The sequence below is a fragment of the Microcaecilia unicolor genome, chromosome 2, assembly GCF_901765095.1.
Source record: "Microcaecilia unicolor chromosome 2, aMicUni1.1, whole genome shotgun sequence".
Taxonomy (NCBI): domain Eukaryota; kingdom Metazoa; phylum Chordata; class Amphibia; order Gymnophiona; family Siphonopidae; genus Microcaecilia; species Microcaecilia unicolor.
In genome coordinates, this window is record NC_044032.1 from 364610562 (window position 1) to 364754740 (window position 144179).

The 144179-nt window shown below is 45.2% G+C and overlaps 1 protein-coding gene across 5 annotated transcripts; it reads right to left on the reverse strand.

Annotated features, from left to right (window-relative positions):
- Positions 1-462: 462 nt before the first annotated feature.
- Positions 463-116028, reverse strand: PRAG1 (PEAK1 related, kinase-activating pseudokinase 1). Of its 5 annotated transcripts, XM_030194527.1 has the most exons (7): positions 115976-116028; positions 114410-114450; positions 96523-96958; positions 69540-71407; positions 45884-46035; positions 19755-20488; positions 463-1948 (listed from the first exon to the last, which is right to left on the reverse strand). In XM_030194527.1, the coding sequence occupies exons 2-7, from the start codon at positions 114427-114429 to the stop codon at positions 926-928; spliced, it is 4233 nt and encodes a 1410-aa protein (XP_030050387.1). In that variant the 5' UTR covers positions 114430-114450; positions 115976-116028; the 3' UTR covers positions 463-925. The 5 variants fall into 5 exon arrangements, with proteins under 5 accessions (XP_030050387.1, XP_030050388.1, XP_030050391.1 ...); XM_030194528.1 differs by lacking the exons at positions 114410-114450; positions 115976-116028 and adding an exon at positions 112813-112931; XM_030194531.1 differs by lacking the exons at positions 114410-114450; positions 115976-116028 and adding an exon at positions 112813-112891 and having other exon boundaries at positions 96523-96935.
- Positions 116029-144179: the final 28151 nt, after the last annotated feature.

Genomic DNA, 144179 nt, shown 5'->3' on the forward strand with positions numbered 1-144179 from the left:
GGTGGTGGTTGGGGGAGGGGGGGATACAGATGTGCTTTTAGAATCTCACACTTCTCAGCATTCTATAGCTTCCAAAAATCTTGGCTCTCTGAAAATACTGACTCGATAGTGCTGGCTTTTGAACTCAACCAAAATATTCAATGGATAAGGGAATGCACCAACAGATGCATTATCAGTCCCTTTTGTGTAATTCTTTACAACATTCTGTTTGTTGGAAAGTATCAACAAGCTCTACTAAACATCTTCTTTGGTAGTAGATTTTGCATTTTATGCGGGGTTCCATTCCTCGCTATCCCCTGAACTCACAGCTAGGCCTCTTATGGTGTAGAGCCAGGGGTGTGGGTCCTGCTACACCTGCAGACCCAGTAGGAAGGGCTTAATGAGCCTACCAACCCTTAAAAAAAATGTCTTATGAAACCGTCTGCCTTCAGAATGACCAGACTTTCGTACAGGACACAGATGCAACAACCAATATGTCACTCTTTATTGTTTAGCAGTACCTGACTGTCATAAATTAGCAGCACATCTGCTACTAGATTCACATATACTATATAACCTCTGAAATTTCAGAGGACTTTCATTTTCATTAAAAAAAAAAAAACAACAACAACAACAAAAAACAATAGCCAACATTTGGCAGAACAGCAAAATCCTTGAAGGCTAGAAATCTACAATTTACAATATTGTTCACATTTGAGAGTGCTCACAGTGAGTGTAGCAGATGTCTACAGAGTTTAGTCCTCTTTCTTTAACACAAAAGTGGGGTTGTTTTTGGTCTTCAACACTTTTTTTTACACAGCATATGAGAATTGTAGTAGCCAAGGGTTTTGGAAACAGAAGATAGTGTGGGGCAGAGGAGCTGCATACTTAGTGGTAACAGTGTTCCCAGTTACTGCAGGCCTCATTTAAGGCCTACAGGGGCAGATCACAGTAACTGGAGTTGTCTGAGTGTATGGTATAGAAAGCATGGATCTGCAGACGCTAAGTACTGACAGCATAGCCAGTCTTCCAGTTCAATTCCCCGCTCAGGGTCTAAGGCCCTCTCAGCAAACTTCATCATCATCAGTGCCCGTTTCATGTCAATCCAGTTCTGCAAGGCACTGTGAAGAGCTTCTTCGTGACAAAAGGGCTGACTGGTTAAGTCTTTTCTGGGACCCCAGAGCAGGCACTGCAGGATCCTTTTTGCCTCAGTGATGCGGATACGTTTGATTGGATCTGCCTCCAATAGCAGGTGGGCAAGTTGCTGGAGGCCTTGGGAGTAGATGGAGAGGTTGGGCAATGGTGGAAGGTCTTCTTGACTGTACTCCTGCTCCTGCTCCGTAAGAAAGGCCCTCTCCTCGAAAGGGTTAGGCTGGTGGAGGAGTTCATAGATGAGGATACCTGTTTGAAATTCATCAAACTTTTTGTACTGAGAGGCAGATACGATCTCCGGAGCCAGCCGGGCCTGATCCTTTTTCAGCCTGGAGTCCATGGCACCAGACCTCTGTTTGGCTTTGGAAAAATTACTGACAATGAGCCGTGGCAAGTGCTTTTCACTCTTGGGCTTACCACAGCTGGCAGAGGGCTTGCAATGTACCAGCAGCAGATTTTCCAGGCAGAGATCCCGGTGGATGATGCCATGTTCCTTCAGGTGCTCCAGGCCATTGCACAACTGAAGCAGCAGAAGACATACTTGTCGCTCGTACATCTCCGGCAGGGCTCTATGGTCCGACACAGAATCCTTTACATAGTCTGCTGCTGTCTGGTGTGGCACCTCTCTGGTGATGACCACAATACACTCATGTTCATTGGTGCCTGTAGTTGAAGTGCTTCTCAATATTTCAGGTGACTGGATCATACTGGAGGGCACAGAGGCTAAGAAATGTCCACAGTCCTGCTGGATGTTAAAGTGGATTGGCAAGGAGAGGCTGCAGTAGGAAGCTGTTTTAGATTCTTGTGCTTTGCAAATCTGTTTAACAAATTATGAAAAAAAAGAAGAAAAAATGGATTTAATAACCATGGAAAGAAATATATAGTACAATAAGAGACCTGTTTTACAAAGAAAATTCAGATTGGAATTGAGCTGGCTGATGTTCAAAACCATTTAACCAGTCAGAAACAGCACCTGGTTGGTTAAATAGTACTTAACTGGCTATGTGCTGATATTCAGCGGGGGATAGCCAGCTGTCTCCCACTGAATATTCCCTATTAGCACTTAGCGGACGGTTACATTACACATGATATAACTGGCTATCCACTGATTTTCAGCAAATTGGAGGGAACAGATGATGTGAGATCTGTAATAGAATTAGCTATAAAACAGAGGAATCTGAGCACATAGAGGAGTGTTTATTCATATTATCTGATTATCAATTGTTACTTTTATGTAGTAACTCAGAAGCGCTTTACCCTCTTTATATGTACAGATACACATATATATTTAAGTATATGTAGAAGGTATTGATCTATTTGCTAAAATAACAGAAGGCAAATGCGAAATACAATCAGGGATTAGTTTATGAGTTATTTATTTTGATTTATTCAGATTAGGGGACAATAAGATTTATTTCTTTATTCTCAATTGAGTGGAAAACAACAGCGAGAGTATGTACATACTTTATTAGTAAATGGAACACTTCCTTGTGCGATGATGGTTCCTATGATTCCACCAAATATTCCCCTGGGGATATAATGGTGTGATTTGTTAGAACTGCGCACATATCACTTAATTTAATTAATTAGCATTAATTGGAGTTGATAAATGAATGAATTCTGAGCTAAATTAATCAAGTTAAAATTTAATGCCAAGAAGCTCAGAGTGATGCACTTGGGGTGCAGAAACCCAAAAGAGAGATACCGAATAGGAGGGGAGAGATTAGTAAGCTCGACTCAGAAGAAAGACCTTGGGGTGTTGGCATAGGCGCCCCGTATAAGAGGCTTGGGGAGGCTAAGCCTCCCCAGCCCGCCACTGCCCCGCCCTTAAATATTATAGTTTTGCTGGAGTCGCGGGCAGCCAGCATTGAAGACATCGGCAGGCTTACGCTGGTTTCAGCAGCCTTCCCTTCCCTCGTTGCAAGTCGGATGATGGCTCCGCCCTCTTCTGACGTATTTCCTGTTTCTACTAGGGTGGAGCCATCATCCGACTTGCAACGAGGGAAGGCTGCTGGAACCGGTGTAAGCCTGCCGATGTCTTCAATGCCGGCTGCCCGCGACTCCAGCAAAACTATAATATTTAAAGGTACGGCGAGGGGAGGGGGGGGCAGAAAGGAAACAAGGCAGACGGGAGAGGAGAGGAGGGTTGCTGCACATGGTGGAAGAAGGGGAGAGGAGGGTTGCTGGACATGGTGGAAGAAGGGGAGAGGGCAGGGGAGAGGAGGGTTGCTGGATGGAGGGAAGAAGGGGAGAGGAGGGTTGCTGGATGAAGGGAAGGGGAGAGGAGGGTTGCTGGACATGGTGGAAGAAGGGGAGAGGAGGGTTGCTGGATATGGTGGAAGAAGGGGAGAGGAGGGTTGCTGGATGGAGGGAAGGGGAGAGGAGGGTTGCTGGACATGGTGGAAGAAGGGGAGAGGAGAGGGCAGGGGAGAGGAGGGTTGCTGGATGGAGGGAAGGGGAGAGGAGGGTTGCTGGACATGGTGGAAGAAGGGGAGAGGAGGGTTGCTGGATGGAGGGAAGGGGAGAGGAGGGTTGCTGGATGGAGGGAAGGGGAGAGGAGGGTTGCTGGACATGGTGGAAGAAGGGGAGAGGAGAGGGCAGGGGAGAGGAGGGTTGCTGGATGGAGGGAAGGGGAGAGGAGGGTTGCTGGACATGGTGGAAGAAGAGGAGAGGGCAGGGGAGAGGAGAGTTGCTGGATGGAGGGAACGGGAGAGGAGGGTTGCTGGACATGGAGGGGGAGGGAGGAGTGAGGAAGGAGATGAGATAACAGAAAAGGAAGAGAGTAGAAAAACTGCACATGGATGAAGAAAATAGGCAAAAGCTGGATCCACTGGACAGTCAAGTTTGCGGAGGACCCAGCTTTTACTTATGGATGTAGGACAAGAAATGAAGAAGAAAGGCGGAAAGTAAACAAATAAATGGAAAGGAAGCCCTGGAAACGGAGTTAAGAGGACAGATAGCAGCAGAATCGGATACTGGGCCAGCACAATCAGAAAAACAAAGTCACCAGACAACAAAGGTAGAAAAGATCATTTTATTTTCATTATAGTGTTTGGAATATGTCCACTTTGAGAATTAGGTGCTTAACATTAAAAGTTTATATTTATTTACTTATTTATGGCATTTTATCCCACATTAAACATGAATTATGGTGTTTTGTGGCTCTACACATATCATGATATTATGATCCCTTGTTTCATATTGTTGACGGTCTGCATTTTCCGTATGGGTGGTATATTGGTGTATTAGGTTCTGCCCAGTGTAATATTTATGGTACAGTAAGGTTCAGAGTGTGTTTTTGCACAAAGTTGTGCATAGTGTTTTGCAGTTGAGCGATTGTGGTTAGTATATGCTTTGAGCAACCACTTTATTCTTTGACATATGATACATAGCTAATATCTAAATTTAATAAAAGGTATTAATTGTGACATTTATTTTTTTTTTCTGTGTGTGATCAGACAATTATGGATTGATTTATTTATTTATGTTAATTTATATACCGTATCTTATTGCATCTGCAAAACAGAACGGTTTACATATATATAAAAAAATTGGTATATACAAATAAACAGACATAGGAATTCCATTCATGACAGGAAAGCACAGCAATCAAGATAAACTACATAATAAATCAATACAAGTTAAAAATCTAATATCCAGTTAAGCTATCCCATTTTTCTTTGTCTTTTTGACCTTATCTCATTATGCTAAGTTCTGTTCTACGTAGCTTATAAAGAGAAAGGTTTTCAGAAGTTTTCGGTAATGGAGATAAGATTTCTCTAATCTGATCTCCTTTGGAAGGCTATTCCAAAGGGAGGGTGACAGGTAGAAAAAAGCCGATCTCCGTGTAGATTCCCACCTAGCCTTAGTAAGAGGGGGAATGACTAACCTGTTATCTGTTAGGGATCTGAGAGTTCGCATAGCGGTGTAGGGGATTTTTAAATTCGACAAGTAGCTAGGGTTTAATGTGTGAAAGGCTTTGTGTGTCAGGACAAGAGCCTTAAACTTTATTCTTGCTTCGACCGGGAGCCAGTGCAGATGATGCAATAAAGGTGTTGCTCGATCATCCCTCCGGGCCCTACAGATCATACGTGCTGCTGTATTTTGAATTCTTTGTAATCGCTTTAAGTTTGCTTGAGTAATCCCAGCATATACAATGTTACAGTAGTCTAAACGTGAAGTAATAAATGCTGATGTCAGCGTTTTGAGAGAGTCCTTACTTATTGAATTTCTGACTGACCGAAGCCGTCTCAGATGAAAGAAAGATTTTTTCACTACATCGGATACTTGTTCCTCAAAGGTCAATGCGGAATCAATAATGACCCCGAGATATCTAAAAGACTTAACTGTTGGAATATTCTGACCAAATAGCACAGGTACCACAGAGGGATATGTGCCTTGCCCTACTATCCAAGATGTAGTAGTCTTATCCGGGTTCAGTACCAGCTGATGTGTTGTCAACCAGTCTGCTACTTTATCCAAGCATATTTGAATGGGTGTAAGATCTATGTTCGATGGTCTAACATAATGGATAAGCCCCCTTTAGCCTCCCCAAACAGTTGGGCCACCGACCGCCTATGGGTGTTGGTGTCCAAGGATCTGAAGGTTAAGAAACAATGGTATGGGATTTGTGTTGCAATCTGTACGAGAGACTTGCTGACCTGAACATGTATACCTTGGAGATGACATGATACAGACGTTCAAATATTTGAATGGTAATAATTCACAAACAAACCTTTTCCGGAAACGGGAAGGTGGTAGAACTAGAGGACATGAATTGAGGTTGAAGGGGGGCAGACTCAGGAGTAATGTCAGGAAGTATTTTTTCACAGAAGGGGTAGTGGATATGTGGAATGCCCTCTCGCGGGAGGTGGTAGAGATGAAAACGGTAATGGAATTCAAACAGGCGTGGGATAAACAGAAAGGAATCCTGTTTAGAATCTTAGTGGAGATTGGGTGGCAACACTGGTAATTGGGAAGCAAAACCAGTGCTAGGCAAACTTCTATGGTCTGTGCCCTGATACTGAATAGATATGGATAGGCTGGAGTGTAAATTTTAAGGGACTTTAACGTTAGCTTCAGAACTTTTAGTACAAGAACAGTGCTGGGTAGACTTCTACTGTCTATGCCCTGAGAAGGGCAAGGATAAATCAAACTCGGGTATACATATAAAGTATTGAATAACATGTAAAAATGAGTTTATCTTGTTGGTCAGACTGGATAGACCGTACATGTCTTTATCTGCCGTCGTTTACTATGTTACTATGTTTTATATACAGAAAAGGATGTCTTATAAAATTATGCAACCAAAACCATGCATATGACAGGATGGCACATATGTGTTCTGGGGGAGTAGTGACAGAGTTGGAATATACTTGTGTATTTTATATGCAAGTACATGCATAGGGTACATATATACATATACATCCTTTGGAGCAAGTGTAAAGTTGTGTATGAAAATGTGTGTGAGCCTATTCTGTGAAGAAAACATAGGTGTCTGTATTGTTTGCACAAGATAGACACATTTTTTTAACTTATCACAAAGATATCTTATAATATTACCCTTGTACAGAGCTTCTAATTTACATTTACCCAGTTCCAAGCCTGAATTTCTGACAACTCTTTTATAATGTATATATGGTATCTCCAGCACTGATTTCACCACACAACCTTTGGATGTGAATTTAAGACCAGGATTGACCACAAAATCCTCCCTCCCGTTATTTGGTAACTTGTGGCTCCGACTATAAATGAGGACAGTGCAGTAAAATGCGCTAGCCTTGCATACAAGCTAGCTTGGATTGGGCACACAATTTTGTGCGTGCCATGTATTGACATGAATTTTGTATCCAAGCTAACTGTGCACAAAGTCTTAGGTACACAGTCCACAGAACATTTAAAGCCTTGCTAATGAAGCTACTAGCTATTTGGCCATGATGTAGAGACAAGTACAGAAAACAAGGCAACAGAGCACAGCTTTTTTTCTGGCATCCAGCATTGGTGAAAAAAAAAAAATAGAGCTGAGGGAAGGTGTAAGAGTAAAGTGATGTTATCGGAGTTGCAAGCTCATCCACTCATACCAGGGGCGTAGCCAGACTTCGGTGGGAGGGGGTCCAGAGCCTGAGGTGAGCGGGGTCCAGAGCCCGAGGTGAAGGGGCACATTTTAGCCCCCCCCCGGCCCCGCTGACCCCCCACCATTGCCGACCCCCCCATTGCCAACCCACTGCCACTTTTCACAACCTCCCGCCGTCGCCTACCTTCGGTTTTGCTGGCGGGGGACTCCAATCCCCGCCAGCCGACATCCTCTTCGTCCTGCAGTCAAAAAAGTCTTCGTTCTGTTGCATGCTGACGTCCTGCACGGTCAACGAAGACTTTTTTGACTGCAGGACGAAGAGGACGTCGGCTGGCGGGGATTGGGGTCCCCCGCCAGCAAAACCAAAGGTAGGCGACGGCGGGGGAGGGTTGAGAGGGTCGTCAGGAGGGGGGTCCAGGAGGAAATCTACGGGGGCCCAGGCCACCTCAGGCCCCACGTAGCTACGCCACTGACTCATACATGTGCTGGAATGCTATTCTGCACATCAGTATAGGAATTGCAAAAATTGTATGCGCAGAATAGCATTCTAGCATATGCACGGATGTCTGTCCATACAACCCATTGAGTAACAATTTTTGTGTGCAAGCCAGTAGTGCACAGCCACTGGGGAGCAAAACCTCTGCATTGTGCTTGCATTAAGAAACCATTTGCTGAGCTTTAGCATACAGCTCTAACACAGTTACATTTGCTGAGCTGGCGCTAATAAAAATGCAGGGGGAATGTCCTTGAGACAGCCCAGGAGACGTGCATGTCGGACAACAGTCCCCCTGGGTCCGACAATAAAGCAAGATGAAATGAGATAAGTGGAAAAGTTTTGATAATTATAAGAGGAGGCTAGGTGTAAAAGAACCAGTGAAGATTTTGATGTTGTATATATCGCTGCAATTGAAATCATAGCGATTAACATCACTGAGGTTCTGGGGAAACCAGTGTGAGACGGTTTGAAGATACTAAGATATAAGTTATAAAGATACAGGACTTTGAAATATCCTGAATTAGTATGATAAGAAGCTGTATTTATATATTGCTACTGGATTTTAAAAATCTGTGATGTATGGTGATTGAAGATCCAGTTTCAAAAGTATTAATTTGCCTCAATATTTAGTCACTAACCTAGAGCAATAAACACTGGGACCGAGGCCTATAAGCAGGCTACTCTGGGTGACTAGACTGGGTATTATAATAAAAGAGGAAACACATTCATAAAGACATCTTATAGGTACAGGGAAAGGGGTGTGTGCGTGTGTGTGTGTGTGTGTTTGGAAATTATTGGGATCAAGAAGTACACTAGATTCCTATCTATATGTTCCAGGATTTTTAAATAGCGGCAAAGAAAATGGCAATTTAGGGTAGAGCAGCAAATAGATAAAGAAGGGAACATTAAAGGGTTTGATGCACTGCAAGGTAAAAAGGGTTATTATCAGGAATCTATGGCATGTTAAGGAAGTCAGAATTCTTATCCCTCCTCCACATACTTACATGTCAATCTGACTTTGGGGGACAATTACAGGACAATGCATGGGAACTAGTGTTTCCTGGTATATAGCACATGCCTTGATATTTTCCACAATGATGGAAAATGGAAATTAGGTGCTACTTAAGAGTGTATATGACTTCTGTAAGATTAATGTACCCTCTGCTGAGAGCTGAACCCAGTCCTACTCTTTTATCTGTCTGTAGCCGTGGTAGCCAACTTACCTCAGAATGAACCCAAATCTCAGGAGGGTAACCTTACAAAAGTAGTAACTCTAACCACATAAATAAGAACAGGATGACAACTAATGTGAGTTATTTTTAGAGTGAGCATATATGATGTAAAGAGAATCAATTGATGTTATAAAACTCCAATTACCTCATTCAGGTAACAGTATACCAACACTATATTAAAGTGCAAATCAGATAATTTTATTGCACTTGTTTAATGGGTTAAAATGTTAAAAGTGTAAAATAAATAGTTTAAAAGATGGTTTAAAACCTGCCTACTGGATCCAGATAATTAGAATTCTAAAATTTCTTCTTACAGCAAAACTCAGGTAAATATGATGTAAATGTATTTAAAATTGTTTAAATCAACATGAAACTCTATGGTACTGCTTTAAATCACTTTTTCCTCTTACAGAGTCTTTCCTCTCCTTAGTTTATAAAGCTTTAATTTTTTAAAAAGTGTATTAAATGTGAATTCAAACTTTAAAATGGTTTCTTCATTTTACAGGATCCCCAGTTATCAATATAAGTAAATACATTTATTTAGTTTATTTTTGCATTCTTGTATCCCACTGTTATCCAAAAACAGGTTTCGGTTCAAAGTAGGTTACAAATTATGTTCTGACTGGTTGTTATAATTTTGCTCTTACATTACATATTTTGTATTGATGCTTGTGTTGGTGATTTACAGTTTCTGTGTGCACTTTGGTTTGGGCTTGTAGTGTTGACTTATGATTTGTATTTGTGATAATATTGATGACTAAATTATTTATAGTACTTTTTTTTTTTTAAGAGGTATGTTTTCAGTTCTTTCCTAAAGTGTAGATAGCTCATGATGCTTCTTGTGATCTTTGGTATCGAGTTACAACATTTGGAGTCCAACACAGTTGAAATTGGCCATGTAGATTTGTATGTTATGTTTCAACAGTTGGGTTTCCAAAAATACTAGGACTAGGGGGCATGCGATGAAACTAGTGTAGTAAATTTAAAACAAATCGGAGAAAATTTTTCTTCACCCAACGCATAAACTCTAGAATTCGTTGCTGGAGAACGTGGCGAAGGCGGTTAGCTTAGCAGAGTTTAAAAAGGGGTTAGATGGTTTCCTAAAGAACAAGTCCATAAACCACTACTAAATGGACTTGGAAAAAATCCACAATTCCAGGAATAACTTGTATAGAATGTTTGTACGTTTGGGAAGCTCGCCAGGTGCCCTTGGCCTAGTTTCTGTATTATGTTACTTTCTTTTTTTCAAAGTCCCAGAGTCTTTAATGTCTGTGTCTTCTTCTTTACTTATCTGTTCCAGCTTTCTTTGGTTGTGTGCTTCATCTGTCTTGGTGGTCTTTGTCTATCTTTTCTCTGTAATTTGACTTTAAAATAAAGGGAAAAAGTCTTCCTTCCTGTATGTGTGTATCTGTTTTTATATGCTTGCCTGATACAGAATACGTGAACTGTATCACTACCTAATAAAATAATACTTTTCAGAACAAATTCTGTCTATGATTCTTACTATTCTTTGTTTATACTTTCCCCATATTAGCTAAAGGGGAGCTTGGCTGACTTCTTCCATATTCTTTTTTTCTTCAGCTGCAATGTAGTCCTCTCACCCTCGCAACATACACGCCAGCAATTAAATTTCTGAGGGAAATTGAAAGAATTTTAGATATGAATTTCCCAATTATAACTGAGGAATTATCTCCTTGGCAAAAAGTGTTTCTATTCTCTGGAATAAGAAATTAGTTTTCTTGAGAATAATTTCTCTCTTTTCAATCCAAATTAATTACTTCTTCATACTATCTTTTCACTCCAAATTATTTATTCTTCATACTAATAGATGTTTGTTTTCTCATATTTCCTCCCCAACACAGGGATATAAATACTTTTCAATTTCCTTAGCCAAACTCTGGCCCAGATGCACAAACACCAATGAGCTAGTAATGTGGTTTTTACACTGGTTCTAGTGGGTTTAGTGAGCAAGGAGTACAGTAAGACATGCACAAAAGGGTTCTCCAATCTCTTTTCCTGTCACAGTAGCAGCTAACGAAAATTGTATGCAAAGCTATTATGATGAGCTAATTAGTATACAAATGTACATGCAAAGCGATGCACAGCTGTTTCCCGAGCAATGCACAGCAGCAGCCCCTACTTAAACCATGGAAAATTTAATGTGAGGTCAGGAGCTGCCGATACTGCCTGGTGGCTGGCTAAAGAGAGCTGTCAAAGCTGCGGACAGGCCAGTTCTGCCAAGGAAATGTCCATCATATTAAAAAAAATAAAAAAGAAAACAGTATCAAAGAGAAAGGGGCCATTATCAAATAATACTGGTGGTAAGGAAGATCATAAACTCTGCCAGTGGACTACATAAATACATAGGAATGTTGCTGGATTTTGAGCCTAAGGTTTTCCTGTTGAATGTGCATCCTCAGTCACTGAGAAGAGAACGTGATAGGTTGGCTAACCTGTGGTGCCTGACAGCCAGAATTGAAATATTGCTACACTGGAAAGCCAGCAGTTTCCCAAAGCAGGACTGTGTGATACAGTACCTGCGGGTTATATATGGTGTGAACAAGATATAGAACTGAAAAAGGGTCTGTATACCATTCACAGAGTGGATGAAAGGGAAAGAGGCATAGAGGGTAGAGGTCCCTAGAACATTAAGAATATAAAGAGGTGAACTACAATGAAAAAGATATAGGGGGGGCGATATACAGATTGCGGGAATTAGCCTGGCTAACTCCCGCAGTTGGCGCTGAGCCTGGATATTCAATGCTGGGCCGTTTCTAGTGACCGGCACTGAATATCCGGTTTATTTGTGTCAAGGTCAAACTTAACTGGCAAGCCAAATCGACGGATAGCTGGTTGCATCACTCGCTATAACTGGATAGCTGTGAATTTGCAGCGGGTCACGGCCAGCCATGTCCTGCTGAAAATTCACGGATAGCGGGTTATGGGACATTTAACTGGCCAGGTGCTGATCTTGGAAAGTTAAACTCTTTTCAATATCTGGGGGATAGAGTCCAAGGGAGGGCAGGTAAAGGACGTGGGAAATATCTGGCGCTGAGCTGGAAGAAATCTACAGGATAGTGAACTAGTATCCCGAAGGAACGACTGGGCACTACTGGATGGGGTAGGAGAACTAAATCAGTATTAGAGTCTTCTGCATGTGCAGGCACTCTGGCAAGGGTACAGTGAAGTTACTTACCTGAAGCAGGTATTCTCTCAGGACAGCAAGGTCTAATATTCTCAAGAAGGTAACGTGGCATCACACTGCCCAGTCCAGGCTTTATGACAAGCCATAAGAGCTTTTGTGGAGCACGAGACACATGCAACCATGCATGCAAGGGTACCTTCCTACTCACCTCTCTTGCATGGCTACCACAGTTAAATACTACTGCAAGAAAAATAAAAATAGGATACAACTCCTAGGGGAGGTGGGAGGGTTTGTGAAAATATAAGCCCTGCTGTCCTGAGAGAATTCCTGCTACAGGCAACTAACTTCGCTTTCTCCAAGGACAAGCAGGGCATTAATTCTCACGAGTGGGGTATCCCTATCATCCAGGCTCACAGAAAACAAACATTTGTCAATTGGGCCTTGCAACGGCGAGGACATAACTCAGATCAATATGAAACTATATACAAACTGAGTGAGCATGCAGCCTGGAACAGAATAAAACGGGCCTAGGGGGTGGAGTTGGATTCTAGACCCCAAACAGATTCTACAACAATGTCTGCATGAAGACCACATCACAGCCTTGCGAATTTCTTTAATGGAGGTTTACAAGTGGGTTACTGATGCAGCCATGGCTCTGACATTATGAGCCTTGACAAGACCCTCCAGTGTCAGCCCAGCCTGGGCATAAGTGAAAGAAATGCAATCTGCCAACCAATTAAAGACTGTGTGTTTCCCAATGGTGACCCCCATCCTGTTGAGATCAAAAGAAAAAAGTTGGGTGGACTGTCTGTGGGGCCTTGTCCGCTCCACATAGTAGGCCAATGCTCGCTTGCAGTCCAAAGTGTGCAAGGTTCAGTCGCCAGGATTGGCATGAGGTCAGGGAAAGAATGATGGCAAGACAATCGACTGATTCACATGGAACTCCGTTACAACCTTTGGCAGAAACTTAGGGTGTGTGCAGAGGACTGCTCTGTTGTGATTATATTTAGTATAAGGTGCATCCACCACTAAGGCCTGAAGCTCACTGACTCTACAAGCTGAAGTAACAGCCACCAAGAAAATGACCTTCCAGGTCAAGAACTTCAGATGGCAAAAGTCAGTGGCTCAAAAGGAGCTCTCATCAGCTGGGTGAGAATGACATTGAAGTTCCATGATATAGGCGGAGGTTTGACAAGGGGCTTTAACAAAAGCAACCCTCTCATGAAGCGAACAACTAGAGGCTGTCCACAGATGGGCTTACCCTCTACACGCTGATGATAACCATTAATTGCACTGAGGTGAACCCTTATAGTGTTGGTCTTGAGACCAGACTCTGAAAGGTGCAGAAGGTATCCAAGTGTCATAGGTGCCCCTGGCCAAGAATTTTACATGCCTTCTGCTGCTTGGAGAACTGGTGCACTGACTCAGCCTGCTTCAGTGGGAAAGAGTCTGCCAAGTCCATCAACTTGCGCAAAGTCCTGCAAATAGACGCTCGTAAAGAGCTGGTATGATTGTATATGCCTGGAACATCTTTCTCCCAAAAGAGTCCAAGGTCCTAGCTTCTCTGCCATCTTCTTGGGCATGACAGGGACCAACAGAGTGGACTCCCAGTTCTGATCGAGGACTTCCTTGAGTACCTCATGGAGAGGGACAGTCACAGCTTCCCTAGGAGGATACATGTAGTCAAGGAGTTTGAGCATCTTAGCCCTGGGCTCAACCTCCACTTCCAAACAAAATGGAATAGCCTCAGCCATTTCCTTTACAAAATAAGGGAACGAAAGGCTCCCCAGAGACTTTCTCCTTTCAAGTGGAGGGGAGGGTTCAGAGAGGATAACATAGGACTCATCTGAGAAGTACCGTGGATACTCCTCTGACTCATGAGCGTTCCTCATCAGTGTCAGTCAAAAACTTCGCGTGGGAGGGCTGAGACCAAGCCTGCCTTGACTTTGAGGAACTATGTCCTAGAGAGGGGCGTCGAGAAGTCGGCTCCTGCCTGGACTTTGGCGAAGCTTCCTCCACCGATGTCGAAGGGGTACCTGCTTTGGTAGCAGTTGACACCTGGGCCGCACCGGGCTGGACGGTGGGCATAAGCACCTCTGACACCAATGCACACTGCTGCAAGATGCCATCCAGTAGCTCAGGGAGCAAGGCCCGGATACACTCATCGAGGGCAGGCTCAGGAAACATTAGTGTGTTGGCTTCGAGACAGCTGACAGGCTGCAGAACAGATGGGGCCGAGACGGAAGTTGGGTCCTGGCTGCCTGGAGATGGGTACACCAGCACCTCCTGGACAGAGGAGGAGTGATCTTCCCGGTGCTGATGCTTCTCAGGTGATGAGTCCCTCGATTCCCCAGAGCTCCTGGCATCATATGACAAGGAAAATGCTTCTTGGCCTTCGCCCAAAGTCAAGACTCCTCAGTGCCAACGAGGACGTTGAAGCCTCACATCGCCTTGGGGGTCAGGTTATACGCTGGCCAGTCCCGGGGGCCCTGACCAGCAGTCCGCATTAAGGCAGGTGGAATCCCACCTGATGCACTACTGCTCCCAGTGCCGCTGGGACTTGAGGCAGCCATAGGGACTGATGCTCCTGATGCAGTCTTTGACATCGACGACCTCGATGCCGACTTCGAGGACCTGGACTTGGCTCCAAAAATCTTCTCTCATTGAGCCTCTCTGGACAGTTGTGTCCTTTTCATCATACGAAGACACCAAGAATGAGCGTCTGTGCCAGAGATTGTCCGATTGCACTGGGTGCAACACTTAAGAGCCACTGGGAGCTTTAGAGAACATGGATGGAAAAATTTCCGATGATAAATCAAAAGATGCGATGGTGCCTGAAAAAAGGGGCAAGACAACAGGAAAAAAAGACGGGAAAGACCAGACCGTAGGTCAGGCCTAAATACTGCCTAGCGGTTGGAAAAAATGGAAACTTAAAAATGGACAAAAATTAAAAAGGTATAGGAAGAGAAGGGAAAAACAAATGCCCCAAAAGGCGCAGCGGGGGGGGGGGGGGGGGGGGATATCACTGAAAAAACGCCAAAGGCATCAAAAAAACAAAGCTCTTCAGACCAGGCGTGAAGAGTGAGTCAGAGACAGTCCTGTCTTCACTGCGGTAAAAAAAAGAACTGCAGTAGCTGCGCATGAGTGGCAGGTGGGAAGGCACCCGTGCGTGCACAGTGGAACGTATCTCACGCTACACAAAAGCTCTTATGGCTTGTAATAAAGCCTGGACCAGGCAATGCAGTGCTCCATTACCCACCTGTGAGAATTAATGTCCTGCTTGTCTTCGAAGAAACAAATATACATGTAGATGTTTGGAGGGATTACCAGGCACAGACATACACAAATATAAAAATACGTATTATTTAAGGAACTAAACAAAAAGTAAGATTGTCCAGGATGAAAAGAATCTAGAAGGGGTGGGGGGGGGGGGGGGGGGGGAGAATGTATGGCTTGTGATGTTTTGTACTACAATATTTGTTTTATTTATTTTCCAACTCTGTGCTTTCTTTCTTTTTTTTTAACTAACAATTTTAATTGAATTTTAACAATCTCCTCATTTTTTTTGGGGGGGGGGGGGGGGAGGAAGATAGAATGTGCTAGAAGGAATTGTTATGGCAACTCCTATGTGGGCTGGTTAAACTGGAAACCCCTATAGGAGCACTAGGGTCAGTGAGCACACACTGATACACAAGATCCTATATTGTCTGCTGGTACTGTTGCCATCAAGCTTTGGAAAAATAAGAGAAGGAAGTAGATAACAGGAAGTGGAGGGTTTTGTTCATCATCTCTGAGTTCAGCTCATGTGAATTTTTAAGTGTTACAAGTTTGGGAAGTAGTAGTACCATAGTAGGTTATTGTTTAGGGAGCTAGGATTTCCTGTTGCGTTCTATTTTGAAGGACCAAAATGGCCAAAAGGAAGCTATTTCCCATTGTGCTGCTGTCAAAGGACATGCGAGTTTCCTCTATCCTTTCAATCCCTCTCCAATCCATTGATGGGTACACTATACTTTTATAAATCTACAAGAATCTGCTAATGAAGATCAAACAACTCTCATATTTTGGTGAACCAGCTAGATGCAAAAGAGGCAATTTTCTGAGGCTGAGGAAACAGAATATCAATTCTTATTTCTAGGCAGAATAAAAGGAAAGACGGAACAGGAAATGAATAAATGAACCAATCAATCAACAGTGGCTTTGGTGTCACCTGTGCAAGGCTTGCTTGTTTTCAAGCCAACAGTTTCCCAGTGAAAATTTTCTCTCTCGACCACTTCATTGTTGTACAACACCCTTAAGGCTGATCATTTTATGATGTATATTCAAGGTCACTGCTGTCTCCTGAAGTCTTCAGTTTTAAATTTTAGTCTTAATTTCATAATTTATGTTGTCATTTCTTGATAGGGGTGTGGCGGCTGTATATTTTCATTTTAGCTATGAATCTTAGCCCTATCACAACAGAACCATATTTAAAGTTTGAACAATAAAGAGAAAATGGTTACTTTGTAAAAATTTAAGATATACTTTTAGCTGAATAAATTTTACCTAACCAGTCCCTATATTGTGTGTGTGTGTGGGGGGGGGGGGGAGGGTGCTAAGTAGGAGGGGCTACTGGAAGCCCACACAGCTGATATGGGACAATGGACACTTACAGACACTTGTGTGGGAAGAGAAGGAAAGAACCACCATGCTTGCCAGAATGTGTGTGCTCATAGGCCCTGCAGTAGCCTAAGGTTGCCAACTGAATACAGATTTGCCCAACGGGGTTGATCTAGCATGGGTTTACCTCAGTGCGTACAGAGACACGCAGTTCTGACTTCTCCTTAGAAAAGCAAGACTAAATCAAATATTCAAATTTCTTGTAACATCTGGAAAAGTAACAAAAAAAACCAAACAACCAACCAAACAAACAAAACAAACAAACAAACAAACAAACAAACAAACAAACCACCGAACCACCACTACCAAAAAAAAACTAGCAATACAATTATCTTTTATCTTATTTTTAGGTTTAGCATTGCAGGTGAATGTTCCACAGCACTTTCTGCTGACATTATTGTCTGCACAATTTCTAGAAAGAATTTTTCCCCTTCCAGAAGTCCATGGAAGTTAAATCACTGGGCAAATGTGTTATTTCAAAGCTATGGAAGAAAAAAGATTTTGAAAGCTCTTTGTACTTTTTTTTCCCAGTTGCAGCTTAACACCACAAGAATACTTGGATGTAGTAGCATATCAACAAGATAGACCGAATATCTACATGATATCCGGAAAAAAATGGGACCCCCCAACTTTTTTTCCAAATAACCTAAAAATGTCCTTCGGTAGCAGAAACATCTGCCTGAAATTAGAGACATTTTCGAGTACTTTATTTTTCAGCAGGATGGAGCTCCATCAAGATCACAAAACAGTTGTGCTCTTAATGAAACCACAGAATTCATTGAGCCAACAACTCAGTAGCATCAAAGACTTTGTGAAGGTGTCAAGGTTGAAAGAGGACACTTTGAACACAAATTGTGAATTAACGAAGAACCCCCCCACTATTATTCTAATGTATTTTCAAAAAGTCATGGGCTAACGCACAAAACTTACTGCACTGGCAACGTTTGCTTTAGACTGGCTGTAGCCAGTCTAATTATCCATAGCCAGATGCACTAAGGTCCCTGTAAAGAATCGCTCTGTATTTTCACTTCGGTAAAATTTACCGATTTGGAAATACAGGGGGATTTCCAAAGCGAATCACATGCAAATAAGCCGGTCACTGCTTTTGCAATCAGCTCATTTGCATGCAATGGGGGGGGGGGGGGGGGGAACCCAGTCAGCCAGCTAAGCATGCGTAGAACAACCAATTGCTAAGTGTGGCTGCTCTGTGCATGCTCAAAGCGGTGCTTGTATACTGTTTTCATACACGCAAAGAAGCTGCGTGTATGAATGCTGATTTTTTGGGGGGGGCTTGGGGTCGGGGTGTGCTTCAGCAGCGACTGATGAGCAGACTCGAGCACAGAGGTAACCGCCGTTGAGATGCTCTGTGGGTACTTAGGATCCCAGCATACTTAAATGGCAACAACTAAAGGTGGAATGTATTTCAGTGATTGCAGCTTTATTTTCTCCACACTGCTGATTTGGGGGGGAGGGGGGGAGACAGAAGCAAATTTTTTTCAGAACCACTTCTCTCCTTTCTCTTGTGTGTTCTGCGTTTTCTGGGGGCAGTATGAAGATCGAAATGTGGCAGCAGCCTTGTTGTATAATGAGGAGGCGCCGCGCAGGCATGAATAAGGAAGGCTCTTTTCCTCTTTCATCCTCTTCCCTAATGACTTTTCTATTTCTGCCACTATAGAGGACCCTGCGGCTGTGGAGTACTTGCAAGAACCGTCAGGTCCGACAGCTCCAGACCTCTTGTTAAATTTTCAACAGTAAAGGTAGGGGCTGCTTCTGTGCATCGGTTGGAAAACGGCTCTTTGCATGCACATTTTGTATAGTAATTAGCTCATTATAATAACTTTGCATTCTATTTTAATTAGCTGCTTCTGTGACAGGAAAAGAGCTTGGAGAACCCTTTTGTGCACATCTCATTGAACCCTGTGCTCGCTAAACTGGCTAGAACCAGTGTAAAAACCATGTTGCTGGCTCATTAGGTTTTGTGCATCTGGCCCTCAGTGAGTAATGCAGAAAGAGGTTTTCCGTGGCTCTAATGTGTGGCATTAGCAGCCACTGAGAAACCTATGCAAATGTACTTGCAACAAGCTCATTATTATCATAAGCATTCCATGTGATGCACAGCTCCAGAGCGCCTAGCTTTAATGAGCTAGATTTTATGCAGCTCTGGAACTGTCAGAGAGGAAGAAAACCCAAAACAGGCAGCTGCAAAGGCTGCCCTGCTTGTGCTCCCTACCTCTCCCCTGCCGACCACCCCACCACAGAACAAAAAATAATCCATGGTGGTCCAGTGGACCCCTTCTCGGGCCCACACCACCCCTCCCCATGCCATAGCTTAAAACGTTGGAGGCAGGAGCAACACCTCCTCCCTTGGCTCTCTTAAAATGGCAGTGCCCAGCCCCTGCCTGGTGCATCCTGGTGCTTAGCCCCGCCTAGTGCATTCCAGGATGCACCGGGTAGGGGCTGGGAGTCACCAATTTGAGAGGGCCAGGCCCGAGGCAGATGCTGTTGCTCCTGCCCTCCATCTTTTTAGGGTATGGCATGGTGAGGGGAGGGGGTTCGAGAAGAGGTCCACTGGACTACCAGGGATATTTTGTTTGGGGTTGAGGGGGTCAGGAGGTAATTCCACTGGACCACCAGGGATTTTCTGCAAGCTGTAAAATGCATTTGACCGCTTCGAGTCGCAAACAATGATCGATGCACAAAAGGGGATTTGTGCATCTCATTTGCATGCGATCCTTTTTGTGCATTGGTCGCTGTTTGTGAACCAGTAATTTTTCCTGCGGCACCTGTACTTAACAGGTGCTGCTGTGCATCGGCCCCCAAATATTTAAACAATTGCAAAGTATTTTGAAACTATGTGAGGGGTCCCTGTTTTCCCCAGACACAGTGTACGTAGTCTTCTTCTGCCTTATCTCGTGACCCCATTATAAGCAAAACACATTTAGAAAGAGGTTGAGCGAGATCAACATATGGTTGACCACCTTTACACCAGAAAATGCAAAACAATGAATGTTCCATACATACTTTGATTGCATAGTTGTTTTGTGGGTCCTTGGCACAGGTAGCACAGTAATAAATTGCATCTCCAGCATCACAACAGGGCTTGTTGCATGTCAGCTTAAAGAGTGACCAGTTGGTTTCATCAAAATGCAGTTCGGTCTTCTGGTCACGCATGAAAGTGTCCTCGCACCTGGCTGCCAGTCGGCGCAAGGATTCAGCATACAAGCCCCCTAGTTTGGAATACACCCCTTCCTTGCTGTCAATGTTGCTGAGGAGATGATGGAGTTGCAGGCTGGAGCCTGATGAGACATGGCTGGACACGCTGAGCTGCGAGGATGAGAACGTGGGCATAGCCCTGTTCTGGAGGCAGGATCTGTTCCTGTGCCCTTGTCCTCGACAACCTTTTTCTAATGATTCACAGGAGGAGAATAGGGGGTGATTATCTCCTGGGCTAGATGGACAACTGAACTGGGATGCTTCCTGACTGCAGACATTCTCCGGGTGGCTTAAGCTCAGTTTGGGGCTGCTGGCGTTGCCTGTCCTCCTTCCAGGAGAAGCTTGATTCCAGGAGGAGTTGTCAGGTGCTGAAGCTGCTCTGCTCACTGTCTTCTTCTGTGGCAAAGGAGGTGGCTGCAGGGTCCCGCCCTGTTGTGGGTTTTCACTGGAAACAGTGGGGAAAGAAGCAGAAGGAGAGAGCTTCCTCATGCCGTGAACAGGAGAGGGAGGCATAGGTGACTGAACCACTTCACAGGAGAGTCCTGAAAACCAGAAATGTTTGGATTAGAAACTTCAGTATTACCTCAGCCAAAGTGGCAAGTAATCAACCAGCTCAACAGTACCCAGATGCAACCATTCAGCACTAGCAACAAACGTACAGGGTTTCAAGAAATAGGCTGAAGAAAGTCTAGAGCTCAGTAGCTTGATGAAAGAACAGTCCCCCATCCCTCACACACACACAAAAAAAGGATATTAAACATTTTAGCACCAGCCAAGGTCACCTTATTGAAACTCTTCCCTAAAAAGTAAGATCAGTAAAACATAGTACACATTACGGCCACTGGACAAACAGAAACACTTGCAATCTCTCCTTTGTCATTAGCCCTACTGCACTTTCCTGATCCTTATTCCCTGGTGCACATCACTCCTACATCCTTGATAACACCACTGCTCTTAATACTGTATACCACAAAGCCTTCCCAGAGTGTTTTTTTGCAAGGTGTATTAAGCCTGTCTCATGTCGGTTTAGAAGGTGTACTAAATGCCAGGTACTTCAATCCAGTCTAAAAGTCGTCATCACAGAGAAGCATTTTAAGAGTGGGTTAAAGCTAACAAAGATCCTTTGGGAACACACACATAGTGCATCTCAGGCTGCTTCAAGCCCAGGTTCAAATGCACCCTTGATCAGATCCTAGGAAAGCAGAAGCGCACACCCTCTTTTCTCCTGCTGTGCAGGTAAAGGCGAAGAGAAGACCACCGATTTACTCTGAGGCCGAGGCAGTGGTTAAAACTGTGAAAAGCGTTATTCTCTCTCTCTCTCTACGGCTCAAGCATTTTCCTGTCAGTTATTGTTTGACAAAGCAGCAGAAGAAGTTCTGAATCAGCACACCCGCAGCCCAACAACGCACCAGAGGACACCCACGCTGGCATGAAGCACTCCACATAAAAAAAAGTGCCCTCTATGAACTGCAATGTTTCAAAAGCACTCAAGAAAAAGTGATATTACTGGGCCTATACAAAAAAGGTTACTGGCGGTAACTCATACCTGCAATTCTGCAAGGGGCTCTTTCACAATTTCCCTTAGCCTCTGCAAACAGACATGCCAAGCAAGGTAGTCAAGGAAAGTTATAAAAATCTCACATTAGGGTTTCCAGCTGGCTCGATTTGTTTGGCTTTTGCCCCCTCCCTCCAAACAGGCTGATCCACTTCTGGTTTTAACCCACTGCACACATGAAATTATATTTGTTTTTCCTTAGGAAAATCAGAATTACAATCCTATCCTGAGCAATGAGGCGTTGTTCCCTCTATGCCAGGGGCTCTCAACCCAATCCTCGGGACACACCCAGCCAGTCAGGTTTTCATGGTAGTGCATGCAAATTTATCTCATGCATATTCATTGTGCATATGCTGAAAACCTGATTGGCTTGGTTTATCCCAAGGACTGGGTTGAGAACCCATGCTCTAAGCTGAGCAACAGTTCTCCAACTGCATTGCTGCCAGTGAGAGGATGCAGCGTCAATATTGACTTTTCAATCTAAGGGCAAGCAGGTTCCCTGGAGTCCTGCAGAGCTTGCCTGTCCCTCACTATGGAAAATGTAATAGTGAAACAGCACCCTCACTCACACACACACACACACACCCATATACCTGCAACAATACAGCTTAGAGGGAACACTGCAATGGGGTAAAATCAGGGTTAGATTACTCTGTCATTTAGAAATGGAGTCATTTGGCAACTTTATACCTCATCATCATTAGTCAGGATTAATCTGTTAGCTATGTCATAAATTACATCACACACTGCATGAACCAATCAGAATCTGTTTTGGACCAATAAAAATAAAATGATGCTGTGGGGTATATAACCTTTGTGAATGCACAGATTCTTTTGTCAGACAAAAAGTTTATTTTTAATGGGGGTAATTTTATTAGGCTTTTTCTGAATACAAAAACCAGTATAGATCAATATTTTTTTTTCCATTTTGCTCACACCTTTTTCAGTAGTAGCTCAAGGTGAGTTGCATTCAAGTACACTGGATATTTCTCTGTCCCAGGAAGGCTCACAATCTAAGTTTGTACCTGAGGCATATGTACATTTATGTCCATATGCCAGCAAGATCATGCATAAGGGTTCCTGGGGTATAGCTGCAATGTAAGCATGCATTTTACAAATTATGCCTGTACTTGGAGCAGGTGTGAATTAGTGTGCTGTTAGGATAATTCATATAAAAGGTGACGAAGTGCTTTATAGATCCCCGAAATATCAAAAATCTCAAACAGGTAAACTGCACAAGGCAAATTCAAAATTACATGCCTGCCAAAACTCCCATTCTTCAAAATAGTTAATCAAAATGTGTCAAATGCAAATTTGTTACGTCCTTTGGATAGAAGCAGGAACCCAACTACTTATGCAGTAGAACAGCCCAGTTCCTTAAACGCCTTCATGCTCCTGCCAAAGCATCAACAGAAAAATAGAGGCTAGTCCCCCTGCACCAGTGTTATGTACAAACAAAAAGCAGAGGGATATAGAACCAACAAATCCACAAATAACATACACAAACAAGCTAGGTAAAAGTTAATCCACAACTAATGTTAAAAATATAAAGCTTATAGCTTTTCACATAAAAAACAAAGCAACACTTCAAAACCATTATATTTTAGAAGATTATTTGACTCCTCCTGAAGCAGGGCCATGTATACTGAACCACAGCTCTGTGTTGAGTGAGTACCGTAATGAGACCTTGGGTACTGCAACAAACATTGAGTTTTCTACAGCTGGTGTTTTAATGAACATATTTAGTTTTGTCTTTGAGAGCTTCAATTGGACTTTATTTAAAAGTTGTTTACCCCTACTCTCTCTTGCTTACATTGATGCGTAGGGTTGTTTTTTGCTTTTTTGGTGCGACATTGAAAAAATAAACCAAAAAAAAAAACAAACAAAAAACGGCCACTCTCATCATTTTGGATCTGCTACTTGAGTCACCTTTTCCCCAGAGACGGTTGCAAATGAGACAGTGATCTCGGCACAGTTCCAGGAACCATGGCAGACACTCTGATTCCTATCAATTTGTGAATTCTCCTGCACCCCCCTATCACTGACTTGTACCAAAGATACAATGAGAAAGTAAGAAGCATAAGGAAGAAGAAGAAGAAAAAAATAATAAGACTACAATGGGGGAAATCTTCAAGTTAAGTAGCCACCAGCAGAGCACTATAGGGGTAGGGGTGGGAGTGGGAAAACAGATATTTTTGGCTGTGGCAACAGGTATTGTTCCTGTAATGATGGGTTCTCACAACAAATTTTTCACATACCATCAGAGTGCAGCTGCCAAATCTTGTCAGTGGTCGCATGTGACAAATGCTGCCTTAAACCCTGAAAGGACACCCAGATCCCCACAATGAATATGCATGAGATAGATTTGCATACTGAGGAGGCAGTGCATGCAGATCTCTCTCATGCATATTCACTTTGGGGTATCTGGAAACCCCCAACTGGCTAGGTGCGTTCTGAGGACTGGATTGAGCGGCACTGCTCTAAATTGATAAAAGGGTGAACACTGGTACTTTACGGTGTGATCTTGTGAAAAGATTTAAATATGCTAAAGATATGGCACCGCATTCATACGATAGATCTTGTTTAAGGTGGGAATGAGCACACTTACTCTACGTATGTCAGGGGGTCCTCAAGGTCCGCAACCCAGTTGGGTTGTCAGCATTTCCGCAATGAATATGGATGAGATCCATTTGCATAGAACGGAGGCAGTGCATACAAACAGATCTTATGCATATTACTTGTGGAAATCGTGAAAAGTTCAACTTGATTGAGAATAACATAGTAGATGACGGCAAAAAAAGACCTGCGCAGTCCATCCAGTCTGCCCAACAAGATAAACTCATGTGCTACTTTTTGTGTATACCTTACCTTGATTTGTACCTGTCATTTTCAGGGCACAGACTGTAGAAGTCTGCCCAGCAATATCCCCGCCTCCCAACCACCGGCTCTGCCACCCAATACTGAGCATCCCAGATGTATGTACTAACCCCCCCCCCCCCACTCCAACCCCCCCCCCCCCCCAAACACACACAGGTTCTAGAAAATAAATTGAAATCACAGATCTTTGATGCTGTACCAGATGCTACCAAAACCAAGTCCACCTCTTCATAAAAATGCCATCAAGTAAAAGGGAAACAGTGAGGACAGCATAGCAGGGGTAACTAGTTACACTCTCAACACAATGGAGTGGGCAGGGGGTGGGGGTGGAATTAGTTGAGTGGTTCTGTTAAATATTGTAACTCTAATCTTTAATGTCTACATACTAGCCCTGAGTCAACAAAGGAGCTAGACTGACACAAATCAATGCCCTACAGCTTTTACAAATGTTTCTGTCAACAAGTGCTGGTCTCTGGAAAAAACGTGCAGAGTGGGCCAGGAGGTGAGGTAAGGGAGGGGAGAGAAAACGGGACTGTGAAAACCTGCACAGCATGTTCTCCTTTCACTGAATTACAGGCACTTTTGAGTCAGAGCTTTGCCAGTCTGTTATTGTTAAGTATGAAGACTAACAAAATATGACCGCTTTCCTACACACACTCACATATCTCGAATTTGCCAAGGTTTCAGGGACAGTTTTGTGTATATCAAGATTTCGATTCTATTCTGTGATTTCTATTCCACTTTTAACTTTTTTTATTTGGATTTATTTACCGCCTTTTGAATGAATTCATTCAAGGCAGGGTACAATAAGATTAAATCAAATATGAGCAATAGACAATTACAGCAGTAAAAACATTCAAACAACAATAAAAAGTATGGCATAGCATACTACTTACAATGCCAACACAATACGTAATATAACATTTTAATTGACAGTGTAGGGTATAAGCAAAGATAAAACATATAGATAAGTAAAAGAGTAAGAGGAGTTAGAAAGTAAGGTGACTAATTTAAAGAAAGTTGCACATGAGGTCAGAAAGTTGGTTAACATATAAGCTGGTGGTTGGGAGGCGGGGCTAGTGCTGGGCAGACTTATACGGTCTGTGCCAGAGCCGGTGGTGGGAGGCAGAGATAGTGCTGGGCAGACTTATACGGTCTGTGCCAGAGCTGGTGGTGGGAGGCAGGGATAGTGCTGGGCAGACTTATACGGTCTGTGCCAGAGCTGCTGGTGGGAGGCGGGACTGGTAAGTTGGGAGGCGAGGATAGTGCTGGGCAGACTTATACAGTCTGTGCCAGAGCTGGTGGTTGGGAGGCGGGGATAGGGCTGGCCAGACTTATACAGTCTGTGCCCTGAAGAGGACAGTACAAATAAAAAAGTAACACATATGAATTTATCTTCTTGGGCAGACTGGATGGACCGTGCGGGTCTTTTTCTGAAGTCATCTACTATGTTACTATGATAGGTAAGAGAGTAAGAGGAGTTAGAAAATAAGGTGACTAATTTAAAGAAAGGTGCACACGAAGTCAGAGAGATGGTTAAATATTATCTCAGCTAGGGTAGGAGTGGATAAACATGTCCTGCTGTAGTAAGTGCAGCCTGTGTCACTTCTTGAGTGTGTGAGACTAACAAGTTAGTTACTTCTTCCATTAAAGGCCTGGTTGAAGAGCCACGCTTTCACCTGCTTCCTCCTGAAGTAGAGATAGTCTTGTGTTAAGCGGAGTGTTTAAGGGAGTGCACTTCAGAGTGTGGGGGCTACCCCGGAGAAGGCTTGTTTGAGGGTATCACATCCTGCAATGTCTTTTGGAGAGGGTGTGGTTAGGGATACTCCTTGGGAGGACCTTAGTGTCTTTGGAAGTGTGAAGAGGATCATCCTATTGTTCAGGTACTAAGGGCCATTTCCTTTAAAGGTCTTGAAGATCAGACAGTTTTAAATTTAGCCCTGTATTGTACTGGTAGCCAGTGACGTTTTTGCAAAAATGGTGTGATGTGGTCATGTCCCTTGCACCTTCTATTAGTCTTGCTGCAGCATTCTGAATCAGTTGGAGCTGGTACAGGCCCTTTGTAGTCGGACTGTTGTAGAGTGCATTACAGTAATCCAGTCTTACTGTATCATGGCATGCACAACTGGGATAAGGTTTACCTTCTCGATGCAAGGAGAGAGGCAGCATAGCTGTCGCAACTAGAAGCAGCTCTTAAAGGCTGCTTGGATTTGGGGAACCAGAGTAAATGTTGAATCTAACTGTATACCAAGGTTCCTGACTTGTGAGTTGAGGGGGAGTTTGTATCCCAAAAGAGATTTTGATGTCAGGTATGTATCCACATGTTAGGGACCCAGACAAGCTCGTTTTGTTTTCTTGGGTTCAGGCAACGTTTGTTGTGTTTAGCCTATTCTTGAATTGATGTTAGACAGGTAATTGCAATTCAAAGCGGATCACAGAGCAAAGAGATATCCCAACCAGAATTCTATAAATTGCGTCTTAATTTCCACATGGAAATTAAAGTGTATTCTATAACGATTGTTTTGCTAATCAGCGCTGTTAATTAGATGCTAACAATTATCAGCATTAATTACGATTTATGCACATAGCTCGCTAAAACGTATTCTGCAACGTTGTGCAAGTAAATTCTAAGTCATGTAGTTGAAAGGGTGTGAGGCATTTCTAAAATCTAAGTGTGTTATAGAATACACCCACTCTCTGCCTAATTTAGGTGTTAGGATTTATGCCAAGTAAAACATGGCATAAATGGCGTGACTAAATTTGGTCATGGGAAAAGGTGCTCAGCGTAATTCTATATACCACGTGGAAATTTAAGTCTATTCTATAAACTTTAGGCATATTATAGAGAATACTCCTTGGTGTATATTCTTTTTCCACATGGAATTTTCAGGCATCATATACAGAATCTAACCCAAAGTGCACATATCCTATATAATAATTTGCACCTCCAACGTTCCATGTCTGGCTGCCTGGGTTCGTAACATCTATTGACGTCAGCCAGCATCCAGCGTTCCATTCCCCCTCACTGTCCCGCCCTCGTGTCAAGACGTAATGACGTCAGAGGACGGAACAGTGAGAGGGAAGGGAACGCTGGAGGCAAGCTGACTTCAGGAGGGATGTTACGAACGGAACGGAAGCCAGCGCCAGCCAGACAACGTTCAGGTACAAATTGAGGGGAGGAGAGAATCGCGGGACATCGAGGGGAGGGACGTAGGAAGGAAAGGGAAGTGAAGGGGAGGGCAGGGCAGAGGAGAATTGATGGACATGGATGGGATAGGAGGACAGTAGAGGAGATAATCGCGGGACACGGATGGGAGGGCAGGGAAGAGGAGAATCGCTGGACATGGAGGGGAGGGAAGAATTGCTGGACATGGAGGGGAGGGCAGGGGAGAAAGGAAAAAAAAAAGGCTTACATGACAGCCTTCCTAGGGCCCGTTTCTTTGTTGAGGAAACGGGCATGGTTCCACTAGTTTATCTATAATATGAGCAAATTTTATCTATAATATACACATATGCACATGTTTTGTTGCAAGTCTAAATGTTTATGGTTTATTTAAAATTTTAATATACCGCCCTTCCTGTGATCATCACAGGGAAGTTTACAACAAAATAAAAACACCACATCTTGTGGAATTAAAGGAACACCAACTAAAATAGGAAAGAACCATTCAAAACACAGAAAATGAACAGAAACAAATGATTCATGGAAATTTGTGGGTCAGTGGATCCGGAGTGCCTGGCCACCATTTGCCGTTACATTACATCTCCAAACACCCTCTGGAAAAAAAAACTTTGTCTTCAGGGCAGTTCAAAATTTAGAGTCTGATAATTCTAAGTGAACTTGGGAAGGGAGGACATTCCAGAAAATAGGAGCAGTGCAATGCACTAGTTGATTCTTGCATAGTGTTTCTTGAGTGAGAAGGGCAAAAATTAAGCAGAAACCCTAAAACAATCGAGTAATAAAGCTCTTCTCGGCTTTTACCCATGTTGCACATTGGGGGGGGGGGGGGGGGGGATGGGGGAAGCTTTTTTGCAAGTGTGTGGTTACTCTCTCAGAGGTAAATTTATGTAAAAAAGCACATAGGTGTATTTTGTACTTTATAAAACAAACATCCATATGTGTCATGTGCCTTTCCTGCCTAGATGCCCTGTTACACCACTACCCTCCCAATGACTATTTCTGGTTATTAAAGGGAATTCTATTAAGTAATCACTACTATTTTTGTGCACATTATGCACAGGCATGATTAGAATCATGCAGGGCCACCGAGAGACAAAGCAGGCCTGGAGCAAACAATGTTAAGGGGAGCCCCCCTGCTGCCACCAACTCCACCCCAGTACTCTAGTTGCCTAGAGTCAGTGAATGACAGGCAGCAGCAATCAAGAGAGACTGCTCTGGCAGCCACGGGTCTTTCTTCCTGCTGTGCCCCACCTATGCGGAAACAGGAAGTTACTTCACAGGAGGTGGATCGAGATTGCTGCTGCCTGCTATTCAATTGGCTCAAGGAAAGTACAGGACAGGGAGGGGGGATTTGGGGTTGAAAGGAAGGAAAAGATATTGGATCTCACCTAGGCCAAGGCTGGGGGGGGGGGGGGCTGTTTGGGTTGAAAGGGAGAGGAAGACACTTGATCTCACCTGGGCCGCTGGATTTGGGCCCTCCTTGAAGGCCGGAGCTGGGGTAATCTTGCCCCCCCCATCCCCCCTCTTGACAGCCCTGGAATCATGACATGCACACATAAATGCCAAAAACTACCTCAGTGCTATCCTGTAAGTACTGTGTAAGATATGTGCATATATCTTTACAGGTAGGTGTACACATAGGCAGAGACTGGGCCAGGTATATACACAGAACTCTACGTGCGTATCTGCAACATCTAAACACAAGCTCTATGGTCACCGTACATGCTTGTGCCAAAATTATAAGTGCTTATCTAAGCTATCACACCAATATTCTATAAAGGAAAACAGGCACCTATGGAATTGTCCTCTAAATCTTCACTCTCTAAAATTCATTTTTAAAAAATCTAATAATTAAGTAAATGCCACTCACACACTGTGTATAATAACAGTCTGTTCTATCTAAGCAAAATGTTCTTAGTTTTTAAAAGATGAGAAGCACAAGTCACTGTATTACTGAGTCCTTCTTGGGGTTGATCCGGTGCTGTAAGAGAGCCAGGACTCGGGAATAGTTTATTTGAAGGGATCCAATGTGGTACATCTGCAGAGTTAACACACTGTACTTGCCCGAGGTTGGGCATCGACCCCCTTTAGTATATTTCTAAGCTTACATTTGGCACAGTTCTGCTCCTCTGGGAACTGTGCTTGTCCCTGGGGTAACCACCAGAGATGCCCTTTCTTTTCACTCCTGATTCTGTTTCATTTGCTCTTTTGTGTGAATAATTATTTTTTTTTACAGTCATAAAGCTTTTGCTATCTTTATCCATCCACTCCCCTAGGTCCAGTCTCAGAGACTGGTGGTGATCCACAGCTCGGCCTTGTGATTCTGAGGAGAGAAAACCTGAGAGCAGCCTTCATGTCAGCGGGGCAGGACGGCACAAGCAAGGCTGATCCTACAACTGAGCAGCTGTGTTTTCCACATATGACCCTGCTTTTCAGCCCCTCCCAACCTACAGAAATGAGTCCCCGCATTGAGTCTCTGTACATGGCCCAACATCCCCCACAGGTCACCCCTGGGAATAAGGCTACCAAACTGACCCCTAGCTATGGCTAGCCAAGCACTGACGTTTCCAATATTACTAACATCAGGAGTAAAATTTTCTGTTTATTTTGAAAGACCTGTAGTAGAGTAATACACTTAAGGGTACAAAAGTGGGGTTACATCTAGAAAAAGGCCAAGTGCAGCTATATTACGCAAATGTTTTAGGAACAAACAAAAGTTTAAGTCATTTGAATGAATGGTGTTTATTTTCTGGCTTATTTTCGAAAGAGAAAGATGCCTATATTTCGACCCAAATCGGGAGATGGGCGCCCTTCTCTCATGGGCACCCAAATCGGTATAATCGAAAGCCGATTTTGGGCGACTCCAACTACAGTCTGTCACGGGAACGAACAAAGTTGACAGGGGCGTGTCGGAGGCAGGACTGGGGTGTGTTTATCGGCCGAGGAGAGATGGGCGCCCTCGGCCGATAATGGAAAAAAGAAGGGCGGCAGTAGTGAGAATTTGGGCTGCTTTTTTTTGGACCCTTTTTTTTCACAAACAAGTCCACAAAAAGTGCCCCAACTGCCCAGATGACCACAAGAGGGAATCGGGGATGACCTCCCCTGACTCCCCCAGTGGTCACTAACCCCCTCCCACCAAAAAAAACAAAAAAAAACAAAACAAAAAACTTTAAAAACTTTTTTTTCCAGCCTGTATGCCAGCCTCAAATGTCATACTCAGCTCCATCACAGCAGTATGCAGGTCCATAGAGCAGTTGTTAGTGGGTGCAGTGGACTTCAGGCAGGTGGACCCAGGCCCATCCCCCCCTACCTGTTACACTTGTGCTGGTAAATGGGAGTCCTCCAAACCGACCCCAAAACCCACTGTACCCACATCTAGGTGCCCCTCTTCACCCATAAGTGCTATGGTAATGGTGTAGAGTTGTGGAGAGTGGGTTTTGGGGGCGATTTGGGGGGCTCAGCACTCAAGGTAAGGGAGCTATGGACTTCGGAAGTATTTTACTTTTTTTTTTTTTTTTTTTTACTTTTTACAAGTGCCCCCTAGGGTGCCCGGTTGGTGTCCTGGCGTGTGATAGGAACCAGTGCACTACAAATACTGGCCCCTCCCATGACTAAATGCCTTGGAGTTGTTCATTTTTGAGCTGAGCGGCTTTGGTTTCCATTATCGCTGAAAACCGATACCACCCATCTCAAATCCGCCCAAATCCGATGCATTTGCCCGGCACCAACCATATTATTGAAACAAAAGATGGACGCCCACCTTTTTCGAAAATATGGTATGTCCCACCCCTTCACGGACCCGTCCTCGGAGATAGTCGCCCATGGAGATGAGGGTCCGCGTTCGATTATGCCCCTCTGTGTGTTAACTTCCTAATTGAGCGCTTTTTTTTTTTATTTAAAGAACCCATAGATGCTAAGAAATAAGTCTGAAAATGACACACACTTTGGGGAAGGGTTCTCTCTCTGAATATATGGAAGGTTAGCAAATAGCTATGAAGCTTTTGCTCCAGGAATTATTTCAAGCATAAAGGAGATGGCTAGTAGGAAAAAAAAAAAGTCAGACTATTCTGGGATTCGCTTTTCCTTCTGTTACAGAAATTAGATTTAAAGCTGTTTTTTTCCTCATTCATTTCATTATCTAGTAGTTCAGTTTTGGAATTTTCTTCCTGTTGGGTTTATCTTTTGTGGCCTTTTCTAAGCTTTCATAAGCAGGCCTTAAAAACCTATTTATGTACATCTATACAATTACATGTTTTAATTTTTATTTCTTTTGGATTATTTGTAATTCCTGATCATTGTATCCTAATTGGAGAGCTGGTCCTCTTGTAATGTAATGTAATACTAATTTAACAAGGGAAGCATGAGCCAAAAAAGAAAATGGGTGAGAATATTGTTCTTTAACTCCTGCAGGATAAAACCTAGACTCTACAGCAGAAGTTTTCATTGTAAGGTTTGGTAGCCAGAAGCAGCTCCCTGACTCTTCTCACTCCACATCCCCCCCCCCCCCCCCCCCCACCCACTACACAATCTCCTTTAATCTTTTCTGGAGGCTTCCTGCTGCTGTCACCTCTGAAACAGCCATTCTTCTGGCACTATGTTATTGTTCACAATAAGTTTGAGCCATGTGGTACCTAAATTCTTGTGACTGAGAATCTCATGGGAGTTGTGGCACATTGCACAGCTAAAACTCACTGAGTTGCTCGGTGCTGGACAAACACAGAACTGTTCCAGAGGTTTGCACCGATAAACCTCTGGAGTAGGTTAGACGGGAATTATATAGGGCAGCAAAGAATCAGTTTCAAAGAGGTAAGCGTTAGGAAAAGACTGTGGAAGCGGTGGGTGGGTGGGGGGCGGGGGTAGGAAAAAGAATGAGTGCTAAAGTAAACTAAGGAGATGAAATGGAGGAGGGGGAGAACAAGAGTGGGTTGGAGATGGTTTGAGGGAGAGAGAATACAGGGAAGGAGACTTTTTGTTATATGGGTTTCTCAGAGTCCACCTCAGCAGCCACTATGTTTGCCAAAGTGGCCCAGCTTGAAAAACAGTGAAAAATCACAGCTCTAAGGACAAAGACCCTGCCTCCTCCCTGGATGAGTTCAAGTGTACTGAGTTAATAAAATACATGTAGAAATACCACACTAAGGGGTAGATGCATCAAGCAAACGTAAAAAAATCAGAAACGTTAAACCTTTACCGAATTTAAAATAACGAAGCATGCTCCAAAAACACAGCCCCAAAAAGTTTGGTGCGGTATTGGAAAGAACGATGCACCAATCCCCGTCGGTAATCGGCTCGTAAAGCATGCGCAAAGCAGCCAAGCGTTATGCTGGCTGCTCTGCGCATGCCAGAAACGTTCAAAACACAGTCAAATCGCAAGCACATGGCTCCCAAATCAAAATAAAATAAAAAAGGATCGGGAGGGGCAAGGGCGCTCATCAGGAGCGTCCTGTACGGACGGCCTTGCCCCCCCCCGCTGCTCCCCGCTGCTCCCCCCACCCCGAAAAAGCAAACTTCTAGAAGCCCCTGCCCCCCTCCCTTCCTCACTACTCTCACCTAAGCTCCGCCTCCCGACATCCTCCGTCCGTGCCCCGCCCCCTTTTGGGGTCGTCGCCGCCATTCCCCTCCTCCATCGGGCCCCCCTTCCTCTTACCGGGCCCGTGCAGCGCCTCTCTCCTCTGTCCGAAGGCGCTGCACGGGCAAGAAGAACGCTGAATCAGCTGATGCCTGCCTTCGCCTAGCTTCGATAGAGCGTCTTTCTCCTGCTGGGCCCGCCCCTGTCTGACGTCAGTAACCTACGTAGGTTACTGACGTCAGACAGGGGCGGGCGCAGCAGGAGAAAGACGCGCCATCGCGAAGGCAGGCATCAGCTGATTCAGCGTTCTTCTTGCCCGTGCAGCGCCTTCGGACAGAGGAGAGAGGCGCTGCACGGGCCCGGTAAGAGGAAGGGGGGCCCGATGGAGGAGGGGAATGGCGGCGACGACCCCAAAAGGGGGCGGGGCACGGACGGAGGATGTCGGGAGGCGGAGCTTAGGTGAGAGTAGTGAGGAAGGGAGGGGGCAGGGGCTTCTAGAAGTTTGCTTTTTCGGGGTGGGGGGAGCAGCGGGGAGCAGCGGGGGGGGGCAAGGCCGTCCGTACAGGACGCTCCTGATGAGCGCCCTTGCCCCCTCCCGATCCTTTTTTTATTTTTATTTTTTTATGTGTTTTCTGAGGTCCTTTGGACCAATCACAGCGCTTTTAGCTCTGCTAATGCGCTGGGATTGGCTCAAAGTTTGTTTATTTTTTCACTTAACACTTTTTCCTGGCACAGAGCTGTCCTAACGAGAGGTCCAGACCTCTCGTTAGTTTTCCTGCCTTTTTCCTGCGTAAAGGCAATCGGAAAAGGTTAGTGCATGTCGTTTCAATGGGGTTTTCACACTAATTGCTCATCTACATTCCGTTTTCGTTAGCTGCTACTACCGTCGAAAAATAGGCTTTAGTGCATGGAAAGGATCGGAAATTCTTCCTTAAGGGCTCATTTAACGATGAAAAACGTTTAGTGCATCTGGGCCTAAATGTCTACTAGTGGAGAATCTAGTCATCCAAGGGCTCTCGTTCTACATGAGAAACTCCTCCAACCTGCATCAGAGAAGTAAAACCTGCCAGGGAGAATGTAAGCAAGCAGAATGTGGTTCTGGTGTCCCTGAATCATCCTTGTACTTGTACTATCACCTTATGGCAACACAGTTGATCATGAGGATGAGTCAGAGTTGGGCACAGACTGAATTTAGCCTAGAGGAAAAAAAAAACTGAAAGGGCTTGGCCAGAGTTTGCAAAAAGCCCAATTAAAGAAAAAGCATGGCAGAAAGAGAAACATGATGTGCAGGACGAGACACACAAGGTCGGAATGGTCTTAAAGCAGCAGGACTAACCAAATGCAGCAAATAATTTAGGGGTCCTTTTATCAAAGTGCATTAAGCAGTTAAGGTGGAAATTGATGCAAACTGGTCCACGCTAACAATTAACGCTGCAGCTCAACACTTAGGGGTGAATTCTATAAATGGCGCCTACAAAATTGGCTGGGTGCGGTTTACAGAATAGCGCTTAAGTGCAGGGGGTCATGCATAAACTTAGGCACATCCATCTGCACCAATGAAAACATGGTGCAAACGCCCCCGCCTAAATTTACGTGTGGAACCCCCTTACTCTATAATTGCATGTGTACCTTGAATCCACGCCCATGCTCCACCCTGAAACGCCCACGTCCTTTCCATTTCTATGCTCCCTTTTCCAGTACATGCATAAAATTCAGGCTCGGGTCATGCACCTTAATTTACATGTGTACATGTTGATTTCAATTAGCGCCAATGATTGCTGGTTAAAAAGCCAATTATTGGCACTAATTGGCTCCTTATTCAATTAAATTGCAGGTGCAATTTTCGGCAACTTTTATACAATCCGGGGGTTAGCATGTGCTAGTTCCTGCATTAACTGAACGGTGCAATGGGATAGGGAATAGGTAGGACTCAGCCTGGCACTTATACACAATACGGTTATATGCATTAATACAGAACGTGTGAAGGGGAAGTCTATAGCTATGAGGCTGCAGCTATGTGCCCTTTGCACAAGTAAATAAAGGGAAATGTAACACTTGAAAAGGAGCAACACTGGGCCTTCAAGACTGAGACAACAGGAGTATTTTATTGATAAATGACCCGACACGTGCCGTGTTTCGGCGCTAAACAACGCCTGCCTCAGGGGTCAGGATTTGGTTTGTAATGTATATATGTCCAGTGCCTCTAAAAATGAATGAAGAAAATCTTTAGAGCCAAGCGTTCCTGTTGAACAAGACAGCCACAATGTAGAAAATAAACTCCTGTGTAAGCCGTGTCTTTTACAAAAACAGCTTATAGAAGACAAGGCTTACACAGGAGTTTATTTTTTACATCGTGGCTGTCTTGTTCAATAGGAACGCTTGGCTCTAAAGATTTTCTTCATTCATTTTTAGAGGCATTGGACATTTATACATTACAAACCAAACCCTGACCCCTGAGGCAGGCGTTGTTTAGCGCCGAAACACGGCACGTGTCGGGTCATTTATCAATAAAATACTCCTGTTGTCTCAGTCTTGAAGGCCCAGTGTTGCTCCTTTTTTTGTTTGTATACTTTCTATGCATGCTGTATACCCTCTCTGTTTGGTTTAAATGTAACACTTGCACATGTAACCACCCTAAGAACTGTACGGGGGCATGCACATGGAATGGCATGGGCAGGATATGGGGGTGACTCCTCCTCGTACAGTGTGCTAAAAATTAGACACCAAAAACCTGGTAGTCTACAGTAGCAAACCCATATAACTTAATCCATGTGATCGGACTCATTGCTGTTTGGGCTATTTTTGTTTATTTTAGTCACCTGTTTTTAATGCCCTAGGTTTAAAGAAATAAAAAAAAGGAAAATATGTAACTTAAGGTGTGTTTTATCTGAATGTGAAAACAATCCACGACCACCTAAACTTCAGAAAATCACTAAAAACCAACCTCTTCAAAACGGCATTCACTACAGATCCAACATAAATCCCCACACCCAGCCACACAACTAAACCAAAAACCGTACTGGACAATATACAACCTCCCTCCTTTCGACCCTAATGGAGCTTGGAATACATCTACCTTATTAGAACACAACATAACCTTGCATCTGATCTCTACCGGATTTGGCAAACACCTTACGGTACTGTGTAAGCCACATTGAGCCTGCAAATAGGTGGGAAAATGTGGGGTACAAATGCAAAAAATAAATAAATAAAATACTGGCATAAGTTGGCATTTACATGCCAACATTTAGGGGCACCTACTTACACCATGTTAATAGCAGGTGGAAATGCATGAGCTTATCGTGCGTGGGCAACCAACAGTCTATACGTTGCGCACACCCATGCCCCTCCCCAGGGCCAGCTTAACCACTAGACCAGGTGAAGCTCTGGCTCAGGGCAACAGTGAATAAGGGCACCAAAATACCCAAGCCTCTAGCTTCACCTGATCTTCAGATTAAGCCTTTTCTTCCCACCCACCCCCCATTCAGTCTCTCCCCTTCTCTCTTCCCCCTCCCTGTGGGTCCAGCACTGCTCCCTCATCTCTCTCTCCCTGTGGCTCTGTAAAATTTACATCAGTCATCATCAGCAGCATGATAGGCTGCCTTCAGTCAGCCCCTAGGTCTTCCCTCTGCCATGATCCACCTACAGGAAATTGCATCAGAGGAGGCAGGATCTGGCAGAGGGAAGACCCAGGGGCTGGCCAAAGGCAGCCTGTCATGCTGCTGCTGGCTACCAAGGTAAATTTTACAGGACCGCAGGGAAGCAAAAGAGATGCGGGAACAGTGCCAGACTTGCAGGGAAGACGACAGAGGTGGGGGGGGGGGGGGGGGGGGGAGAAACTGGACTGGGGGGGGAGGGTAAAGATGCTGGTCTATGGGAGGGGGAGATGCCAAACCTGTTAGAGGGAGGGGAGATGGAAGTGGGGGGGGGGGGGTGCCACCAAAGCAAGTTGGCCCTGCCCCTCCCATGTGAATGCCCCCTTGCTGTTACACACTAGAACACTTTGGTGCCAAAGTTACAGAATAACACCTAAGTGCACTTGTGTGTATACCCGTTTTTCACCCCCATTTTGGTCCGGATTGTTGTTTCTGTGTCAAATTGATGGACTGCATAGAAAGAGAGGGATAAGACGCAACCCTGCCACATTAAAGCATTGTGGTTAGCAAAATATGAGGCTCTATTCACCACTTCAACTCCTAGATTTCTTTTTTTACACATACACACCTGACATGGCCATATTTCGTTAAAGGGGCTGCTTCAGGGGCGAATGGGTACTTGAACGTTATCGGATTACCCATATACATACCCACAGTTGCTGTATAACAGGTCTATGATTGGTGTAACTGCAGGCATGGAAATATTAGACTATAGAAATGCAGCTACAGAATAGGTGCTCTCTAAGCTGCATCGGGGCACCCGCTTATAGACTTTCCATCTAAGGGCATCTGCTTTATCTGCAATACCGTTCATGTGTGTTAAGCTTATGGTTTCTACGCTAGCTGCAGGGGAAGCTGCTGGGCCTGAGCCCGATAGCTAATGCAGAGGCTTTGCAGATACGGTTACCTGGTCTCTTTGATTGTACCTTACACTACTACTACTACTACTACTTGACATTTCTAAAGCGCTACTAGGGTTACGCAGCGCTGTACAATTTAACATAGAAGGACAGTCCCTGCTCAAAGGAGCTTACAATCTAAAGGACAAATGTACAGTCAGTCAAATAGGGGTAGTCTAGATTTCCTGAAAGGTATAAAGGTTAGGTGCCGAAGGCAACATTGAAGAGGTGGGCTTTGAGCAAGGATTTGAAGATGGGTAGGGAGGGGGCCTGGCCTCTTTGATTGTACCTTACACCCGCTTCACGTATTCTCCAGTCACTTATGGATAATAGGCTTGTTATACCTCACCCTTCTAAGGCATGATGGGAGTCTACTCGATCATCTGCCTTTTTTTTTTCTTTCTTTCTTGCACCCGCACTCTGGAACTTGCTTCCTCAACATCTAAGGTTAGATGATTCCTATGCATCTTTACAAGCTTCCTTGAAAAACAATTTTTCAAACTAGCTTTTGTACTGGGATGTCCTTTCTGGTTGGATTTCTGTGACGGGTGGGGGGGGGGGGGGGGGGGAGGGAAGCAAGCATACAAATCTTTGTTTTATATGATTGTTTTTTTTAGACTTTAAGTTCGATGTTTGTGTGTCGTTTGACTAGTCTTGAATGGTTGTGCTTTCCTATCTGTTTTACGGCATTCCAGTTAATTATTATAGGTTTGTTTTTATGTTTATTTTATGTATTGTACGCCATTTCATTTTGCATGAAATGAGAAGTGGTATGGCAAACTTAATAAACGATATCACATATTACTTTTAATACACTTCTCAACCAGCAATTAATCAAGCATTGTTAAAATCTCCTCCCCATTTTTAAGAAATGTATCGTCGTCTGTTACTATGAAGGTGAATTTATAACGAGCTGAGTAACTTACCTTATGGATAACAGTGGACATAAATATGTGGCTGTATTTGTATGCCCAAAACGCCTGGCTAATTTTTATTTATTTGTTTGTTGCATTTGTATCCCACATTTTCCCACCTATTTGCAGGCTCAATGTGATTACACATAACGCAAAACAAAGAGGACACTTCAACCCTATGAAAACAATCCAGGCAGAAAAAAAACAGGGATGGACAAATGGTCTTCTAGTAGGATACAAGGGACACACTTAAACGTAAATAGAAAGTGCCTGTATTGGCAAATATCACGCCAACTCATTTAGGTGGTGTTGTGCACTGCTGTGTGTCCAGCAATACGGATTTTATTGTATATGTGTCTTACAGCATCAAAATGCAGCAACCAATGTGTATTTTGGCCTCTTTTATTACGTCCATTATCAAAGCAGGATTCTCATAAGATTGTGACTCCTGACGCAAGTGCAATGGCACTGAAACACAGGTCTGTGTTGAGTCCTGATACAGTTGGTATTTCCTGATAAAGACATTTTCTATTTACTTATAAGTGTGTCCCTTGTATCCTACTGGAAGACCATTCATCCATCCCTGCTTTTTTTTTCTGCCTAATTTTACACATATGCAGAAGCAAGTACTATTCCCTCCCCAACTTCGTTCCCCGGAATATCTCTCTGTTCACACTGGATGTGCATTTGTTTGGGTGCCTATAGCCTCTGCTGTTTTTATAAAGACTGCATCTCACTAAGAATGTAAAAAAGACAAAGCGGATCAGAGAAAAAAAAAATCACCAAAATAGAGTGGAGTCTGTGCCAGGAGACGAGACTTCAAGACCTGAATATGTATACTCTTGAGGAAAGGAGTGACAGAGGAGATACGATACAGATGTTTAAAATATTTGAAAGGTATTAATGATGAAATAAACATTTTCCAAAAATGGGATGTGGAACTAGGCGACATGAAATAAATTGTAAAGAAGGAAAATGTAAAAGCAACATCAGGAAATACTTCTTCACAGAGAAGGCGAGGGATGCTTGCAATGCCCTCCTGGTGGATCTGGTGGGGACAAGAACAGAAACAAAATTCCAAAAAGCATAAGATAAACACAGATTATCTCTATTACCATTCAAAACAAAATGAAATGATTTTCATGCTAAAAAAAAGCTTGGGGGGGAGGGGTGACCTGCATTAAGCGGCAGTTACAACCCTAAACATGAATGGGGGGGGCAGTAAACTTATTAGATTGTAAGCTCTTTGAGCAGGGACTGTCTTTCTTCTATGTTTGTGCAGCGCTGCGTACGCCTTGTAGCGCTATAGAAATGCTAAATAGTAGTAGTAGTAGTAAACTTGCACAAAGCAGCAGTTACGACCCTAACAATAAAAGGGGGGGTGAACCTGCAGGAAGTGGCAATTACAATCATAATCAAAGTGGGGGGGGGAGGGAATAAACCTGCACAAAGCAGCAGTTACATCCTTTACCAAAAAGTGTGTGTGTGTATGGGGGGGGGGGGGGGGGGATAAACCTGGATGAAGCAGCAGTTACAACCCTAACCAAAAAGCAAAATGGGGTAGGGAGAGGAATAAAATTGCAGAGTCGAGATTGTACAGAGCAGCATTCTGTCAGGGTAAACCCCAGCTCAGTCATTGCACAAAAACCTCTTGGGTAATGCAATCAACATTCACAGGAAAAGTGAAGTCACTCAGCACTATTACGTTTGTTACCTTTAAATTGCTATATATTCTAAAAGAATTGGGTAATTGACGAAACAGCTCACTAACCACCTCAATAAACATTCAATTCTGCACGAATCTCAATCAGGATTTCGATCGAACTACAGCACAGAAACAGTACTAGTAACTTTAATGAATAAATTTAAACAAACAATTGCAACTGGCAATAACATACTTCTCCTGCAATTTGACATGTCCAGTGCCTTCGACATGGTCGACCATGGAATATTATTACACATCCTGGAATACTTTGAAGTTGGAGGTAATGTTCTTAACTGGTTTAGAGGATTCCTGACAACAAGATCATACCAAGTAACAACTAACGCGGCAATATCAGCCCCATGGATACATGAATGCGGATTGCGGAGTTCCCCAAGGATCCCCCCTCTCACCGACCCTCTTTAACCTAATGATGCTACCCCTAGCCAAGCTATTAGAGAATCAAAATCTCAATCCATACATATATGCAGATGATGTCACGATTTACATCCCATTAAAACATGACCTAAAGGAAATCGCAGATAAAGAAGGCCAAGAGGGATTACGAAAAAAAGATAGCATTAGAGTCAAAAAAACATAGTAAAAATTTTTTTTGTTATATTAAAAGCAGGAAGCCGGCAAAAGAATCGGTTGGGCTGCTGGATGACCGAGGGGTAAAAGGGGCGATCAAGAAAGACAAAGACATAGCGGAGAGACTGAATGAATTCTTTGCTTCGGTCTTCACCGAGGAAGATTTAGGTGGGATACCGGTGTCGGAAATGGTATTTCAAGTGGACGAGTCGGAGAAACTTACTGACTTCACGGTAAACCTGGAGGACGTAATGGGGCAGTTCAGCAAACTGAAGAGTAGCAAATCTCCTGGACCGGATGGTATTCATCCTAGAGTACTGATAGAACTGAAAAATGAGCTTGCGGAGCTACTGCTAGTGGTATGCAACTTATCTTTAAAATCGAGCGTGGTACCGGAAGATTGGAGGGTGGGCAATGTAACGCCGATTTTTAAAAAAGGCTCCAGGGGAGATCCGGGAAATTATAGACCGGTGAGTCTGACGTCAGTGCCGGGGAAAATGGTAGAGGCTATTATAAAAAACAAAATTACAGAGCACATCCGAGGATATGGATTACTGAGACCAAGTCAGCACGGCTTTTGTGTGGGGAAATCTTGCTTGACCAATTTACTTCAATTCTTTGAAGGAGTAAACAAACATGTGGACAAAGGGGAACCGGTTGATATTGTGTATCTGGATTTTCAAAAGGCGTTTGACAAGGTACCTCATGAAAGGCTACAGAGGAAATTGGAGGGTCATGGGATAGGAGGAAATGTCCTATTGTGGATTAAAAACTGGTTGAAGGATAGGAAACAGAGAGTGGGGTTAAATGATCAGTATTCACAATGGAGAAGGGTAGTTAGTAGGGTTCCTCAGGGGTCTGTGCTAGGACCGCTGTTTTTTAATATATTTATAAATGATTTAGAGATGGGAGTAACTAGCGAGGTAATTAAATTTGCTGATGACACAGTTATTCAAAGTTGTTAAATCGCGACAGGATTGTGAAAAATTACAAGAGGACCTTACGAGACTGGGAGACTGGGCGGCTAAATGGCAGATGACGTTTAATGTGAGCAAGTGCAAGGTGATGCATGTGGGAAAAAAAGAACCCGAACTATAGCTACATCATGCAAGGTTCCACGTTAGGAGTTACGGACCAAGAAAGGGATCTGGGTGTCGTCGTCGATAATACGCTGAAACCTTCTGCTCAGTGTGCTGCTGCGACTAGGAAAGCAAATAGAATGTTGGGTATTATTAGGAAAGGTATGGAAAACAGGTGTGAGGATGTTATAATGCCGTTGTATCGCTCCATGGTGCGACCACACCTTGAGTATTGTGTTCAATTCTGGTCGCCGTATCTCAAGAAAGATATAGTAGAATTGGAAAAGGTGCAGCGAAGGGCGACTAAAATGATAGTGGGGATAGGACGACTTCCCTATGAAGAAAGATTAAGGAGGCTAGGGCTATTCAGCTTGGAGAAGAGACGGCTGAGGAGAGACATGATAGAGGTATATAAAATGAGTGGAGTGGAACAGGCGGATGTGAAGCGTCTGTTCACGCTTTCCAAAAATACTAGGAGTTACCATTGATCGAAATCTCACACTTGAAAATCACGTGAAGAATACAACCAAGAAAATGTTCCACTCCATGTGGAAACTCAAAAGAGTAAAACCTTTCTTCCCAAGAGCTATCTTTCGGAACCTGGTTCAGTCAATGGTATTAAGTCACCTGGACTATTGCAATGCACTTTACGCTGGCTGTAAAGAACAGACCATCAAGAAACTTCAAAAAGCCCAGAATACCGCAGCCAGACTCATATTTGGAAAAACAAAATATGAAAGTGCAAAACCCCTAAGAAAGAAACTACACTGGCTCCCTTTTAAAGAACATATTGAGTTCAAGATCTGCACGATTGTTCACAGAATCATTTACGGAGATGCCCCGACCTAAATGCTACACATCGTGGACCTACCACCCAGAAATGCTAAAAGATCTTCCCGCACCTTTCTTAACCTACACTTCCCCTAGTTGTAAAGGTCTAAAATACAAACCAACACACGCGACCAGCTTTTCTTATATGAGTATGCAGCTGTGGAATGCACTTCCATCTCACTTGAAATCGATCAACGAATTAAGTAACTTCCGCAAATTTCTGAAAACCTCTCTCTTTAACAAAGCCTACCACGAAAACCCATAACCAACTATAATACAACACCTAGCCACCTTTATTCAGAATGTATCCTTCTGCTTGACCAAATCCTCCTGTTCTCCTTGACTCTTTGTAACACCAATTGTATTCTTTACCCTGGTATGGAGATACCATAACAGGTCTTTGTAAGCCACATTGAGCCTGCAAATAGGTGGGAAAATGTGGGATACAAGTGCAATAAATAATAATAATAATAATAATAATAACAGGTCTACGAGCTTTAAGACCCCTATAAATACCCATTAGGTAAGAGAGACGGGGGTGGGGGTTAGATGTTATTACTCCAAAACACTCCAGCCTTTTTTCTTACTGTCCCCTTACCTATAAAACCAAAAGAAAAAAAGCAGATCGAAAAAAGACAAAAAAAAATGGAACAGGAGGGTAACAGAAGAAGTGGTTTATTACAAGTTGTAATAAACCACTTCTTCTGTTACCCTCCTGTTCCATTTTTTGTCTTTTTTTTGATCTGCTTTTTTTCTTTTGGTTTGCTATTTCTGTGGCAGATCTTTGCCTTTTTTTGTTTCGGTCCCCTTACCTATAATAGCCAGGGGTTCAGTAGCATACACCTAATTAAGCAACCTAGTTTCGGTTCTCAGCTCCTGTTCCTGCTCTTTTGTCTGGGTGGATTTAGGAATGCTTCTTAAGTTACACTCATCTCTCCCAGAGGGCAAGAAACCAAACACTGTAGCATTTCCAAAATCTCAGAGTGTGCCAACTAACTGCACAGGAAGCAGCCCTATCTGCACCCTTTTCACCCCTGAGCTACAGACTATGCAGTATATACACAGCCCATAGGAGGACTAGAGAAGTGGAGGGTGTGCACTGGATAGGGAGGAGAACAGATACACTTTCGCAGAGGTTAATGAAAAGCAGAGTGGGAAAGTTTTCGGCAAGTATCAAAAATATCTTTGCTCGACTTGTGTCAAGCTCCTTCGTTACCAATCAGCTTCCATCATCTCCTAAAGTTCACCTGCTTTAAACACTACCCCCCCCCCACCCCGCAGTCAATGCTTATCAACCTTTTCCTGTGGCTGTGACTCCCAGATGTGCACAGATCTACATCTATAAATCAAATTTGTAATAGTCAGAAATAAAAATTAAAAAGCGGGGGCATCAATTACTAGACACACATGCTAGCCCAACACTATCATATCTGATTCATTCTCTTGTACCATGTGATTTATTAGAATTTTGTATTTGAAGGTGCCTCCCCCATGTTTGTTAGTGTTGAAGGCTGGTATTAGGAGGTGAGTTTTTCCACATTATTTAGATTGTTTTTGAGATTTTTTTTGTTGTTGTTGAATAGAGAGGATTTGATTCTGTTTTTTTATTTTAGGACCGTACCCTGATGAAGCTATTGGTGAAACATGGCCCACGCTGGCAGCAGGTCCTTTTTACATGCTAAGATAAGTGATTTATATTGATGTTTGAGACTTTAAACTGTTTTTAAAAATTCATTAAACAATTAAAAAATTGACATTTAAAGTTTAAAAAAGGCCGATGAGGAGTTAAGCAAGCCATGGACCTATGTGTTTATGTGAAATGTTAAGTAGTAGTAGTAGTATTGAACCAAAATAGTTTAGATTTACATCTATGGAAGTGGTTACCAAACCTGTCTTGTGGGAATCCCAAGCCAGGATATCCAAAATGAATAATCATAAGAGATTTGCATGCACCTCTTCCACTGAATGAAAATCTCTCTCATGAATATTCATTGTGGATATCCTGAAAACCTGACTGGCTGGGGGTTCCCAGGACGTCAGGAGTCAAGACTCACAGAAACAGATCAGTGAACGTGCCAGAGACCAGCGCTGAAGACGACTTCGGCTGGCGGGGGTTGGGGACCCCGCCAGCAAAGGTACCTGGCAGCGGGGGAGGAGGAGGCCAGGGCTAAATCTGTGGGGGCCCATGCCCCCACCTAGTTACGCCCCTGAACCTCAGTACCAATGGCGGCAGGGCAGGGACCATATGGGGTCTCACACCTTATATAAGTTTGTGCAGGCAGTGTCTCTACCTACATTTTAACACTGGAGAATTTAGCCAAGTCTCCTAGCAGTGTTAAAAAGATTAAAGATACAATTTTCACGGCAGTTTTATGGACGGAACAAAGTGAAATAAGAACATGTTCAACTTGCTTATAAGGTCATCCAATTAAGTTTCTAGTGCCCAGATGATCAAAAGCAAATGTGGGTGCTAAGAGGCCAATAGCGCCGTACTAATGCCCGCGTTTGCTCCCGCATGATGATCAGAGCAGGCGAGCATGTGTAACAACGCGCTCGCCGGGTCTGACCATTAATTACATGCAAATGAGGATCTCCCGCATTCCTTCCTCAGGATCAGCAGGCAGCGCACCAAACCCTACGCCAGCTTGGAGCTGGCATTAGGGTTTGGAGGAATGGGGGAGACCAGGGTTTAACAGGTCTGGGATTTTCTCCCACCCACTCAAACACAAGGCCTGAAGGTCCGGTGGCTATACAGTCTAACTGCATTGGCACTGCCCTAACCCATTGGCTGCTTAGTGGTGGCCACAGTGACAGACAGTGACAGACTGTTCTACAGCTGATAGCTGCTCCTATGGCTATGCAATTGGGGCTTTTGAAAAAAATGAAGGGGGGAGAGGAAATGAGAGCAATTGCTCAATGTGCTCTACCTCTCTTCACATTACCAGGCAGCTGGTAAGAAAGGCTTGTATAAGCGCCCTGTCTGGCTCTGAGCCCTAGTGGGCTACAGCCACTGTAAGCAGATCCCCGTGGGTCAGCTGCAAAGACTGTTCCAGAGATCTGAAAGCAGACTACAGGTTTCTCACCTCCCTCGGTCCTCGTGTCCGAAGCCAGGCTGTCTGTGGAACCAGCAATGAAGCGAACGGTGGGAGCTCTGGAAGGTGAAGGCAGGCTTTCAGTAGAGCCATGACTGAATTTCTCCAACTCAGAGCTGCTCTTGTTCATCTTTAGGATATGCCTGAAACCAACAAATCAAAATACAAACTAGATCATTTTCCTTTTTGAAATATGATACATAGAGGCAAGATCCAGTAAGGACTGCATTGCTTGTTCCAGAATGAACAGATAAATACATTTTTGTAACACTTGAACGTAAATTTAATTACTGATAAATGAATAATGCAGAATTATTTTCTGTTCCTCTTAACCCAGCATTCCTCTCAACCTCCACTGACAACAGCACAGGCAGTTCAAAGAAATTAAAAAAAAAACAAACAACGCATTTTCCTGGGAGCCAGACCCACATCCAGCACTGGCAAAGGCTGAGAAGCTCCACAAGAAAACGAGCCGCACTGGAAAAAACTAGGGTTTTTTTTTCTAAAAGAGATTAAACATTTTATCAAATTAGATTTGAAACACACAAGAAGCTGCTGTAGCCCTCACCACCAATGAGGAAAGTTTAACTGGTGCTCTGTACATCACCCTGGTTGAGAAGATTTTTTGAATTGCCCTACTGGGTCAAACAATGTTCATCTAGCCCTGTATCCGCTTCCAACAGTGGCCAGTACAGGTCACAGGCACCTGGCAGTGTCCCCAAAAGTAGCAAGTTTCCATGCTACATAATAACCTCAGAGATAAGCAGTAGTTTTCCCAGGTCTACCTTAATAGGTTTATGGACTTTATCTCAAAAAGGTTATCCAAACTTTTTTTTTTTTTAACCCAGCTATACTAACTGCTCTGATCACACCTTCCAGAAACAAATTCCAGAGCTTAACAGTATGTTGAGTGAAAAATGTTACTTTTATTTCTTGTAAATGTATTACTATATAACTTCATAGCGTATGCCTTTTTTTTTTTTATAGACGTTATCTCCCTTCAGCCATCTCTTCTCCAAGCTGAAGAGCTCCAGCCTCCTTATCCTTTCATCATATAAGAGTTGTTCCATTCCCTTAACCATTTTGGTTACCCTTCTCTGTAATCTTGTAAGTCTTCTGTACCTCTGAGAAGCAGTGACCGGAACTGCATGTAATACTTGAGGTGTGGTTATAACATGCCATCTGAATGTGCAAGTTTCCAAGTTCCTCCTGCAATTTCTCAAAGTCTGCTAGTGTTTAAGCAACTTTGAATAAATTTGGTGCCATCTGCAAATGGCAACCTCACTCATTTGCTCCTATTTCCAGATGACTTATAGATATGTTAAAAAACACCAGTTCCAGTACAAAATCCTGTGGCACGCCACTACTCACCTGATTGGCCATTTAAATCTATACTTTGCTTTCTTTTAACCAGTTCCCAGTCGATAAGAGGACATTACCTCTTATTCTGCAACATTTAAATTTCCTCGGGAGTTTTTCATGAGAGACTTTCTTAAATGCTTTTTGAAAACCTAGATACAGTACAACAACCAACTCAACCTTTATCCACATGTTTATTCATGCCTTCAAAAAAAATGTAGCAAATTGGTGAGGCAAGACTTCCCTTGGCTGAATCCATGTTGACTTTGTGCAATTAAACCATGTTGCCTATATGTTTAGTAATTTTATTCTTTATAATTAGTTTCATTTATTTTGCCTGGTACCAACATCAGGTTAACTGCTCCCTAGTTTCCCAGGTCACCCCTCTAGTCCTTTTAAAAAGTTGTCATTACATTGGCCACCCTCCAATCTTCAGGTACCTTAGACAACCTTAGTTCACGTCTTTTCATTGGTAGCTTAAGATGAGTTGTATTACTACTAATCATTTCTATAGTGCTACTAGACAGCTGGATTTAGGTACAGTAATCATTTCTCTGTCCCCAGGCGGCTTACAAAGTCTGCTATTTCATAATTTTTTTTTTTTTATTCAGGGCTGGGAGCATGTTGTGTGTCACAACTATTGCTCTCACCCCAATTTAACAGACCAAATTTGGGTTTAGACACGACAGAGTAAGTGCAGACAGATCCGCTGAGAGACATAGCCAGGCCCGGGCAGAACCGGACCACTGCAAGCTGCTTCCCCCTCCCTCGCACTGCAGCTCCCACCAGCCTGCCCCCTTACCCTTCTGTGTTTGACTCCGGGGGGGGGGGGGGGGGGGGGGGGGGGAGCGCCAGCAATCCAATTCCTGTGTGCCTGCTCCCATGGTCTGTCCTCTCCTGCTCCTGTTCGTGCTGGGAGTCAGGATCTGGATGATTGCATTAACGCGATATCGCACTAATGCAATCATTCAGGGGAAGGGAAGGACAGACCCGGAAGCAGGCAAGAAGCAGCTTGCTGGCGCTAGGCCCGGGACCCCTCTTGGAGGCCATGCCCAGGGAATTTTGCACCCCCTGTCCCCCACCCCTCTTGGCAGTCCTGAGTGCAGAAGCAAATTTATCAAAGTCTTATAAAAGAAAGGGCAATGGATTTTTGCTGCACCAAGGTGTTCCGCAGATTAGAAGCAGATCGTGTAGATCCTTGGGCTTATGTCTTGTACCAGCAATGGAGTCAGAGAATGTGTGCATGGTCACATCAGGGAAGATCACTGGGATTCAGGATGCATTTGTACACAGTCTCACACGGTAAAACAGATTTACTGCCCATCTTCATTTGGTTTACTATGGTGCTCATTTTCAAAGCATATAGAATTACAAAGTTACATAGAGGGGCATTTTCAACACTGCATCTAAGTCGGGCTTTGGTTGTTTTGCGCTAAATGAATCAAATCCGAATAGGAAATATACCCATTTTCAAAAAAAAAAAATAGTCTTTTTTTTTTTCCTTCAAAAATACCATTTTGAAGAAGGTTTTCTGATTTGTGCATTTATCTTTTTAGGTCATTTTCGAAAACCAAAACAAAAAATCCACAAGTTAAAAACACACAAAATCAAGCCACTGGGATTTAGGAGGGCCAGCGGTTTTAGCAGACTGGTCTCCCAGACACCCCAGGAAAGCAATGGGGCACTGCTGTAGACTTCATATCATTGCTCCCTTATTTTGTCTGCTGAGCCCTCTAAAACTCACCCAAAACCCACTACCTCCAACTGTACACCACTACAATAGCCCTTATGGATGAAGGGGGCACCTATATGTGGGTACAGTGGGTTTCTGGTGAGTTTTGGAGGGTTCACATTTTCCACCTCAAGTGTAAAAGATAGGAGGATGTATGGGCTTGGGTCCACCTGTCTACAGTGCACGGCACCCACCACTAGACTACTCCGATGACCAGCATGCTGCTCTAATGGACCTGGCTATAACATCTGAGGCTGTCAGAAGCTGCTGAGTACTATTTTTATTCACATTTTCTGGGAATGGAAGGGGGTCAGTGACCACTGGGTGGAGTAAAGGGGGGTCATCCCTGAATCCCTCCAGTGGTCATCTGGTCATTTAGGGCACCTTTTTGTGTCATATTTGTTAGAAAAACAGGTCTAGACCAAAACATTGAAGTTTTTGCCCTAGACATTTTGGTTTTGTTCCATTATGGCTGCTAAACATCCAAGCCATGGAAACACCCCCAACACGCCCCCTTTATAAGTTTATGCACTTTGAAAATGAGTCTCTATATGTACAATAGTTTTTGGTCACATGTTTTATCAGAAATTTTGAAAGGCAGAGCTCCAAAATGTCAACGTCTCAAATTTTGTTGTTTCGGATGGATCTTAGAATAAAGAGAAAAGCACACACACAGTGTGACAAAATGATGTGTTCCCCCTTCCTCCATTTGCAAACTCATGCATCTTGAGTGTGAAAAGATTATGTATGAGGCCTGTGCATGCGCACGACGTGTGTGTGTGTCTTTGTACCCATGTGTACAGATTGGACACACAGACAGGCGGATGGAGCTTTCTCAGTAGACGCTATTGCTTAGGTGATGTGCCTATAAAAGGCTGTAGTATTGATATATTTTAGACATTTTAAATTTTGAAAACCTGTGGAATGCTTCAGTCTTCTAAACTTAAGCTAATATTTACAGATACCTTTCTATTCTAGTACAATATGCCTTTCTCCTCTACAATCCTAATAAGGCTTTCTGCCTTTATACAGCAGTGACAGCTCTGACTAATCTCCCATGACACCATTCAGGGGCTTCAACGAGCCCGTTTATTTTATAAAGCATTTCACAACTCCATGCCTGTCATGAAGTCATGCACGCAGTATGTTGGCACCAACTGCTGCAAAATAGTCCGATTTTATGTTCATTCTATACCATTGCTGCAAAGATCTCAGTACTTAAAATTTGTCTTGCTTGATGACAAAGGGGAATGAAAGATATTAAATAGGTAAAAATCGTTAGACAGCTACAAGTACAATCTTTGTAGCATCTCCAGCCCAAGAAGAGACTGCACTGGGGAACTGAACCCAAATCTCCCATGTGGCAGGGCTAGTGTAGTGCCACCTCTAGGGCTGTACACCATCAAAAATTAGAATGCTAACACTGCACTAATTTTGTTTTCCCATCTGTAGATGCCACATAGATATTCCACAACAGCAAATCACCCTATGTGGTTGGGTTTTGTTTTTTTAAACCATACCACACTTACCCTTTTTAAGTTATAAAATATATTATAATATTAATTCTGTATATCCCTATTATGGTCCCCCCTGAGTTTGTTGTTTGCCCTATTTACATCAAGTGAACCATCTCATCCCCCCTTATTTTAATTGTAAACCATTTGTGGTATATCAAAATACAGTTGACCTTCGATTCAACAGACCCCAATTCAATGGATTTCAGAAACAATGGACCAAAAATTAAACTGAACCCAAAACATGCGGCAAGGGTGTACTTCCTCTTCCATGCACATGCTCCTGTCTTTGTGGCCAGCATTTGTTTGGCAGTTTGATTCCCTGATGTAGCCTCTGTTTCTTAGGCTGGCTGAGGCTGGAGATGTTGCAGGGACCATCTTCACAGCCTCCAGGAGAGAAGGTAAGGGAGTTAGGAGGTGTCAACACCAGAAGCAGAGTACACATGTAACAGACTTCAGAGGGAACCACAGTTTGTTGTTCCCTGCCAAGGACTGCTCTTGTAGTGACTGAGCTACCTGAGCAAGGATCCTAAACAGCCCTGCAAGGCCAAAAAATGAGAGCAGCAGTGTTACAAGCCAGATGGATCCTCAACGTACCATATCATTTATGAACCAAAACCTAAGCTTCTTGCCGTTTTCTTTTCCAGCAACCGACCCTTGAATTACCTGACCATTTTTACACTTCACAGGCCAATCACAACACTTGGCCGACCGCACTTTTCATTTTACAGTTAGCTCTGCAAGCACTCAAGTCATATAAAAAACAGAATATTATAAGAAAGGTACTGAGGATTGGCATAGGAAAGAAGCCTGCAATGTTCAGTAAAGAAAAAGAAAAGCACATTGAGATAAAGGAATTCATGAGAAATCATCTCAAGAAGGTATAATTAAATATAGGGTTACCTCAATTAAAGAAAAAATAAATACAAAAATCACTGGTTGAAGGTCATTTGCCCAGGAAAAACAGAAGGATACATAGATGAAGATATGAATAATGGTAATATCAGACTGGAAGTTTTCCTGGTGCCAAGTTCCCAAAATTTAGCATTTGCTTCGGCTGCTGCTGCTGCCACCATTGATAGGTCTAGATTTTGGCCTGCATCACCACTAGGCCCTGGCCAAAAAGTCACATTAGATAGAGACTAGACAGAAGAGGCTGACGGTGAGAGAAGTTGGAAGAAAGGGAAAGTAAAGAGTAAAAATCATGGGGAAAGCAGTAAACATGTAGAATTGTGTGTCTTCTCTCCTCCACTCCTTAAAAAACATAAAAGAAAAAAAAATGAGAAAAATGAAATAAAATTTAAGGAAATATTTTCCTGACTCTAAAAAATTCCAAGTTGGCAGTTCAGTTTTCTAAATGCTGTACCACACTTCCTTCACCATCGGGCCCCTAAAATCTTTGCTGCAGAGGTCTCAGGGTTTGGAGGGAGCTGGCACACTTGGGGCTTTCTCTGCCCAAGCTCCTCTGAGTGCCTCATAGCAGAAGGAAATAGGAAAAAACTGAAAACATATCATTGGGAAAAAGGCGAGACAGAGACATGGGACAGAAAGACACAAGGAATACAAAAGGATAGAAACATAAAAGTACAAGAGGAGGCAGGAAAGGGATAACCAGTAGGATAAAATGAGAAAACGTCAACAAAATACAGTGTGTGAAGAAGACAGCTTTGTTCACACTTCCCCCTACCAAACAGAAATAAAATATAAGATTGGAGAACAGAGAAAATGTAGTAAAAAACAACACTTTATCGCACCAAAGAATTGGGAAGGACACTACATTTGGAGAGGGATGCTGGCCTTGCCTTCATTTTCTCTGACCTTCTGCAAATTCAAGTTCTGAGCTCTCACCACCACCCTTGTTTTGAACTTTTTGCCCATAGAATATTAGGTACTTCCCCACTAGATGTCTCTCTAATATACGAGCTGCTTCCCATCGCTCTTTCCTAACTTCAAGGCATCTATGATTTGTAGCGCACTCTGGTATTGTCTTCTGATCCCTCGTTTTTCTTGGTTATCTGAATAGTCATTTTGATGACCCCACCACTATCAGTCATGATTGTACTATCTTTCTTTATGACCTTGGACTTGCTCAACTCATTCCCTTTCCTACTCATTTAGCAGATCAAACTCTCGATGTCTTATAGCCCATTCTTCTACCATTACTAATATCTCCTCTCTCTCTCACTCCCCTGGCCAGATCATTCACCCATTACATTTCAGTGGCAACATCCCTCTTCCACCCTTCATTTTACCTCCTCCCAATCACTTATGGTTAGAAATCTGAAATCCTTTTCCCTTGAAAATTTTGCGGAATGTGCTGAAAAAAAAAAACAAAAAACAAACTTTCCCACTGGATTTCAGCTTTCTACCTCTTGATAAACAGGTTACCTGCTGGAACTACTCTCTTCGTACCACCATGAACAGGGTTGTCCCTGTATATACAGTCCTTGCGACTTCTTTGAGAAGAAAATTTCAACCCTGGTATCAACCAGGTCTCAAACTTCTTAGATGATTCCTTTGAAAGGCTGAATGCTATTGGCTTGCCCATCCTTCATTTTCTTCTTCATTAATAAACTAAAAAGTATTTATATACTGCAATGACCTTGTGGTTCTAAGCAGTTTACATACAAGAAATCAGCATAACCAGAGAATTTACAGTTAATATAAACATAACTAATAAAATTAAAATATCACACTAAGTGATTAGTGCAGGAACTTTTCCATTACGTTACACGACTTATTATACCCCACATGTCCCTCATGAGTTCAGTGTGGCTTACATAATGAGAAACTGGGCATTCCAAGGAATAAGTTACAATGCAAAGTTCATCTCATATCAAAACACATAATTAAAAAGTTACCAGAAATAGTGCTCAGCAATGACTAAGACAGGTATTTTCTAAATAAAAAAAAAAGATTTCAACATCTTCCTAAATTTAACACACCCAGCCAGACCCCTAATGTTGCAGGGAAGACTATTCAGGGGGTAGCAGCTTGATATGCAAAAGTACTAGCATGATGATTCTTGTATTTGATCCTCTTAGGATTAGGGAAATGAAGCAGTAAAAAATTCCTACAGTCAGAACTGGAGGGCCTAACAGATAGATGGATAAGGGAGGCCATATATTAGGGTGCCAAACCATGTAAAATCAGCAAAACCAAGGAGCATAACTTAAAATACTACATGTGCCTGCATAGGCAGCCAATGTAAATGTAGCAACAGTGGGGTGGCTCTCTCAAACTTTGGTACCTTATAAATTAGATGAGATATCGTGTTTAACAGTTTGAATTTTCTTAATTAGATCATCTCTACAACCCATGAAGACTATGTTTCAATAGTCTACCTGGAATAGTACCAAAGAGTGGGCTATCAATCTAAACATTTCTGTAGAAAAATTAGGGATCCTTTTACTAAGGCGCGCCGAAAAATGGCCTCCGCTAGTGTAAGCGTGTATTTTGGATGCTCATAGGTCCATTTTTAGAGCGCCTGCAAAAGAGGCCTTTTTTTGGGGGGGGGGGGGGGGGGGGAACGGATTTGTGGCAAATTAAAAATTGGCACATGTCCATTTTGGGCCCGAGACCTTTCTGCCACCATTGACTTGGTGGTAAGGTCTCACGCACTAACCGGGCAGTGTCAGTGTGCGTACACTGCCGATTACTGCCCGGTTAGCACTGTGTGGCAGAAAATAAGAAATGTTTTCTGACGCACGTATTGGATGCGCATTAAAAATGGAATTACTGCCCGGGGCACGCGGTAGCCGGGCAGTAGTTCCAAATTGACGCACGTTGGATGCGCTTAGGCACCTACGCGCCTTTCTAAAAGGGCCCCTTAGATCTTATACTTCTCAACTTCCACAGTACCTTAAAGGCTCTACCTGCTATCTCTTGAGTCTGATGTTCAAATGTAAGGTAATTATCAAAAACCACCCTAATAGTTTTGATTTAGTCTCCAGAGGAAATATTATACCATCAACATATTTAAAACATCCTCATTAATATGATTAAAAGGAGAGCTAAACACCACAAACTTCATTTTCTTATTATTTAGCTTTAACTTAAAAAGACTGCTGCCAATCTTCTAATATTTCTAGACCCTTCTTAATATGGGAGGCTACACAAAAATATTCAAAGTTGTCAAAACAGTGGCATAGCTACGTGGGGCCATGGGTGCCTGGGCCCCCCACATTTGCTCTGGGCCCCTGGTTTGGCAGGCAGGGGACCCCAACCCCCATCAGCTGAAGACTTCATCCAGCGCTGGTCTCTGGCGCCGCTGCATTGCCTGCCCTGCTCTCTCTTCTCCTCACGTCTGGCACACTCCTTTTAGTGAAATTGAGCATGCAGGACAATGTCTTCAGCTGGCGAGGGTTGGGGACCCCCACCAGCCAAGGTATTTGCGGTGGTGGTGCTTCAGCTGGTGGGGGTTGGGGACCTCCACCAGCCAAGATGTACAGTGGCGGCAGTGGGTGGGGAGCGAGGCAGGGTGGCGGCGATATGGCAGAAGGGGGGGCTGCAGCGGGGTGGTGGACCAAAATGTGCCCCCCCCCCCCCACCTTGGGCTCTGGCCCTCTCTCACCTATAGCTAAGTTGTTTTAATGGTCATGGGAAAGCAGGAGGGGATTGTACCAGTATTTGAAGCCAGTAGGCGGAGCTTGTTGCCCTATCAATTAAATTGGTTTGGGTGTACCAAGATGGTGGCAGCTGAATTGGAGAGAATGAAAACCTCCTTGTTTGGACCAGCTTCAGCTTTTTGACGTCACACCATTTCCTGTTAATCAAACCTCTTTGGAACCAGCCAACAGACTCCGGGGGGGGGGAGGCAAGACCAGTAGCTAGGATACAGAAGAACTTCCTTCCTGTGTTTTCCTGTAGCTCTGCAGCATGGAGCTTAATGTCCCAGATCTACAGACTTATAGGGAAAAATATTGGGGGTGCTCAGGCACCCGCAGAGACAGTAGCAGTGAGATTCAATAAAAAGGCTGTCCTAACTGTCGAATTAACTAGACACTGGTCTGAAAATTGGCTGATGTCCGGTTAATTTCAGGTTGCTGCATTAACCCAGACATTCAGTGCTGGAGGACAGATATGATATAAGTACATAAGTATTGACACACTGGGACAGACCAAAGGTCCATCAAGCCCAGCATCCTGTTTCCAACAATGGCCAATCCAGGTAACAAATACCTGGCAAGATCCCCAAAAAAGCTCAATACATTTTACGCTGCTTATCCCAGAAATAAGCAGTGGATTTTCCCTAACTCAATTTAATAATGGTCTATGGACTTTTCCTTTAGGAAGCTGTCCAGACCTTTTTAAACCCCAATAAGCTAACTTCCTTTACCACATTCTTTGGCAATGAATTCTAGAGTTTAATTACACATTGAGTGAATAAAAGTTCTCTCTGATTCGTATTAAATTTACTACTTTGTAGATTCATCGCATGCCCCCTAGTCCTAGTATTTTTGGAAAGAGTAAACAAATGATTCACGTCTACCCGTTCCACTCCACTCATTATTTTATAAACCTCTATCATATCTCCCCTCAGCCGCCTTTTCTCCAAGCTGAAGAGCCCTAGCCGCTTTAGCCTTTCTTCATAAGGAAGTCGTCCCATCCCCTTTATCATTTTCGTCGCCCTTCTCTGCACCTTTTCTAATTCCACTACATCTTTTTTGAGATGCGGCGACCAGAATTGAACACAATATTCGCAGTGCGGTTGCACCATGGAGCGATACAAAGGCATTATAACATCCTCATTTTTGTTTTCCATTCCTTTCCTAATAATACCTAACATTCTATTTGTTTTCTTAGCCACAGCAGCACACTGAGCAGGTGGTTTCAACGTATCAACGACGACACCTAGATCCCTTTCTTGGTCTGTGACTCCTAATGTGGAACCTTTCATGACGTAGCTATAATTTGGGTTCCTCTTTCACACATGCATCACTTTGCACTTGCTCACATTAAACATCATCTGCCATTTTTCAGCTTTATCAGTACTCTGGGATGAACACCATCTGGTCCAGGATATTTGCTACTCTTCAATTTGTAGAACTGCCCCATTACATCCTCCAGGTTTACAGAGAATTCATTAAGTTTCTCCGACTCATCAGCTTTGAATACCATTTCTGGCACCGGTATCCCACTCAAATCTTCCTCAGTGAAGACCAAAGCAAAGATTTCATTTAATCTCTCCACTACGGCTTTGTCTTCCCTGATCACCCCTTCTACTCCTGTCATCTAGTGGTCCAACCAATTCTTTTGCCGGCTTCCTGCTTTTCATACCTAAAACATTTTTTACTATGTGTTTTTGCCTCCAAGGCAATCTTTTTTTCGAAGTCCCTCTTAGCCTTCCTTATCAGCGCTTTGCTTTTGACTTGACATTCCTTATGCTGTTTCTTATTATTTTCAGTTGGTTCCTTCTTCCATTTTCTGAAGGATTTTCTTTAGATCTAATAGCTTCCTTCATCTCACTTTTTAACCACGCCAGCTGTCGTTTGGTCTTCCGTCCTCCTTTTTTTAATACGCGGAATATATTTGGCCTGGGCTTCCAGGATGGTGTTTTTGAACAGCATCCATACCTGATGTAAACTTTTGACCCTCGCAGCTGCTCCTCTAAGTTTTTTCACACCGTTCTTCTAATTTTATCATAGTCTCCGTTTTTAAAGTTAAACGCTAACGTATTTGATTTCCTATGTATACTTACTTCAAAGCTAATATCAAATCCGATCATATTATGATCTCTGTTATCAAGCGGCCCCAGCACCATTACCACCAGATCATACGCTCCACTAAGGACTAGGTCTAGTCCTTCTCTCGTCGGCTCCTGTACCAGCTGCTCCATAAAGCTGTCCTTTCATCAAGGAATTTTACCTCCCTAGGGTGCCCCGATGTTACATTTACCCAGTCAATATCGGGGAAATTGAAATCACCCATTATTATTGTGTTGCCCAGTTTGTTTGCGCCCCTAATTTCCTTTAACATTTCTGCATCTGTCTGTTCATCCCGGTCAGGCGGACGGTAGTACACTCCTATCATTATCCTTTTCCCCTTTACACATGGAATTTCAATCCACAGTGATTCCAAGAAGTGTTTTGTTTCCTGCAGAATTTTCAATCTATTTGATTCAAGGCTCTCGTTAATATACAATGCTACCTCTCCACCAATTTGATCCACCCTATCACTACGATATTAATTTATACCCTGGTATGATAGTGTCCCACTGGTTATCCTCCTTCCACCAGGTCTCAGAGATGCCTATTATATCTAATTTTTCATTTAGTGCAATATATTCTAACTCTCCCATCTTATTTCTTAGGCTTCTGGCATTCGCATATAGACATTTCAAACTATGTTTGTTGTTCCTATTTACATCATGCTCAGTACTTGACAGTATTAATTTGCAATCCTTTGTCTGATTTTTATTTAAGGACACCTGATCTACTACAGTCTCTTTTGTAACCTCACTATCAGGATACCCCTATCTTCCCTGTTTTGGTGATATCTTTGAAAGATACCTTATCCTGAACCATGCGCTTTTGAGCGACTGTCGCCTTCCCCCTTTTCTAGTTGAAAAGCTGCTCTATCTCCTTTTTAAATGCCGATGCCAGCAGCCTGGTCCCACCCTGGTTAAGGTGGAGCCCATCCTTTCAGAATAGGCTCCCCCTTCTCCAGAACCTTGCCCTGTTCCTAACAAATCTAAAACCCTCCTCCCTGCACCGGTTTCACCCAGGGGCGTATCTGCGTGGGGCCTCAGGGTCTGGGCCCCCGCAGATTTCGCCCTGGACCCCCCTAACGCTGCCAACCCTCCCCCTCCGTTGCTCGCCTACCTTCGCTGGCGGGGGACCCCAACCCCCGCCAGCAGAGGTCCGCGTCCTCCTGCCCCTGCCGGCTGCCTTTAAAGAATTCCGTCAGCTGGCGGGGGACCTCCAACCCCCGCCAGCCAAGCCGAGGTCCTTTCATTTTTCCACTGAAGCTGGCGCCGAGTCCGACGAAAGTTTCTTTTGAGTCTGACGTCGCTGCACGTTGTACGTGCAGGACGTCAGACTCAGAAACAGCTTCATTCTGTTTCTGAGTCTGATGTCCTGCACGTACAACGTGCAGCGACGTCAGACTCAAAAGAAACTTTCGTCGGCGCCAGCTTCAGTGGAAAAATGAAAGGACCTCGGCTTGGCTGGCGGGGGTTGGGGGTCCCCCGCCAGCTGACGGAATTCTTTAAAGGCAGCCGGCAGGGGCAAGAGGACGCGGACCTCGGCTGGCGGGGGTTGGGGTCCCCCGCCAGCGAAGGTAGGCGAGCAACGGAGGGGGAGGGTTGGCAATGGCAGCGGCTGGGGGGAGGGGGATCGGCAATGGCGGCGGCGGCGGCGGGGGGGCTATAATGTGCCCCCTCACTCTGGCCCTGGCCCCCCCTACCGCCGCAGTTCAGATACGCCCCTGGTTTCACCTGGAGACTCTGCATTTTCTTTTAAATTACAGGGGCTCTGGAGATATAGCTGAAATCTCCAGATACCAAAGACCTGGCTCCCCATGCATGAAATGCAGCAGTGAGACACAGCCAGCACAGCAGGAGCACACTGACGCCAGTCAAGCAAGTACTGGAGCCTTTGGCACAGTGGCCACAGGTGAATTCACTAAGTACAGATTTGCTGATTTGTTGCTGAGGCTTTGGCTGCTGAGAGCCTGGTGAAAACAACACAGATACAGTGCAAGAATACTGCAGCCCCTCCACTGTATGACCAGAGGATGGTGAGACGAGGTTGTGGACAGCCAGCGTAGTGATGCCAGACAGTAGCCAAAGGTTTAGATGTCAGTAAGGGTTAGAAATTAAAATAAATGTATCCTTTCGTCTTTCCTTCCTTTCAGGCCATATAAAACCATTTGGGCAGGGGGAGAAAATCTGTGCAGCCATATCTGGAATGCGAATCCTGGTCTCATTTCCAACACAGTGTTTTGTGGCGGACCAGGAATGGTTTCTTCTAACACTGTTGAAACACAAAAGCCTTTGATAGGACTGGAAGCCTCTGCAATTTGAGCTCACAGTTCTTATCCAGGAATGTCCTGCTATGGCTCTCAGTGCCAGAGTGATTCACATGCATGCCTGACTGGAATTCCTATAAACTAGACATCCTGAAGCATCGGAACTGGCATGTCATTCAGTCTGCTAGCAGTAACTACAAGGGGACTAACACGCTCATACTCTAAGGTCCTCGTGATCAAAAGCCCGGCGCTGTTCCAAACAGCGCTGGAACAGTGCGGGGCTTTACCGCACGGATGATCAAAGATAATGCATGCAAATTTAAGCAGTACAATTATCTTTGATCATCGGGTAAAAGTGCGGGCGAATTGTGCCGAGCATGAGCTACTTATTTACAATTTTGACAAGCAACCCGATCTTGCATAGTACTTCCAGTGGGAAAGAGGACACCCAAGTCAGGACACTCATAATTTCTCCAACTATTTTACAAAGGCTCACTGCACATATAGCTTTTTCTAAAATTCATATTAAGACATGCGAGGGTGCATATGTAACAGCACATTTGAAAGAGTGGTATCACTTCGGGATCTGCATTTGTAATTGGTGGAGTAGCTTCATGGTTAAAGCACTGGTCTGAGAATCAGCAAAGCCAGGGTTCAGATCTCATCGTGGTTCCTTGTGACCTTGGGCAAGTTACTTAGGAGTACAAACTTAGGGGCTCTTTAGCTAAAGGGTGTAAAAAGTCCTAACAAATGTCTGGTGCATGAAAAAAAGGCTTACCACAAAATGTGTTAAAGCGTATTGCGGTTATTTGCCAGTTTGTGTGCAACAATCGCGTATTATTTTTTTAAAGCTATATTTGGGAGGGGGCATGTCATGGAAGCATTATCTAGCTAGCATGTTTGCATTACTGCACACTAATTGGATAACACAGACTTTACAAGGGAACACTAATGGAGAAATTAGCACGGGACCTGCAAAAAGAAAAAAAAAATGAAATAGCCCTAAGTATTGAGGATGAATGGCTTGTACATAGCCTGACCTTAATGGTGGGGAGGGGGGGGGGGACGAGCCAACCCACCTTTTCCGGGGCTTCAGGCCTTCTGGTGGCAGGAAGGGAGGTGAGCCTTCCCCAGGGTGGTGCCCGAGTGTGATTATGTGCTTAGCCCTTATGGGGGGCTGATTCGCTGAAATTGTGCCGGCGGGAATGGGCTGCAAATGGAAGCGTCTCCCAGAGATGAGGGGGCAGATTTAGCAGTGGCGTATAAGGATGGCCCCCTCCGAGGACCAGGATGCTTTCTGCTCCTCAGAGGCGGCTTCCTCTCCCACCCTTACTTAGGTTACCAGCTGATGTACAGTAGAAGGAAAGACAAAGGAAGTGGCGTAGATAGGGTAGTTGACACCCGGGGCTGGTCATTTTTTAACACCCCCCCTCCAAAATCCAGTACTAGGCATACCGAGAATACAAAACACTCAGGATCTCTAGAACAATTTTACCATACCATAAGCAGTAATTTCTACGAGTCACATAAGGAAAAGGAAAGCATCTTAAACACTACAGTGAGCACTAGAACATCAATTCGCCTATTGTAAAACATAACCAGACAGAATAGTACAGATCGTCGATCCTGCACAGTAAATGCCAACTGAAAGCCGTGTCTTTTTCACAAACACAGATAAACCCTAAACCACTATAGAATAAGTAATCAAACTTTCTATTTAGACAGAAATTAAACTGAACCCCCAAGAGGCCAGACTGAGCATACAATGCAACACCACAGAAACAGAAAATAAAATACCACCATTTTATTGGACTAATACATTTAGCTTTCACAGACCAAAACCTCCTTCCTCAGATCAGATCAGTACAGTATAGTGATTTTACAATATCCTATCCTGGCCTGAGGAAGGGGGTTTTGTTCTCCGAAAGTTAATCAAAATATATTAAAATTAGTCCAATAAAGATTACCTTATTTCCATGTTCTATTTATTAACACAGCTACAATACTACTTTATCCTAAAGCAAAAAAAATAAAAATATATATTTTACTTGCAGTTTGTTGTCTCTGGTTTCTGCTTTCCTCATCTTCTTTTCACTGTCTTCCTTCCATCCAGCATCTGCCTTCTCTCTCTCTCCCTGCCATCCAGTGTCTGCCCTCTCTCTCCTGTCCCCTCCATCCAAAGTCTGCCCTCTCTCCCTGCCCCTTCCATCTAGGATCTGCCCTCTCTCCATGTGCATCTCCTTCCTTTGTCTTTCCTTCCCTCCATCCTTGTCCAACATTTCTCCTCTCTTCCATCCATGTGCATTTCCTTCCTGACTTTCCTTCCCTCCATCCATCCATGTCCAACAACTCTCCATTCTCCCCTGCTGTCTCCTCCATCCACCCATATCCTTCAAATTTCCTCTCTCCCCTGCCCCCATTCATATCCAGCAATTCTCCATATATATCCAGGAACTCTCCATTCTCTCCTGCCGTCTCCTCCATCCACCTATATCCTTCAAATTTCCTCTCTCCCCTGCCCCCATTCATTCATCCATGTTCAGCAATTCTCCTCTCCTCTGCCCCTCCTCCATCCATCCATCCATATCCAGCAAATTTCCTCTCTCCCCTTCCCCCTCCATCCATCCACCAGCAATTCTCCTCTCTCCCCTGCCCTCCCCTCCTCTCCAGTGATCTCTTCTCTCCCCATGTCCTCCCCTCCATGTCCAGCGATTCTCCCTGCCCTCCCTCAGCTCCCCCACAGCCCTCTTCGCCGTTCCTTACTGCCCTCCCCTCCATCCATCCACGCAATTCTCCTCCCCTGCCCTCCCCTCCAGCGATCTCTTCTCTCCCCCATGCCCTCCCCTCCAGCAACCTCTTCTCTCACCCATGCCCTCCCCTTCTCTCCCCCATGCCCTCCCCTTCTCTTCCCCATGTCCAGCAATCTGTTCTCTCCCCCTGCTCTCCCCTCCCATCCATGTCCAGCATTCTCCTCTCTCCCCTGCCCTCTTCGTTCCTTCCTTCCCGCCCATGGCAGCCCTCCTCCTCCTCTCTGACCCCCCCCCCCGTATCATAACCTTTTACTTCCCGTGGTGGCAGCGGCGTCAGTTCCATTACGAAGAAGGCACTGCAGGCTCCCCTCCGGCTTCAGCTTCTGCCTTCGCTCTTCACACAGTGAGTGTCCCGCCTTCGCGGAAACAGGAAATGCGTCATCACGAAGGCGGGACACTCACTGTGTGAAGAGCGAAGGCAGAAGCTGAAGCCGGAGGGGAGCCTGCAGCCTTCTTCGTAAGCAACTGACGTCGCTGCCACTACGGGAAGTAAAAGGTTATGATAAGGAGGGGGGGGGGGGCGGAGAGGAGGAGGAGGGTTCTACGAGGCGCCGATGGGGGGGCGGATTTTGGGTGCGGGGGGGTGCCTGGAAGCAGTGGGAGCGGTGGAGCACCCCCCCCCCTTGTGCTGACACCCGGGGCTCCGCCCCCCCTTGTTACGCCACTGGGGCTAGCTTTGTCGCAGCTTTAGTGGGGGTACCCGAACTTTACCAGGTGCAGAGGGAAGTCCTTCTGGACAGGGCCCAAATGTTCACCTGGCATGTGTACACTGGGCCACAGCCCAATACAGATGTGGAGGTCCACGTCTTGAGGGTTTTAGCCTACAGGGCCTCAATGTTCACCCAGCAATGTACATTGAGCCCTCAGATCACAGCTTGGGGGTCCGGCCTTGCTGGTATGGTGGATCAAGGCGTGGTTGTTAATTCAAGACGTTAGTGTACACTCAGCAGTGTACAGTAGGCCCCAGATCAATGCAGGCATTGAGGTCCATGTCTTTAATTTTAGTCTTACTGTATATGGTTAAGAATTTGTGATTTCTATTTGGATAAATAAGGTTATTTGCCTTATAGCTTGGGTTCCATATTTCACCAATAAACAAAGCTGCGGCCTGTTTCATACCAAGCAAATGTCTGGTCTCAATTATTGATGTATTGGTGGTGTATTTACATGCATTGCATAATTGTATATGATGGAAAAGGGGAGTGTGAGGTCTCGTATCCCCCTCATTAATACTGATGCATTAAATCTGGGCTTAGAGTTCAGGAAACTATCATGTTAAGACGTATTCAGTCCAGATTTTAACGTGTTTTAGTAGAAGTACCCCTTTGCCATTTTTCTCCGCTCTGGAGGCTGACAATCTAGTGTACCTGAATGTTACTCATCTTGAGCTACTAATGAAAAAAGCATGAGTTAAATCCAGAATCCCTTCCTTTCCTCTTACACAGGAACTGCTGTATTTTATACAGTGCATGTCAAAGTGTGGCCAATTAGGCAGCTGTGTGAAAAAGCTCTCGAGACATTTGCACTTGGGGTGGTAAATACCATATTACCAGGATTAGCTCTCAAGGAATGGTGCAAACTGAAGATCCAAATAAATACTTATTCTACAATTACACCTGCTGCATAACATTTTACAGGTGAGCAAATAAACACAAGGAGCCTTCAAGAGTGGGGGGGGGGGGGGGGGGGGGGGGGGGGCTTAAACCAGTGCTTTATTAAACAGACCCAACACGGTCCATGTTTCAGTGACACCACCTGCGTCAGTGGTCTTGTGCAGAAATGATCTTCAATAATATGTCTGATTGGTAAAAAGATAGTCTTGCTAACAACCACACAAGGGAAGCACTACCATGCAATCTAATCTTCCTTCAAACAGTGAAATGCAGCTTCTACCCAGACCCCTGACGCAGGCAGTTTAGCCGAAACATGGACCGTGTCGGGTCTGTTTAACAAAGCATTGGTTTGATCCCCCCCCCCCCCCCCCAAATCTTGAAGGGAAAGGGAAAGGAAAATGGGACTTGATATACTGCCTTTCTGTGGTATTTTGCAACTACATTCAAAGTGGTTTACATATATACAGGTACTTATTTTGTACCTGGGGCAATGGAGGGTTAAGTGACTTGCCCACAGTCACAAGGAGCTGCAGTGGGAATCAAACCCAGTTCCCCAGGATCAAAGTTCACTGCACTAACCACTAGGTTACTCCTCCACTCAGCTCCTTGAAGGCTCTTTGTGGTTTTTTGCTCAACTGTTCTGTTTGGTTGTGCTTTGGATTCCCTCTCTCTTGCTTCCAGGTGTTAAATGCTGACATGCAGCTTGTTTTTTTGCACACACCAATTTTAAATCAGGACTACATGTATCATTTTCCTGTGCAAACCGTGACTATGACACATGCATAACCCAGTCCTTTCTGAACTGCACATTGTATGGCTTTTACACATTAAGGGCAGTTTTCTAAATTGCAATTTACACGTGTTGGCTACCGGTGTGTGTAAAAGTTGCGCAAGCCTTCTAAAATGACCTCCAAGGTGTCAAAAATATAAACTATAAGCAGTTTTACTGAATGCGTCGTGCACAAAAGAAGGGACTTTATATTTTGTTTAGTTTTCAGCACAGATATTGCCAGTCAGCATGAGTTTCTTGGCAACTACAGCCAACACAGAAAGTGCATCACTTAAGCAGAGAATAGCTGGTGCCGGAGCCTAATCACAGACACAAATAAGGGGGGGGGGGGGGGTAGTTATCAACCTGCATCAAAGTGCTCCTCAATGCGTATTAAAGGGCTATAACACTAGCTGCAATGCCTTAAGAGTAGCATTATGTAGGTCACCCCATGTTTCATAGTAATGAGATACAAAGCATGTTCTGATCACCAGTGTCCTCACTTGAATTTTTGGGCTCTGTTCTTCCATGACTTTCTTCTTATCTCTCCCATCACACTTTTAGTGTATACTCTGGTGGATTCATTTCTATCCCACTATTTGTTGGTGTCCCTCAGGGCTTTGTCTTAGGACCTCTTCTTTTTTTTCCATCTATATTTATTCCCTTGGTGCGCTGATCTCCTCCCATGGTTTTCAGCATCACCTTTATACTGATGACCAGGGCTGGTCTTAACAATTGTGGAGCCCTGTGCAGACCAGTTCGGTGGGGAACCAAGCTCTTTGCCCAACTCCTCCACACCCAACCCCATCCCTGCCTAGCCCCATCTCGATGACTAACTTTTACCCTCTATACTCACCATCCCTCTTCTCACTCCTCTTCCCTGAGAACCCTGATGGTCTCTCCCCAAATGGTTCCACCATTCCAAGCATCTCCCCTCCCTCTTCCTTCCTATACTCTTCTACCCCATTTCCTCCCTCTCATTCTCCACCCACACTTGTAACCCATCTCCCTGTCCTGCCCACCCCTCTCTCTCCTCCACCCCTATGGTCCATCACTCCCTGTCCCCTCTCCCTTCCCCTCCACCGCTATGATCCAACAATTCCCTCTCCCCTCTCTTTCACCCCTAAGGTCCAGCAATTCTCTCCCCCCTCTCCCTTCCCCTCCACCCCAATGGTCCATCAACTCCCTGTCTCCTCTCCCCACCCTTCTCCCTTATGGCCAAGTATTTACTTGTCTCCTCTCCTTTCTCCTCCATCCCTATGGTCCAGCACTTCTAGTCTTGTATCTCCCCTTCCCCCTTATAACCCAGCAACTCTGTGTCCCCTGTTTCCCCCTCTATTTCCTCTCCTCCCCTGCTGTGGATCCAGCACCTCTCCATTCCCTTCAGTCCAGCACTTGTCCCCTGTCCTCTCCCCTCCCCCCCCCCCCCCCCCCCCCCCCCAGAGTCTTGCACCCTCCTTGGCCTGCCTCCCAGTCCCCAAAACCCTGATTTCTTTGCTGGTGCTAGCAGCGGCAATGGCAACAGGCTGTTTGGGCCGACCAGTCCTTGCTTCTGACGCATCCCACCCCTCTGATGTAACTTCCTGTTTAAGTATGGGTGGGACACTGCAGAGGGAAGGACCAGGCTGGTCCAGACAGATTGTTCCCATTACCGCTGCCAACACAGAAATTAAAATCAGATTTAAGTGGACCGGGGGGGGGGGGGGGGGCGGGGGATGGGGCACTGGACTCACGGGAAGGGAAGGGATCGGTGCTGGATCTGCCACAGGAGAGGGGAAAAAAAGCCACAAACCCCGTTCTTCTGCAGGTCTCTGGTTAGCAGAATGGGACCCCTGGGAGTGCCAAGGCCCTATGCAACCGCACCAGTTGCTCCTGCCTAAGACCGGCCCTGCTGATGACTCCCAGATTTACCTCTCCACACCAGAAATTTCAGCAGGAATCCAGGCCCAAATATCAGTCTGCCTGTCTGACATCACTTCCTGGATGTCTCACCGCCAACTGAAACTAAACATGGCCAAGACTGAGCTTCTTATCTTTCCCCCTAAACTCATCTCTCCTCTTCCACCATTCTCTATCACTGTGGATAACATACTCATCCTCCCTGCCTTATAAGCTTGTAACCTTGGGGTCATCTTTGACTCCTCTCTCTTTTCCTCTGCACATATCCAACAGACTGCTAAAACCTGTTGTTTTTTTCTCTTTATCACCACCAAACTTCATTCTTTCCTTTCTGAGCACACTACCAAAACCCTTATCCACACTCTTATCACCTCTTGCTTACACTACTGCAACTTGGCTCTCACAGGTTTCCCACTAAGCTATCTCATTCCCCTTCAATCCATTAAAAATTCTGCCGCATGACATATGTTCCGCCAGTGTCACTACGCTCATATTAGCCCTCTCCTCAAGTCACTTCATTGGCTCCCTATCCATTTCTGCATATAATTCAAACTCCTCTTTTTGACTCACAAGTGCATTCACTCTGCAGCTCCTCAGTACCTCTCCACTCTTATCTTTCCCTACACTCCTCTCCAGGAACTCCGTTCATTGGGTAAATCTCTTATCTGTACCCTTCTCCTCTTCCACTGCCAACTCCAGACTCCGTTCCTTTCATTTTGCTGCACCATATGCCTGGAATAAACTTCCTGAATCAGTACGTCAAGCTCCATCTTCAAATCAAGGCTAAAAGTCCACCTTTTTGAGGCTGCTTTTAACTCATATTCACTTGTTCAGTACCCATGTCTGGATTATCATTTTCACCTTAAGAAATTCCCTTATCCCTTATTTGTCCAGTTTCTCTGTCTTGATTAGACTGTAAGCTCTGTCGAGCAGGGACTGTCTGTTACAGCGCTGTGTACATCTAGTAGCGCTATAAAAATGATAAGTAGTAGTAGTACTTTTCTGAGGGAAGGAGTGTGGGCTCTGTACCCAAAAGCACAAGGTTCAATACATATGCTGGCAGACATTCAAAACGATTTAACTGGCTGCTGACTGGTTAAATCACTTGTTCAGGCTAGCCACTAATTTTCAGTGGCACTTAATTGAACTGGTTAGTTCCTCTGAAAATTAGCAGTTAGCACCTATTTTGGGGGCATTCTGGGCATGGAATCAGCACCTAGCCAGTTAAGTGCTGATATTCAGCATTTCTCCGGTAAAGGTAACTTTTTAAATAGGACTTTAAAACACAGTCCAATCTTTATGCGCTAACCCATAGCCACTTAAGTTCTGAATGCAGACTTAACCAGCTGTACATTAGCTGGCTCCACATAAACCAGATATTCAACTCCAAAGCCTGAACACGGCCTGGCATTAAATATCTGGAAATAACGCTGAAGGCCGTCAGCAAAATGCTCATCACCACCACCGGCTAAATATTGACCCCTATATACATGCAGCAAATCCAATAGGAAGGTTTAACAGGAATAACTTTCATCGCATGGAATAGGCGTCTCTGAAAAGACTGTAGTTTAGCAGACCGAGTGTGTGCAAGCAGAATCCACTTTATGGGACAGCTCAAGGAGGTTTAACTGACAGGAGACGGTAGGAATGTGCTTGGCCTGTTATCTGGTCTGAAGCTAATAGGCGGAGCTTTCTGCCATATTGAGTCACTCAAAACAATAGCAAATGCTTATTATAAATAAGGACTGCCTACTTGTGGCTTGGCATGGACCAATAGTCTGCTTTGGTTCCAGTGTATCAAGATTGCGGCTATGGCTTCAGCTTTGTCACATGACGCCATCTCCTGTCAATTAAACCTCCTTGGGACAGCTCAGAGGGCGACCCCATTTAGTGCACTTGTTGGAGGTACCATAAATTTTACAAAGCTGTTCCCATGAGTAGGTGGCCATACCAATGCACTAACAACCTATTATAAAACATTGACTGACGTACGATGGCATGTATGTTGCTGGGGCCAAGTTTGGGCAGAGCTTGTGTGGAGTTAGAAAATATGCACATTGAAATGCCTTAAATCGATACACATAGCAGCGTAAATTCCAAGCCTTCGTTTACACAGCTGTCAATCAGGTGTGAGAGATTGTGTTTATGTTTAAGAAATGTGTTGTTTTTAGAAATATTAGTATATGTGGCAGAGAATTAGACACCTATTTGTCTTTTTAAAATAGCACCTACATTCATGCCTACCCATGGCGCCCTAAGAATCACCCGCCGTAAGAGGAAGCACTCAAATAATAGCTACTCCTGCTGTTTTCCTGGACAGCAACTTCAGTAGGGAAGGTCTCATTTAAAGAAACTGAGCCGAGATCACCAACACACACAGTTTTACCCTAGAAAGTTGAGACTCAGTAACAGTTAGTCAACATTACACATTTATACAGGCAAATGGTAGCAAGCATGAAATAATTTGTGCCAGTTTCTGATTCTTCCTTAACCTCTACCCTTCTTACAGAGTGTCATACCTCCCAGCTATTTCACTGTCTAATTTTTTGGAATCTGTCTCTCTCCACTTCCACCCCATCCCGGCCCAGTGAAACTTGATTTTTCTACCTCAAATCAATGAGTAGCTTAGTGGTTAGTGCAGCGGACTCTGATCCTGGGGAACTGGGTTTGACTCCCACTGCAGCTCCTTGTGACTGTGGGCAAGTCACTTAACCCTCCATTGCCCCAGGTACAAAATAAGTACCTGTATATATGTAAACCACTTTGAATGTAGTTGCAAAATACCACAGAAAGGCAGTATATCAAGCTCCATTTCCCTTTCTTTAGGTGCCTAGGGATCTCTTCCTTGCCAGCAATGGGAAGGTCTGAATGACTGACATCACAACAGTTGAAATCTTGGTGACTTGCCTATGGGTGAACTCTGGGGGCAGGATACAAATACGCTATGTGATGCATTTGTGTGGGGCTCAAAATACACATACCTGGACTGTTTCTTGGGAGGTGGTGGGGGCGGTGATGTGAAACCTTCTGTTTTACTTCTGTCTTTAGTGAGCTCAAAGGGGCAGGATGCGGATTTGCTCATCCCTTCCTTAAGTTTGTTGCCCTGCAGAGAGCAGTCCTCAGCATGGGGATGGATGGTATTGCTAGACGTGAAAGAGGCACCTCTCTCCTTGCCTTGTGTCTTGAGCTGATGGGAAAATGTTGGCTCCTCTTCCTCTTCCTCATCTATCCTGCACTGTCTAATCCATGGTGCACCGTGGTGCATACGTCTTCTGTCAGCAACTATCGATGGGAGACATTTATCAATCTCTGCCATAGACTTGTTCAAAGAATGAGATGGTGAGCCAGGCATCCCACTAGCACTGGTATCTGCACCCAGGAGGGTGGATCTTGTAGATGATAGTGCTCCATCTGTGCACTGGTTAGTAGTGTCACAAAGTTCTGAGACAGGAGAATTGATCAGTGGCACTCGAGAGCCTTCACTGATGAGTTGTGATGTTTTGGACATATTTGAGGGAGTAACAGGGCTCCTAATGGCTGCTTGTGTGCAAAGCTTGTGGCCATCTCCACTCTGACCGAGTCCCTTGCTTGCCTGGCAGCCCTCTCCCCACTGAAAGAAAGGTGAGAGGCTCCCAGAGTCAGGGTTAGAGGCTGGGCTCAGGCTGGACCACTGGACACCAACTGCAGAGTCTGGGCTGCTTAGGTAAATTGTTCGATTCTCCTCCTCTGCGTGGGCTGCCATAACTGTGATTTTTGCAGGCACTTGTGGGGAAGTGTCATGGTGCTCCCTCTCAGCACTCCAGTGATGAGTGCTTTGTTCACAGGTCCCACGGACTGGCTCTTTACAGGAGCTCAGTGTCAGGGGCCTGTCGGTTTTTGCTGATGTTCCAGCATTTCCCAATGGTGCTTTTTTCCTTTTTGTAATCTCTGCATAAATGGGTTCACTCTGGCTAGGCTGTACAGGATGAGTTACGTGAGAACCTGTTCCTGGACCCTTCTGAGGATGCAAGAGACTCTCTGCTGAGCTCCCAGCTTTGGGGTTCTCTGGTAGGTCCAACTCCCTTGCTTGAGAGTGGCAAGTGGCTTCATGAGATGCGGCAACAGCACCGTCTCCACCATCATCAAACGACAACGCATCCGATAGGCTGCTTGATTCAGAGACAAGTGATCCTTTCTTCCTTTCCAAACATGAGTTCTGTAAACAAACCAGTAAAGAGTGCTCTTCTTGGAGGCTCAACCCCAAGTTTACAAAGCTACCTTCATCACTGGTCTTCAGTGGCCTACCCATTTTTGTTCTTGAGTTCACAGATGCATCCTGGTTACAGAACACAGGGTTGGAGCTGGTGTTTCCATGCAATACTGATTTGGTCTCTCCCAGTGCTGTGCCATGGAGGAGAGATTCATTAGAGTAACATTGTTTGATCTGACAGTAATCTCCACCCTCACCCTTAAAGCCTGGGGAGTAGCCATTAGTGCCATTTGGTGACTCTGCTGTGCCTTCTGTTGGCTGGAAAGGAGGACAGCCAATCAAGTCCTTGCAACCAACATACCTCTCATGGGAAAGTGCTGCGTCCTGGTGAAAACTCTCTTTTGCGACAGTCAACATTTCCTTGCAAAGAAAGGCAGATCTGTTGTCCTGTCCACCAACCTCACTTACAAATCCAGTCCTTTCCATCTTGCTTTCAGAACTCTGCAGCCCCATTAAGGAATGGCCCAAGGAATAATGAGAAGAACCATCTTCGGCTGTGCTCTGAATGCTGGGATCTCGCCTCAAATTATCAAAGCAATTCCTCTTTTCGTCTGAGGACTTCAGAATCGATTGCTTTACCAAGGGCATTCGCCAGCTGACCTGTGCCAAGTGAAAATAAAGAGAACTCGTTCAAGTCACGATGATAAACACACACAAATGTGAAAACCACCCCCAAACACTCTTCAGCGTCATAGGTGCCCTGAGTGCTTTCAGGGCAGGACAAAAATCAACCAGTCTATATGCCTAATGCAAGAGAATGCCACAAATTGCAGCAGTGCCACAGACTTCCTTTTCCTTTGATAGCTACCAGTCCTGCTGAGTCAGCCTATACGCCCCACATTAGTCACTGCTTTCAAGGGGAAGGAAAAAAAAAAACCCAGAATTTGGCAGACAGTCAGGCTGTCCTAGTTTTTCAGAATCATTTGCTGCTATTAGTCCTAAAAAGTATCCGGGTTCTTTCCCAATTGGTGAATATAGGAAATACTTCTCATAGAGCAGGCTCAGTATTGTTTTGATAATACCCAATCCAAAAACATTACACTCCAGAAGGGATTATAACAGTATAACCAAAACAATTAAGCAAAGTCCTTCCTATTTATTACTTTAAATGCAACTGCTGAATTGAATTTTCAATTCAGCAATCATATTAACAGTAATAAATAGGAGGGGCTTTGTTCAGTGATTTATAATGCTAACATGCATGGACTCGGCTTGCCATTCTTTGAGCTGTGGAAATGACCAGAAGTCACCGCTAAATATGTGATATGTGTTTATCACCATCAAGCTCATCACAGTCCCTGTAATATACAAATCTGTGCACAAAACCATTCAAGTTTTCAAAATTATCATTTTTTTAAAATGTGATGTTGCTCTGCTTTTCTTCACTGTATGAAGATCATTAGCTCAGCAGTATTAGTGGTTTAATGAGAAGTTAGGCCAGCCCTTGAATTTCACTCCGCCGTGATGCATTTGGGTACTTGGCAGTGCTGATTTGCAATGGAGAATCAAGAACTAGAAATACATCCAAAATGTACTGTGGTAAAAGAAAAAGAAAATCTGGAATGGCCAAAAAAAAAAAAAGTCTCCCTCCTAGAACTGGGTCACTTGGTTTAACTCTGGTCTTGTAGAACAGGTTGCTCCAGTCCTGCTTTTATCCCACTGCATGCCGGGGAGTTCTGCCTCTGATTTTCCCAAGTCAGGCTTTTCTCAGGCTGGCCCAGAGTTTCACCTCTCCCAGGGCTTCCCAAAACCTGTCCTGAGAACCTCACAGCCACTTAGGCTTTCAGGACTTCCCTGACGAGCACTTGGACGTTTTCACCCGGACCTGTTTTTCATATGACTAAGGCACAAAAAGGTGCCCGAACTGACCAGATGACCACCAGAGAGAATCGGCGATGACCTCCCGTTACTCCCCCAGTGATCACTAACCCCCTCCCACCCTCAAAAAACATCTTTAAAAATATTGTGTGTCAGCCTCTATACCAGCCTCAGATGTCATACTCAGGTCCGTGACAGCAGTATGCAGGTCCCTGGAGCAGTTTTAGTGGGTGCAGTGTACTTCAGACAGGTGGACCCAGCCCCATCACCCCCACCCCCCCACCTGTTACGTTTGTGGAGGAAACAGCAAGCCCTCCAAAACCCATCAGAAACCCACTGTACCCACATCTAGGTGCCCCCCTTCACCCGTAAGGGCTATGGTAGTGGTGTACAGTTGTGGGTAGTGGGTTTGGGGGGCTCAGCACACAAGGTAAGAGAGCTATGTACCTGGGAGCAATTAATGAAGTCCACTTCAGTGCCCCCTAGGGTGCCCGGTTGGTGTTCTGGCATGTTAGGGGGACCAGTGCACTACAAATGCTGGCTCCTCCCACGACCAAATGGCTTGCATTTGGTCGTTTCTAAGATGGACGTCCTTGGTTTCGATTTTTGCTGAAAATCAGAAATGTCCATGTCTAGGGACGACCAAATTTAAGGATTTGGACTTCCCTGACGGTATTTTCAAAACAAAAGATGGATGCTCATCTTGTTTCGAAAATACGTGTTTCCCCGCCCCTGGATCGGGACGTTTTGCGAGGACATCAAAATCAAAACTTGGATGTCCCTTTCGAAAATGCCCCTCAATGTCTACACCTTTTTATAAAGCTTTAAAAAACTGGAATGTGTTCTCATTTTCAAAGGGGACAATTTTCTATAAGCCAACAAGATGCAACCATCATTTGCACTGAATTTTCTAAGAGAAAGCAGTACATAAAGGGGACCATTCTAAAAGCTTTTTTTCTTCTTTTTTCCTCAGACATTGTGAAATTCTGTGTGTTAAATGTTGTGAAGCCTGCCTTACCTCTAGGACCTTCACTTTAATCTTAGGACAGCCCAACTTAATTGGAGGAAGGGCTCATAACTTGACTGAGCACATTTTCTTGGCAATCAGTGAGGTTTCAAGTTATTTAGCCTTTGAATCTAACGGCAGTCAGGAAGCGAGGATGAAGGGCACTAGAAAAAAAGGTGTAGGTGCGGGAAGGGTGGGAAAACATGGTGTGGAGAGATTCAATTTAGTCCGAGAGCCGCAGAGCTGACAATATAGCAGCTTTGTGAGTTGTGTGGGTTAATGTTTTTTTTTTTAATTTATAAAGAAATTGAGCACGTACAGCTTTTCACAATTCTAGTGTTCGGGATGTTGTACAGAGCAGCTTGCTAGCGGTGTTACATAAGTATTGCCATACTGGGACAGACCAAAGGTCCATCAAGCCCAGCATCCTGTTTCCAACAGTGGCTAATCCAGGTCACAAATACCTGGCAAGATCCCAGAAAAGCCCAATGCATTTTATTCTGCCTATCCCAGAAATAAGCAGTGGATTTTCCCCAAGTCAATTTAATAATGGTCTATGGACTTTTCCTTTAGGAAGCCATCCAAACCTTTTTAAAACCCCGCTAAGCTAACCGCCTTTACCACATTCTCTGGTAATGAATTCCAGAGTTTAATTACACATTGAGTTAAGAAAATGTTTCTCCAATTCATTTAAAATTTACTACTTTGTAGCTTCATCGCATGCCACCTAGTCCTAGTATTTTTGGAAAGCATAAACAGAAGCTACACGTCTACCCGTTCAACTCCACTCATTATTTTATAGACCTCTATCATATCTCCCCTCAGCCGCCTTTTCTCTAAGCTGAAGAGCCCCAGCCATTTTAGTCTTTCCTCATAAGGAAGTCGTCCCATCCCCTTTATTATTTTTGTCACCCTTCTCTGTACCTGGAGAAGTGAGGTAAAGGATACAAGGTAAAGGGAGGCAGGAGTAAGTTTATGTGTGGGAGGTTTTTTTTCAGAGTTGCGTTCTGAATATAATTGGCTCATAGCTCCAGTTCGAACAATTATCGGTTGAGGTTACTTTTTGATATGGCTCCTAAAAAGATTCAGCGGAAGAATATGCCTTCTGAGGTAACTTGGGGAGGCCAACAAATGTCTTTGTTAAAAGGCCTGAAAGGTTTTAGATAAAGATATCCTATATAATAATTTGTACCGCCAACGTTCTCTGGCTGGCTGGGTTCGTAACATCACCCGACATCAGCAAGCCTCCAGCGTTCCCTTCCCTCTCACTGTCCCGCCCTCGTGTAAAGACATGACGACGTCAGAGGAGGGCGGAACAGTGAGAGGGAAGAGAATGCTGGAGACAAGCTGACGTCAGGATGTTACAAATGGAACAGAAGCCAGCCAGCCAGAGAACATTCAGGTACAAATCGCTGGACATGGAGGGGAGGAGAGAATTGCAGGACATCAAGGGGTGGGCAGGGCAGAGGAGAATCGATGGACATGAATGGGATGGGAGGAGAGGAGATGAGAGAATCGCAGGACATGGATGGGAGGGCAGGGAAGAGGAGAATCGCGGGACATGGAGGGCATGGGATGGAATGGGAGGGGAGGAAATAATCGCTGGACATGGAGGGGAGGGCAGGGGAGAGAGGAAAAAAATCGCTTCCACGACAGCCTTCCTAGGGCCCATTTCATTGTTGATGAAACGGGCTTGGTTCCATTGGTTTTGCATAAAATTCTGCTGGTGGGCAGTTGGAATGCACATGTTTGAGTAAAAAGAGAAAATGTACAACAAAGCATATGACACACATTACCTCATGAAAAGCTCCAGAAGAAATGGAGAGTCATGGGATAGGAGGTAGTGTCCTATTGTGGATTAAAAACTGGTTAATGGATAGAAAACAGAGAATAGGGTTAAATGGTCAGTTTTCTCAATGGAAAAGGGTAGACAGTGACCTAGAGATGGGAGTAACTAGTAAGGTAAATAAATTTGCTGACGACACAAAGTTATTCAAAGTTATTAAATCGTGAAAGGATTGTGAAAAATTACAAGAGGAACTTACGAAACTGGGCGTCTAAATTGCAGATGATGTTTAATGTGAGCAAGTGTAAAATGATGCATGTGTGAAAGAGGAACCCAAACTATAGCTACACAATGCAAGGTTCCACGTGAGGAGTCACTGACCAAGAAAGTGATCTCGGCGTCATTGTTGATACATTGAAATCCTCTGCTCAGAAAGCAAATAAAATATTAGGTATTATTAGGAAAAGAATGGAAAACAAAAGTGAGGACGTTATAATGCCTTTGTATTGGTCCATGGTGAGACCGCACTTCGAATATAGGGTATGATACATACCTGTAGCAGTTGTTCTCCGAGGACAGCAGGCTGATTGTTCTCACGACTGGGTTGACGTCCGCGGCAGCCCCCACCAACCGGAAGAAGCTTCGCGGGACGGTCGGCACGCAGGGCACGCCCACCGCGCATGCGCGGCCGTCTTCCCGCCCGTGCGCGACCGCTCCCGCCAGTTGAATGACTAGCAAAAGATGAAACCCACAACTCCAAAGGGGAGGAGGGAGGGTAGGTGAGAACAATCAGCCTGCTGTCCTCGGAGAACAACTGCTACAGGTATGTATCATACCCTTTCTCCGAGGACAAGCAGGCTGCTTGTTCTCACGACTGGGGTATCCCTAGCTCTTAGGCTCACTCAAAACAAGAACCCAGGTCAATTGAACCTCGCAACGGCGAGGGAACAACAGAAATTGACCTACGAAGAACAACTAACTGAGAGTGCAGCCTGACCAGAATAAATTCGGGTCCTGGAGGGTGGAGTTGGATTTACACCCCAAACAGATTCTGCAGCACCGACTGCCCGAACCGACTGTCGCGTCGGGTATCCTGCTGGAGGCAGTAATGAGATGTGAATGTGTGGACAGATGACCACGTCGCAGCCTTGCAGATCTCTTCAATAGTGGCTGACTTCAAGTGGGCCACCGACGCTGCCATGGCTCTGACACTATGAGCCGTGACATGACCCTCAAGAGTCAGCCCAGCCTGGGCGTAAGTGAAGGAAATGCAGTCTGCTAGCCAATTGGAGATGGTGCGTTTCCCGACAGCGACCCCTAGCCTGTTAGGGTCGAAAGAAATAAACAATTGGGCAGACTGTCTGTTGGGCTGTGTCCGCTCCAAGTAGAAGGCCAATGCTCTCTTGCAGTCCAATGTGTGCAACTGACGTTCAGCAGGGCGGGTATGCGGCCTGGGGAAGAATGTTGGCAAGACAATTGACTGGTTAAGATGGAACTCCGACACCACCTTCGGCAGGAACTTTGGGTGGGTGCGGAGCACTACTCTGTTGTGATGAAATTTGGTATATGGAGCATGAGCTACCAGGGCTTGAAGCTCACTGACCCTACGAGCTGAAGTAACTGCCACCAAGAAAATGACCTTCCAGGTCAAGTACCTCAGATGGCAGGTATTCAGTGGCTCAAAAGGAGGTTTCATCAGCTGGGTGAGGACGACGTTGAGATCCCATGACACAGTAGGAGGCTTGATAGGGGGCTTTGACAAAAGCAAACCTCTCATGAATCGAACGACTAAAGGCTCTCCAGAGATGGCTTTACCTTCTACACGATAATGGTAAGCACTAATCGCACTAAGGTGATTCCTTACTGAGTTGGTCTTGAGGCCAGACTCTGATAAGTGCAGAAGGTATTCAAGCAGGTTCTGTGCAGGGCAAGAACGAGGTTCTAGGGCCTTGCTCTCACACCAAACGACAAACCTCCTCCACTTGAAAAAGTAACTCTTTTTAGTGGAATCCTTCCTAGAGGCAAGCAAGACCCGGGAGACACCCTCAGACAGACCCAACGCAGCGAAGTCTACGCCCTCAACATCCAGGCCGTGAGAGCCAGGGATTGAAGGTTGGGGTGCAGCAACGCTCCGTCGTTCTGCGAAATGAGAGTCGGAAAACACTCCAATCTCCACGGTTCTTCGGAGGACAACTCCAGAAGAAGAGGGAACCAGATCTGACGGGGCCAAAAGGGCGCTATCAGAATCATGGTGCCGCGGTCTTGCTTGAGCTTCAGTAAGGTCTTCCCCACCAAAGGTATGGGAGGATAAGCATACAGGAGGCCGGTCCCCCAATGAAGGAGAAAGGCATCTGACGCTAGCCTGCCGTGTGTCTGAAGCCTGGAACAGAACAGAGGCAGCTTGTGGTTGGTCTGAGAGGCGAAAAGATCCACCGAGGGGGTGCCCCACTCTCGGAAGATCTTGCGTACCACTCTGGAATGGAGCGACCACTCGTGCGGTTGCATGACTCTGCTCAGTCTGTCGGCCAGACTGTTGTTTACGCCTGCCAGGTACGTGGCTTGGAGAAGCATGCCGAAGCGACACACCCAACGCCACATACCGACGGCTTCCTGACACAGGGGGCGAGATCCGGTGCCCCTCTGCTTGTTGACGTAATACATTGCAACCTGATTGTCTGTCCGAATTTGGATAATTTGGCAGGACAGCCGATCTCTGAAAGCCTTCAGTGCGTTCCAGATCGCTCGGAGCTCCAGGAGGTTGATCTGGAGATCCTTTTCCTGGAGGGACCACAGACCCTGGGTGTGAAGCCCATCGACATGGGCTCCCCACCCCAGGCGGGATGCATCCGTCGTCAGCACTTTCGTGGGCTGCGGAATTTGGAATGGACGTCCCAGGGTCAAATTGGTCCGTATGGTCCACCAGAGCAGTGAAGTGCGGCAACTGGTGGAGAGGCGGATGACATCCTCTAGATTCCCGGTGGCTTGGAACCACTGGGAAGCTAGGGTCCATTGAGCAGATCTCATGTGAAGATGAGCCATGGGAGTCACATGAACTGTGGAGGCCATATGACCCAGAAGTCTCAACATCTGCCGAGCTGTGATCTGCTGAGACGCTCTGGTCTGCGAAGCCAGGGCCAAGAGATTGGTGGCCCTCGCTTCGGGAAGGTAGGCCTGAACCGTCTGGGAATTCAGCAGCGCTCCTATGAATTCCAGAGACTGAGTTGGCTGGAGATGGGACTTTGGGTAATTTATCACAAACCCCAGCAGCTCCAGAAGTTGAATAGTGCACTGCATGGACCGGAGGGCTCCTGCCTTCGAGGTGTTCTTGACCAGCCAATCGTCGAGATATGGGAACACGTGCACTCCCAGCTTGCGTAGGTAGGCCGCTACCACCACGAGGCACTTTGTAAACACTCGTGGGGCAGAGGCGAGCCCAAAGGGCAGCACACAATACTGAAAGTGCCGTGCGCCCAGGCGGAATCTGAGATACTGTCTGTGAGCTGGCAGTATCGGGATGTGAGTGTATGCGTCCTTTAAATCCAGGGAACATAGCCAATCGTTTTTCTGAATCATTGGCAGAAGGGTGCCCAAGGAAAGCATCCTGAACTTTTCTTTGACCAGGAATTTGTTCAGGCCTCTCAGGTCTAGGATGGGACGCATCCCCCCTGTTTTCTTTTCCACAAGGAAGTACCTGGAATAGAATCCCTGCCCTTCCTGCCCGGGTGGTACGGGCTCGACCGCATTGGCGCTGAGAAGGGCGGAGAGTTCCTCTGCAAGTACCTGCTTGTGATGGGAGCTGAAAGACTGAGCTCCCGGAGGACAATTTGGAGGCAGGGAGGTCAAATTCAGGGCGTATCCGCACCGCACTATTTGGAGAACCCACTGGTCGGAGGTTATGAGAGGCCACCTTTGGTGAAAGAATTTTAACCTCCCTCCGACCGGCAGGTCGTCCGGTACGGACACTTGTAGGGCGGCTATGTTCCCGTGGATCCAGTCAAAAGCCCGTCCCCGGCTTTTGCTGTGGAGGCGCAGGGGGCTGCTTAGGCGCACGCTGTTGACGGGAACGAGCGCGCTGGGGCTGTCCCTGTGCCTGACGAGGCCTTCGGGCCGGCTGGTTGTACCTACGCTTCGCAAAAGAATAGGGTGCAGCCTGCCGAGCCCGGGAAAAACGCCCGCCCGCGGGGGCGGGTGCTGAAGGCGCCCGGTGGGAGAGCTTGTCGAGAGCGGTTTCCCGCTGATGCAGTTGGTCAACCATCTGCTCGACCTTCTCGCCAAAAATATTATCCCCCCGGCAAGGGACGTCAGCCAGTCTCTGCTGGGTGCGGTTGTCCAGGTCAGAAGCACGCAGCCATGAGAGCCTGCGCATCACTATACCTTGGGCCGCAGCACGAGATGCCACGTCACAGGTGTCAAAAATCCCCCTGGACAGGAACTTTCTGCACGCCTTCAGCTGCCTGACCACCTCCTGATATGGCCTGGACTGCTCCGGCGGGAGCTTATCGACCAGGTCCGCCAGCTGTTGCACATTGGTCCGCATGTGGATGCTCATATAGAGCAGGTAAGATTGGATGCGGGTCACGAGCATGGAGGATTGGTAGGCCTTCCTCCCAAATGAGTCCAGAGTGCGAGACTCCCGCCCCGGGGGCGCCGAGGCGGTATCCCTCGAACTCCGTGCCCTCTTGAGAGCAGAATCCACGACCGCTGAGTCATGGGGCAACTGGGGCCGCATGAGCTCTGGGTCAGAGTGGATCCTGTACTGGGACTCTGCTTTCTTGGGAATGGTGGGGTTAGTTAGTGGTCGCACCCAGTTCCGAAGCAGCGTCTCCTTCAGGACATTGTGCAGCGGTACCGTGGAGGACTCTCTAGGTGGTGATGGATAGTCGAGGACCTCGAGCATCTCGGCCCTCGGCTCTTCCACAGAGACCACGGGAAAGGGAATGCTTATAGACATATCCCGCACAAAGGAGGCAAAGGAGAGACTCTCAGGAGGTGAGAGCTTCCTCTCCGGTGACGGCGTGGGGTCCGAGGGAAGGCCCGTAGACTCCTCTGAGGAGAAATATCTCGGGTCTTCCTCTTCCCCCCACGAGTCCTCATCCTCGGTATCGGACATTAGCTCATGTAGCTGAGTCCGGTACCGGGCCCGGCTCGACGTCGAGGCACCGAGGTCTCGGTGTCGTCGAGCGGTGGACTCCCCGCGCCGGCGGGGACGGAGCTCCCTCCATCGACGTCGACGGGGACTCCACCTGCGTGGCGGTCGAGACCGGCACCGCAAGCGGCGGCGGTGTCGACAGCCCCGGCGCCGGGCTAGAGCTCGCCGGCGCCACAGTCATCGGCGCCGGGGGCGCAAGCACCCCCGACGCCGGCACAGCCTGGCGCATCAGCCCTTCCAGGATCCCCGGAAGGATGGCTCTGAGGCACTCGTCCAGGCCCGCTGCCGGGAAAGGCGGTGGGGCCGGTAAGGGTGTCGGTGCCAGAAGCTGCTGGGGGCCAGGAGACGGCACCGAGGTGCCGGAACCCCGACGCGTCGGTACCTCCACCACCGACGGAGATCTCTCCTCTCTGCGATGACGCTTCGGCGTCGACTCCCCTTCAGGGTGCACCGAGGGCTCCCGGTGACGGCGCTTATCTTTTTTCCGGTGCACGTCACCGGCGCCGGAGGGCATGGAGGAGGAGGAGGTCGATCCCCCTCGGTCTCGAGGTACCGGGTCCGACAGGGTTCGGTCCCGTGGCTCACGAGCTGAGGGAGTGACCGGGGCCGACAGCCCACGCGGCCTCTCAACCCCACTCTCACCGGCGGACCGGCGGGCCGACGGGACCTGTTCTCCTGGGGTCGCTGCCATCGGTGCCGATGTCTCGGGCATCGATACCGGTACCGAAGATCCGGCCTTCGATACCGATGCCGTCGAGGTCGACGTCGAGGGGCCGGCGCAAGTTCCAAAAAGACGGTCCCGCAGAACTTGCCTCGCAACCTGAGTCCGTTTCCGGAGACCGAGACACAGCGCGCACGACTTGAGATTGTGCTCCGGCCCGAGGCACTGGAGGCACCAAGCGTGGGTGTCGGTCTGCGAGATCGGCCGGCCGCAGCGACCACACTTTTTAAATCCACTCGGGACCTTCGAGGACATCGACGGAAAAATCGCGTCGGCGAAGTCAAAGTCGGCAATGGTGGCTAAAATCACACCACGAAAAAACTAGCCGACCGAGCGGCCACTAGGCCGCAATGAGGCGTCCCCGCTGGAAGCGAGGGAAAAGGGGAGCGCGTGCTCCACACGCGCGAAAATCTTTTTTTTTTTTTTTTTTTTAACAATACGAAGAAAGAAAGAAAGAAAGAAAGAGGAACCGAACGGGTCAAAGCAACGATCCGCGTAAACGCGGTCGAAAAATCCGGCGGCTGAACGGAGAGAGAGGCAATTGCACAACTCTCTCCAGTCGCGGAAAAAAAGTAACTGGCGGGAGCGGTCGCGCACGGGCGGGAAGACGGCCGCGCATGCGCGGTGGGCGTGCCCTGCGTGCCGACCGTCCCGCGAAGCTTCTTCCGGTTGGTGGGGGCTGCCGCGGACGTCAACCCAGTCGTGAGAACAAGCAGCCTGCTTGTCCTCGGAGAATGTGTTCAATTCTGGTCACCGCATCTCAAAAAAAGATATAGTGGAATTAGAAAAGGTACAGAGAAGGATTGTTGGAGTGTTCTGATTTAATTTTAAGGGCTCATTGCACTTAAGGTGGATGGGCTTGGTTAAACTATGATGAACAGTTTAGGAAAAGTATGGCTAAGAAGAGATTAGATGCTTGGGGTTTTAGAGACATGGCTATTTGGTTGGCAGAAGTGACTCCAGTGTGGGCTGGGTTGTTTAGGATGGGTTCTTTTCAGACTATGGCAGGGTTTGGAAGGCAAGGAGTTTTGAATAATTGGGGATCTGGTAATTCTTCAAATAGTGTGAGTAATATGTTTCCTCAGTCATTTCGTTTAGGAATTAATAGTGGTGCAGCTCCGTCTGCATCGCTTAAGGTAAGAGGACAGCTTAACTTCTGTTTTCATTTTAATTCTGGTCATTACGATAGGACTTCATGTAGATTCATGTGGGAATAACCATCCTGCATTTAAATGTTCAATCAAGTGGTCTTACCATACAGAAGGATTTGTTTTTTCATCCCTCAGGGAAATTTGCCAACATAAATATTAAGCAAGGCCCCATCTCCGATTAATGTTGATGCAGTGAAATAATGGTATAGCACTTACCCTGATCGTTCAGATGCAAAACTATTGGTGAGATTCTATAAAATGAAGGAAACTGTGGAAGCCAAATTAAAGAAAGAATTAGAGCTAGGTAGACTTTCTGGCCCATTTGATATGCCTCCTATTGAAAATATGGTGATTTCTCCTTTAGGAATTATTCTTAAAAAAAGAAAAAGGTACATTTATATTGATTCATAATCCTTCATACCCAAATGGAATGAATGTAAATGTTACTTCTATTTTACTGATTTAAGCTATTTATAGTTATTGTGATTGTTTTTAGGCCATCTCTCTTCATTGGGTTAGGTAAGGCATTTCTTTTTATTAATTGTACCCTTTCTGCCTCCCTCAGATATTACAGTGTGGTAAAATTAGTTATGGTAGTACCTTTGCTGTTTAGAGGTAGATTCATTCGAAGCTTTATAGATTGAGTTTGTTAACCCAGATGGATTCAATTATTCTTCTGATGTACATTTCCTCTGAAATGTTTGACAATGGAGAACTTTTTCATCCATGCTTCTCTTGGCCTTTGTGGGTCAAAATCTTCAGTATTTTCAACCATTTTTATGTTGCAACATTTTTTTAATTGATGACATAACAGAAGTATTACAACAAACATGAGTATGAACAAAATTTCCAATGTCAAGGTGTTAGGGGACAGATGATTTCATGAACCAAGATGGACAGCTGAGCTCTGAATGCCCTACCACAAATCATCAACTTATCCCAGTCACCCACAGAATATGGCATCCCCACTGGAACCCGAAATAACTTTTTGAGTACACTATCTTTCTGGGGGAAAATGTCACAACTTCAGAGACTCAGTTTCAATGAATTCGCTTACCAACTGCAATTGCAACCTCCTCTCGCAGCGGCAGTAAATATGGCATCAGTGGATGGTGATCCGCACTCACATGGAGTGCTGACTGGGAGCAGAAGCAACTGGCCTTAACAGCTGCTGTACCAGAACCGATGACCAAGTTCTGTGAGCTCCTCCATGAAAATTCGAATTTGAAGAGTCCTCAAGACAGACTACAACAGCTGCAAGCTGGTGGTTCAGAAAGTTGCTAGTATGGATCATATAAAACTTGACAGGGCACATCGGGTCTCAAATTGCCCAAGGGTGAACCTTCCTTGGGACATAATCGCCTGCTTTACAAACTATGAAACTAAAGAGACTGTGTTACATAAGCCCACATGAAAGCTCTCATTACCTGGCATGCCTACTCTATCAAGGTCTACCAAGACCTGGCGGCATTGACTTTGCACTGCTGGAATGAGCAGAGACCCCCTAACTAAATATTTTAGGGACAAAGACTTTAGGTAATGCTGGCAACATCCATTTATTTGCATTGGAAGGGAAATTGCATGTTTTGAAAACTATGTCAGATGCGAGACTCCTATTTCTGAATCTGGATCCCTCTACCTCATCATTGGATAAAATTTTACACAAGCGGACTGAAACCCCACACCATGCAACCCAAGTGGCAACGGGTCACTTGAGGCAAGGGGCATCTGACACGCCAGGAACAGGTTCACATCTTTCTGCTGAAAAGGGAACATAAAGCGCTCAGGAGTTGCTTCTGGTTTCTCTCTGCACAATTCAACAATGAATACGTTGTTCTCCTCCCTGGCAGAACCGAAGGACCTTTAGGGAACCTTGGATCTCCTGGTTATGAGCTTGTACAATTGTTTTGTTACAGTGTTTCTGGTCGATTATGTTCTGTTTATCTGATTGGGCCATTTGACAAGTTTGGGATAGCCTGAGGAAGTAGTATCTTATAATAGGACTCTCGATGTACTGTCCATTCTCCCCCCCATATGACCATGCCCTTCTTGGCACGTACTTCTGTCTTCAATGGCAGGCTTCTAGAAGGTGGGGGAGGGGAGGGAGACCAGCATTATTCTTGGATCAGATTGGGTTATGGGATTTTGTTTGTGGGGTTTGTGCGTGTGTGTTTGAGAGGTAGGGTAATACTGCACTTTATTAAATGCTTTTGAGGACTTATGCTTGAATTGACATGCATGTCCCTTACTGTTCAGGGACTGGTCATCTGCTTTTTAAGGAAGCTCACTTGGGGTGGATGTACTCTGTATCCAAGAGACACACCTTTTGATAAAACATGAGCACTTACTAATACAGCAAAATATGCTGCAGGGTACCTAGCTTCCAATCATGTCTGTCCCAGAACTGCAAGGGTCGGTGTTCTTTTGAAAAATGTCCACCCATGGAGCATTTGTAAGAGAATTTTAGATAAAGAGGGATGATATCTCCTTTTGGCTGTTGAGGTTAGAGAGCTTGTGCTGATTCTCCTCTCTATGCCCCCAACCAAAATCAGGGGTTATTTTTTACTCACATATTTGATATCTTGGCAAAAAAATATAGAAGGTATGCTCTTGATAGGAAGAGACTTTAATATCACTCTTAACCCAAGCCTAGATAACTTGGCTGTGATGGTCACCTATGCTAGGAAAGGCCACATGCTCTTGTCACTCAGTGGAGCCTGCATGACATATAGAGGGAGGTGCATAGTGATGAAAGACATTATACTCTCTACTCTCCTACATATGATGCCTACTCCAGACTGGATGTTTGTCCATGCCGTGGATATACACCCGAAAATATGGGTCTGATCATGTCCCCAGAGTTCAATTAGTGACAGGCGGCATCAGGCATATTTCTGTCCCCTGGTGTTTGAATGACACTCTGTTGGATGACCCGGTGAACTTGCAGCAGACTATTTACATTTTAATGACACTCCAGATATGACCCCTTAACCATCTGGGAATGCTTGAAGGTGGTGATGTGAAAGGACTTGATCTCACTGCAAGCACACATTCATAGAGACACCCACCAAAAGGAGCAGACTCTTTGAGACAAAATCCTCTCCTTGGAGCGTCTCTGTAAACAGGGACAGGCTCCGCAAGGCATCAGGCAGCTCTACATAAGGCTAGATTGGGCAAACATTCCTCCCAAATTGAAGGAGTTGTTTGCAGAATTAGATTGTTGCAATAGTCTCCCCAGGTTTCCTGGTTAGCCCATATATCAGCTCTCAAGATGACTGTTCTCCCAAAATTACTGTATTTGTTTCCGGCTATCCCACTCTCTATTCGGTAATCCTTTTTCCTAGCCTTAAGAAAAAAATAATTTGCATATATTTGGAAACGAAACCCCCTACAGTTGGGTGTTGAACTTTGTATCAGCTAAAGATTAATGGAATGATGGGGCACCTCATTTTGAATTACATTGCTGCAAGTGGTTGCAATGTGGCAACAGGGTACCAATAATCCTTGGACTAGACTTGATCAGCACTCCTTAGGAATGATCGCCTTATGGGCTTCTGTCTTGGCTCCCCCTACCACACTTGAAGACTTTAGTAGCTGGGATGGATTATTACTCAATCTGATTCTTGCTCATGTGGATTACTGTAATGCAACTTTGTTGGGTCTCTCCGAAGGACTACTGAAAAAACTGCAGATTCTGCAGAATATGGCCGCCCGTCTAACTTTTCACCAATCAAAATTTGAGTCAGCTTCACCTCTTTTGATGTGACTACACTGGCTCCAGATTAGAGTCTGAATTACACTTAAATTATGTACCACTAGTAAAAAAGGCCCGTTTCCGAAACCAATGAAACGGGCGCTAGCATGTGTTTTTTTGTGTGTGTGTATGTGTCACAGAGTTATTTTGTGTGTATGTGTGTGTGTGAGGGTGCGGTGTGTGTGCAGGTTGTTGATGTGTGTCTTTTTTTGTTTTGTTTTGTTTTTTTGCTTGGGGGATATGCTGTGCTGGCAAAGTGGGTTGGATTGGTGTGTGGCTTTGAGGGTGTGTTTCTGTTGTATTGTGTGTGTGTGGTTTTGTCTGTCAAGGAAGTTTGTGGAGGGGGGTCTTTCTGTTGGTGAAATGTAAATGTGGTTGTAGGGGGGGGTCAGCCTTTTCTGAGTGTTTTTTTTTTTGTGTTGTGCTGAGGCAGCAGTGTTGTTTTAATGGGCGGAAGGTAGAGGAGCACGTTCTTTGTCTGTCGATATTTTTTGGCCATTTCAGGGCTGCTGTAGGGGAATGCTGGAAGAGAAATGTGCTGCTGGAAGCTGCGCCATCTTTTTCCATTGGGCTGGGGTTCTGGGCATCCTGGAGGTGGTTGACGGCTTGCCTGAGGATGGGGATGGTTGTTTTAAGTTGGCGGAAGGGAGAAGAGCACGGTCTCGGGCCGTCGGGGGGTGATCCGGTATGTTTTGTCCATTTCAGGCCGGCTGCAGGGGAATGCTGGAACATTTATGCGCTGCAGGAATCAGGGCCGTCTTTTTCCGGGTGCTCGGGGAATCCCCGAGGTGGGAGACAGGTTGCCTGAGGCTGGGGATGGTTGGGCACGTCCTTGGCCGCTTTGGCAAAAGGGGAAGAGGAAGGGGGTGGGGAGTTACCTGCAGCCGCCTGAGAAACCATGTATTCTTTGTTTGTTTTGTATTATTAGTTTGCATTTCTGTTGAAGAAAGGGTGGATGCCTTTCGAATGATGGAGGTGGTGCGTCGGTGTGCGGTTGTTTCATTAGTTTGGCAGCCAGTCTCCAGCGATTCCTAGGCAGGGAAGGAGTACTCCTCCCCCTTCCTTGGTCGCTGTTTGCTGCTGGCTGGGTCGCGGGTAATCCTTCCAGCTGGGCCACAGCTTGTCCTGTTCGCCCACGTCCCAGATGGTGACGGGCACGTTGTTTTCCGGCTCCTCCGACTCCATGTCAAGCGATCCCAAATATAGTCTGTGCTATGGGCCCTCTGGCACTCTTCAGTACTGGCATTAGGCATTTAAAAATTTCTCCCCCCCCCCCCCCCGGTCTATTTTTGCACATACCCACAGCAGGAATATTCTTCTCTCGTTCCAGCGGTGGTTCTGTGCTCTCCGTACTGCACAGATAATGAGCCATTCTGCTGGGGAATGCTCCTCCCTTATTGTCACGTAGTTTTCTCTGATTGGTCCGTCTTACGTTGCCTAGTGTTGCCTGGGAACGGTGTTGTGATGGTCCTTTGTGTTTCAGAATGTTGAGGGTGTTTTTTCTGATTGGTCCGTCATGCGAGGGCGGGGCAGAGAGACATGGTCAGTGTTCTGGCTTCACCACCATGAATCCATGAACCCTTCAGGGAGTGACTGAGTGACTTCAGAACGTTGAGGGTGAGTTTTATTATAGTAGATGTTTTTTCTTATTCTGCATGGTGACTTGAGAATTTGTATGGGTTGGTTAACTCAGGCATAGGGGCTGTTCTAATAGACTCCCATTTTTGTTGCTCTATCCCAGTCCAAAAAATATCCACTATAAATTTATGTTTAATAATGAGCTCTTTTCTTATCAAGCTACAGAATGTTGAAATGCTTTACCCGCAAGTCTACAAAGAAAGAATAATTACAAATTTGGGAACGCTTTGAAAGCCTCTCTTTTCAAAATCAATCATATGTTGCTTGAGTTTTGTATTTTGCTTTAATTATTTGTACATCTCTGGAAATTATCCAGTCTCTTCTGACATTGTAAACCGCATAGAATTCTAACGGGTAATTTTGGGGTATAAGCTATATAGTATAGTTTTATTGATCCAGCAATATGTTCCATGCAATATGAATCATTTGATTATGTGGTGGCACTTTTAAGAGCTTGTGGTCCAGAATCTTTAATGGCAAAGGCAGATATTCAATAAAGAAGTTTTTATGATATTGTCTCCAGGATTTGTATTTCCGTGGTCAAACATCCCACTTTTTACCCATATCAGAGTTTTTAAACCCCCATCAACCATGTGCGCACATTAACCGTGTATGTGCCTACAATATCCCTATAGGCGCCTACATGGTTAGTGCACATGCTAATTGTAGGCGCGTTAAAAATGCTAACGTGCCTTAGTAAACAGGGCCCTAAGAGGGCAACTGCCCATACCTCCCAGACTATATTTTACAGTTTTCTTTTTTCTGGCCTTATGTAGGTCCACCCATGAATCTACTTTTAGATTATTGCCTATACACCATGAATCTTTACCTATGGGATGCCCGGTGGCATGCATAAATTTTGAGACACTTACCCATTTTTTCCATTGGGTTGTTGTGCTGGCAATTCAGATTGATTTTATCACTTGTTATCTGGATGATAATTTGTTTAAGGGTTCCGCGGACTCTACTTTGTGTGCCAATATGGTTGGTATATTTCAGCAATTGGCAAAAGTTTGTGGCACATCGTTAGCAACAGAGAAGTCCAAAAGACCTTGTACAAGACTGACTTTTTAGGAATTGAGCTCGATTCCATCAAAATGGAGTCTCGTCTGCCCGAGGAGAAATTAACAAAATTAAATTGCCCTAGTAGAGAGTCTGTTTCAGCTGCAAAAAAGATATCAGTTGCAAAATTTACTGGGACATTTGAACTTTGCATGTAGAGTATTTATTAGATGTACAGGATTCTTGACTAAGGGTGTTAGGAAAAAATAACTTTACATGAATAAATCATTCTGTAAAAGAGAATTTTGAAATAATTATTGAGAGATTTCAATATTGTGTATATCTGGCAATTTCCCCGCTATTTCTAATATTGATTTGGATTTATTTACTCATGCATCCAGTAGAGTGGGGTTTGGAATTTACTTTAAAAGGAGCTCACCTATGAGCTGGTTGGGAAAGGATGGTGCAAGAATATAGCTTGTCTAGAACTTTTCCCAGTTATCATAGCTTTAAGTATTTGGGGTAACGAATTGCAAAATAGAAGAGTAGTATTGTTTGGTATTCAAACAACAGTGGTTGAGAGTATTAACGAACAAATGGTGCATTCTGCAAATAGGTGGGAAAATGTGGGATACAAATGCAATAAAATAAATAAAAATAAAACGTGTTAGGATTTTAGTTTTGAGCTGTTTGAAGTTCAAACACGCGTGGGATAAACATAAAAGAATCCTGTTCAGAAGGAATGGATCCTAAGGAGCTTAGCCGAGATTGGGTGGCAGAGCCGGTGGCGGGAGGTGGGGATAGTGCTGGGCAGACTTATACGGTCTGTGCCCTGAAAAGGACAGGTACAAATCAAGGTAAGGTATACACAAAAAGTAGCACATATGAGTTTATCTTGTAGGGCAAACTGGATGGACCATGCAGGTCTTTTTCTGCCGTCATTTACTATGTTACTATGTAATGTAGCACACCATACATGTACAAAGAGTTAAAATATTATCGGTTGTGTGTGCCTCATCTTATGAAGTATTATTTCAGGTAGCCTTCTCTTTTGCGTTTTTTGGAGTTTTAAGAGTGGGTGAATTAGTAGTGGCTTCCTTGACGTCTACTGATGGTCAGTTTGGTCGGTTATTTAAAGATGCAGTAGTGAATAAGAAATCAGTTCATTTATGTATTCGTCATTCTAAAAGGGTAACTATGAAGACAGTTAAGAATTTGTTGATTTGCCCGGTACATTGTGCTGCTTGTTATTGCACTCCGAGTGGGTTTTACTGGTTATGCCATAAAGATGGCTCTCCTCTTAAAAGATTTCAATTTAGTGCAATTTTAAAACTTAGTTTAGAGGGTTTGGGCGTAAATTCAAAGTGTTATGGTACACAGTCACTTAGAATTGGTGCAGCATCTTTTGCTGCGTCACAGGGTTTTACTGCGCAGGCAATTAAAAGAATTGGTTGCTGGCATTCAGAAGCTTTTAATGTTAATTTAATATACTTGTGGTTTCTCTTCAGTGTCATCCAGGATGAATACACAAAAACAGCTTGTGTGGATGTGTAGATATTATGTTTTATGGGCAAGAAAAAGAGCAGCTGAATTAAAATGGAGGACTGTATCTAGGGTTAGCTGTCTATAATATAGATTTGTTATGGTTGGGAATTAATGGTATGAGGTGTGCTCAGTTATTTCCTGTATTATTGATGAATCATCGTTTTTCTATTCCAAAGTATATTTTTATTCACTTAGGAAGTAATGATGTGTGTTATATTGAAGGTGTTGAATTCATTAGGCAAATGAAAAGAGATTTTCCATTCAATGTTATTTTCCTGAGGTTACTATTATTTGGTCTCAAATTATTCAGCATTATTCAGCGAAGAGTATGGAAAGATGCCAGATGTCCAAAGGCAATTGAAAGGCTTAGAAAGTGTATAAACGTCAAAATTTGTGGGGTTTATCAAAAAGGTTTATTTCTTTCGCATGGATTTGTTGACAGAAGACTGTCCTGGGCTGTATTGATTTGATGGTGTACAAGATAGGTCAGGACATATTTTTGAGTACTATTTATTTATTTGGATTTTGCTCACACCTTTTTCATTTCAGTAGTAGCTCAAGATGAGTTACATTCAGGTACACTGGATATTTCTCTCTCCCAGGAGGGCTCACAATCTAGGTTTGTACCTGAGGCAATGGAGGGTTAAGTGATTTGCCCAAGATCACAAGAAGCAGCAGTGGGATTTGAACCAGCCACCTCTGGATTGCAAGACCGGTGCTCTAACCACTAGGCCACTCCTCCACTAGTCAAGATGCTTTGGAATGTTATGGCAACTAACATTTTATAGCAGCTCAGCACTAATGGGAAGTTGGGGCCATGCAAGGCCTGTCTCCACACTTTTGGCGATAAAGAACGTGTGACACCACCATACTTACATAAGGGAAGGAATAGTGATTCAGTGATATGAAGTCTAGTGTCACCACAGGCTGGGGAAAAGGCAGAGCTGACAATGATTTATCGATTGACTAGAATGACACTGTCAAATAATAATTTATATATGGATGAAAAGTATTACTAGTGTTATATGTAATATTAATGGTAATAAAGTTGCAGCCAAGATTTGCTACTTAATGATTGTCAAGAGCTTTTTTATTATTATTGTAGGAACTGAAAGTGCTATTGGATTGACTGAGTTAATTAAAAATGTTGTGAATGCCTAAGTTAATACACATATATGCCCATGTGCTGAGGGCCAGTTCTATAAAAAGCATTTGGGTGCCAAGGTTCCCTTAGAGAATACTAGTGTGAGTGGTATAAATGCACTTGAATATAGGCGTGCCCGCTAATGGCAGTCTTAAGTTGGCGCTCCTAAGGGTGTCATGCTGTGCACACCTCTCATAGTATTCTATAAGGTATGTGTGTAAGACAAACCTAGTGGTGTGTGCTTGCTCCAGCTCAAGAGCCAATTGTAACTTTTTCCTGAATTTTGTGAGCCGGTTCTGGAGCCCTGCAGCAGGTCACTTCCTCCTCCTGTGCCTACTTAGACCCAACTGTTTATGTGAACCACAATCCCGCAGTTCACATAAACAGTTGGGTTTAAGTTGGTACAGGAGGAGGAAGTAACCTACTGTGCAGCGATTCACTTCCTCCCAGTGGGGGAAGGGAAGAGAGAGTGAGCAGAGCTACTACATGGCTAAAAATGAGAAGGGGGCCAGGAAAAAAAGGTGAGTGTGCAATTGGGAATTGTGCGCAGGGTAAAGGGATGAATCACGGGCAGAGGGTTGGGGATTCCCAGGGTTTCCTTCCTGCTAACCAATAGAAGGGAAGGGCAGTGATGGCCTGGGCATGCCAGGTTTTTCTTTTTTTTTGGGGGGGGGGGGTGAGAGAGTTCATTGTTAAAAATATTTACCAGCACACCACTGGACACACCCATGTCCTTCAAGAATTCCACCTGCGTGTACACCGCCCTTGCAGTTACTGGCTAGAGCTTATCTGCTACCTCACAGAATGACGCATAATATACTTGCACACATGTGCCAATTAAGGCGTCACTTACGCACACAAGACATGTATTAATTGCACATGCCCAGTTATTCAAAAGAAAAAAGTATTTCAGGGCAATCCTATATTTACTGGATGTATACATCAAAGCTTTCCAAACCTGTCCTGAGGACCCCACAGCCATTTTTATTTTTCTTTCTTTATTAAAAAATTTCTAATCCACACCATCTGTATTTCTGGGCAGAGTACAAAAATAAAATTCATAAGCAACTACCATAAGATAACAAAAAACCCCAAATAAGACCAAAAAACTTACATAACAAAACATATTCCATATTAAAATAAATGAATATGTGGTCTGTTAATATCAAAGACTCATATCAAAGACTCAGATCCTGAGGAAATATTGGATGGTCGCTAAAAAAATATAATCTTTAAAACCTTTTTTAAAATCATGCAGATTTCTCATAGCTCTCATTTCTTGAGGTAAGGAATTCCACAGATTTAGGCCCTATAACAGTGGTTCCCAAACAGAGATAGATTTGCATGCAGTGGAGGTAGTATATGCAAATCTCTCATATGAATATTCATTGTGGGTATCCTGACAACCTGACTGGCTGGGGGGCCTCCAGGACCAGGTTTGGGAACCACTGCCCTACAATATAGGTCTAGTTTCTATATTCATCAAGATACACCCTCAAATTTTGACCATCATTTGGGGTTTTGGGGGATTCACTATATGTAAATTGATATCATGCATAACCACTGTGGATACCCTGAAAGCTTGACTGAATGTGGGATCCCCAGGACAGATTTGGCCAGTCTTGGCTTAAGTGGATACCAAAGAGCCCATGTTATTCGTTTAGATTCTACATCTGTATTTTTCTTCACTCATCTAATAACATTCCTCTATATGGAATAGTGCTTTGAGCTCATTCCCGTACCCCAGTTTGGGTACCAGTATGGGGTAGGTGCTGGCGCCCAAGTCTTGGCATTTGGGCGTGGGAATGGCAGTATTCTATAACTCCATGCTCAAAATTTTGGAACAGTCCTACCATGCCCCTGGCCGTGCCCCCTTTTGAGTTGTGCGCTAGGGATTTTGGTGCGTGGTGTTGTGGAATAGAGTACAGGAAGACGTGCGAGCAAAATCAAAGTAAATGTCAATTCACTATAATTGATTGTTGACACTGCTTTATTGCTAATTAATGGCTTGTTGGCTAATTAATTTGTGTGCGCATCTTTGATCCGCAGACAAACTTAGGCGCTGTATGGAGAATCCGGGGGGGTTTGAGTATGTTCACAGCTCAGAATAAATTCGAAATATTTGAGCACTAGCACCTGGTATTCTGGTCCAACACAAACGTTACTAAAATACCCTCTACAGAACAATGCTGCAATAATGGGATACTGGTTAGTGCACAGGTTGGGGAGCCCTCGGGTCACAGGTTCAAATCCTGCTCTGTCTGCCTTTTGTAATATGGAATGTTGCTACTATTTGGGTTTCTGCCAGGTACTTGTGACCTGGATTGGCCACTGTTGATGTAGGATACTGGCTAGATGGTCTGACTCAGTATGGTTATTCTTATGCTGTATGGCAGCTAGATCTCTTTAAATTAAGCATTTCCAAATACAACTTCAGACACTATGGACTAAATTCAGTAAATGACACCTAAAAAAAAAAAAAGAAAGAAATCTATTTGGAGCACTATTCTATAAACGGAGTTCCGAGCTGGATGCTACTTTTAGAATAGCGCTCGATTTCCGCACCAAACTGGGGGCAAGGATTTACACCAACTGAAACCTGGTGTAAATCCTGGTGTGTAAATTAGGGGTGGATCTCCGGTATTCAGTAAGACTGTGCGCATCTTTAGTAAACGTCCCCAACTCACCCATGCTCCCTTTTCAGTTGTGCACTAAAATTTGTGTGTGGATCTTTACAGAATAGTGCTCGACGAGACGAGTGCGAAAATCCAAATTGTTGCCAATTAATGCCAATTGTTCAGCAATTACTGGCACAAATTGGCTTGTTAGGCAATTTAGTTACAAATGCAACTCGGGAGCACAATTTTGGGGATCATATATAGAATCCGGTATATGACATTGTTTTAGCAACAATCAAGGTCGCAGATGGCGCAACCAGGTGGACTCAGAAGTCAAAGGAAGCAATGTTTTATTCAAAACCTGACACGGCCCTTGTTTCGGCTATCGCCTGCATCTGGTATCACAAAGCTGACAACCGCCATTGTTTTTCAACAAGCTGTGTAGTGAACCCTCTGTGTGTTCCCTTCTCAGCAACAACAATACAAGAGTTTTCCAGACTGATGATTGACTCCTGATGCAGGCAATAGCTGAAACATGGATTGGGTCAGGTTGTGTTTTGAATAAAACACTGATTCCTTTGACTTCTGAATCCACCTGCTTGTTCCATCTGCAGCCTTGATACGCTCTTTACCTGACGATTTTCTCCCTCAGACTCCTGTCCTCAACAGTATTGCTAACCAAATTTCAATCCATGCAGGCAGATTTTCAGCCTCTCCGTTGTGCATGCCCTGCAGGTACTACAAAACCTATTTTCAAAAGAATACTCCCTTTGAAAATCTACAATGGTCCAGTGTTGGTAGGGAGTTTTTAACCTCACATACTTTTGCTGGGGTAACTGGTAAAAAGCAGGCACAGGGATTTCAAGATGAAATTTCCATTTACTTTCTCTGGCCAATCCTTTCACCATAGGGAAATATATCCATGTTGCCTACAGCATGCACACTAACTAGAGTTGTAGGTCCAGTGTACAAAAGGGCCTTTCACGCAGGTAAATCACTCACTCATCCACACAGAATCCCTCGGAAAAGGCCCTGATGAAACAATATTTCCAGCATGGTAATTCAGTATAGGGTGGCATTCGTTGGCTACAGAGAATGCATTTGAACAGGTGTTACAAATCCAGACTGGACTACAATAATCAAGGTTACATCTCTGCAACCTCTGTGCATAGTTGCCATCAAAAGGATCCTTTAAAGCACTATTCCTACAGGAATCCAAGCAGCTCTGCCTGAAATGGATCAAGCGTGACTTTAGAAACCAGACAACAGATCAATACAAAGGCAGCAAAACAGTGACAATTCTAGAAGAAAGAGAGCCATTCTAACACTCTCAATTGTGGTGTGGTGCCCTCTTCAAATGGTGACAAAATACCATAGCCGAGAGTCAAGATGAGTTCAAGCATTACAAAAAGAAAATTATGAAACAGAGGGCTCGTATCTGAAGAACTGGGGCTGACGGAAGATTCAGAAGTCAGCAGCCTTAGAAAAGATTACTTTATAAAGTTTAAAAGAATAATTAACATATATACCTTTAGGCAAGACAGAAAGAATAGAGAGGATATCAAACATTCAAATGCTTTAAAAAAAATACACATAATACATAAGGTAAAAAAAAAATGTTGATGGAAAAGGATGTTCTAGAACCAGGAAGTTGGGAGGGTAATTATTTCTTCACTGAAAAGATAATAAATTCAAGGCATAGTCTCTCATACAAGCTGTAAGGGGCCAGAAACTGTGCTGTATTTCAAGAATCTTATAGTATGATAGGTCCCCCCCCCCTCACACAAACAGCAAACCACGTGACTTATGGGGGCTGCCACACAAACCATGGAAGAACTTAAGTTGGGCAAGTTGTCCATGCCGATCCCAGCCATCCCAAAGCAATGGAGTGTTAAGGGACATGCCCAAAGCTGCAAGGAACTACCATGATGATGTTTGAACCCGGGCCTCCCATTGCTCTAATACACTACTCCTCCACCCCCATGTTTCAAGAATGCACGAGTTAAAAAAAGAAAGACAACCTTTAGTTTAGGAAAGCAAGATCAAGCAGTGCATGTGGTATCACAGCATGAAAGGACAACGAGAAGACTAGATAGGCCATCACATGCTATGTTATGTTACACAGAACTTATAGTTATTCCTTATTGGAGTGGAGTAGCAGACTGAGAACCTGGTTTAAATCCCACTACTGCTCCCAGTGACCTTGGACAAGTCACTTAACCCTCCATTGCCCTTGAGTACAAAAATTAGATTGTGAAGTCTCCAAATCTCCAGAGACAGAAAATATACTTACTGTACCTGAACACAGCTCACCTTGGAAAAAGGTGCAAGCTAAATGTCTAAACTCTCCGTTAAAAGGAAATACTCTCCAATATTCATTTACCTGAGGAATATTATCTGCATTCATGTTCACTTCCAGCCAGGCGTCCGAGGCATCCAAACTCATCATAGTGGGCTTCACTGCAATGGTCGGCTTGGAATACAGCGATGCAGCCACGCTGTCATCCTCCAGTGACGCACACTCACCCTTTATCCCAGCCCCATTGGGGCCCTGCGAGGCAGGCAGGGTGCTCACTCCAGGGTCACAGAGTGGTTGCAACAGCCTATGGGAGGCACGTGGGTAGAAACAATTCTTGCAGGAACCAGGCTTCCAAACGTGTTCCACAAACTCGCTGCATGCAGACATCTTCAGACCCGCTCCGTTCAGTGCGACGGCTGCATGCATCCTGGCGCCAGGGCGCCCTCTCTCATTTTGCGCCCTGCTTCTCGGAGCTTTGCCGGGTCTGTTTGGGAAATCTGAAAGCCCAGAAGAGAGTCTCCTGTGAGAAAGGGAAGCAAAAGAAGCACCGCTCAGCAACGTTCTACGTGGACAGAAAACTAAGCTAAATAACTGTTTTCAAGTAGCATGAAAAGAAAAAGGAGCAATTACACATGCACTTTTATCCTGACAAAGGCCCATTGTTCCTGCAGGCCTTCCTTTCCACAGATTAGTTAAAGCCAATAAAGCCATGGACTGGACTGCGGCTTCCAAGCATAGCTGTGTAATGAGCATGGAGGGCACATCATAGAGGCACCTTACTGTTTAACGTGCATACAAACAGGCGCTAAAGAGGCCACTGACAGATATTATCCAAAGCTGCAGTTATCTGATCTTACCAGTTGACTGAGCAGTAAGAATATATTTCAAAAACCAGTTCAAGAGTGCACACTTACACATTTGACAAAAAAAGTGCCATTTCCACTTCCTGTATGGCATTCATTACCCTGGCTTTCTATTCATGCTCACATCGAGTTTAAAAGGAGGCTATTTATCTTTTAAGATTTTACATGGACTTGCTCCGGGGTATTTGGCACACTTATTGGTCCTGCTTATATTAAATCGAGTACAATTGCTGTCAGTTCAAAATATTAGACAAAAAGGGGTCAGGTAAGCAGCTCTTTTCTGTGTTAGCTGTAAGTACATGGAATATCTCGCCAACGGAAATCAGGAAGGAGAACAAAGTTTGTTCGTTTTTGGAAATTGCTTGAAACCGGACTCTTAAATCCTTAAGGAAAATAAAGCAACATTTATGGAACAATTACAGCAATTTGGGGAATATTGGACCCGATATTCAGCCGGGGGTGGGTAGCACTTTTACTGTCTGCTAATGGCATTAAACCCAGATAATCAAAGCCAGGCCCCTATTTAGGCACCAACACTGAATATCCGGGGGTTTTATGGCGGCTAAAAACTTAACCACTTAAGTCAATATTCACTGCTGACCGGTTTAAGATGTTAGCAGTTAAAGATACGACTGCTATTTATGTGGTCAGAATTAAGCGCTAAACATCCACGCTTAACCAGATAGGTCACAAGTTTAGACGTAACCGTCAACTGCAAATATTCAGTGGAAGAGTTATCTCCCATACAATATTTGCGGTTAGCCGCAAAAACACTATTTAACCAGTCAGCGGCCGTTTCTGACCAGTTAAATAGCGCCGAATATTGGGGGAGGGAATGATTTTGTAAATGCCAGGACTGTGACATTTGATTCCTAGGTTGAAATCTTTTATTGTACACTCCAGTGAGCTTTTAGTTACAGCAGTATAAAAGAATAAAGATTATTATTAATATTTTTCCTCCATATGAAATCTTATGCACGCCTTGTTCTGGAACTGTGTGTGAAAAATATGTATAGTAGTAAAGTGTGTCTCATTAGGGTGAGAGGGGCTGTATGAGGCGTTCCTTTGTGCCTATACATACAGATGGAGGATCCCCATCTTGGTCAAAGTGTCTCTGAAAAAAACATAGCGGCATTAAATTTATTTTTAAACAGGAACTTAGGCCATGGGAATTACTCTGTAGGTACCTTCCCTCATGTGATGCCATCAGAAGCTATCAATCCAAATTAAGAAGCCACCTTTTCATTTCATGTCTGGGGGAGGGGAAGGGGGCACAGTACTTGTCTGAGGTTTCTCTCCAACCCTGTGACTTATTAGTCAAGTCAGCAGGTTGCTGTACTGGCCACCGTCTGAAAACGGGCCAAGTAAACACCCTGATATGATTCAGAGCGAGGTTTCCTTCCATTCAAGGGAAAGTGTAGGCCAGGACACTTTCTAAAAGCCAGCTCACATAGTTTGTGTATTGATTTCTGAAATTTCCCTTGCCTTTCTGGATAGTGGTTTATTTCCTCGCTGCTGGCAAGATGGTCACGAGTGGTTCCGAGTAAAAAGAGCATCACTCCCTTGCACTACTGCTGCGCTTGGACAAGAGCCTAAAAGCTGATTCCATGACATCCACCACCTTCCAACCCAATAGCATGCAAAACTTGCTAATACCCTTCCCCCTACATCCCCCCCCCCCCCCATCAAAAAAAAATCCAACATCACAAAAATAGTGTATGGTGCCCCTTCTCCAGTACTGCAGTAACACAGTGACAGGTTTGATAAGTACAAACCTTTTACTTTGTAACACTTTCTATGATACAGGTGATCAGAAAAACACGGGTTACCTGTGTTGTATACTAGTCTGGGAGCTGCATGGAAACAGAAACCTCAGTTCTTTTAGACTTATGAGAAAATCTAATTTTCCTGCAGCATCAAAAAAAAAAATCCCTTAAACTGTCAGATGTTCATTCTTAGACAGTCTATTTAAATGGCTCAGAAATCAAGCAATGGCATGCATCCTATAACAGTGTTTAACTTAAACCTCCACATTTAAAAATACATAGGTCATTCCAGAAACCCTGCATAGCAATTACATGTACAAATGCTGCTATTTCCACAGCATCTACAACAAGGAGGCAGGTTCCAGGGATGGTTTGGAAGGTCCCAAAAAAAAAAAAACAATTTTGATAATTCCTGATCTCGCACAGGAATACAAACTATTATAAATTTAAACATTTCCACATTGGCTTTTGCACCTTTTCCAAGGCATGCATTAGTGACAATGTAACGCTCGTTTGGAATAGCAATTTAGGGAGCCACTGAAATCAGCCCTCTGACCTTTCATTTGCTTGTATGGGTTTGGCTCCCTAATTGGCTTTTCTTATATCAGTCATTTTCTGGATTATGGCTCTTACACTTTAAGTGCTAAAAATCAACACTTGCATGTACAAAGTGCTGAGTGATTCTACTTTTTGTAAAATGTCTATTTTTTTTATAAAAGTGTTTGTTCTTGCTGCATATCTAGGGAAATACAGATGTATCTTACAAAAGACTCCCATGTTCAGCAGGCCTTTTGTAGAACAAAGTAGAAATTCTGAACATTTTGATAGAACGTTCTATGGCCAACCTCGACACCCTATGTAAAATGAGGCTTAAAATGTAATCCAAATGGAATTAGGAATGGTGCAAAATCTTTAGTGGAGTCTGAAAACCAAACAATATTGGTCATGGTTTTCCTATTCCCCCTCCTACACATATCCACCCTACAGAACACACGTGGAGGGGCATAATCGAACGCGAACACCTATCTCCATGGGCATCTGTGTCCGAAAACGGGTACGTGAAGAGGCAGGACAGACCGTATTTTCGAAAAAATGGACGTTTTTGAGCTGGGCGTTTGTTTTTTTTAGCGATAATGGAAACTAAAAACACCCAGCTCAAAAACGTCCTAATCCAAGCCATTTGGTCGTGGGAGGGGACACGATTCATAGTACACTCGCCCCCCTGACATGCCAGGACACCAACTGGGCACCCTAGAGGTCAGTGCGGTGGACTTCAGACAACGTTCCCACATGCATAGCTCCCTTACCACGGGTGCTGAGCCCCCAACCCCCTCCCCCAAAACCCACAAATATACAACACTACCATAGCTCTTAGGGGTGAAGGGGGCACCTACATGTGGGTACAGTGGGTTTTGCAGGCCTCCCATTTACCAGCACAAGTGTTACAGGTAGGGGGGGGATGGGCCTGGGTCTGCCTGGCTGAAGTGCACTGCGGTACCCACTAAAAGAGCTCCAGGGACCTGCATACACACAGGCCTCTAGGACTGGTTGCTGCTATATAACATTGGCACAGCAGTTGACACCTGAAGACTAATCTCTCCGAAAACGTCCTTTATTGGAATAAGCACGCTACTCACAGTTAACTGCAGATCAGAGGTTGTGCCCCACTGGCAACGAGTCTCCCTGGTACTGAGATGAGCAGTAAGTCAGAGCTGGCAGAATGCTGTACAATGCCCTCTTTCAGCCACATTCAAGGGAAGAACTAAGTCCTGTAACGTGGCTAACACATGAAAGGGATCTAAAACTGGCTTACAAAAATGGCCACTACCTCATGGACTACCGGAAACAAAACAGGGCACACTCTGACCCAGTAAGCAGGGGGAAAAGCACCATGGGAGTAGAGCCTACCAACTACCAACATCATGAGCATTTGCCACAAGCTAGTGGAATCACAGAGCCCAATACCCTACACCCACCACAATGCATTGCTGATGTGACTCTGCAGTGCCCTTAACAGAAAAGGTGTCACACTCACCCGAGAGCCACATCAGAACCAGGGAAAGGCTGTCACAGGATAGAACACATTCTGCTGTCATGGAGGTGGGTACGGCATTTGAGGCTGGCATAGAGGCTGGAAAAAAAGTTTGTAAAGTGGGGTTTTTTTGGTGGGAGGGGGTTAGTGACCACTGGGGAAGTCCGGGGAGATCATCCCCGATACCCTCCAGTGGTCATCTGGTTAGTTGGGGCACTTTTTTGGGACCTGTTCGTGAAAAAAAAGGGTCCAAAAAAGTGACCCAAAATCACGGTAAACACACCTTTTTTTTCGATTATCAGCTAAAGACGCCCATCTCTCCTCGGCTGATATAACCACGCCCCAGTTCCGCCTTCACCACGCCCCCATCAACTTTACCCGTTTCCGCGACGGATTGCAGTTGGAAACACCCAAAATCGGCTTTCGATTATACCGATTTGGGCGCCCACGGGAGAAAGACGCCCATCTCCTGATTTGGGTCGCAATATAGGCGTTTTTCTCTTTCGATTATAAGCTGGATATTGTCTCAAGAAATATACACAATGTGAGGCAAAAAAAAGTAAAACCCTTGAGTTTTTTTGCCATTTTTTCAGCAACCACTTTGAATTTCAATGTGAAATTTTATGTACTTTAAACATTTATCTTTAGCTGTGTTGAAGTTAATGACATTTTAGCTTTACAATCTAGCTATTTTTGCATGTTAAAAATGTTTGCGTTAAAACAGCAAAATAGCGTCATTCAAATGACCTTTTTTTTTACTAAACCTCACTAGCAATTCCCATGCAGCAAATGTGATGCTGCCCATTCAGATTGAATGGGCTGCAGCACATTTTCCACGCCAGAAATTGCTAGCACGGTTTAGTAAAAGAGGTCCATAAACTGTAAATGCTCAAAGTGTCCACCTCCAGCTTTAACATAGACCTTCAGTCACTTTGAAAAGTTCTTAACAGACTTGTGGATCGGTCCCTGGGGCAGACTGTCCCTGATCATCTGCAGTGCTTCCTTCAGTTCAGCGATTGTTTGCGGTTTTGGGTGAAGTATATGATAGGCCTCCAACATTGCTCCCCAGAAAAAGAAAAAAAAAAAAAAGGTCTACAATACTGTGATGTGCTGAAGAATAAGCTGGCACCCTGTTTTTGTTTTGTTTTCAAATAATAGTAGTTTTACAGTGCAAACATTTTTGAACATGTGAAAATCACTGGGTGGTCACACTGAAAAGTAACTTCACCGCGTTTAAAAACAAACACTCTCATTCCATTTGGCACATAAACATAGATAGTAACAACAAAGCTGTAAAATTTCAGGTTGAAATTCCAAGAGGTTGCTGAGAAAACAACAAAAACACACACCTCTAGGGGGTTACTTTTTTTTTTAACCTCATTTTGTACATGACACAACTCAGACCCCATTACCCTAGACAGACACATTTTACCAGGGCCACCCCAAAAGGGGGCACAAACGTTACTCCCCTGCCATCGCCTCTCCTGCGGTAGCTGTGGCACAGTGGGTAGAACACAGGTGCTTAGTGACCTTCGCCAATGGTTAGGTATATGACCAGAGGGATACTGTTTAACACCTTTTTGAGCCCTTCTTGCTTACCGTGATACAATCAGACATTTGAGATTAAGTCTATATGGTTACGCAGATATTTTATTGGTGGGTTCAGTTTCCGACATCGATAAGGATATGTTGCGGGCATGGGATGGTGTTCAAGCTGTTGCTAATTGGCAGCGAGAGCACCAACTGGTTCTAAATAAAGAAGAAAGCTGAGGTTTGTTGGGTGACTGGGAATTGAGATCATCCCAGTTTGCCGATTGCCCTTTTGGGTAAAAGTATTCCAGTGGTAGAGTGATGTTTGATTTTAGGTTGACTTTTGATAAGTAGGTACAACTTTTGGTCTGGCGAAGTTAGGCAACGCTTCACAAGCATAGAGCTGTGCGGAATTGTATGGATAAGCGGACATTTGAAAAACTTTGTTTCATGCATTGTTTATATCTCAGCTCGACTATGCAAATGGAGTGCTGGTACTACGCATTCTAATTTGCAAACGCTGCAGACCCTGCAGAATACAGCTTTAGGTTTCTTGGGCAGGTTTCGGAAATTTGATCACGTTAGCCATTATATATCTGGTAGCATTGGCTACCTGTGTCCTTTAGGGTCATGTTTAAAGTTGATGATTCATACCATATGAAAAGTTTCCTTTGCCACTTGCAAGTCTTATCCAACCTTATATTCCAGCTAGGTCTTTACAGTCGCAAGATGGACTGCGGCTGAAAATACCTTTGTTGACTCAAGTCCATGTTGTGAAATCTAGGAAAAGTGCCCAATTTTTATTTGGCACCATTTTTGTTGAACGCTCTGCCTTTGGAAGTTCATAAGGAACAGGCATTAAAACGATTTAAACAACTGTTGAATTTGCTCTTGGCATATGCATCCTAGAAGGATGATGGGGCTGAAGCTTGGGTTATCTGATTATCTCTATTTGTGTGCATCTATCTTTCTTATTGGACTATTGTAGTTCTTTGTTGGTGTTTTATGCTTTGCGAGATTTCAATATTGTACACTGCTGGGGCCTTTTTCTTGTAAAAAGTTAATTGGTATAGCAAGTTCAATAAACTAACTGTGGGATTCTGGATAGGGAGGCTCCTACACTTCACCATGCCTCTTCACCCCCCCCCCCCCCCCCACCCCAGACATACATAAGTTGGCAAAAGGAGGAAGCGGAAACCATGCTGTTTTGTCATAAGTGTTCACTTTATAACAATCTCACTGAAGAAAAAGGGATCACTTAATAGCATGTATGCAGCTCTACCCTTTAATTCAAAATCAGCCTGATGGCATAAGCTATATAGCAAAGAAAGCTACAGCATGATTTGGTATAAGGTGCAGCCTTTATATTCAGAGCATATAAAACATACGGCATTATGAGTCAAATAGAACAGAAGTGGGCAAAGAACCAAGAAAGGGAGGAGGGACACCACGAAAGAGGCCAGATTCCAGTGTGAGGAATGCAGAAGTGCTGCTCGCTGTAAAATGTAATCAAAGGTGCAGCAGTGGAGCCCACAGGGGCGACCGATGTTCCAGAGTCATTATTTGACCACTTGCCAAGAAGAAGTTATTACCGGATTAGAGTTGGCTGGAACCGACACTCCAAGATTATTCTAAACAGATTCCTGACTGCAAAAACAACGAGGTGTAACTGAAGTTGCCTTTTATATCTATAAATTGAGAAGGGGAGGGGGGAGGCAGAAACACTTAGGAGAATGAGCAAACCCAAAAAAGTTATCTTCTAGTCAGACCTGGGACTTTATTGCAGAAGTTGCGCCGGGCTATTCCCTGCTCCTGGGACTCTGGAGTTTTAGCAGTTTGGTAAAAACCAGCGCTTTTTTTGAGGGGGTACTTAGTACTGGCACCTTTTCCATTGTCTGCTAAAATTGACCCATGGACCCTGAGTTTTGATGAAAAAGCTCAGGCTCTACACCCCAAATCTGCCTTGTTGTAGATCCTGTGACTGGTTGCAGGGGGCCTGGCCATTGTGGGGTGAGTCCTCAGTAATCACCCCACCCCTGAAGGGTGGCCTGGCATTTGAGTACCAGCACTTTTTTTGCTAGAAAAAAACACACTGGTAAGAACTATTCTATATAATAATTCTCACCTCCAACATTCTATCTTGCTGCCTGTGTCTGTGGCTTCTTCGGAGTTGGTCTGCTAGGCTCCATAGATCAGGCTGACGTCACGTAGAATGCCAGAGCCGGAGGAGGAGGGGCGAAAGGGGCAGGGCACAGGGACAGAGGCAGAGCTTGAAAGAGAAATAGAAGCGTTGAGGGGCGGAGTAGCCGAGAGCGTCGCGACCAATGGCAGGGAAAGAAAGGTCGGAGTCCTCCATGGGCGTGAGCGGAGGGAGCAGAGCCATGTACAGCATGCTGCTGTGCCGAGCCAGCGCGTGGGTGCACTCACACATTCCTGTGCTGGGCACGGGGGAGGGGGATCTCAGGAGTCGGAGCAGCGCTGCAGAGGAGGAAAGGAGGCGACAGCCGCGGCTGCCCCTCTGAGCCCCATGGGAGGGTATGTCGGCAGCCGCCATGACTCCTCGGGAGGGAAGGACCTTGAAACTGGGAGGGAGGGAGGGGCGACCCTGAAGTCGGAGGGAGGAAGGGAACGACCCTGGAACTGGGAGGGAGGGAGGTGGGGAGGGAAGAGGGGCCCCTGGCACACACTCATTCTCACACACACACTCTCTCACAGACACACTCGCACATTCACTCTCTCTCACAGTCACTCTCACACACACTCTGAGGAAAACCTTGCTAGCGCCCATTTCATTTGTGTCAGAAACGGGCCTTTTTTACTAGTTACTAATAATTACAGTTGGGCTACCCTAGGACAGTGTTCTTCCACTGTACAATATTATTAGTCCTGTCTGCTAATTTCAGAACTTTCTGAATAATGTCAGCTGCATCCAGCTCTCAGAACCTGGGCTATGTTGTCCCGCTTTAGTGGCTACAAATCCCAGGATACACAGAAAAAGGAGTCGCATCGGTCTAACTGAAATTGTCTTTGAAAATAAAAAAAGTCCGAGAGAAAGCAGATGAGTTCACATCTTCCAATTCTCCGTCACACTGTTCTAAATGTGTCTATGGCAAAGACACCAGCTATGAAACCTGTGATAACCTGAGCCACATCCCAACAGAAGCTCTTATACTTCATCAGAGTGGAGGAGTGGCCTAGTGGTTAGAGCACTGGTCTTGCAATCCAGAGGTGGCCGGTTCAAATCCCGCTGCTGCTACTTGTGATCTTAGGCAAGTCACTTAACCCTCCATTGCCTCAGGTACAAAATTAGAGATTGTGAGCCCTCCTGGGACAGAGAAATATCCACCCTTAGCTGAATGTAACTCACCTTGAGCTACTACTGAAAAAGGTGTGAGCAAAATCTAAATAAATAACTGAGACAACTGCCTACACAAGCAGATGTGCTTCTATATTCCAATCTCTGTTTTAAAGGTAACATTTCCTCTTCAACACAGATGATCAAGTCAAAGGGCTTGTCCCAACCACCACTATTAACAGGGGGCTGATCAGAGCCCCCCAAAATTGGGCTCAGTCAGGCCATTCAGGTTGGGGAGGCCTCTGGAAGGAGGACTTAACCAGGAGGGGGGGTGGGGGTGAGATCAATAGGAAGAATCAGGTAGGCATTGGCTCAAAAAATATTTTGCTTTAAAATGCAGGAGTGGGAACTAGGCTGGATCTGGGTTGGTCAGTTGGCAGTGGAGAGGAGGAGCAACCTGTGGGAATTCCTCAGAGGTGGCTTACCAAGGAGGTTTAATGATAGGAGATGGCATGATGTCAAAGTGCAAGACAATGAGCAGAGTCACAGAGAGAGAGAGGAAGACGGAAACAGAAACATGCCGGTCAATATTCAGCCCGCACCACCAGCGATTTAACTGGGCAGAAGCCTTTCCTGCCCTGTTAAATTGATTTGCATCGGGCAGTTGGGAGTCTAATCCTGGGATAGACAGAGGCACCCGGACCATGGGTTGCTGCTGTTGATGTCTTTTTTTGGGATGAAATCCATAATAGGTGGGAAAATGTGGGATATAAATGTAACAAATACAATAAATAATATAGCACTGCAAATAAGAAAGGGGGCTCGCTACAATCTACTTTTAAGGAGTACATGAATGCAATGGGATAGCAGGAAAGTACAGGAGAATAGTCCACAGCGTTAAAATCATCTAAAGGTATTTAGAAGAAAACAAAACAACCCCCCCCCCCAAAAAGGACTACATGTAAGAAGTCCGCATCTGAACGGCTGTGTCACAAAAGAGGTGAACTTTTAAAGGTTTAATAAGAGGATCCCGCAGTATCCTTCGTTTACCTTTTGACACTCTTTGAGTGCTGACAAAAACATTAACCCTCCCCCCTTGAACAACCCAAGTAGATGATATTACAATAGTCCAAAAGGCTCAATAGGGCCTGAACAATTAAATGGAAATGGTCTTGATCAAAATATTTACATGCACGATGAAGGTTACGTAAAATAAACATAGTAACATATAGTAACATAGTAGATGACGGCAGAGAAAGACCTGTACGGTCCATCCAGATCTTTGAATCAGACTATTTACTTGCGTGTGTAGAGAAAAAAATGGAATCCAAGTAAATCCCTAAAATATTAATTGAGTCAGAAAGTTGATATGCTATTAACCTTTACACTAGTCACTTCTGGGGCTAATTAGCTGTTAATAAGCAAAAACATAAGGGTCCTTTTACCAAGTGGCAGTTAAAGGGCCCCTGCGGTGGCACTGGTATGTGGGTTCGCCACCGCTGGTAAAGACTATCTTTTCCGTAGAAATGGCGGTGCAGTAAATGTAACACTTACCGCACAGCCATTTCTGGGGTGAGCCCTTACCGCCTCCTATTTAGGAGGTGGTAAGGACTCCCATGCTAACCCAGCAGTAAAAAAATTCACAATAATTTTTATAAGCCAAAAATTCTGCGCAGTGGGAGTCGGCACTACTGTTGGGCTCCCACATTTGCCCGGCGGTAGGTCCAAATCATCGTGCACCAAGCCCATGGTAGCCCTAAACGGCTTGGTAAAAGGGCCCCTAAGCTCTAATTTAAATGTTCTAATTCAGCCTTCCAGAACAGTAATGATATCGTTAATATAGTAGAGGCAGATGACACTGGCCCATGCTGTAACTGTCTATTGCTTGTTTGACATATTCTTGCTGTACACCGCCTTGAGTGAATTCCTTCAAAAAGGCGATAAATAAATCCTAATAATTAAGAAAGAAATAAGGACAGACTTGAAGCTACACTGTACTCAAGGGATTCTATAGAAGTAGAGTAATATGTGTCAGTGAGGAGATCACTGTTCACCAGATAAGAACTTTCCTTGTTCACAGAGCTTAAATCAAAAAGGACATTAAAAAAAATCAAACAAAAAAAAACCCCAAATTTGATTGTATAATCATATCCCTGTTGCCTTCTACAAAATTAGTCTAAATGGACAGTAGCTCTCTGGCAAGATTAAATTCCAGGATCAGGCTGTCCCCCATGATATATAAATGATAAAAATAATAAAGCAAACCACATATACACACACAAAAAAAACAAACAAAAAACACACTCTCAAAAAAAGTGTAGTTAAGTGAAGCCTAAAATGGTTAAGAAACATTAACAAAAATTTAAATTAGAAACTGGATAAAAGACCTCCTGCTGTATATTCACAACACAGTAAGTAGGGAACAAAGCAGGAATTTTTGTTTTTTTTAAAAGACCAGAAGTGGCCATGCGTCACAAAAATGGCTGCATCAGGGGTAAAACTAACAAAGATACAAATCAAAGTAGTAGTATGTTTATTTACCAATCCATATTGATCTCACCCCATTACAAAGTTGCCTTCATTCACTGGCTTCCTAATTGAGAGGGAGCAAGCAAAGCACAACGAAGGTGACACCAAAAAAAATCAGGAGCTGGATATGTAGGTCATATAAAAGTTTTATTCAAACATCCAATAGACCCAACACAAATCGTGTTTCGGCTACAAAGGCCTGCCTCAGGAGTCTCTGCAATATGGATGTGTTCAACACTCAAGCTCTTACATAGCATCAAATGTCAATACACCTTTACACGTGCAGTCTGGAGCTATCAAAGTCACCGATTCATCTGGGAAGCAGCAAAACGGATAAGACAGTTACCTGCTGGGTTGCCAGTTCTCTTCCTCAACCATCCATTACTCTTATTCTTGTTGACCTCCCTTTCCCAACAGTTACCTCTTTCACTACCTTGGTGCTCTACTTGATTCTAGGTTGTCTTTGCAGTCTCATGTTTCTCATATTATTTGACTTGGTTTCTCACTCTTCGCAAGTTACATTTCTTATGCTCTCCTTCTTGACTTCGATCCATTCCATATTCTCATTCATGCCCTTTTGATGTCCAGTTTGGATTACTCTTAATACTGTACTCACAGGTATTTCTTCACACCAATTGATGTGACTCCAACCGCTAACACTTGGGAACTGGGACTCGTCACTCCTCTGCTCAGCCACCCCCCCCCCCACCCCCATCCTCCCTTTACCTTCTCCCACATCAATAAACAGCATAACATTCAAGAAATGTATGGTGATAAATAGGCCAGTTTTGTTTATTAACGGCAATATTTAATATAACAATTGGTTAATACCACTTTCAACCAGAGCTACCGCAAAACTATTTAACCTCTTTTAAATTTGCCCTTTTCACCGCGCCTTGATAGCTAGGGTAAAGGTATGGCATGGGCCTTCCATGCCAGACCTATTCCAGGTTACCTGACACTCCTATAGCAGCATTAAACTAGGTCCTCATCAGCCAATGAGCTGAAGCCCATAGCTGGGGTGTCCCCCCCTGCTGTGACACACAAGCCACCCCTCAAGTCAAACCCTGAGTTGGGGCCACCCAGCCTTACCCCAATTGGGGAGGGAGGAAGGACAGGAAAAGCTGGCTCCGAGGAACAGGGTGAAGCCCTGTGACCTGGAGGTGGATTCCTTAAGCATCCCCCCCTTCTTAGCCTGCCCCTTTGACCCTTGTCCAATCCCTGAACAGAAAACCAGCAGTAACTTTAATTCAATTTATACTTCCTTGCTACCCACGGGCTAGCCTTCTACTTTCTCTCCCCCCCCCCCCCCCTCGCCTGCAACCATCCCTCTATACTACTTTCGTTCCCTGAGGCCTACCAAAGCAGGCCGCATAGAGGGTTAGCTCAGCCCAAGGTTAGACTCACCCTGCTAGACTAGCTCTTGGGCTCACAATTTTAAAAACACGGCTATTCGCCTTTTGTGCTATGCCCATAGGGTTTTTTTTATCAGATTTCATTGGTTACCTGTTCATTTCTGTATTCCTTTTAAGATTCTTTGTATTGCCTACAAATCATATCATTCTGGTCACCCACCCTATCTTGCTAACCTAATCATTCCCTACGCCCTCTGGTGCCCTTAGATCCCTTGACTCTCATAGATTGTGGTGAGGTTAGGATGGACCAAACAGGCCCACTATGAATCAACATGTTCCTCTGCTTTCCATTACCTATCCCCTGAAATACTAGTTGAGAATTCTTTTGTCAGATTTAAAACTGCACTTAACACACGTTTTTTTTTTGTTTTTTTTTTTTAAATTAGCGTTTGGTGATGGAGCTCAGCAGTTAGCGATGGACTGCGAGTCTATGGAACATTTTGCTTTAACTCTTCTGTGGCTGAATGTGTACTTGGATTTTTTTTTTCAGTTCTACTTTTCTGTTTTATGTTTTTCGTTCAATGTAAACGCATAGGACTCATGCGCTGGATTTTGCGGTTTAGCAAGCCTTTTTAAATATTAAATCTGCTCAGATCACCCACCCGCTTGCTCATCATACCTAAACTCTTTCTACTGAGGGGCAACCTTCGAAAGCTAATCAAGAAATGTATTAAGTTATGTCCAATAAAAAAGGTATCATCTTATTTTCCTTTTCCATATTTTAATTTTGTTTGATTTCTATTGATTACCTTACTGAGGGTTTCAAAAGCTATATTTCAGCTGGAAACGTGTGATAGCATTGCAAACGGATGCTTTCCCCAGCGTCCCATCTTCTTTATTTTTAACAGTGCAACAGCTGAGCGACTTCCAACATGTAAAATGACATTTAAGCAGCAGCAGTAGTAGCAGTAGTGGGAAAGGAAGCCTGAAATGCACTAAAGTACCTGCCGTGTTGCTCGCAGCCCCTTATCTAATCAGTTTCAGGAATGCAGTTTAACACCCTCCCCTGCCGGGGCCAAGCTCGGTGGTATCCCATTACACTAAAAATACACTTCCGAGCCGAGGGCAGCTTTGTTTTGAAATTCCTCGCATCTCCCGTTGCAACAGGTTCGCGAGCAGCTGATCAATAAATTTGGTTCAAAAGCAGAAGAACGTGTTACCGGCCAGATCTTAGGGGCTTTTAAATATTTGCTCTGAAGACGCAGGGTTTTTTTTTCTTAAATCTGTTGACAGATTAATAAAAATGAGACATTTGTGAATGTGAGCGCCATCGAGTCAAAGGACCTTTGGTCCAGACAATCCTGATTTACTGCCCTGCGCTGACCAGCTGCTGGGATTTGAGTAACTCACTCAAAAATCACTCACCCCTCCCCCCGCACACAGTTTTCTATAGAAAGACGAAAGAAAAAAAAAAATATCATCGTAATACTGAACCCAGGAGTCAACTTTTCAAAGCAACTAAGGCCACTCACTCCTAAGTACCAGAAGCCAAGTTTTTAAAATAATTGGGGTGCTAAACCCAATGGAAATTCTCTCTCCATGGACACAGTCAAGGAATTTGTTCAATATTAGGGGTGCCGAAGAAGCACCCACAGAGCTGCCCCCTATGCTATGAAGGCATTTTCTCAATATGAAGGGCACAGGAGCCAACTCTGTGGGTGCCTCTCGAGCACCCCCAATATTAAGCAACCTCCTTAAGTGTGTCCAGGGAGGGGTAATATTTGTTGGGTTTTAGCACCCCCCCCCCAATCATTTTGAAAAAAAGTTAGCTCCTATGATGAAGGGTACTCAAGCACTCACTACAACATCCAGAACGGGAGCCACCTCTGTGGGTGCCCCAAATGTCCGGAAGGGAAAAGAATTGATGATGTTACAATTTACACACCCAATCATTTTGAAAGAAAGTCTGGCTTCTAGGGCACCCAGAATGCTGAACACGTCCTTGATGGCCAATCTAGCAGCACCACACGATCGTTTCACCACCTCATTGCCCAATTTCTGCTTAAAAAAAAAACCCCAGAAGAAAAGGAAACACCGTTGAGGACAGTAGCAGAGCCGTAGTCTTAACCTAGTTTGTACTCCTCAAACACCAGCTGCCGATGTGTGAAGAGACGCGAAAGCCAAAGCTCCCGGGGCAGGAAAAATAAACAAGAAAACAAAAAAAAAAACCCCACGTACAAACACTTTGCCTGGACTTTGCATCCTGGGGGGAGCAGCAGAGAGCCATCTTCCCGGGTGCTGCTGCTAGTGCGCGCACGTGGCCGCCCCCTGCCACTTTCCCTTTCTCTGAGGGTGGGGGCGGTCCGATCGCACCTCGCCTTCAGTACAGGGCAGATCACATCCCCTGGGCCCCGTCTTCCTTCAAGGGAGGGGGGGAGCAAAATGCTCGCCGAAAATTTGTTCTGGTTCCAGGCCAGAGAAATCCCGATTAAGACACAGACAAGGCTTTCTAGCATCCCCACCAAATTTGCACGCGCACACACACAATCCGACTTTTTCAGAGTATGTTATTTTGTTTGGCAAAAATACACTTGAGGATTTAGTGCGCCCCAAAACCCTACCAAGGGCTGTTTCCTGAACTCGTAAAAGCGTTATACTGAACTTCCCCCGAGAGTCCCGCAGGGCGCTTTGCTTGTCTACCCTCCAAGGAAGATACGCCCTCTTCGTTTAATAGAGAACCAAATCAACAACGCTAATCTTACCGGAATAAAACCAGCCCTCAGCCTGGTCCCTTGCTGTAGCTCGGACATAAACGTGCAAAACCCGCCCGGAGCTGCTGTCACAGCCGGTTATCGGAGACGGGACAGGTTGAGCACTGCAGCCTCTTCGCCTGGACAAGTTCCTGCAGCCCCCCACGCTGTTAACCAACTTTGCAAGTTCAAGCAGCAGACGGGAAACAACAGGGTATAAGAAGCATACCGTCTGTAAAAGTTCTGCCTTTTACCTTTCAGTTCTTTTCCCCCACAAGTTTGTAGTTTAGTTTTCCAAGCGGAGATGAGCCAGGGCAAAGAAAGGAGACCAGGTAGTACAGTCACTCACTGTTGCAAACTGACAGCAGCCAGCCTGTGCTACTCCCAGAGGGTGTGACAATCTAGTCTAAACATAAAGAGGGAGGCGAGAAGGACTTGGGCAGGAGGGTGGAGTCTGTTTTATCTTTATACCTAAGGCCTTTATTTTCACTTTTTTTTTTATGTTGCTGGTGCTTCTCTTTTGTTTCCTGGGAATATTCAAAATGTATAGATAATAAAAATAGAAATGAAACAGCAACAACAACAAAAAAGAGGATATGATACTTTCTTGTCAGGGCCACTGAGAGGCTGAGCCAGGCCTGGGGCAGGACCACCACTTCCACCCCCGAGACCACCACGTAGCCAGACTACAAAAATTGCGGGTGAGGGGGTCCGGAACCCAAGCTGGGGAGGGCACATTTTGCCCAACCTCCTTGCCCCCGCCACACCTCCACATACCTTTGCTGGTGGGGGTCCCCAAGCACCTCCAGCACTGCTCTCCACCGCATTGCCTGCCCTGCTGCTGCTGCTTTTCCCCTTAAGTTGCACAAGGGGAAAAGTGAGAGGAAAAACCGCCGCAGGGCAGGCAATGCAGCAGAGAAAATCGCTGGAGGAAAACTTCTGCTGGCTGGGCTTGGGGACCCGTGCCAGCCAAAGCAGAGGCCCCAAAGCCCTGTGTCTGCACCTCCCCAGCCTCTAAGGGGGGCCCAGCACCTGAGTTTTCTCTCTTCTGCTCCTGTCAGGATGTGATCACCAGGGTCCCGTCAGGAGCAGAAGAGAGACAGACTCTGGTGCCAGGCCCCCCTTGGAGGCCAGGCCGGGGGAATCTTGTCCCCCCTGACCCCCCTCTTGGTGGCCCAGCTTTTTAAAATTGGACTAAATAGCACAAGAAAGCACTAGCAGCCTTCAAAAATGGGACAAAATTCCTTTATTCACACAAGGAGTGGCCTAGTGGTTAGGGTGGTGGACTTTGGTCCTGGAGAACTGAGGAACTGAGTTTGATTCCCGGCACAGGTAGCTCCTTGTGACTCTGGGCAAGTCACTTAACCCTCCATTGCCCCATGTAAGCCGCATTGAGCCTGCCATGAGTGGGAAAGCGCGGGGTACAAATGTAACAAAAATTAAATAAAATAAAACTTAGGAGACAATCTTCAGAAAATGACCTTACATGGGCCGTGTTTCAGCGCAGAGAGCCTGCGTCAGGAGTCTATATCGAACAAAAACAATAATATAATTAAAAAAAAACATAAAATGTGTCAAGGAACCAATAATGAATAAATAATAATGAACTACAAATAAAACATGAAGAAATGTCAAATTAGTAAGATATATAAATAGACATGCATATATAATATCCAATAACTGGATGAGAACAAACATAAAAATAGAAAAATACAAATATAGGTAAATAATAATGATAATGATAAAAAGGCAACCATTAAATATTATCTATCCAAGACTACAAATGGAGTGTCAGGACAAATGAATTTACAATAAGGGTGCAATCTAATAACAAAGAATAAATGGACTCACCAGAAAGGTATAAAAATCATATGCAGTGGCACAACTTGTTCCTTGAGAAATAAGAGAGGAGAAAAGGTGTTGGCACAGAAATGAACATATTGGCACGAAGTTGAGCAGAATATATAAATGGTGAAGCTTTTCATTTAAAATGCCATATTTATGGAACAGCTTATAAACAAATCGATATCTGTGAGCTAGAAGCGGCGAAACGGCTGTATTTTATGAGAGTTATGACGTTGGCATATGGACATTTTGATAAAAGATAAAAAATAATAAAAAAAAACATCAAACCGTTGATAAAACAAGGGGAATGCATTAAAAAATACATAGGAGAATACAAGGCATACCAGTAAATGAAGACAACAGGCTGTGTAAACAGTATCAAAGTAATTGCAAATCGGTGACAAGTAAAAGAAAATAATTACAAAAATGAATACACATTTGTAAAAAATGACACAATAATGATGAAATAATATTAATAAACGAGATGATCCTCTACTGAGCTCCGTTACAATAAATGGTAAAATGGAGGAGCAGTAAGTGTTAGTGGGCTCAATTATTTAAATACATAAAAACATTACAAGTTGAAAGATAAAAAGTAAAACGGTAATAAAAAAAAGTGATAAAGATAAAACAGGCCGAAAGATGTAGGTGATGACGTCAATTACAGCATGTATTGAGCGCGAAAACTGCTGGACAAAATAACATAAAGACAGTGTGGCAAGAAAGTCATGTACTGCCAGGCATGATAAAGATTGAGTGGAAGAGAGCATTGCAGTGACTGATGCATCAACAACGATAGTGATGGCGTGCCTGAGATATGTCTGTATCAAAATGAAGGAGCAGCTGTGTTAAACAGACTCTGAAGTTTAAGATGAACAAAAACAAAATAACACATATCCTGTGTAGGGCAGGATGGTTCAGAGAGGAAGTCCCGGTGCAGGCCGCAGGCAGCCTATGAGTGCCACTGCCCACGCAAAGACTGGAGTGGAGGTGATTTTAATGTACCGGGGGTGGAGGCGCGGGAGATGCACCCCCCTGTCAAAATTTCCTGGCTATGCATACATTTTGGCGCACCAATGCCAGTTTGCACTAGTATTCTATAATGGAATCTGACCACCCAGATGCTATTATAGAACTGGTGCGGACACTGCATTTTAGCATCCAAATTCTATGTTTTCTATACTGGAAATAACCCTTTCAGGCCCTTCTTGTACTGTATCCCTTCCTGGGCTGACTGCCCCCCGCCCCACCAATCCAGTTCACTTCCTTTTCCAGGTCTGATTTACCTCTGGTTATGGGTAGGTATTTTTCCTAATATTTAGCGCCACTGTCTGAAGGGGTAGCAGCACTGAATGTGTGGACAGTATGGATACCACATTGGCATTTTCTTCTCCCCCACCCCTTTCTACTACCTTTTACTTTCTTAAGTCTTCCATATCATTTGACCCCCCCCCCCCCCCCCCCTCTGCCAGAGATGATCCAACTGAAAGAAACGTTCCATTTTTTTTCTGATTTTATTTATATGTAGTTTGGATCCAGAGGTTCTCTTGTTTGAAAAATGCAGGTAAATACCTTTCTTCTCCCTTCAGTTTGAAGCTCTGTGGTAACCAAACTCTCCTTTCCTTTAGGAAACCCTCTTGCTTGTGGAGTCCCAGGAACAAGGGCTCAGTCATATGAAATGCAGCAGCTCAGTTTCCCCACCTCTAGTCAACTGACACTCTCCAAATGGATCAGCCACACCCAGAGATCTAACAACCAGGAGGAAGTTAACCCTGTCTCTGCTGCCGGGGCAGAGTGAGTCCAGCAACTTGCCATGGGTTTGCCTGGCAAAGTCTAATGAATCCAGTCCAGATTTTACCATTAGCTTCCTGCAAGTTTTGCTTGAGTCCCACTGTCAGCAGCAACACCTCTGTTTATAGTTTTACTCCAACTAGGGAAAGAAATCTCCAGAACTAGGTGAGTTTAATACTCAGGTCTTTGTAAATTCAAGGGAACTGGAGCCCCTTTTTAGTGATGTCCTCAGCAGGGCTGCCAAGAGACTGAGCCGGGCCCGGGGCAGGGCCGCTGCTCCCCCACCATAGGGTTACCATATGGCTCCAGAAAAAGGAGGACGGATTGAGCCAGCCGGGTTTTACTTCCATTGCTTGCTGGCTCAATCCGTCCTCCTTTTTCTGGAGCCATATGGTAACCCTACCCCACCACCACCACCGCAACTCCAAATACCTTGGCTGGCAGGGATCCCCAGGCTCCGCCAACAGAAGTCTTCCTCTAGCGCTGTTCTTCACTCCGTCGCATTGCCTGCCCTGCCCCTGCGGCTGCTTTTTCTCTCATGTCACACATGCTTGGTTTCAAAACTGAGCATGCGTGACCTAAGGGGAAAAGCAACTGCGTGGCAGGCAATGCAGCAGAGTGAAGAACAGCACTGGTGGGCCCAGGTGACCCCCGCCAGCTAAACCAGAGGCCCTGGCCCAAAGTCCTGTGTCTGCTCCTCCCCAGCCTCCAAGGGGGGCCCGGCGACGAAGTTTTCTCTCTCCTGCTCCTGTCGGGATGCAATCACCCGGGTCCCATCAGGAACAGGAGAGAGAGAGAAACCTTGGCGTTCGGGCCCCACATAAGTACATAAGTAGTGCCATACTGGGAAAGACCAAAGGTCCATCTAGCCCAGCATCCTGTCACCGACAGTGGCCAATCCAGGTCAAGGGCACCTGGCACGCTCCCCAAACGTAAAAACATTCCAGACAAGTTATACCTAAAAATGCGGAATTTTTCCAAGTCCATTTAATAGCGGTCTATGGACTTGTCCTTTAGGAATCTATCTAACCCCTTTTTAAACTCCGTCAAGCTAACCGCCCGTACCACGTTCTCCGGCAACGAATTCCAGAGTCTAATTACACGTTGGGTGAAGAAAAATTTTCTCCAATTCGTTTTAAATTTACCACACTGTAGCTTCAACTCATGCCCTCTAGTCCTAGTATTTTTGGATAGCGTGAACAGTCGCTTCACATCCACCCGATCCATTCCACTCATTATTTTATACACTTCTATCATATCTCCCCTCAGCCGTCTCTTCTCCAAGCTGAAAAGCCCTAGCCTTCTCAGCCTCTCTTCATAGGAAAGTCGTCCCATCCCCACTATCATTTTCGTCGCCCTTCGCTGTACCTTTTCCAATTCTACTATATCTTTTTTGAGATACGGAGACCAGTACTGAACACAATACTCCAGGTGCGGTCGCACCATGGAGCGATACAACGGCATTATAACATCCGCACACCTGGACTCCATACCCTTCCTAATAACACCCAACATTCTATTCGCTTTCCTAGCCGCAGCAGCACACTGAGCAGAAGGTTTCAGCGTATCATCGACGACGACACCCAGATCCCTTTCTTGATCCGTAACTCCTAACGCGGAACCTTGCAAGACGTAGCTATAATTCGGGTTCCTCTTACCCACATGCATCACTTTGCACTTGTCAACATTGAACTTCATCTGCCACTTGCACGCCCATTCTCCCAGTCTCGCAAGGTCCTCCTGTAATCGTTCACATTCCTCCTGCGACTTGACGACCCTGAATAATTTTGTGTCATCGGCGAATTTAATTACCTCACTAGTTATTCCCATCTCTAGGTCATTTATAAATACATTAAAAAGCAACGGACCCAGCACAGACCCCTGCGGGACCCCACTAACTACCCTCCTCCACTGAGAATACTGGCCACGCAATCCTACTCTCTGCTTCCTATCTTTCAACCAGTTCTTAATCCATAATAATACCCTACCTCCGATTCCATGACTCTGCAATTTCTTCAGGAGTCTTTCGTGCGGCACTTTGTCAAACGCCTTCTGAAAATCCAGATATACAATATCAACCGGCTCCCCATTGTCCACATGTTTGCTTACCCCCTCAAAAAAATGCATTAGATTGGTGAGGCAAGACTTCCCTTCACTAAATCCGTGCTGACTTTGTCTCATCAGTCCATGTTTTTGTATATGCTCTGCAATTTTATTCTTAATAATAGCCTCCACCATCTTGCCCGGCACCGACGTCAGACTCACCGGTCTATAATTTCCCGGATCTCCTCTGGAACCCTTCTTAAAAATCGGAGTAACATTGGCTACCCTCCAGTCTTCCGGTACTACACTCGATTTTAGGGACAGATTGCATATTTCTAACAGTAGCTCCGCAAGTTCATTTTTTAGTTCTATTAATACTCTGGGATGAATACCATCAGGTCCCGGTGATTTACTATTCTTCAGCTTGCTGAACTGACCCATTACATCCTCCAAGGTTACAGAGAATTTGTTTAGTTTCTCCGACTCCCCCGCTTCAAATATTCTTTCCGGCACCGGTGTCCCCCCCAAATCCTCCTCGGTGAAGACCGAAGCAAAAATTCATTTAATTTCTCCGCTACGGCTTTGTCCTCCTTGATCGCCCCTTTAACACCATTTTCGTCCAGCGGCCCAACCGACTCTTTGGCCGGTTTCCTGCTTTTAATGTATCTAAAAAAATTTTTACTATGTATTTTTGCTTCCAACGCTAATTTCTTCTCAAAGTCCTTTTTTGCCCTCCTTATCTCCGCTTTGCATTTGGCTTGGCATTCCTTATGATCTATCCTGTTACTTTCAGTTGGTTCTCTTCTCCACTTTCTGAAGGATTGTTTTTTGGCTCTAATGATTTCCTTTATCTTACTGTTTAGCCACGCCGGCTGACGTTTAGTCTTTTTTCCCTTTTTTCTAATACGTGGAATATATTTGTCCTGAACCTCCAGGATGGTGTTTTTAAACAGCATCCACGCCTGATGCAAGTTTTTTACTCTGCGAGCTGCTCCTTTCAGTCTTTTTTTTTACCATTTTTCTCATTTTGTCGTAATCACCTTTTCTATAGTTAAACTTAGAGGCCGGGTCCGGGGGAATTTTGTCCCCCCTCTTGGCAGCCCTGGCCCTCACACATATAATGGGGCAAACTCCAGGATTGGTTTAGCCCAGTGGTTCCCAAACCTGGTTTTGGAGGTACCCTAGCCAGTCAGGTTTTCAGGATATCCACAATGAATATTCATGACAGAAATTTGCATGTAGTGGAGGCAGGTACCACAACTTGGGAGAAATTAAAACAGAAATGCATTTCCTCCTGCACTAAACAAAATACAAACACATCAGTGGTGCAAATTTCCCAAAGCTAACAAATTAAAAATAAAATACCTTTTCTACCTTTGTTGTTTGGGTGTTTTATTTTTCCAAGCATGTTGCTCCCAGTTTCTCTCTTCTGCTTTCCTGTCTTGTGCTCTCTTTCCAGTGTGTACTGTTCATTTGTCTTTTCTCTACTTTCCTCCTATCTTCTTCCATTTCCTCACTACATTCATCTCGACATATTTCTGCTCTCTCTCTCTTTTCTATCTGCCCACTCAAATTCTATCTTCTCACTCTTCAGTCCTCCACCTATATTTCACTTCAACTTTCCATCACTTCCTCTCACCCCCTAGCTCTCCTGTCTCACTCTTTCCCTGGCCTCCTTCTCTCTTCCCTTTCTCCCACTCCCTATTACTCCTCCTGTACTCACCATCCTCTTCTTACTTATCTCTTTGACAACCCCCATATAGTCTCTCACACAAGGTTCCTTCATGCCCAGTATATGTTATTTCTCACTCATCAGAGCATCCTTCATGCCCATTATATCCCCTCCCTCTCCCTTCTCAAACCATTGTAGCCAAGCCTCTCCTTTCTTTTTCTCTACCCACACATGTAGCTCTGCATATCTCTTTCCTCTCCCCCTATTGTCCAGCAGCTTCCTGTCCTCTCTCTCTCTCTCCCCCTTCTCCCCTTATGGTCCAGCAGCACCCTGTCCCTTCTTTCTCTCCTTCCCCGCAGCTCCCAGTTCCCTCCTCCCTGCCCCTGAAAAAACTGCAGCGTCAATGTTCTTCAAGGTAGTGGTTTCAAGGGGAGAGCGGCTGCAGTAAACCCAGCCCATCAGCAGGAGAGGTGGATACACAAATTTTGATGCCATCCTCCTTCCATGTAGGCAGTAAACCACACACACTAGAAGTGAAAGCTCACTAAAAGTGGATTTCTATAGTCGCATCTCCTTTACATAAGTATTGCAATACTGGGACAGACCAAAGGTCCATCAAGCCCAGCATCCTGTTTCCAACAGTGGCCAATCCAGGTCACAAATATCTGGCAAGATCCCCAAAAAAGTACAAAACATTTTATGCTGTTTATCCCAGAAATATTTTCCCCAAGTCCAATTTAATAATGGTCTATGAACTTTTCCTTTAGGAAGCCATCCAAACCTTTTTAAAACTCTGCTAAGCTAACCGCCTTTACCACATTTTCTGGCAACAAATTCCAGAGTTGAATTACACGTTGAGTGAAGAAAAAGTTTCTCTAATTCGTTTTAAATTTACTACTTTGTAGCTTCATCACATGCCTCCTAGTCCTAGTATTTTTGGAAAGCGTAAACAGACGCTTCACGTCTACCCAGCATCTCTCTTCCTCTCTTCCCTGCATCCCACAGTCCATCATATCTCTTTTTATCAATGTTTCCCAAGCCCCCCATCACAGTCCAGCATTTCCCCTCTCTCCAGTCCCCCTCCCACATAGTTCAGCATTGCCCCCTCGCTTCCTGGTTCCCTCACCTGTGGTGTGGCATTTTTCCTGCCCCAGCACACCACCACCTACTACTACTACTACTACTACTACTACTACTACTACTACTACTACTATTTAGCATTTCTACAAGTCCAACATCTCTCCCCAGACCCCTCCCCACAAATCCATTACCTCTTCCTCAGCCCCCTGTGATTCCATTAAGTGTCCCTCAGCCCCCTCCCCCGCAAGTCCATTACCTCTCCCTCAGCTCCTCCCCATGATTCCACCACCTCTACCTCAGCCCCATCAGGCTTCCTCAGCCCCATCAGGCTTCTAGCACCTCTCCCATAGCCCCCACCCCATCCAGTACCTCTCCCTCAATGTCCCCCTCCTCCTTCACAAGTCCAGTACCTCTCCCTTATCCTCCCTTAGGTCCATCCCCCCTCACCGGCTGTCCTTCAATCCTCACTACTCTTCCAGCAGTGCTAATGGTAACACGCTTCCTGGACAACCTGGAACCTTTTCTTTGCCATATCCTGACCCGTCAGTGCAACTTCCTGTTTACGCGTGGGCGGAATCTGGCAGAGAAAAGGCTCTGGGTCGGCCAGGCAGCGTGTTACTGCTAGTACTGCTGGAAGAGTAGAGAGATTTGATGGAAGGCGCTAAGGACAGGAGGATAGACCTGACGTGGATATGAGATGGGAAGCTGACGGGCAGGTGAGAGGGGAAGGGGGAGAGGAGGGAGAGATGAGGATGATGCGACTAGCTCTAGGGGGGAGGGATAAAACATGTTGACTGTACATTGCTGTATGGTGGCCCCATTCAACAACCGGCTTGCAAAATTCATTAAAATTTAACAACTGGCTCTGGTGAATCAGTATGAGCAGCACACCACTGCTCTTTCTGGTTCAATTTTATTGGTTTAGGGGCTCTTTTACTAAGGTGCACTAAGTCCTAAAGTGGGCTTAGCTCCCTGAGAAAGGCTTGTCACAGGATGCGCTAAAGTGTCTTGCAGATATGCCAAGTCTCACTCATTAGAAGTGTGTCACACTGATTTGAAAGTTCTGCTACTACTACTACAAATCGTTTCTATTCTCACACTCTTTGAGTGCTATTTCTCACTCATCAGAGCATCAGTACCAGTGCACTGATCTTCATCACTGTTTTCTTGGGAGGCAAGCCTTAGAGAAGTAAACAAGGGGTCCAACCAGTAAGCAGAAATCTGAGCACACTTTCCTGCCTACTGCTTCCCTTGCCCTGTCCCTTTTCCCTTTACTGCAAGTACATGTGTTCTGAAACTGATGTACTTATTTTTAACTACTGAGTGAAAGACAATTTTCAGTTCGAAAAATTTATCCAAATCACTCCTCACTTTGTCTGTATTCTTTCAGAGGCTCCAAAGAAAAAAAAATCAATATAATTTAATGCTGCCTTGATTCATTTGCCAAGCAATACTACACTTAAATCATTTTAGACAATCTTACTCCTTGGTGTGGTAAATCTCACTCTTTGAAATGGTTCACCCTTGGCACGTCTGGTCTTGGTGTAATTTCCCTGTGTGAGAGTGTCTATTGGACTCTGCCACTTTCCCTTGAGGATACTCCCTCACAGTGTCAGAACCAAGGAGGTTTTATGAACGGAGACGGCATGACGTAAAAAAGTTGAAGCCATCTCCCCCGCGCAGCCACCATATTGGTGAATCCTAAACAAGCTCTCACAGTTTTCAGCGCATTTTTATTCAATCTCAGTTATAGAAACATGCCGGCTTGTGCAGCATCCGGATATACACAAAAGAACCGTCAGAACAGAATAGCTTTTATCGGTTAGAGCAGTAATGCGATGAGGCAGTGGTCAGAAGTGGAGGAATACCAGGGTACATAGGAAAAGGAAAAAAAAAAAAAATTTATGCCACTTTGTAGGTTTTGTTCCGGGCAGCCAAGGAGGTTTAGTAAAAACTCTGAATGTTTTCTATTAAACCTCCTTCCTGGCAGCAAGCGAGCATCTCATGTCTTCCTATGACAGTGGGTGGGCGGTTGATTGTGCTCTGGCACAATTTCATAATTTTGCATAATTTAACACAGGCTAATCTCTCCCGTGGACCCAATGCTGATGGGCACAACACTTACTGCTCCTGGATCCCTGACAGAGGCAAAGACCACCTGCCCTGGTCACCACCATGGAAAGGATTGGGCAGCTTACACGAAACCTCAGTGGGGAAATGTCCTTACTTTCCTGCAGCAACTGAGGGGTAGTTTGTGCTGGAAGAGCATATGGGAAACTGACAAAAAAAAAAATCCACACATAGGCAGTCATAAGCGTTTGCTATTGTTTTTATGTAGATACTAGTAAGAAAGGCCCGTTTCTGAGGCCAATGGCCAAGGCGCTTTGGTTACCATCCCCCTCCCCTTGTTGGTGGACTTACCCTCCGTGCTTGAGAGTGGTCGTGGTCGCCTTGCCCTGCGACGTACAGAGTGACTGGCTGGCTCTGTCGCTGCGTGTGACCTACAGTCTGCCTGCCTCACACTCCCTCTGTTCGTCGTCACGTAGTAGATCCATGTATGCCCCGCCCTTGCATCAAACATGATGACGTCGAGGGTGCAGCAATGCGATTGGTCAAGTGTCATTGCTCCGCTCTCAACGTCATCATGTTTGATGCGAGGGCAGGGCAAACAGTAATGGGGATAAATTCCGATCTATGCCGCCTCACAAACCGGAAGTTGCAGCTTCATTAGAACGTTGAGGTAGGGAATTATGTGCGGAAGGGGCATGGCTGAGGGCGGGTCTATCAGTGAGAGTGAGTGGTGCCTGAGTGACAGTGAGTGGTGAGTGGTGACAGCCTAAGTGCAGAGCTCCAGTGTTTCCCTGCCACAGAGTGAGCTTCAGAATGTTTGAGGTGAGAATTATTTATATAGATATCTTTATTGTAATCACAAGCAAAAGTAAAAGCATATAGTGCAGCACTGAAATCTACAATACAGCATTGCAAATAACAAAGCAAATTCTGGAGCACTGACAAAAAAAATTTTTTCAATATAACTCTTCCCCCTTCATACAGTCCTCAAACTCTCCAAACCACCCCAGTTCTCCTTACATCCCTCCCTCATCCCCTCCTAACAAAAAGCATACAAAACCATGGAGGTTTACTAAAACAATATAATCCTGACATGTTTGATATTGTTTTCAATAGCGTCTGCAAATGTTTGTGTCTCTTAGGGGCCCTTTTACTAAGCCGTATAGGTGCCCTTGTGCGCATAATGCTCATCAAGCTGGAACTACTGCCTGGCTACCGCATGGCCCAGGTGGTAATTCCAATTTTTATTGTGCGTCCGCTACGCACATCCAAAAATATTTTTTATTTTTGAACACGCGGCACTAACTGGGCAGTAATCGGCAGTGTACGCAGATTGATGATTACTGCCCAGTTAACGCATGACACTTTACTGCTAAGTGACTGAGTGGCGGTAAGGTATCAGACCCATCTGAACGTGCATCAAATTTTATTTTGCTGCACGTCCATTTTCAGCCAAAAAAGAGACCTTTTTTACAGGCACACTGAAAAATGGATCTGCGTAAGGGGCGTAGCTACATGGGGCCATGGAGGCATGGGCCCCCCCTGCTGCCGACCCTTTCGACCCCCCCCCTTTCCGCCACCATCAGGTACCTGTGCTGGCGGAAGTCCCCAACCCCAGCCAGCCGAAGTTGCTGCAGCTGATGTGGAAGGATTCTGTTTCTGTGTGAGTCGTCCTGACATCCTGCACGTTCCTACGTGCAGGACGTCAGGACGACTCACACAGAAATAGAATCCTTCCACATCAGCTGCAGCAGCAACGCACAGGCCCAGAGACCGGCGCTGAACAGGACTTCGGCTGGCAGGGGTTGGGGTCCCCAGCCAGCACAGGTACCTGACGGTGGTGGCGGGGGAGGGTTGGCAGCAGCGGGAAGGGGGGTCAAAAGGGGAGGGGCATCGGGGGAGGGTCAAAAAAGTGGTGGCAACAGCGGCGGTGCTGGGGGGGGGGGCGGTCAAAAGTGGCATGGGGGGTCGGCGGTGCCGAGGGGGGGGGGGCTAAAATGGGTCCCCTCATCTCAGGCTCTGGACCTCCCTCCCGCCTTCGCGGAAAAAGGAAATGACGTCAGAAGGCACGAACTCATCAGAAGCAAACAGGGAAGGCTAGAGACGGGCAGCAGGGCTTTAAATAACGTGGCGCTTCAACGGAGGTAATGAAAAAAGATGGATGGGGCGGGAGGGGAGGGTGGGGGCGAAGGACAATCGCTGGACATGTTTGGGAGCGGGAGGGGAGGTAAGCATGGCCTGTGATGGTACCCTCCTGCCATGCTTACCTCATGTAATGGAGCTGGCTCGTCCCGAAGAACAACCGGCTCGCAAGATCTGTCAAAATTTAACAAGCGGCTCTTGCGAGCCGGAGCAAGCCGGCTCCAGCACACTACTGTCTTTGACCTAGCTGGTTTGCAGGCTGGCCTCAGTGAACTGCTAACGATTGTGCTGGTAACCCTGGGGAGCCAGACCAGAGCCCAGCTGCATATGTTGCATGCCGCTGCCCTACAGGAGCAGTCCACACAGGGACACTCTTATACAGAGTTTATTTATTTATAGCAGCAGCATTTATATCCCACATTTTCCAAACATTTTTGGTTCAATGTGGCTTACAATGGAAGATATCAGTAGAGAATTACATTGTATTATAGGCAGTGGTAACAAAGTTACACTTAAGATGAACATTGGCTAGAGAGTTACATTTGAGATGAATGTTAGATAAAGGGTTACATTTGAGATGAAATTTAGATAGGGAGTTACCTTTAGGATGAGAAGTAGGTGATCCTTGTGATCGCTTCAACGGGAGACACTGGGATGGACAGCAGGTGATCGGGGGAAAGTTCCTGTTCGGTTGGATCTAAGTGGTTAGGGGTTAGGTTGTTTGGGATGTTGTGGGTAGAACTGGATATTTAGATGTGTTGATCATGGTTAGTGGGAGGGGGATTGGCATTTATGTTGGTGGGGTGGTTGGTTCATTTCTGTTGGGTGAAGTTGATTCACTTTTTGTTGTCTGTGGGTAGGAACTTCTTGAACAGGTATGTCTTGAGGTGTTTCCTTAAAGATGGTGTGGGGAGTTAGGAACCTTAGTGATTTTGGCAGTGCGTTCTACATCTTGGTGCCTAGTAGGGGAAATTCGCAAAGTGTACAGACTTGTAGATGAGTATGTAACAGCTGGGGTAGTGAAGTGTCAAATAGTTCCTTGCCTCTTTCAGTGAGTTCTTAAGGGGTAGGGTGATCATGTCTGAGAGGTACGCAGGTGCTTCGCCGTGAATTATGAGGCAGACCATAGTACAGAGTTTGAAGGTTATGCTGGCTTTGATTGGGAGCCAGTGTAATGCTTGTAGTAGAGGGGTGGCTCTTTCATATTTTAGTTTTCTGAAGGTGAGTCTGGCTGCTGGCTGAGTTGAACAGGACCCCTATCTGATACCTTCAATAAAATATTATTTTGTTCACCATAACCTGCTCTGTGGCTCTGGTTTGTCTTGGCTGCAGGGCCCGTCCTTGTTCACGTGACCACACTAACTGCAGGGACTAATTGCCTACTTTGAAATATTTGGGGGTGGGCATGGCATGGGCAGGGAACGGGCATGGAAGCACTAATCAGCTAGCACACGCTAATCGATTAATGAGGGGTTAATGTAGGAGCACTTACCGCTGCCTAAATAAGAGGTGGTAGGCACTCTGGTGTTAATATTTTTGCAAGTACTGCACACTAATGGAAAAATTAGCATAGGTCCTGCAAGAATAAAATAGAAAAAAAGCTCTTTTTTTGGAACATGGTAAAAATGGGCTTAGTGTGCCTGAAACTCCTATGTTAGGATGCGCTAAGCCCAGATTTTGTGCGGCTAAGTAAAAGGACCCCTTAGTTAGTTTGGAAGTACATAAAGCAAATCTGTTAAAAAAAAAAATCAAAACTAAAATGAGTCTACGTATTAGACATACTTTTGTACATGATGCAACTCATTTTAACCTTGAAAGCATAGAAAAAAAGCTGGCTTGTTCCCTGATCTTCTCAAAGCTGGGGATGTCATGGAGACCTCATGGTGACATATGGCAGATCACTACTTTCCCTTCAGCCAGCTGCTCAAGTGAAATGTAAGCTCTTTGGGGCAGGGATGCCTTGGAGCTTTATGCCATCTGTTGACTGTGTTTTGGGTTAAGATGCCGTAAAAATGCCAACATGGAGTTCATATTCTCTCTCTGTGTGTTCCCAGTGAGGCTGTGGGTAATGGAAGTATACTAAACATAGTAGAGCAGCTTGCTGATGTTTGCTGGCATACAGATCTGCAAAATAAAAGCTTTTGGAAGTGTTATAATCTCAGCATCGGAAAGACATCCATTTCTGGTGGAGTCTGTGGGCTACAGTAACAATGTGGATTTAATTAAAGTCAAGAAGGCTGCAGATTCCACATTAGTTCACCAACATCAGTAAACTCATGTAGTGACAGTTTTCACTTAATGGTACATCATGGCCCTTCTTCTTTTATGAGGGGAATTTTTTATTAGCTTTCTACCACATTTTTTGGGGACTTTGAAGCCTTCAGAAATGAGGTTAAATAAAGTGTTCTGTGTCAGGACTTTGGCAGTGTTTCCTAGCCACCCATGAACTGTGGGAAAGTCATCATCTTTTGCCTCAGAATTAAAGGCAGTGTATCAAAAAAAAAATTCAGTGTGTTTTCTGATTGTTTTCAGACTTTTTTTTTGGTTCCTTTCAGAAATGAATGTGATACTTAATTAACACCCACAAAAGTTTCTTCTTTAATGTAGATCAACTTTATGTGCATCAATTGGAAGATTTTACGAGAGTGGTTATTATGGACATAAGATTTTCTGAACCAAAACTGGATGCGCATTCTTATTGTATTGGCATGAAAGACTTAGGGGCCCTTTTACTAAGCTGTGGTAGTGTTTTTAGCATGCGTTGATTGCCATGCGCTAAATGCTAGAAATGCCCATATATTCCTGCAGGCTAAAAACTCTACTGCAGCTTAGTAAAAGACCCCCTTAAAGAGGTACAGCACAGTAGCAATTTGTAGTTTACAAGTATGGTAACCAGTGTGTTTTTTCTAGCGAAAAAGGTGCCGGTACTCAAATGCCAGGCCACCCTTCAGGGGTGGGATGATCACTGAGGCCCCCTGCAACCAGTCACAGAATCTACAGCAAGGCAGAATTGGGGTGTAGAGCCTGAGCTCTTTCATTAAAACTCAGGTTCCATGGGTCAATTTTAGCAGACAATGGGAAAGGTGCCGGTACTCAGTACCCCAGGTACCCCCTCAAAAAAAGCCCTGATGGTAACAAATGACATAAGAGACTTAGTGCATTAATTCTTATAAATGTACAGTTGATTTTTGTAAGGCACTTTGGCCCAACTGATAATACCTACTGGGAAGGCTCCATCCATTGGTCTCTCTCTTTCTCTGTCCGTATGCACAGACACACACACAAAGAGACTACTTTACATTATTTAATTAATTAGCTCACAATGAGGCATATTTTCAAAGCACTTAGCCTTCCAAAGTTCCATAGGTTTCTATGGAACTTTGGAAGGCTAAGTGCTTTGAAAATGAGCCTCCAAAACAGCCAAAAGCAAAAATATATCAACCTTAATAAATGTCAGATCTGAGAGACTAGTTAATCATTCTTGGTCTGTTCCTAAAAAATGCACAGACAGACACACACACCGATGCAGAAAGCTACAATGAGCCTGATCTTGGGTTACCGCGGGTTACTGCGTGTACATGTTATTAGGTGCAGGATGCAGAGAGGATTGAGCATGTGAGTTAACTTGCATGGAAGACATGACTGCACCCTGTATTAAAATGTATGGTAATGAGCTCATTTAAGTATTCTGAGCAATGCAGAATATGCTGAGCAATGAAGAGAGTATTCCAAGCAATACAGAGAGTTTTTGACGTGCACACAACAGTGAATTTTTTTCACCAGGTCTGGGGCAGCATAGAAGAGTTCACGGAGAGGATCTCAAGCCAGTTTTTGAGATTTAACTGTCAGTTTTGTCTTCGTTGCAACCAAAAGGAAGTGCCTGTGGCAGATGGGAGGTAACGGATATATGCAGGTGTCCGAGCAAAGCCGATAATGAAAGTGCACCTCGGTGCCTGTTATCCTTCCCTAAATATGAGCCTTGAAAAAGTGTAAGAAAGTTTTCTGGGGATTATGCATAGGCGCAAAAGAAAAGGAACTGACGTGTGCTGGCACTTCCATTTTCCTTTGGACATGTGCACAAATAAAGCTGCGCTTACCACAAAACTTTTTTGCGCATTCATTCTGCTCTCTCCCCCATGAGCTGTACGTTTTCTGCACAAATCATTTGAATACATGTGAAGGGGCATTTTAGATATGACGTCTAAATCCAACTTTGGATGTTTTGTGGAAAATGTGCAAAAATTCAGGAACGAACACAACCATTTTCAAAACAGAACAACGTCCAATTTTTTGTTTCAAAAATGGCCATTTGCTTGAAGTTGTTGTGCTCAGTACATTTTTGGAGCATTTTTGAAAAAAAAAAGTCCAGTGAAAAACGCACAAAATCAAGCCATTGGGACATTTGGGGGAGCCACAACATAGGCAGAGATCACATGTGTCCAGGCTCACACCGCATTCACTTCTTCCAGAAAGCATGATGACAAGGAATTTTGTTCAGATTTGTTCAAAACAAGGTAACAACTTTATTGATAACAGGCAATAAACTTTGTTGAGGTGTGGGCAAAACAAGGCCGCAGCTTTATTAACAAACATCAACACTTCTGGGAAGCACCCGACCCCTGGCCTTTTAAGTCCTGTGCTTTGCCCCACCATTACCCAGCTGGGGCATTTAATCTGCCATGGATGCACAATGACATGCCATCCAAATGTCCAGCTAGGTCACGCATATGTGTTTCAGTCCACGCCTGCCTTACTCTGGAGCTGGGCGTTACCACTCTGCAGAGCATCCATTGCCTATTTACTTTCCTCTGCAAATACTGTGCTCCACTAAATGTGTTTCTGGATGGCACTTTATTGGCTCAGGTACTCCCATTCCCACCACAGCCCCATGCAGTAAGGTGTGTCGCAGCCCCCCTCCCCCAACTAGGGGAGTATGGTAAGCCACGGCTAGGGTAACTAGTCTATGAAATGAAGGGCCTCTTGAAAGTCATTAAGGAGCTTATCTTGTGCCATGTCTGAAAAATGTATGTGGTCCCTGTGGAAATTCCCAGGGATTCAAGGGGTGGCCCAGTGGTGCCATATCTTCTGGCCACCTAGGAGCAATTCCATAGACCAGTCTGCCTGTTCACCTTCTTCAGGCTGCAGCCCCAGAGGGTAGACATGACCCATCTGTGTCTAGGTACAATATCATATCAGAATATTGAGGTAGCTGGCAAGAGGAATGACAGCTGGAAAAGATCAATTGTTGCTGAAGCTATCAGCTACTTGCATGAGATAGAATTCAAATCGTTGCCTCCAAGGTGCAAGGTCATAACTGCTGGTGGTGCTGCAGTAGCCAGAAGTTCTTGGATGTAAGGCAAAAGTTGATTCCAGGTCATGCTTCTGATAACACACCAGCATGGAGTCCTTGAGGGCATGCCTTAGCTCTCTTGGCAGTGTGATGAATGCAGGAGTGCCCGATGAGGCTTTGCCGCTGTCCCTGTAAGACAAGACATATTAAAGTGGATGAGACTGTCTGCTGATGGTTGTTGGGTGTATGGAGCCAAGGTGTGCATTACATTTCCATCTACTGATGTTTTGGATGGCTGGACTGGGCCAATCCGGAAGGAATGGGTCTCCAAATTGGACGGGCAGTCTCCTGCCTTGGTGATTGCAGCGAACTGGAACTTGGTAAGTGGTATTAGGTTCTCGTGTACAAGTAGGTGATAGCTGCCTGTGGACATACTCTGAGATAACTGCATAGGTTTTGAGGTGGGCAGGTGTTTCAGCCAGTGTTCCTAATTGGTCGTTTTTTTGATCTTGCAATTCGTATCCAGACTCTGTCTTCATGAGTGGTTGCATTGGAGACAGCAAGGCCTCTGGTTTTGCGGACTTGGACCTCGCAGTGAGTTCATTGATGCGCAGGGCCACGAAGAAGGCCAAACTGAATGCAGCTCTAAATAAGGCAGTCTCATAAGCAGAATTGCATACTTGAGGAAAGATCTCCCACTGGGATATCAGCAGGTTGTGTGTTATAGGTCTTCACTTGTCTGGAAGGGGATGACAGGAGCGGGATCACCCTCTAAGAAGAGTCCTGGATAGAAAGCTGGACCACAGGTTGCCCCAGCCGTGGAGTGTGGCAAAGAAAAAAAAACCCCGCCAGCTTGGCTGATGTTGTGGATCTTGATATGCCATGTTGGAATGCAGAGGTGACGTAGCAGGCTAGCAGATTGTCCAGGTTGGGGCCTGGCTGCCCCCCCCCCCCTTTAGCAGTAGGAAATTGAAGACATCTTGGAAGGTATGCTGATACACACTCCAGGTCGAAGAGGTAACAGATTGGCACATCAGCTGTAGCTTTGTGGGTTGGATAGCCTCCAAAGTTTGGAGGAACAGCTGTAGGCTTCTCGTCTGTGCTTGGAGCAATCTGTCGGAAGAAAGAGAATTGCAAATGTGAGAGAGCATCAGCTACGCTATTGGCCACTCCTGGGACATGCTTTGCTTGTGCTGTTATGTTAAGTTGAAGGCAGTGTAAGAGAGAGACCCTAAGTAGCTCTGCAATGAATATTCATGAGAGAGATTTGCATGCAATGGAGGCAGTGCATGCAAATCTCTCTCATGGAGTTTTACCTGGACATGTCCTTTTTTTAAGGACACTAGGGGACATCCGGGCGGGTTTTTCCAGCCTGCCCGTTTGTCCAGGTTTGCGGACAAATGGGCAGGCTGGAATCGGATGTCCCACAGTTTCCTCAAAAAGAGGACAAGTCTCCTGCTTACTACTGGCACCAATTCAAAATGGCTGCCAAGACTTCAAGTGGTGGCCTCGTGAGAGTTCCAGAAGTCTTGCAAGGTTACCGCTTGAAGTGTCAGCAGCCATTTTGAAGTGGCGCCAGTAGCAAGCGGGCAGTGGCATCGCCGGGCAGGAAAGAGTGGGCTCCTTTCCTGTCCTGAATAGGCTACTAGACCACCAGGGCATGATAAGGTAGGGGAAGGGATGTGGAATGTGGGTAGAGGGTAGGGGGGCGAGGGAGCTGCAAAAAAAGGTGGAGGGAGGCTGGAAAAAGATTTTTGGGGACAGGAAATATATATAGAAGAGGATAGCTTTCTTTTGGGGGTCAAGTCAAGGTGACTAATGTGGGGGTGGGGTGGGGAAAGGGCATGGTAGGGTGGGGCATGGGTGTGGCTATTGGTGTCCTCTTTTTTTTGTCAGGGCAAATATGGTAACCCTACACTCTCATAAATATTCATTATGGATATCCTAAAACCTGATTGGCTCGGGTGCCTCCAGGACCAGGTTTGGGAACCACTGGCCTAGATGCTGAAAACTCTGGTGTTGTTCCGATCAGTATGTTTGAACAGCTCCCTCATGCTCAATGCTAATGACATGCAAATTTAAGTGTGATGATAGCGTTGAGCTTGAGGGAGTTTTTGGAGCACTAAGGGGAGGATGGTGCTTGGCGCATTCGCTCTAGAGTTGTGCATCAAGCACAGTTCTTGAGCACATGCCCAGATCGCCAGAGGGGGAGGAGGGAAGGAGAAGGAAGAGGCGCCAAGCTGTTTTACCTCTACCATAGTCCCTGGATGAGCTTCTGAAGCCTCTCAACTCTACAGTGTATTATATCTGCTCCGCAGTCTGACGGAGACACAGCAAAGCTCAACCACTGCCACCCTGTCCTCCCACACGTGACTATCACAACCTTCCATCAGGTCAGCCAGCATCCTGTCCCCTCTCTCCTCTGATTGGTTGCTGATCGGGGACAGGTAGGCAGGATTGCCAGAGGAGCCAATCAGCCACCTTTTCCTGATTTAGATAGTAGGGGCAGTAGGTAGTGGGGGCAGGACGCCATCTCCAAGCTAGCACTGAGTGCCCTTGTTTGGTGCGCTTGTCGCTGAACATTGGGAAGGAAGAGACTGGGTTAGCATGCATTTGCACGCTCATTGTGCTGAGAGTCAGCGAGCTCGTAGCTCTCAGCATACAGTGCAAGCAAATGCGAGTGCTAGTCCGGTGCTATTGGCCTCTGGCACCCCCATTTGCATCTAAACATCGGGGCCTAAGTGAAAAACATGCAGAGCGGCACTATGTTAAAAATCCTGGCTAATCCCCAAGAGCCAAGCAGATAGTAAAGATTTTTACCATGAATTTACAGATGTCCTTTCTGTGGCATGGTAACAATCATCTGGGACAGACAGCAGCACTCCATTTTTCAAAGACACCAAACTCTAGCACCACCTGTAGTTGCTGATGCTGTGTTGGATAAAATATTGGCTGGCTTCAGTGTTGCATTCCATTGTGCAGCCTATGATTAAAAAAAAAATCAAGCTGATTTTCTACAAGTATTCTGGAGTATGAGCTCCCGATCCCTCTCCTCCAGGTGCCCAGAAAGCCGGTGTTTTCGGATGCCAAGCGTTTGCTTTGAATAGCAGAAAAGGTAGCAAACCAAGGAGTGTCCTCAGGCAACACAACAGATTTAAGGAGGTAGAGAAGTGCTCATCTTCCCATTGTTTTGCAGTTAAGAGTTACTTTCTCTCTGAGTAGGGAACACCATATATCTCATTACCTTGTTAAAATTTATTGATTACCAGTAGCTGCTAGGTCTCATTTTAAATTATGTACTATGGATTTAGGGTATTGTATGGAGATCTTCTATTTCATTTGGCTGGGTTTTTCTCTTTGTTGAACAGACAATTAGATAAGGGACAGATAGTTTTGATATTTTCTTCTGTGGCTATGATTAACCTAGGAAACAGCCAGCTTCAAGCCTATCGTATAAGGCTGCTTTGGTTTGGAATTCAATTCCTACGATAATCAGGTCATCTAAGGACTAGTTAACTTTTAGAAAACAATTGAAAACATTTCTCTTTAAGAAATACGCTAGCTGAATTTTTTTTTTTTTTATCTTACTGTACTCAAAACTGTAAATTCCCAAATTATCTCAGTCTTTAGTCTTTTGTGGTCCAGGTCGAACTGTGAAGGCTTTTGTGGAATACAAGATTAATGTGTAATGTAATGTCTTGTGCCCCCTGCTTTAGATCTGTCCAGACAGGGCCTGTCAGGGCAGAAGTGAAACTAGTCTGTCCTCCAGCTCAGCATTGCCACTTTTGCTGGGTAGGGAACTCCCAGTCCCAGAGCAGGTGGCAGGCTGTATAACCTCTGTCTGCTGAGGATCTTGGAGGGAATCCTAACTCCACCCATCACCCACACAAAAAACGGCTTTGCTGTTTTTTGTTTTTTTTTGACAGATGAGACAGAGGGTTAGGGACTGGCTCACACTCTTTTTATTTTGATTTTTTTTTCTCCACCAGTCACTTCTGCGAAGCATTAAAATGTTTCCTTCAGTTCAGGGTCTAATAAAGATTGTGTGCTAGGAGGAAAGTAAAAAAAACAAAAAAATAAAATCAATGCTAAATCATAGTGTGGTGTTCCCTCCCCCCACCCCAACCTCCCATTGGGAAGAATTTCCTTTTGTACTGAAATGTATTAAGTTATGTCCAATAAAAAAGGTATCATCTTATTTTCTTTTCCATGTTTTATTTTGTTTGATTTCTATTGATAACCTTAAGAGTGGACTAACACGGCTACCACACTCCTCTACTTTTGTACTGAGAAAGTAGTCTAATGGTTAGAGCAGAGGCCTTCATCAAATCACTTAACCCTTCACTGTCTGTCTCAGCTAGATTGTAAGCCCCCTGGGGACAGGGACAACCCACTGTACCTGAATGTAACTCACTTTGAGCTACTTCTACTGAAAAGGTGCCAGTTAAGTCCCAAATCTTGTTCTTTGACAGTTAACAGTGCAGAATTTTCCATGGTAAACTCCTGTTACATCAAGTAGTACTATTAGCACAGGGAAATCCAAGCAAAAACTGAGTAGACCCCCATGACAAAGGGGCCCAGCTTATTACACTGGCCTCACAGAAAGCTGTTTTCATTTGATCACAAAAGAACAGTGTTTTTAAAAAAAATTCCTAATAAATGCTGTTCCTGCATTTTCTAACAGTGACAGCCTCTGCTAGCAGGTTCCCTCTCGCTGTTTTTAGGTGTCACACCTTTATGGTGCCTGCCCAGCCTCAGGGCCATGGAAAATCAATGTCAATATGTTTCTAGATGCCTCTCTCTCACGTGACTGCACTGTATCCTGTTGCCCAACTACTTACTTTTCTTCACTCCAGGCACTTGTTGCCTGCCAAATACCAGATTAACAATTAGGTTATACAGTGGGGGAAATAAGTATTTGATCCCTTGCTGATTTTGTAAGTTTGCCCACTGACAAAGACATGAGCAGCCCATAATTGAAGGGTAGGTTATTGGTAACAGTGAGAGATAGCACATCACAAATTAAATCCGGAAAATCACATTGTGGAAAGTATATGAATTTATTTGCATTCTGCAGAGGGAAATAAGTATTTGATCCCCCACCAACCAGTAAGAGATCTGGCCCCTACAGACCAGGTAGATGCTCAAAATCAACTCGTTACCTGCATGACAGACAGCTGTCGGCAATGGTCACCTGTATGAAAGACACCTGTCCACAGACTCAGTGAATCAGTCAGACTCTAACCTCTACAAAATGGCCAAGAGCAAGGAGCTGTCTAAGGATGTCAGGGACAAGATCATACACCTGCACAAGGCTGGAATGGGCTACAAAACCATCAGTAAGACGCTGGGCGAGAAGGAGACAACTGTTGGTGCCATAGTAAGAAAATGGAAGAAGTACAAAATGACTGTCAATCGACAAAGATCTGGGGCTCCACGCAAAATCTCACCTCGTGGGGTATCCTTGATCATGAGGAAGGTTAGAAATCAGCCTACAACTACAAGGGGGGAACTTGTCAATGATCTCAAGGCAGCTGGGACCACTGTCACCACGAAAACCATTGGTAACACATTACGACATAACGGATTGCAATCCTGCAGTGCCCGCAAGGTCCCCCTGCTCCGGAAGGCACATGTGACGGCCCGTCTGAAGTTTGCCAGTGAACACCTGGATGATGCCGAGAGTGATTGGGAGAAGGTGCTGTGGTCAGATGAGACAAAAATTGAGCTCTTTGGCATGAACTCAACTCGCCGTGTTTGGAGGAAGAGAAATGCTGCCTATGACCCAAAGAACACCGTCCCCACTGTCAAGCATGGAGGTGGAAATGTTATGTTTTGGGGGTGTTTCTCTGCTAAGGGCACAGGACTACTTCACCGCATCAATGGGAGAATGGATGGGGCCATGTACCGTACAATTCTGAGTGACAACCTCCTTCCCTCCGCCAGGGCCTTAAAAATGGGTCGTGGCTGGGTCTTCCAGCACGACAATGACCCAAAACATACAGCCAAGGCAACAAAGGAGTGGCTCAGGAAGAAGCACATTAGGGTCATGGAGTGGCCTAGCCAGTCACCAGACCTTAATCCCATTGAAAACTTATGGAGGGAGCTGAAGCTGCGAGTTGCCAAGCGACAGCCCAGAACTCTTAATGATTTAGAGATGATCTGCAAAGAGGAGTGGACCAAAATTCCTCCTGACATGTGTGCAAACCTCATCATCAACTACAGAAGACGTCTGACCGCTGTGCTTGCCAACAAGGGTTTTGCCACCAAGTATTAGGTCTTGTTTGCCAGAGGGATCAAATACTTATTTCCCTCTGCAGAATGCAAATAAATTCATATACTTTCCACAATGTGATTTTCCGGATTTAATTTGTGATGTGCTATCTCTCACTGTTACCAATAACCTACCCTTCAATTATGGGCTGCTCATGTCTTTGTCAGTGGGCAAACTTACAAAATCAGCAAGGGATCAAATACTTATTTCCCCCACTGTACAAAACACTTGGCTTTTCCTCTTGTTCAGTGGAACACATCTTTTGTTTGAAAGCGGACAGGGCCCATTTGGTGGAACTTAAGGTGGTCTGAACAAACCATTAGCGAAAGGCAGATTTAGCTTCACAGAGAATGATTTTCAATTTCACATTCCCCATTTCTTAAATCCTTTCCTAACGATCCCAGTGATCTGCCTGGCCGAGGGATGTAAGAAAATGTCCTCTTAGGCTTACTTAGGGCAATTCTATAATTCTGTGGCTAATGTTAGGCTGCAAAATATGCATAGCCTTTCCCTCAACATGATACATCTGAGCTGGGGTGTACTTTGCAGCTTTCCCTTCTTTGCCCTTTGGGGTTTGTGATTTTTGTGTATCCTATTGTTTCTTTCTCTGGTAAGGTCATACTGTAGAATATTGGATATGTATTGTAACTATTCACCCTCGGCCTATGCTGTGTTATTGTGTCTATTGTTTCCCCCTTTTGGATTTACTGTGTAAACTGCTTAGATCTGTGGTTCCTAAACCTGGTCCTGGAGGCACCCCAGCCAGTCAGGTTTTCAGAATATCCACAATGAATATTCATATCTCGCCCCCCAAAGTAACTACATATACTGTTTTCTTATACAACTTTATTTACTTACAAAAATCTTCTGAGTGATAGATCCAACTATACCTCCCCTTGCTAATTTTACCATATAAACTCATACATAAATACACTGACCACTCACACACCATGCTAACATAAAAATAATTTCTCACTTGTTCTCCTGAAGTAATGATGTTTACACTGAAAGTACCAATAAATGATTTTCTTCTGCAGCCTTACTCCTACTTTTCATATATTTGCATGCAGTGGAGACAGTGTGATCAAAATCTCTCTCATGAATATTCATTGTGAGTATCCTGAAAACCTGACTAGCTGGGGGGGCCTCCAGGATCAGGTTTGGAAGCCACTGGCTTAGATCATTTTGAATAAAGTTGATGAGGATAGGTTCTACACCAGTGTTTTCCAAGTCCAGTCCTGGAGTACCTGCTTACCAGTCAGGTTTTCAGGATATCCACAATGAATATGCATGAAAGAGATTTGCATATAATGGAGGCAGTGTATGCAAATCAAGTTCATGCATATTCATTATCCTGAAAATCTGACTGGCAAGGAGTACTCCAGGTCTGGACTTGGGAAGCACTGTTCTAGAAAACTCATGCATGTTATTGATACCTAGAATTGGGATTGACATATACAGTATAAGTGTTAAGTGATATTCTATAAAATGTGTACCAAAATTGCTTAGTGTGTAATTGCATGTGGGTGCATCATGAGTGTGCCATTAGGCAGCACATTCAACTTGTTGAATATTCTCAGCTTGTGCCCACTGACATCAGCCACTGACCTGCCATAAGTGGGCTCGTATAAGTTTTGGCACATCCATATTCCATACCAGTTTAGGTGCAGCCTGAAGCTGTTACAGAATTGGTGCTAGGCATGCTCCCCCCTCCAATTATTGCACTTACATCTTGGTGCCAATGTATAGAATTGTCCCTACTGGTAGTGACAGGGCTTGGGTTAATAGTTCAGTTGTATCAATTCCATGGTGTGCTTGAGCACTGTGTGCTCTGCTGGACAGAAGACTCACACGTGGGTGTCCTACACTGTAGCACAGCACAGGGTTTGCCTGGAGTATATGTGTATGTGATTTTTCAGTGTATAACTGTCCCACTGAGATCCTTATGAAAGAGCAGGGCTGTCAGAAGAGGTGGGTGACATGGCAGCCATCTGGGGCACCAAGCGCTGGGAGCACCATGCTGCTGCCACTGTCTTCACTGTCATTACAGCACCAATGCAAAACACCTGTCTTGCAGAGCCATGGGGAGGGGGGAGGGATGGAGATGGGTTTACCATCATGAAGTGGAGGAGTGGCCTTATGGTTAGTGCAGCAAGGTTTGATCCCTGCATCCTGGGTTCAATTCCCACTGCAGCTCCTTGTGAACTTGTCACTTAACCTTCCATTGCCTCAGGTACAAAAACCAACAGTTATGCTCATATCAACCATCTCCTCAAATCACTTTATTGCCTCCCTATTCATTTTCGCATACAGTTCAAACTCCTGTTATTGACTTATAAGTGCATTCACTCTGCAGCATTCACTCTGCAGCTCCTCAGTACCTCTCCACTCTTCTCTCCCTACATTCCTCCCCAGAACTCCACTCATTAGGTAAATCTCTCCAGACTCTGTTCCTTTTATCTTGCTGCACCATATGCCTGGAATAGACTTCCTGAGCTAGTATGTCATGATTCATCTCTGGCCATCTTCAAATATAGGCTAGAAGTCCACCTTTACAGGCTGCTTTTAACTCCTTTTCCCTTGTTCAGTACCCATGTCTGTTTTATCATTCCCACAGTATTTCCCTTATCCCTTATTTATTCTGTTTGTCTGTCTTGATTAGATTGTAAGCTCTTTCGAGCAAGGACTGTCTCTTTCATGTTCAAGTGTACAGTGCTGCGTACGTCTAGTAGCGCTATACAAATGATAAGTAGTAGTAGTAACTCTTCCTCTGTGTTATTGGAGGGATCCTCAGGAACTCTAGATGCTGTAGATGATGTCTATTCTTTAGTTTTGTGATGTTCTTGGTCTACAGTAGATGGGATGGGATGGGATGGGATGGGATGTATTGGATACATACATAGACCAGTCTCCTCTTCTGCACAGAAACTCGAGGGTTGTGACAACTTCCTGTACTCTCTGCCATCCAATAGGGCAGCAACCTAAGCAGTTCAGTCTCCTATGTACACTTCACTTCTCCCTCGACTGCTTCTGTATTGGTTTAGCACAACATTGGTCTATATAATGTCTGACTTACAAGGCTAAGGCTGAAGGCTCTCCCTAATAACTAGGATCAGCAGCTGAGGATGAATAAACATCAAAAACAGGGTTTCAACATAGAGGGCGTCTTTTACTAAGGTGCGCTCACATTCAGATATTTCTCCTTGAAATCTTAAACAGTAAGACCGATAGGTTAAGAATCCTTTAAACCAGGACAAAACATTACCTGATATACCATATTTATCAAGAATTTCTAATAGTATCTGTCGCGTCCCGCGCCCCTACCTGCTCTTCCGCCGTGGGGGGCGGGAGCCAGCATCCTCCGCGGCGAGGGGTAGCAGCCCGTAGGCCTCGGCGTGGAGTCGGGCTCCGCCGCAGTGATGGCGGTTCCGGCCGGGACCGGAGGCCGGCGACTGTGGCTGCCGGTCTCTCGGTCGCCGGTTGTGGAGGCGATGTTCGCGCCACCGAAGGAGGCGGCGCCAGAACGCGATGGTCGGCGTCTTCCTCCCTCCTGGGCAGGAGGGCCCGGAGCTCCGCCTCTGAGGCGCCGGATTGGGAGGCCAAGTTGGTGGTCCCGCCTGGGAAATCGGACAGAGCCAATCAGAGGGGCTCTGCCGATACCCAGGGCCGGATTGGTGGGCTGCTCCTACGGGGGTGGGGCGGCTGATGTGGTACTGTATTTAAAGAAGGGAACTGAGCTAGCACTTTGCTTCAGGTTCTGTTCCCGAAGCCTATCTCCGTGGTTCCTGTGTTTGGTTGTCTTCCTGGTTTTGCGGATTTTGGAATTTGGACTGTTTCCTGGTTTCTCTGCCTAGCTGCCTGCCTCGACCTCCAGCCTGACTTTGTCTTCTCTACTAGCCGCCGGCCTTGACCTCTTGCCTGACCCCGACTACGCTTTTGCTGCCGGTCCTGATCTGCTGCCAGTCTTTGGACTCTTCTTTCCACCTGCCCGCCTCTCTCCCGGTTCCAGCCCAGGCCAGTCCGGTAACCCCGCGGTTCCTGAAGTCCCGTTGACTGCCTGCAGCTGGGGGCTCAACCCTTGGTGAACGGCGGTCTCCGCGGGTGAAGACTTGGGGTTGCACGGCTGTCCTTTGAGGTCCTTTTGGGCCTTGCGGGACCTAAGGGCTCACCCTCCTTGTGGACAAGACAGGAACCTGAAGCCATGAGCTCGCCTACGCAACCTGACCTGCGGGACCTGGCTAAAGTTCTCCAGTAGCAGCAGGAGCAGTTGAATGCCCTGTCGGGGGCTCTCCAGAACGTATGCTCTCAGCTCTCTTCGGTCCAGGTACAGAACCAGGCCGCTGCGGTCCAGGGTGCCGCAGCGGCTCCCCGTCCGGGAGGGTCCTTCCCGGGACCTCGGTTCCCTGAGCCTGCACGATTTGATGGCGTTCCCGGAAGCTGCCGGGGTTTCCTCAACCAGTGCAACTTATACTTCAAGATGCAACCAGAAGCTTTTGCATCAGACCAGATAAAAGTGGCCTATGTTATTTCCTTGCTTACGGGACGGGCCCTGGCATGGGCGTCCCCGTTATGTGAACAACAGGATCCGCTCTTGGACAATTATGCGGAGTTCCAACGCCGCTTCCGCATGGTGTTTGACCTCCCAGGAAGGCCGTCTTCCGCCGCGTCTGAACTCCTGCGGATTCAACAGGGCGAAGGGACCGTGGCAGACTATGCTATTCGATTTCGGACTTTGGCAACCGAGTTGCATTGGAATCAGGAGTCCTTATCTGCAATCTTCCTGGAGGGACTTCAGGATCGAATCAAGGATGAGCTGGCGGGCCGGGAGGTCCCGGGGCAACTGGATGCTCTGATCTCGCTCTGTGTCCGGGTGGATACCCGTTTCCAGGAGAGGGCTAGAGCTCGAGCAGACCGGCGGAAGGGATCCAGGGGTGTGCCTCGGCCTGGTCAGGGACCGTCTCCCCGCCATGGCTCCCGAGATCTTAGGGAGACCTCCGAAGAACCTATGGTAATCGGCCGCCAACGATTGACTCCGTCGGAGAGGACTCAACGTTTGCGGGGTGGTCTTTGCCTGTATTGCGGCGAGGCAGGTCATTTCATTCGCACTTGCCCCGCACGGCTGGGAAACGCCACTCCCAAGGCGTCCTGAGGGGAGAGGTCTTGGGGCACACTACTCCCCTACCTGATCATCTGATAACACTTCCGGTAACTTTGCGGTGGCAGGAGATGATGGTTCACACCCGTGCCCTCTTGGACTCCGGGGCTGGGGGGAATTTCATTTGCCAGGAACTCCTGCAGCAGATGGAATGGCCCACACTGCCCTATCGACCTGCGCTGCAAGTAACATCCATCCAGGGTACTGCATTACCCCAGCCTATCACAGAGGTAACCCCCGTTTTGGGGCTTCAGGTGGGGGAGGATCACCGTGAGGAGGCTCAATTTCTGATCTTACCCCGCACCATTCATCCTGTGGTGCTGGGCCTGCCCTGGTTACGGCGCCATACCCCCGTTATAGACTGGACTTTAGGGAAGATTCAGGCCTGGGGTGACGCCTGCATTGAGGCCTGTTTGAAGAGCCGGGAATCCAGCTGTCCCGCGTTAGTAGCTACCCCTAGAACTGTGCCAGCCTGTCAAGCTACTCTGCCAGAGGAATACCGGGAGTTTGCGGATGTATTTAGTCCCGTGGAAGCGGATGTGCTACCGCCACATCGGTCCTTTGATTGTGCCATTAAGTTGATGGCTGACACAATGCCACCTCGGGGCCGTCTCTACACACTGTCCCGGGAGGAATCTAAGGTAATGCAAGCCTATATCCGGGAGAATCTCCAGAAAGGGTTCATCCGTCCCTCTACGTCCCCTGCCGGGGTGGGATTCTTTTTTGTGACCAAGAAAGATGGCTCCTTGAGGCCCTGTATTGACTACCGGGGCCTAAATGCCATCACCGTGAAGCAGGGGCGTAGCCACGGGTTGGCCTGGGTGGGCCCAGGCCCACCCAGTTTTGGTTCAGGCCCACACAGCAGTGGAGGCAGCGGAGCAGAGGGAGCAGGCTGAGCTCCGATTCCGCATCTGCCTCCCCAGCCCGCCACTGCCCCGCCGCCGCCGTACCTTTAAATATTACAGTTTTGCTGGAGTCGCGGGCAGCCGGCATTGAAGACATCGGCAGGCTTACGCCAGTTCCAGCAGCCTTCCCTTCCCTCGTTGCAAGTCGGATGATGGCTCCGCCCTCATAGAAACAGGAAATACGTCAGAAGAGGGCGGAGCCATCATCCGACTTGCAACGAGGGAAGGGAAGGCTGCTGGAACCGGCGTAAGCCTGCCGATGTCTTCAATGCAGGCTGCCCGCGACTCCAGCAAAACTATAATATTTAAAGGTACGGGGGGGTCGCAGGAAGGAAACAGGGCAGACGGGAGAGGAGGGTTGCTGCACATGGTGGAAGAAGGGGAGAGGAGGGTTGCTGGATGGAGGGAAGAGGAGGGTTGCTGGATATGGTGGAAGAAGGGGAGAGGAGGGTTGCTGGATGGAGGGAAGGGGAGAGGAGGGTTGCTGGACATGAAAGAAGGGGAGAGGAGGGTTGCTGGACATGGTGGAAGAAGGGGAGAGGAGGGTTGCTGGATGGAGGGAAGAGGAGGGTTGCTGGACATGGTGGAAGAAGGGGAGAGGAGGGTTGCTGGATGGAGGGAAGGGGAGAGGAGGGTTGCTGGACATGGAAGAAGGGGAGAGGAGGGTTGCTGCACATGGTGGAAGAAGGGGAGAGGAGAGGGCAGGGGAGAGGAGGGTTGCTGACATGGTGGAAGAAGGGGAGAGGAGGGTTGCTGGACATGGTGGAAGAAGGGGAGAGGAGAGGGCAGGGGAGAGGAGGGTTGCTGGACATGGTGGAAGAAGGGGAGAGGAGGGTTGCTGCACATGGTGGAAAAAGGGGAGAGGAGGGTTGCTGCACATGGTGGAAGAAGGGGAGAGGAGAGGGCAGGGGAGAGGAGGGTTGCTGGATGGAGGGAAGGGGAGAGGAGGGTTGCTGGACATGGTGGAAGAAGGGGAGAGGAGAGGGCATGGGAGAGGAGGGTTGCTGGATGGAGGGAAGGGGAGAGGAGAGTTGCTGGACATGGTGGAAGAAGGGGAGAGGAGGGTTGCTGGACATGGATGGAAGAGAGGGAAGGGAGAGAGAAGAAATGCTGGACATGGATGGAGGGGATGGAAGAATGAGGTAGGAGATGAGATGAGGGAAAAGGAAGAGAGGAGAAGAACTGCACATGGATGAAGAAAATAGGCAGAAGCTGGATCCACTAGACAGTCAAGTCTGCAGAGGACCCAGCTTTTACTTATGGATATAGAGCAAGAAATGAAGAAGAAAGGAGGAAAGTAAAGAAATAAATGGAAAGGAAGCCCTGGAAACGGAGTTAAGAGGACAGATAGCAG

Bases quoted from the DNA above. Each gene is read 5' to 3' on its own strand.
- PRAG1 (XM_030194527.1), bottom strand. From the start codon at position 114,429: ATGATTTTTATACCTTTCTG. The intron at 96,959-114,409 runs GTGAGTCCATTT...CCTTTCTCACAG, and splicing joins ATGATTTTTATACCTTTCTG to GAGACTCTCTTCTGGGCTTT. The intron at 20,489-45,883 runs GTGAGAAACCTG...TCTGGTTTTCAG, and splicing joins GGACACGAGGACCGAGGGAG to GACTCTCCTGTGAAGTGGTT.